This window comes from Mustela nivalis (assembly GCF_964662115.1).
Source record: "Mustela nivalis genome assembly, chromosome: 8".
NCBI lineage: Eukaryota > Metazoa > Chordata > Mammalia > Carnivora > Mustelidae > Mustela > Mustela nivalis.
The window spans coordinates 99,031,947-99,176,125 of NC_139027.1; the positions used below are offsets into that span (position 1 = coordinate 99,031,947).

At 39.8% G+C, this 144,179-nt stretch overlaps 1 long non-coding RNA gene across 4 annotated transcripts; it reads right to left on the bottom strand.

Moving 5' to 3' along the window:
* Positions 1 to 27,132: 27,132 nt before the first annotated feature.
* On the bottom strand, positions 27,133 to 115,563 carry LOC309872129. Of its 4 annotated transcripts, XR_014315681.1 has the most exons (7): positions 115,476 to 115,562; positions 74,939 to 75,051; positions 74,250 to 74,423; positions 31,740 to 31,837; positions 29,635 to 29,798; positions 27,563 to 27,672; positions 27,133 to 27,331 (listed from the first exon to the last, which is right to left on the bottom strand). It is a non-coding gene; the product is annotated as an uncharacterized lncRNA (long non-coding RNA). The 4 variants fall into 4 exon arrangements; XR_014315682.1 differs by lacking the exon at positions 74,939 to 75,051 and having other exon boundaries at positions 115,476 to 115,527; XR_014315680.1 differs by lacking the exons at positions 74,250 to 74,423; positions 74,939 to 75,051 and having other exon boundaries at positions 115,476 to 115,563.
* Positions 115,564 to 144,179: the final 28,616 nt, after the last annotated feature.

Genomic DNA, 144,179 nt, shown 5'->3' on the forward strand with positions numbered 1-144,179 from the left:
ACTCATAGACCTCCTCCTTCTCCATAGCCTTTGACTCAAAACCCCATTTTAGTGAGAGGGAAAACTCTCCAACCAACCCCACCCTATTCAGCTGGTTGCGGCTTTTGAAAACAAAAGTCAAAAAGCCCTCTGCTGTCTGCCCTGCCCTGCACTTAACCTAAAGTTCCAGAAACAGAGCCTCTGGCTTGAAAGGTGAAAAGTAAAAGGGAGACAAAATCAAGAATTTATGTCTCAAAGTATTTTCCAACCTCTTTAACAATACTGAACTTAATAGTACCTAATTGAGATATACATCTGACTTTTATAGTAACTCCAGATAATCTTTGCAAGAACCCCCTCCACCAAAAAAAGTTAATGATTATTAAAATGCACAATTTGACTTCTTTACAGGAATCCAGCATAAAACTAAATAAACTTTGTATCTGCTATTTGTCTAGCTGGAAATAAAAGACGTGTGGGCTTGGGGCACGTGGGTGGCTGAGCTGGCTAAGAGGCCAAATTCTGGTTTTGGCTCAGGTCATGATCTCGGGGTTGTGGAATTGGATTGAGCCCCCACGCCCAGTTCTGCACTCAGTGGTTAGTCTGCTTAGGACTCTTGTTCCCTCTCCCTCTGCCTCTCTCCCAACTGACACTCTTTTTCTCTCTCTCTCTCTCTTCCTCCCTCACTCCCTCCCTCTCTCTAAAATAAAAAAAAAAAAAATGAATCTTAAAAAAGGAAAGAAAAAGACATGCAGGCTAAATAAATAAAGCCAAGCAGACAAGTAGTGACAAAATAGACTTCATTTTCTTTCAACTGGTGTATTTTTCTGAAAGGATGACAAGATAAGAAGATACATGAAAGTATCTTCCATCACATTCCAAAGGGACTCAGTCTTCAGGATAATCAAAAAGATTGCAGAAAATACTTGTGAGTTGGTTATAATAAAGAAATCTATGGATCTTTAAAAGATACATATGAAACACAAGAAGGCATGGGACAATACATTTGTATCTATTCTTACTTTATGAGAATTTTTGAAAGATTTTATTTATTTATTTGAGAGAGAGAGAGTGCAAGAGAAAGAAGGATCAGGAGGAGGAGGAGAGGGAGAGGGAGAAGCAGACTCACCCTCTGAGCAGGGAGCCCAATGACATGGGACTCGATTCTGGGACTCTGGGATCATGACCTGAGTTGAAGGAAGATGCTTAATGCACTGAACCACCCAGATGTCTCTATGAAGAATTAATGTACAGGCAGTAAAGTGCACACATCTGAAGTATACAGCTTGGTGAAGTTGTATACATGTCTACAACCTATAACGACACCCAGATCAACATGCAGACAGTTTCCAGCCCCACAGAAGGCATCTTTTGCACCTAGTCAACACCTGCGCCAAAGGTAACCACCATTCTGACTTCTATCAACATATATTGATTTTGTCTGTCTTTGAATTTCATACACATGAAATCACACAATAAGTACTCTTTCTGCCTGTAAGTTCTGTTTTAAAATATTGAACTTCATTCTTTTTTTTAAAAGATTTTATTTATTTATTTGACAGGGAGATCACAAGTAGGCAGGGAGGCAGGCAGAGAGAAAGGGTGAAGCAGGCTCCCGCTGAGCAGAGAGCCTGATGCAGGGCTCCATCCCAGGACCCTGAGATCCTGACCTGAGTTGAAGACAGAGGCTTAACCCACTGAGCCACTCAAGCCCCCCTGTATTTAAATCTTAATGTCTAATAATTACTTGATCATGCCTACTCAGTATATAATAATTCTTAATACTGAATATCTCATATATATAGCTTTCAATATTTGGTTTATCATCAGAGTTGAGATCTGAATGCATTATTGTAAGACTCCCATTATTATTTTATTTGCTGTAAAAGTTACAAGTATACCAATAAAACATTTTAATCATTAAGTTATCACTCTTGCCCATGATCGAAATTTCAAACTAAGGCATTTTCTGACGGAACAGATTTGTAAGCTGACACTTCTTATAGAAACTTACTCCCGAATTAGAAACCAAAATTGAAGAGTTTCCCTCGGTGAAACAACCAGATGTAATTTCCACTTCAGGTTAAACTAGATATGCAGTATTAGACAGGGAAAAAATGTTTTTAGTCCTCCTATTCATTTTGAATAAATATAAGTGCTTAAATGTATCACAAACTTGACTCGTGAGTAAATTACTGCCAAGCTTGGATACATTTCAAGCTCCACCAGAGCCATCCTCTTACAGGAAAAAAACAGCATTTTTTGAAAAGGTCTTTTGAAGGAGACAAGAAAATGACACTACACTTATGAATGACACCATTTTGATAAAATCCCATGATTGCTACATGTTTCTCAGCAAGATACTTGGAGCTGATTTGCTGAAATGATTCACCCACCAGTAATGATCATTTTAATAATCATTTCATCTTGTCCATTATGAACTCAGGAACAGTAATATCAGGAACCCATTTATTTTAGATCTACCTTTTCCAGCTCAGGGAACTTCACTTAATTTGCCACTTCAGGTTTTAAGCAGCAGAAATGGGGCTGCTCTTAAATCTTGGGAAATTACCACTTTGGTCACAGCACAGGAGGCTGAGGTGCTCAGGAGGGGCAAGTTTTAAAGCCAGACTCAACCATCAACGTGGGGCCCTCACTGGAGAGACAGACCAGGTAGGGCTGCAGGACATCTGTTCCAGCACCAGAATATTTTTTAAGGTTTTATTTATTTAGTTGACAGAGACGCATTGAGAGAGGGAACACAAACAGGGCGAGTGGGAAAGGGGGAAGCAGGTTTTCCACTAAGCTGGGAGTCCCATGTGGGACTGCATCCCAGGACCCTGGGATCATGACCTGAGCTGAAGGCAGACGCTTAACAACTGAACCACCCAGGCACCCCAAGCACAAGAATATGACAGCAAGTGATTATGGGAAAATTAGGGTCGGATCAAAATAAAGTTACTAAAATTAAAAGCTTTTAAAAATTGAACTGTATCACTCAAAATGGCATCCAACACATGAGGAAATATAGAATTTACAAGTAGATGTATCTATTTCTCTCTTGCCTTTATTTTAAAAGCCTACTTTATGCTGTTCCAGGGAAGCCTCAGCAGAGCCTCTGTAAGTTCATATCTGGGGCAAGCTAGCTCATCTAGTGCTCCCACCCCTGCCCTGCCCCATTCCAGGCCTACACAATGTTGTAGCTGTAGGCAATAAGATTATGATGAGACCTGCTGGCCCAAGAGGAATCCTCCTTTCTGGAAAGAGCCTTAAACCCTTATTCCTTATCTTCAAGGAAGATTTTAGCTCATCATGTAACAAAAGCAAGCTGCAGTCTGAGCACTGGCTCACGATAAGCCAATACAGGATCAAGAGGAATATTTATAAAACAGAAATATAAATATAGAGAAATATGTAATTACCAAATGTTATATTGCTTGTCTTCTTTATTGCATGCTTTCCTCTAGAATGTAAGTTTTATGAGGTCGGCTTATTTACATGCTCCTTCCCCATATAATATGAGGTCAGCTTATTACCCGCTACACTCTTATATATTAGATATTCAGTTAATGTTTGCTGAATGAAAATAAGATGAAATGAAGTGAAATGAAATGAAATATAAAATTAAAAACAATAAAATGGAGATAGGCTAGACTTCATTTCAAGAGGACGTTAGAGCAGAAGCCCACCCAGATGACAAGGGGGACACCAAACACAGTAATGTGGTAACCACTTCAGACTCAACTTCATCAGGTTGGTAACTGGGAAATCCAAACAGGCAGATTATTAGCATGAGGAGAGTCTTTCTGAAGCTAAATGGAGGAAAGACACACAATAGAGAAAAATTAACAAAGTTAAAAGTCGGTTCCTTGAAAAGAACAACAAAACTGACATACCTCTTCTGTTAGCCAGTCTGATCATGGAAAAAGAATGAGAACACAACTTACCAAAATCAGGAATAAAAAAAATGGAATATCACTACAGACCCTACTTTCATTAAAAGAATAAAAGTCATGAACATCTTTATGCTAACAAATTGGACGACCTATGAGATGGAGAAATCCCTCGAAAAATACGACTTACCAAAACTGTAAAGATGTAAGAGCCTGAATAGTCCTGTTATTAGAAAGCTCAAGAACAGGCTAAAAGTCCAAGAATGAGGGAAAAGCCAAGGTGACTAGGGGTCAGCCAGGTCATGAGGTCTCAGGCACAGAAAAAAAGCAGGGTACTATGTAGGCACTGTGTGTCATTGAGCAGAGTCCTCTCACTGGAAACAAGGCACAGGTTAGAGCTAGACTTTTGAGTTTGCACTGAGATTTAGAAGATAAGGCAGGAGCTTCTCAAATTCTCAATTTCTAAGTGCTTTTGGTGTCATTGTTGTTGTTTTTAACACTTTGGCTGAACCTTCTAGGAAGTGTATATGATGCAGGGGGAGAAAGAGTGCAGAAGGGGAGAGAGTCTCTAGCAGTCTCAGTTAAAGGTATAGCAGCCTCTGGAGACTGGAACAACTATAGATTTTCATGTAACTTCTATTGACCATTACATGAAATAGGGAACTGAATTTGCCAACCTGTTTATTATCTATTCACTTTTTACCATCTGTTTACTGTATTTGCATGCTGACCTTTTATTGGTTATTTGTTCATCCTTCTAGTTTCTCTGTCTTAAATCTCAGAGACATCTTTGCCTATGCTCTTTCTCTCACAGGCTACACGCTCTCTGTCAAGAAGTTCTAGAGTTGTGGGGCACCTGGGTGGCACAATTAGCTAGGATACTGACTCTTGGCTTTGGCTCAGGTCGTGATCTCAGGGTCATGAGATCAAGCCCCAGGTTGGGCTCCATGCTCAGCATAGAGTCTGCTTAAGACTCTCTCTGCCCCTACTGCTCATGCTCTCTCTATCTGAAATATTATAAACAAATCTTTAAAAAAAAAAAAAGGAAGAAATTCTGGAGTTGTTTAATTCTCAATCACAAGCACCTGGCAACTTCTCACTACCCCACTTCCCAGTCACCTGAACTAAAGTCCCATCAGCTCTTTCCTGGATTACTTGCTATGCATTCCTTATCAATCTCCCTGTTTTCATCCTGAATCTTCCCAAACATCTCAACAAAGAAGTCAGAGGGATCATTTGAAAGTGTGGATCAATTTGTGCCACTCCTCTCCTTATAACACCCTAATGGCTTCCCATTTCCCTCTAAAATAATCCCAAATCTTTACTGTTATGGTTACTTCATGTGTCAGCTTGACTGGAGCACAGGGTGCCCAGATACCTGACTAGACGTAATTCCTGAATGTTTTTGTGAGGGTATTTTTTAGAGAAATTAGCATTTGACTTGGTAGGCTGATTAAAGCAAGTTGCCCTCTCCAGTGTGGGTAGACACCATCCAATCTGCTGATGATCTGAACAGAACAAAAATACTGAGGAAGGGAAAATTTTCTCTCTGTTTACCGGACTGCATGAGCTAGGATGTCAGTCTTATCCTGCACTCAGACTAGGATTTAAACCATTGGTTCCTCTCATTCTCAGGTTTTCAAACTTGGGCTAGAATTATACTTACAGCTTCCAGTTAGCAGACCACAGTTCATGGGACTTCTCAACTTCCATAATCATATGAGTCAATTATTTATTTTATATATATTCTGCAGGTTCTATTTCTCTGGAGAACACTGACAAATAAAATTACAAATTACTTTACACGGCCCACCATGATCTAGCCCTATAGAGCCCTCCAACATCCTCTCTTACTCTTTTCCCCCTGTTCAGTCCACTCCAGCCACGCAGGCCTCCATGCCATCTGAACATGCTTGGCACATGACAACCTCAGGGCCTTTGCACTTGCTGCTCCCTTTTTCTAGAATGCTTGCCATCTAGAGAGACACCTGTTTACTCCCACACATACCACTTGCTTTTTTTTTTTTTAAGATTTATTTATTTATTAAAGAGAACATGCACATGGTGGGGAAGGGCAGAAGGAATGGGAGAGAGAGAAAATCTGAAGTAGACTCTGAGCTGAGAACACAGCCTGACATATGACTCAGTCTCACAAGTATGAGATCATGACCTGAGCCGAAACCAAGAGTCAGACGCTTAATAGGCTTAGCTACCCAGGTGCCCCCCACCCCGCAATCCTTACACACCATTTTTTAGATCTATAGTCAAATGTCCTCTTCATAGTAAAGCTTCCCATAGTAAAGCTTCCCATGACCAGCCTGTATTCCCAGTGCCTAGAGCCAGGGTATATAGAATAGGTTCTTAGCAACTATTTCTAATTATTTTTTAAAAGATTTCATTTATTTATTTGACAAAGAGAGAGAGAACATAAGCAGGGGGAGTGGCAGAGGTAGAGGGAGAAACAGACTCCCTGCTGAGCAGGAATTCCCTATGCGGGGCTCAATGTCCAGACCTCAGGATCATGATCTGAGCCAAAGGCAGATGCTTAACCAACTGAGCCACCCAGTAACTATTTTTGAATGAATGAATGAATGAATGAATGAACGCATGCCTTGGGACTGCAGAGAGAAGAAGGAAACTGGTGGCCCATGGATCTCAGCAAGACCACAAATATGTTTTACTTGGTTCATCCCGTATTTTTAACAATTTAAAGATTTTTATTTATTTGCTTGTCAGAGAGAGAGATCACAAACAGGCAGAGAGAGAGAGGGGCACGCACGCTCCCCGCTGAGCAGAAAGCCCAATGCAGAGCTCAATTCCAGCACCCTGAGATCATGATCTGAGCCAGAGGTAGAAGCTTAACCCACTGAGCCACGCAGGTGCCCTTAAAAACTTAAAATCAGTAGCAACTTTTTAGACTCAAGAGAATTGTGACTTCTCTTAAAAAGAAGAATATCTGGAGATGCCTGGGTGGCTCAGTCATTAAGTGGTTGCCTTTGCCTTAGGTCATGATCCCAGGATGCTGAAATTGAGCATTAGGCTTCCTGTTCTGTAGGGAGCCTGCTTCTCCCTCTCCCTCTGCTGCTCCCCCTGCCTGTGATCTCTCACTCTCTCTGTCAAATAAATAAATAAAATCTTTTTTTTTTTTTAATGAGATAATCTGGTAATACTGAGCATATATTTTCACATGACAATCATCAACTGAAGTTGAATGTGACTGGTTAAATTGAGCCCCTGAGCCCACTGTCTCTCTGTATGGTCTTATACTAGAGCCCCTTTCCTTACTTTGTAACCCAGTAAATGTGATTTTGCTCCTTGGTAAGTAAAAGACACGGGCTATACCAGATGGAATTGTCACACAAAAGAAACTTTATTTGCAGCAAATAAATAGATCACAGGGAATAACTTCCAAGGCTGTGACTCCCTGAGTGAGGGTGAGGGGTTCCTTTACTTAGGGTTAGCCTGAGTATTCAGAAAGAGGAGTTTTGTCATCATATATAGAGGTGAGCATAAGGTCAAGCATGCCTCTTAAGAAAACATGCCTATACATACATTGTACATTATGTTGCTGAGGTTTATGCTCTTTCTTGGGCAGAGATTTTAACAGTATAATGAAGGAGAGGTAACTGTCCATCAACCCATTGTCCATCTGCACAGGCATGAGGTAGTGGTCGAGTTCTAGGACAACTGGAGGTTTCCTGTTGCTTCCTCTAAAAGACAAGGTTAACATTCTTGTGAAGAAGAAGGGGGAGGTTCGATGGGGATCTTGCTAGTGACAAATTATGTTGCCTGTAGGACCCTGTAAGCAATCCATGAAGAAGGTGGCATATCTTATGGTGAGATGGTTGCTCATTTCCACGGAAGGGCATGAATCAACAATGGACCTCTCATAAGCTGAATTCTAAGGTGGACCTAAAGATTGAATTCTCTGGTGTACAAAGTTTCATTCAATTCCTTAATTGAATACTAATCTAGGTGCTGCTGTGAAGGGATTTTGCAAATGTAGTTTAAGGTACCAAATTAATTGGCCCTAAAATAGAGGGATTATTCTCAATGAGTCTAACAAAGTCAGGTGAGACTTTAAAAGGGATGGGGCTCTGGGGTCACACAACTAGTTAGCATGCCAGAGTCTCATTCGTCATGAGAATTAACCAGACAAACTGGAAAGATCCAAGATGTCCTTCAGCAGATGAAAAAATAAAGAAGATATGGACCATATATACAATGGAATATTATGCCTCCATCAGAAAGGATGAATACCTAACTTTTTGTATCAACATGGATGGGACTGGAGGAGATTATGTTGAGTGAAATAAATCAAGCAGATAAAGTCAATTATCTTTTTTGTTAAAAGATTTTATTTATTTATTTGACAGACAGAGATCACAAGTAGGCAGAGAGGCAGGCAGAGAGAGGGGGGAAGCAGGCTCCCTGCTAAGCAGAGAGCCCGATGTGGGACCCGATCCCAGGACCCTGGAATTATGACCAGAGCCAAAGGCAGAGGCTTTAACCCACTGAGCCACGCAGGCACCCTGAGAAAGGCAATTATCATATGGTTTCACTTACTTGTGAAGCACAAGGAATAACATGGAGAACATTGGGAGAAGGAGAGGAAAGGGTGTTGGGGGAAATCGGAGCGGGAGAAGAACCACAAGAGACTGTGGTCTCTGACAAACAAACTGAGGGTTTTGGAGGGGAAAGGGTGGGGAGTTGGGTGAGCCTGGTGGCAAGTATTAAGGAGGGCACATATTGCATGGAGCATTGGGCGTGATGCATAAACAACGAATCTCGGAGCACTGAAAATATAAAGTTTTTTTTTAAAAAAAGGGATTGGGCTCTTAAGGGATAAACAGATTTGAAACATGAAATGCCTACATGGGGCGCCTGGGTGGCTCAGTAGATTAAAGCCTCTGCCTTCAGCTCAGGTCATGATCTCAGGGTCCTGGAATCAAGCCCCGCATCGGGCTCTCTGCTCAGCAGGGAGCCTGCTTCCTCCTCTCTCTCTGCCTGCCTCTCTGCCTACTTGTGATCTCTGTCTGTCAAATAAATAAATAAATCTTTAAAAAAAAGAAAGAAAGAAAGAAATGCCTACAATGTGAGGGAGATTGTTGATGGCTTGAAGATGGAGGTGGCCCCATGGCAAGGAGTGGGGCAAGGGGGTGACAACTAAGAGCTAAACAGTGACAGCCAGCAAGAACTAGAGATCTCGGTTCAACCGCTGCAAGGAACTGAAGTCAGCCAATGTCTGAATGAGCCTGCAACTAGATTCTTCCCAGACCCTCCAGAAAGGGACGCAGCCTGGACATCACTTTGATCTCAGTCTTGTAATACCCTAAACAGAGAGTGTAACCACTCCAGTCCTGGATGGCTGTCCTAAAGAACTCTGAGCTAATAAACTAGTATCATTTTGAGCCTCTAAGTTTATGGTAATGTGTTCTCCAGCAATAGAAGTTTAATCAAGGTCTTATTTTTTTATCAAAGGATAAGTTATTAAAATAAAAAATGTTTTTTTAAACAAACATTTTAAAGCTACCTTCTCTCCTCCATCATCATTTCATCTCTTAAATAAAAGAGGGACTTTTAGGGGCACCTGGGTGGCTCAGTCGTTAAGCGTCTGCCTTCGGCTCAGGTCATGATCCCAGGGTCCTGGGATCGAGTCCCACATCGGGTTCCCTGCTCAGCGGGAAGCCTGCTTCTCCCTCTCCCACTCCCCCTGCTTGTGTTCCTGCACTCACTATCTCACTCTTTGTCAAATAAATAAATAAAATCTTAAAAAAAAAAAAGGAAACACTTCTGTTTAAAAAATCCAATCTTAATTGAGTTTCACTTTCTCTAGAGACCATGGACATTCACTTTTTTTTTTAATAGAGTTTTTTGGTCTTTGGAAGTACATGTGTCTTGACCAAAGTAATAGAGAAATAAAAGTAGACATTATGCTATTTTTTGCATGATTTTCTAAGCTTCTAATATAAAGTAAACGATAGCATTTGTATAAAGCTGACTGATACCACCCAGAGTAAGGTACAGAATATTTTAAATGGCCAACCCATAGGAATGGTTCTTCTATTTCTAAAGATCTATCCTCCCAGGACATGCCGATTCAGAATTTTGTAGCATCTCATATGTTAAATGCATAAATCCCTGTTGAAATGACAGCCCAATCTATCTGGAAAGGGATGTTCAGACCACGGCATGCATTCTCTCAGATACTCTACAGAATCTTGAATTAGAGAGTTCCATGACCCGTCCATTTTGGTGAGGAGCATGGAAAACAGAAGAGAAATGCCCTGGCCTTGAATGCATGTGCTTTGAAGAATTCTTCACCCAGAAAGGCTGCTGGAGCGGAGATGACAGCTTCAACAACATGAGCCAGCTGCCCATTTCCAGATGATCGCTCTTGGTACACATTTTCACCAGCTGCTGATTGGTAGGTAATTTTGAGCTACCCCAAAAGGCATCTCCCCCCATGGTCTGAGAAATATGTGCTGGGTTTTCCTAGACTCTCTATGTCATGCAGATGAGAAACAATATTGAAAATATATGTGTGTATGAAAAATGGTTTCCATACATCCAGAGCCAATTCTAAAGGCTAAGTCTTGGTTCTGTGATATAAGATGAGGCAGCACAATAAACCAGTATGGGTAGTAAATTCAATATACTTATCAACATTTATAAGGAAATGTCTTACATAAATGAATGTCTCCTTTCATTTCTGACTGCATAAGAGAAGGAAGGGAGGAAGTAGAGAATGACGGGAGTTCAGGAAGGGGAAGAAAAGCGAGGGAGGTGCAATTATACCCGATTCTGCTTCTGGATCATTTCCTGGATGAGGTAGGGTCCCCTCAGGCTCTGCTCTTTGACAGGCTGTGCAAGGCTGTGCAAGGGCTCAGCCTTGTCCCACTTAATTTTAATGTTTGTCCAACTCTCTCTTTACTGTGACATCCTACCTATTGTATGAGAGCTGGAGACTGGGTTTGCATGGTCCTCTTTGTAAGGAAAGAAGGAGTTTCACTTAGCTTGGATTCTCCCATCCTGGGACAAGGATGTGAGTGCAAGGAGTTTGTTTGGAGGTGATCCCAGAAGCAGGGGGACAGGCAACGGGAAGAAAAACACGGAAGGGAAGACAGTCAACGCAGGTCAAGCGAGAGATTGAGTTGTAACTGCTGGAAACTAGGACTCAATCCCCTGGGAGTCGATGCAGAATGTGCCTCATGCCTCAGACTCTTCTCACCAAGGGGAGAGAAAAGAAGGTCCTTCTCCTCCACCCCCTTATCTCAGTAGTTGCTCCTGTAGGATATGGCTCCAAGCAATTCCAGCCTGCCCTTCTGCTGGGGCAGAGCATGGGGCAGCACTCTTGCAGCAGGACCCTGTCTACTTGTACAGGAAGGAGGAATATTGAGGGAATATGGACCAGCCACCAAAAGCCTCAATAGATATTTGTGCAAACCATATATGCATGAAAGAGGAAGTTATTTCTTTCATAATGTTACAGTCTGTTATGTTATGTGGCTTGCTTTGATTTTTTCTACTTTTTCTCAACTGAAATATAATATAAAGAGCATAATGTGCTTCAGTTTTTGATATACAGCTTAATGACCCTTGTCCATATGAAAATCTATGCACTCCCAGCTTCCCACCCAGTTCAAAATATCAGACTTTCCCATTAGGCAGCTAGGCACCCACTGTCCTTTTTACCTATCAACGCCAACACCACCCAGAGATAAGCACTATTGTGATATCTATCATCCTAGATTAGTTTTGCCTATTCTTGAACTTTTCATGCAGTGCTGTATAATACACATTCTCATTCATGTCTGATTTCTTTCTCTCAACACAATCAGTGGGTATATCTACCCTCTTATGAGTACCGGTTAGTTGTGTGTGTATTGCATAGATTTATTGCTGTGTAGTGTTCATAGAACTCAATTTTGCAGTCAAAACTGAATAAATGAGTGAATTCCTGAGTTGCATCCAACCCTGCCTTCTGAGGATGCCCTGTGGTATGTCTCCAGCAACTCTAAGATCTGCCACAGGGAATTGTCACTCTCTACCACCCCCTGGCTTGTTATCAGGGGAATTATACCATCCTCCAGCTCAAAAGCAGGTTCATCCTCCCCATAACATGGCTGGATGAGGCTTTATATGACTTATTAAAAATGGCGTGAGCACTGGGGAAGAGGGGCTTTTAACCCAGCTCTGGCACCGACCAGTCAGGAGCCTGTGAACAAGTGGCCTTAGCGCTTCCATTTCATCTCCTCATTTTTTTTAATGATTTTGTTTATTTTTTTTGGCAGACAGAGATCACAAGTAGGCAAAGAGGCAGGCAGAGAGAGAGAGAGAAGAAAACAGGTTCCCCATGGAGCAGAGAGCCCAATGTGGGGCTTGATCCCTGGACCCAGGGATCATGACCTGAGCCGAAGGCAGAGGCTTAACCCACTGAGCCACCCAGGCTCCCCAACATCTTCTCCTCTTTAAAAGGAAAATGCTACACTGATGGTTTCCACGGTCCTTTCTCTCCATGCACAAAGACTATAGCACACAGTGTCTATACATGTTCAACCATCAGCCCCATGTGTTTCCCCAAGCAAATGTTGTACCTCTCTGACCAAAACACCAGTTCCTATCTGTCAATCCAGGACAGCGCATTTCCTTTAGATAATGACCAGTCTCTCTCAACATGTGGTGCAAGTCTGCAGAGTGCGGCACCATGGGAGCTCTTGAAAACGCAAAGCAGGGTGCGATGGGAAGAGCTGTGCGCCCTGCACCCGCAGTCTCTGCCAGCTGGCAGGAGAGATGGTGCTGCTTGCCAACAACAACAACAAAATGAAGGGCACAAGGGGGCTTTTTGAAATTTTTCCACTGAGGGACGAGGATGTTCATTTGTGATGTGGATGGGGATGATCACTTGTGTGAACACCTCCTCCCTTGAACAGAAGCTTGTATATGGATTTTCATGAGAAAGGAAGCCTTTAGAGGATTTACCTCTGCATCCCTGCTGTCACTAACCCTCCTCTCCCCCACCCTTCCTGTTTTCCTGCACTTCACCCTATCGGCCTAAGGACCTGTTTGGAAATCACTGCCGGACCTGGAGGGCCCAAAGTTTCCATGAATTAACACCCCACCATCAATGATGCTTAGGAAATTAATTACAGGTTCCTCAGATTTATCACCCCTTCTGTGCGATACATCTATGGCAGGTGTTTTACACCAGCTCCTGGGGGCTCCCTCGACCCAAGGAACAAGCTTCAGTCACAAAGCAGCCAACACAATCATGTACCCTGTATTGCCCACCTCCCACTCCCTGCCTCACTGTCCCACTCCTCCCAAATGCACAATTTCTGCTCAAACTCTTTCTCAGGGTCAGCTTGTAACACAACCCAGATGAAGGTGATGTCCTTCCATCTTAAAAAAGTGCAGACCAAAGAACCCATCAAGAGGTAAACACTGTAGTGCTTCCGGTGGAGGTGATGTGCTCATCAGAATAAGAAAATAGTAAACAAAATGTTTAAAGGTTTATTTTATAAAAGAATATTTTGGATACTCATATTTTAAGGAGTTCTTAACTAGAGAAATCCATAATAAAGTATTCCCCTTTCAAAGACAACATTCCACCAGCCATTATTTTGGGGGAAATGACCCTAGATCTTCCCTGGCATCTCCTATCTTCAAGCCCATAGACGACAAGTCTGCTTCTCAGAAACAAGCCTCGCCATCCACAAACCTCCTTGCCTCACCCTAGAGCACTCTGCTTCAGTGTGACCTGGGATGTGACAGGCGATACCGCCACGGAAACACCATTCTTTAATTCCACTTCTTCAAAGTCAGGTCACACTCTTCTTGCCTCTTGATACGTTCTTCCGGGTGGATGCGTGGAGATTCTGCCTCCATTAGTGCAACTACCCAAGGTTAATGGTAGCCAAGGGAGGAACTGAGAAGTGAGTGCCCTGGGCTGGTGAGGAACAGTGAAAAGTGTGAGCAAGAGAGCACTCCATTCCTCTGGTCTCCCAGCCCCATGTCTTGATGCAGTACAGACATGTCAGGTCATGTCTCCTCAGCTGCCTTTTGTGGTAAGACAGACCACCTCTCAAGCATGGATGCCTGAATAGGTTGACAACCAGCCTAAAAATCAAGGAACATAGACCAGGAGTCAATGTAACATAGGGTGTCCTGATTATAGAATTTAAACCTCAGTCATCTTAACAGACTCCCTTCAACCTCCTCCCTGAACCAATTAGTGTTAAACTTGTTTGATTAACTGATGAGGCACTTGTCAGCAGAAGGATTAAGGACAGGCCTGTGTGATGGAGGCCAGCCCTGGGCTGGCTTGATCCTGGTGTTCTGCACAGACCACGTGTCCCAGCATGGTAGAGAGTGACAGCAATCATCTGGTCTGAGTCACTTCACATTTTATTGTTTCCTTATGATGATTATTCAGTTCATCGTACTTGAAAATATTAATGTTTTCTATTTTGTATGTATATTTTAATTCTTGGCTTTCATCTCTATATTTGGGTTTGTTTTAAAAGTGCAGTTTAAAAAATTAAATCAACCAAAAATTTACCAGACCTTTTAAATGTGGTCCTCACTGCATTTTTGAAGTTGTGACTTTAAGGCTGAGAAATTTTTTCCGGGGAATGAGAGTTCATCTTGAAAGGGAACAAGGTGAGGCGCCATATGGCGATCCACCAGGCAGGGGGTGGATGGAGCCGAGCCTGTGTTCAGATGGCGGCACACCCCCTTCTCCACTTCAGGAACAAGCTGCTCCTGGTTAACCCCTTACACATACAGACATCGGCTCACTTCTATTTAGGCAATCACTGCAATCTGGAGTGTTGACCAGGACCATCCATGTTACCTCTTGACCGAGAAGGGTACTAAGGCTAAGAAGGGTTAGGTAACTTGCTTGAAATCACACAGCAGGCAGGAAGAAAAGGAGGAGGTTTATCATCAGATCTTGAATTCAGAGCTGGTAATTCAAAGTTGAGTGATCTGATCCCTGCGACCCGTCTCCTGATTTTCAGAACATTAGTCCTGGGGAGTATTTGCACTAAGTATGTAGACTCACTAAATACAGAATGTACAGGCCGAATTCTAAGATATATGCCAATAATGTGCCTTTTCTACAGAAGTAATTGACAATTCGCAGTGACCACTGATACTGTGTGTAAGGACAAATAGCTGTTAGACTACTACTTCTTCCACTATTTCATGCATGTAACCTGCCTTACAGTTATTCCTGAAAAAAAAAAAAATTTTTAAGATTTTATTTATTTATTTCACAGACAGAGAGTGAGAGAGCACAAGCAGGGAGACCAGCAGAGGGAGAGGGAGAAGCAGGCTCACCGCTGAGCAGGGAGACTGATATGGGGCTTCATCCCAGGACCCGGGTTCATGACCTGAGCTGAAATCAGCTAGATCAATCAACTGGGCCACCCAGTCACCCCCTGAAAATTTTTTTAGTGCTGAAGAGTTACCCTCTTCTGTCAGATGGGACGTCACAAGGTAATCCTTACCCCAACAGCAGGACTACTCAAAGTGTGGCCCAGACCAACATCATCATTATCATAGGGAGGTTATTAAATATGCAGATTCCTGAGTACCATACCAGTCCTACCAAGTCAGACTTTCTGCAGATGAAATCTGTGTTCTAACCAGCTCTCCAGGTGACCCGTTTGCTAAGGTTTGAATAGTACTTTGACCTTTAGGAGGTATTTCTACATGCAGAAAGACACAACTGCTTGGCTGGCTAAGCTCCTTGCACTCTGATAGAAGTTTCTCAGGCAGTAAGTGTTAAGACATGGTCATGTTGGAATTCCCATGTTAGATTAACATGGATTGAATAAAAAAGAAGTGTATTCGCAGTAATGAAAAGCATACAGTTTAAAATAATCACTGGAATACTTGGGATGCTTAGTAGAAATTACAGAGGTGGGGAAGAACTTTTGAAAAGCATATGGGAACTTAACAGAAAGAGAATACTAAATTCTGGGGAAACACTGCAGAGAACTGAGATTTAAAATAGCAAGCGAACTAACCTTAATTAAGGCTCAGAGAGGCCATGAAGCTTTCTCCCCCAGACACCCTCACCTTCCCTTTATGGTCCAGTAGGGTCCGTCTACCTAGGTTCCCAGGGCCATTACGCCCTTTCTGGTAAATATCTTTGGGTAGACAAAAGCTATCAGCCACCACACTGTGATAAAATACAACCTTTTCCTTTTTTTTTTTTTTTATTAACATAAAATGTATTATTTGTTTCAGGGATACAGGTCTGTGATTCATCAGTCTTACACAATTCATAGCACTAACCACCAATGTCCATCACCTAGCCATCCCATCCCTCCCCTCCAGCAACCCTCAGTTTCTTTCCTGAGATTAAGAGTCTCTTATGCCTTGTCTCCCCTCTGGTTTCATCTTGTTTCATTTTTCCCTCCCTTGCCATATGATTCTTTGTCTTGTTTCTCAAATTCCTCATATCAGTGAAACCATATGATAATTGTCTTTCTCTGATTGATTTTATTTTGCCTAACATAATAGCCTCTAGTTCCATCCACAACATTGAAAATGCAAGGTTTCATTTTTTATGGCTGCATAATATTGCATTGTACGTATATATATGCATACACACACACACACACACACACACACACACACAACATCTTCTTTATCCATTCATAGTTTGGCTATTGTGGACATTGCTGCTATAAACATTCGGGTGTATGTGTCCCTTGGGATCACTACATTTATATCGTTAGGGTAAATACCCAGTAGCGTGATTATTGGTCATAGGGTAACTCATAGAAACAGAGGTCAAATTATGTTTGCTGGGGGCAAGGGGTGACGATGGACTTGGGTGAAGCTGGTCAAATGGTATCAACTTTCAGTTGTAAGGTAAATAAGTTTTGAAGATGTAATATACAACATGATGACTCTAATTAACAACACTGCATCATATATTTGAAAGTTGGTATGAATAAATCTTCAAAGTTCTCATCATAAGAGAAAATAATTGTAATTATGTGACATTATAGAGATTAATTAAATTTATTATAGTAATCATTTGCACTTACACGTCTATCAAAACAAATACATACACTCACATGAACTTACATAATGTCGTATGTCATTGTATCTCAATAAAACTGGAAAGAAAAACAAAAGAAACAATACTCTGGTTTCTGTCAGCTCCAATTTTTCTGCTATTTATCTTCATACTCAGTATTTTACAACTTGAGTTGAGGTCCCCTTCAGGGACCGTTTCCAGACAATTCCAATCATCACCAACTTCTCTGTGCCCTCTGCAGTCAGCTCGGATGGTGACCAACACCTTTTCCATGTTCAATGACATCATGTTGCTAGCTTGACCTCAGCTGTGATGGAAGTAGTTTTACCATAGAAATTGCAAACACTAAAATTAGGGGTTTTCCAGGGAGATAGCTTACCCTGTCTTTTAGTCTATGACACTGAATTTAGCATTTACTTTATTCTCTTTGCACTATACATTGGTGTTTCAAGTCACTCCTTCTAGAATAGGTAAAATAGGTCTTCAAGAGTCAAATTGCACAGTTGAATGTATTCCACTTGCCATATGCCAAAATGAGAGTGTCTGTTCAACAACTGCCTACATACCGAGAGGTCCAAAGCCCCCATCCCTGGCCACATGGTATCGAAGGAGCTCAATGAGTTCTGTTCCCAGCTCTTGACATCTCTGGGGATCTGTCCAATCATTTAATACAGTTTAAACTTTAATACAGTTTTAACTTTAATACAGTTAAAGGGGATAGGCTGTAAGACTAAATCTGGGTTGGACATTCTTGAATTCTCCTGGGGTGGTGAGTGACAAGGGCCAGCTCTTATGGTGCCTTCATTCCAGGGGATTCCATGGTGGCCCAAGGGACATTAATAGACAGTTCCACGATCAAGTAAGTTTGGGAAATGCAGATCCAACCCAGTTTAACAAATTACTCCGACTGTAGGACTTCTCAGTCTTTAATCTAGTTGATTGGAACATTTAGAAATGGAAGGGCAGGCAGGGGCTGCAAACCCATATGAGTGTCAGATTTCAGGAAATAGTGTTCTAAGTTTATGTCAGGGCACATCAGGGAAAATGCCATCATCAAGTTTAGATCTTAAATTGGAAGACCATCTCCTCTGTCCCCTATTCATCCTCTCCTTAGCCTTGAGCTTGAGATAAAGAATCCAAGAGAAGAGGGGCAGGGGTGGGGGGCTGCCAGGAGGTGGGCATCTGGGCCTTCTGGCATTTGAACCATTGACTAATTTTCAAATGGTAATAAAGCCGAGACAGAATCCACCGAAGCAAGTTGCTCCTATCAGTGCTGACGGGAAGTATTTATGTTGCTCTTTTCCATGACATTGCCTTGTTGACCTTCACAGTCCTCCTATCAGACCTCCAGTTGCCACCAGGGCTAGAAGCAGCTCACCCAACTACCGCGTCCTCCTTCAACGATCCTGTTTTCTCACCTTCTGAATTTTAGACCTGCTTAAATATTTTCCAAATAATTTGGCTTTGTCTGTGACTGGCTGAGCTGAAAAATAATAATGTTGGCTTATACTTTTACTGAATGTTCTTATCTTTTGACAATTGTCTTCACAACTGCTATGTCATTTTGCCTCGAAACTTGTGAGAGAGACAAAACATTCTCATGTTACAGAGGGGGAAAAAATTGCAAGCCAGAGCATTCAAGATGCCTCATAGCTTATCAGAGCACAGGGACAATTGAGGCAGGACTCTCGGCCTCACAGAGACACTGGAAGGACCTGGGGAGGTTTTTAAAGTGCTGGTGCTTGAGCTCGTCCCCAGAGATCCTGGTTTAAATGATGTGAGGTGTAGCCTGAGCCTTGGGATATTTTAACATTCTTAAAGTGATTCTAATGCACAATTCTGACTTTCAAACTGAGGTTACTTTCTGTGAACCCCCCATCCTATTTACATAAATATTTACATATTTTTCCCAGCTTTTCTCTCTTTTCATCCTAATTTTGATAAGAAAATGTGAAATGTGATATTTTTATCTAAAATATTCTCCCTCCAACCACAGGTCCCGTTCCATATCAAACCACCCACACACAGTGCTCTGAAGACTTTCTCAAAGCAGCTAAAGAGGGGTGAATTCACACTGCTAACCTAGAGTCTCCTGAGATGACATTTATAGACAAATGACTATAAATATAGTTGGCCCAGGGATCCCACCTCAAGATCTATTCTATAGAAATATTTCTTCAAATATACAAAAATAAATGTATAAGGATATTTGCTGCACAACTCACTTTCATAGCAGAACAATGGTAAAAACCTAATGTATCTATGAATAAGGAAATAGTGAGATTATGGGACGAGTATTGTATAGTATATCATGCTATCATTAAAAATAGTAGAATATATTTTTATAAACTGCAAAATGTGTTCTTAATATATTGAGTGAGAAAAGGAAGTTGCAGGAAAATAATACAAAATGACCCCAACATTTGTTTAAAATAAGTCCACCTATGACTTTACATCTGGGTTTCTACTCAGAAAAAAAAAAAAGAGAGAGAGAGAGTATATACACTAAACTTTTAGTGGTAGTTAGCTCCAAGAATTAAAAGTAGGAGAGAGTAATAGAGCTTGGGAGGGAGACAAACCATAAGTGACTCTTAATCTCACAAAACAAACTGAGGGTTGCTGGGGGGAGGGGGGTTTGGGAGAAAGGGGGTGGGATTATGGACATTGGGGAGGGTATGTGCTTTGGTGAGTGCTGTGAAGTGTGTAAACCTGGTGATTCACAGACCTGTACCCCTGGGGATAAAAATATATGTTTATAAAAAATAAAAAATTTTTTTAAAAAGTAGGAGAGAGTAGAGGGCACAAAAAACTTTAATTTTTCTATGTTATTTGAATTGTTGCAATACAAAGGCATTATGTTTGTTTTTCTTCTAGAATTTATTTTTATAACAACAAAACATAGGTTTGATCATTGTAAAATGGTGAATGCCATACAGGAAAATATCATATTTGCCTGGAAAATAGGGTCTGGCATCAAAGAGGGGGTGCCATCTCTTCAGAGCAAACATGGCGTTGACCTGCAGCAATGGCAGAGAGAGCTGCCCAAGTGCAGAAGGAGGGGCTAAGGAGGCACCTTCCGAAGCCAAGGGCCATTCACTGTCCTGGAGCTCCCCTGGAGAGGAGTAAGGTGGTATGGCCCGGAGTCCTGGGGGCAGCGAGGAAGTTCAGGTCAAGTGAGGCCTTGAAAATACTCAAAACCACAGTGAGAGACCACTTCTAACCAATCAGAATGGCTAAAATTAACCAATCAGGAAACAACAGATGCTGGCAAGGATGCCGAGAAAGGGGAACTGTCCTACACTGTTGGTGGGAATGCAAGGTGGTGCAGCCACTCTGGAAAACAGCATGGAGGTTCCTCAAAAAGGTGAAAATAGAGCTACCTTATGACCCAGCAATCAAACTACTTGGCATTTACCCTAAAGATACAAATGTAGTGATCCAAAAGGGCACGTGCACCTTAATTTTATAGCAGCAATGTCCACAATAGCCAAACTATGGAAAGAGCCTAGATGTCCATCAACAGATGAATGGATAAAGATGTGGTATATTTATTTATACACACACACACACACACACACACACACAATGGAATACTATGTAGTCATCAAAAGAAATGAAATCTTGCCATTTGCAATGACACAGACAGATCTAGAGGGTATTATGCTAAGCAAAATAAGTCAATCAGAGAAAGATAATTATCATAAGATCTCTCTGATATGAGGAATTTGAGAGGCAGGGCAGAGGGTCGTCAGGGGAAGGGAGGGAAGAAAATGAAACCAGATGGAACCAGGGAGGGAGACAAACCACAAGAGAGTCTTAATCTCAGGAAACAAACTGAGGGCAGCTGGGGGGTTGTGGAAGAGGGATAGGGTGGCTGGGGGATGGACAGTGGGGAGGGTTTGTGCTATGGTGATGCTGTGAATTGTGTGAGACTGAGAATTCACAGGCACCCTTGAAACAAATAATACATTATATGTCAATAAAATTTAAAAAAAAATAAAATAAAAAAAGAGAGTGAGCCCCAGGTCAGATACCCTCTATGTAGAATTTGTAAAGCCACTGAGTGTTTTAAGTGCAGGAATGATGCAATCAGAACTCTAATTCCGGAAGCTTCCTGTGGTGAGAGCATGGAAAAATGGATTCCTTGAATAAAAGCAGAGAAGGAGGTGGTTCGACCAGTTGAGACTAGCGGTACCAAGCAAGGAGCCATGCAGGTCATGGCGAGGTAAACAGCGGGCCCATGGCAGAGCTCATGCATGTGGTGGCCTTGGATCCCCACCCCGCCTGTAGAGGCCAATGAGGAGGAACCAGCACAAGAAAGGAGTAGGAGTGCCGCCACCTACATCCAGAAGCCAGATCACTGGGAGGCAGCCACAGAAAGTGGAGGGGGCGGGGAGTGCCGTTGTGTCCCAGGTAACAGCAGGTCACCTGGCTGGCTGCACAGCAGACAGTTCAGATCCTATTTCAGAGCAGTACAAACCAAGGAGAGATTTGAATCTCCTGAAAACATTCCCAGCCTTTGGGTCAGACCAAAACCATGTTATTAAAAAAAAAAAAAAAAAAAAAAATCACTTAGCTCATTTCCCTTTTCCTGGAAAATTCTCTTTTCCTCTCTCTACCTGGAGCTCAACAAAAAATAACCAAACACAATGTCCTCCATTGTTGAAACCTGCCATCTCTGAGAGAAAAGAAAACACCCAGGCCCACAGAGCGATGGCAACGTCCCCAGCACCAGTGCGGGGGAAGAAATGGCTCCTGTGATTTTTATTCTTTTCTCTCTCTGGTCCACCCACCTGGTTGCTTCTGCTGTGAGAGTATTTGGGGGATGGAGCAGAGAGGAGAGAGGCGAGGAGAAACAGGAAGAGAGGGCAAGGTCCCCAGTCCCAAGAGGGCAAAGGGATCCTCTCCCTGTGGAGGTGGCTGGCTCCTGGAGATTTTGCAGGTCAGAACCTCACCTAAGCTCCCCTTCTCCCAGCCCCACCCCCAAAGGGAGTGAGAAGCCTCTTTTCACCACTGCTCTGGAAGAAGCTTGTGGCCAAGAACTTCACTTGGATCCAAGGGTCCCTGCCCCTCCAGGGGTCTAGAGACATGGGGTTACACTCGGGTCTCAGCACCTGGCTGGATTGTGCTGTCTGGGCTGCGTCTGTGGACCACTCAGCGTGTATATCTAACAAAAATGCATCCACACAAAAATGTGTGCATCAACACAAAATGATTAACTGCAAAGGAGTGGGGCTGCAAAGAAGCTTCCTGGCCTTGGCTTTTTTAAAAAATTGAGTTATCCGGACAGTTTGAATTATCTCCTGCACTATCTCTTTCTTCTCATTCAACACAGGATAGACAATGTGTGTTGAAAGGTAGAGTTCAGGGCTGGCCTGAGAGCCCTGGAAAAGGAAATGGTATGTCTCTCTGAAGCTCATATTTCTTGGGAGAAGGAGACATGGAAGTTACCTATGAACTCTGGGTCCTGGAGCAGACTCCAAGGAGAGTAAACCAGAGTTCCAACATTGAGGTGCTGCTCTATGTAAGATTAGCAGACTTGTTTCTGAGCAGTGCTAGGTGGCATAAATTATGGTCCAAAAAGTCTTATTTTTCCATGGACTTACAGCTCTCTTACTCCATTAAGAATAGCAGTAAGGGCACCTGAGTGGCTCAATCAATTAAACATCGGACTCTTGGTTTCATCTTAGGTGATTATATTAGGGTCCTGAGATGGAGCCCCATGTTGAGCTCCACGCTCAGCTGGGAGTCTGCTTGTCTCTCTCCCTTTGCTCCTCCTCTTTCTCTCATAAATAAATAAAATACTTAAAAAAAAAAGAATAGCAATAATGTATATGAAAAATATGTGATTAAGACCTTAGAGATTACAGTGCTCCCTCGTCATATATTTAAGTAAAATAACTTGATATTCAAAGAAAAAAATTCTGGGGTGCCTTGGTGTCACAGCCAGTTAAACATCTAAGAAAAGGTTTTGGCTCAGGTCCTGATCTTGGGATCATGCATGCAGGGTTATGAGATCGAGCCCTGAGGGGGCTCCATGCTCAGCGAGAGTCTCCTTGAACTTCTCTCTTTCTCCCTCTGGCCCTGCCTCCTCTCTCAAACAAATAAGTCTTTAAAAAAATGAAAGAAAGAGGGGCACCTGGATGGCTCAGTGGGTTCAAGCCTCTGCCTTCGGCTCAGGTCATGGTCTCAGGGTCCGGGGATCGAGTCCCACATCCGGCTTTCTGCTCAGCAGGGAGTCTGCTTAGCCACCCCCTCTCTCTGCCTGCCTCTCTGTCTACTTGTGATCTGTCTGTCAAATAAATAAACAAAATCTTAAAAAAAAAAAAAGAAAGAAAGAAAGAAAAAATTGCTGAAAGAAAAAATCCTTTTAAAAAAGAAGAGTACTGGGCGCCTGGGTGGCTCAGTGGTTTAGGCTGCTGCCTTCGGCTCAGGTCATGATCTCAGGGTCCTGGGATCGAGTCCCGCATCGGGCTCTCTGCTCAGCAGGGAGCCTGCTTCTCTCTCTCTCTCTCTGCCTGCCTCTCCATCTACTTGTGATTTCTCTCTGTCAAATAAATGAATAAAATCTTTAAAAATAATAATAATAAAATAAATAAATAAATAAATAAATAAATAAGAAGAGTACTTCGGTTTTAATTCATTTTCCTCTCATTTATGTTTCTCTCTGACAATCTCACTAAAATGAGGTACAGCTGAAATAATTATTCATTCCACAGAATTTGACTATAGAACCTCTGCTCCCTTCAATGTTTTAAAACAAAACAGAACTATCAGTACAATTTTAGAGGCATCAAAATAGTAGATAAATTAGTCAAAAACACTTGACAAAACCAAGTCTCTCTTTTCCTAATTCCGAAAGTGGAAAAACACTTAAACAAAAATCTGACAGTCTTAACAGCAAATAAGTTAAGATCTATGGGAGGAAAACTTGACTGTTTTCTACATAAAAACTGAAAAAAACTTGTATACTAGATAACAACACTATAAATCAAGGTAAACTACAAAACGAGAAGAGTATTTGCAAATATGCAACACATCTAACAGGTAAGCCTCCCCACGTACAGAAGTCTTTAAGGAACTCAGGAAAAGGAGACACAACAAAGAATGTGGTCAAAGAAGATGGTCGGATGACTCACAAGAAACTACAAGCTGTCGAGGAGCCTAGAAAGACAAAGAAGAGAATTTTTTTTAATATTATTTATTTATTTATTTGACAGACAGAGATCACAAGTAGGCAGAGAGGCAGGCAGAGAGAAAGAGAGGAGGAGGAAGCAGGCTCCCTGCTGAGCAGAAAGCCCGATGCAAGGTTCCATCCCAGGACCCTGGGATCATGACCTGAACTGAAGGCAGAGGCTTTAACCCACTGAGCCACCCAGGTGCCCCAAAAAGGAGATTTTTTTTAAAAAATTTGAGGGAAAGTAAAAATGACACATCTGAACCTACCAGACTAGCAATGGCGGATTTGATAGAGCATATCCACATACCCATTTTGGGAAGAAGGCACTTGTAGGTATTTTTATTAGGTTGATACCTTGGTAAATTTTTGACCTGGACCCTCAATCCAGCAGACTGCTTCTGGAAATGTATGTAATGAGACACCAGATACACGTTTAACACTTGCCAAAGGGACACTATGGTCTCTGTACAAGGAAGAGAGAGAGAGAAAGAAAAGGAGATTCTTGAGTCCCTGGCAGTTCTTGCCCTCTGCCTGGCCCCTCCACAGCAGGCATGTGTCAGGAGAAAGACAGGACCTGCTCTTTTGTCCACGGTCCTCATCACCTCAAAAGCCCTCAGATGAACAGGAACAGCTCCCTGTGCTGGGCTGAGGCCCCGTGTTTAACAGGAAATGTGTTTCTCAACTTTCACACAACACCTGGTCTGAAACCAAATGCTAGCCAGCTCCTTCACCATGTGCTTGTTTGAGCACCTGCTGAATAACCTTGGGAATAGCAGTCTGATTGGATGGTTATGAAGCTGGTGAACCACCACCTCACAGGATGCAGGAGAACGGATGGGGTACTGACTAATTGCAGAGGCCACTTTTTTCTCCACTGTGGAACCAATCTAATTTTTGGTGGGGATTTCGACTCCCTGAAAAATTTACAAAAGTTACCTTCACATTGCCTTTCCTGAACCACCCCCCTCATGGCATGTGACTCCACTGAATAAGGTTGTCTATCGTGGTGGAAACTGGCAGTAGTAAAAGTCAGGAAGTAGATGCCAGATCCCTCAGCAGACATTTGGAAAACATTGTGAGACATCCATTCAACGGGATCTCTACAGAAACAGATGATGCCAAGTCATGTGAACTGACATGAAAACATCATGTGAACTGACATGAAAAAATACACTGAGAGACAAAAAATGTTGCATAAAAGCAGATATGGTATGACTTACTTATGTAAAGTTTAATATGTTTTGAAAATAAGTACATAAAACTGAGCATGTTTGTTATGTGTGTGTGCGCATACAGGGAGAGAGAGAGAGAGAGAGAGATCGAAGGATTTTTACCAAAAGAGTAACTGTATTATCTCTGTGTGGTGGGATTCAGAGTGCTTCTTACTTTTTGGGTTTGGGTTTTTGTTTATCTTTTACTTTTCTTGATCATTTGAATTTTTTTTAATATAATTTTTTATTTTTTATAAACATATATTTTTATCCCCAGGGGTACAGGTCTGTGAATCACCAGGTTTACACACTTCACAGCACTCACCAAAACACATACCCGCCCCAATGTCCATAATACCACCCCCTTCTCCCAAACCCCCTCCCCCCAGCAACCCTCAGTTTGTTTTGTGAGATTAAGAGTCACTTAAGATGGGATTGGGAGGGATCATTTGAATTTTTAATAATGAGTATGTATATGTTTTTAATCAGAAAAAAAATTTAAACCCACTATCTCCATTTTCAAGAAAAATAAAAAAGGAAACTGATAGGAATACCAATAGAAGAATCCTCAAAAGGAGTTTCCCAGGGTTTGCCTGCTAGAGAATGAGGCACCACATCAGGCAATAACCATAGGGAATTCCTGTGCATGACCCAGATATACCAAAGGGAAACTCTTCTTCTTCCAAGGTGTCCTAGCATTATTTTATTTTATTCTCTTCCTAATTCTTTGCATGAAAAATGCTGACAATCTTCTATGTCTGACTTCAACAAACACATCTTGATTGCCCAGTACACTCCTAGGAAATAAAGACATGGAGATGAGCAAAATGTGTTTTCCTGAAATCCTCAAGAAACATTTTGGGGAGTTAAGCACACAAACAAATAGTATCACTGATAATAATCTACTCTAAGGAGAAAGGCAATTAATGTTTCCTGAAGGACTGTGGTAAGGCTACCTGGACAAGATGGCATCTGAGCTAGGTTTTCAATGAACAGAGGTGAGGTCAATAAAGCAGAAATAGAGGCAGTCCAAAAAAGGGACACCACACAGGCCAAGGCAGGATATGCCTGTGCCTTTTATATTTGATGAGCAGAACAGAGAACAGAGGAAAAGGAGGATCACACAGTTTGAAAGGAAATGTGGGGACCAGAATCCTGCTGAATGGTTTGAGCTTATATAGAATATAAAGGTCTGCATCAGGAGGCAGACATGATTAGGTTCATTCAGCTTGAGACAAGGATAAAAAGTCCCATTAGTGAGATGATCTCTGGCCCTCAAAGCCGTGGGCATGTATCCCTGTCTGTTCCAGCACCTCAACCTTTGAGATTATAAGCGGTCAGTAAACACATATTGGTTGAAAGAGAAAGAACGACCTACATTCGTGGAAGTTTCCACTGACTTGAAAGCATTGGTAAAAATGAGAAACCAGGTTAAACAGCAGAGCTAATGTCCCCCAGCAGAGAGACACAGGTGTATCTTGTGCCCAGGACAGAGTTCAGCCTCTGGTTGGGCAGAGCCATGGATGCCGAGGATGCAGTAGAATCTGAACATGGCTTTCCTGCTCCCACCCCATCTGCTCTTCACATCACCTTTCTCATCCAGGACGTGCTGTAATCTAAGTCCTTTTAAAAAGAAAATAGAATTCTTAAGCATCTGTCACCACAGCTCCTTGCAGTGAAAAATGGAAGGTGTGGCTTCTTTGAGAGAAAAATGACAAGACGGAGTATTGGGTGACCCCAAGGTGTTGGCATGTGGGAGATGAACTGATGCACCGAGATAGACAGAAAACCCGTCTGCCTTTCCAGCACTTTTTATAGTAAGTTTTAATCGCTGTTTATGCTTTCAGGATATGGTGCTCTGCAAGAAAACCAGTCCACTTGTAGACCATATAGGGGTGGAGGTGCTGGGCGACCGTGAGTAAACACAGCGACAATGGAATTCCACCAGACTCACAGCAAGGCTTTCATCTGCTTTCGGGAGTGACAAGTAGGGCTGGCTTCCCTAGGCCTGGAGTGGAAGCACAATTACAAAGCTAAGCATCTGCCGCCTTGTTTGTAGGACTTACCTAGGAAACTGATACCCTCTGAAAGTGCCCCTTCATTCCAATGTCACTTTAGATAGGACACGTAAAAGGATTACTCTGGTGTCACTGGCCCCCACCCATTGTCTGCACAAGCCCATGTTGAATGGGGTAACTTAACCCCCAAAGAGATAACCAACTGCTGTGTGTGTACTCACATTTACAACTGGCAATTCCCATGAAGCAGAGTGGTTGTTTTCCGGGGCCTTTTCCTTCACGGACACATCAGTAGCTGAATCTGAAACAGTTCTAGACCAAAGGCATGGGCCTGGAGAAGAACAAGTCCAGGGGCCTGCTCTCAACGCCCTTTTGTACTAAACCAGATCCACCAGGGGTACGTGCGGGGAGGGGACCCACGTTAAGACAATGCTCAGATCGCTCAGATTTCTTCTTTCAGTTGTGAACTTGACCTAAATATTTCAATATATTTCCTTTAAAGAAAAATGTATTAGAGGACACCTGGGTGGCTCAGTCAGTTAAGCATCTGCCTTCGGCTCGGGTCATGATCCTAGGGTCCTGGGATGGAGCCCTGCATTGGGATTCTTGCTCAGAGGGGAGCCTGCTTCTCCCTCTCCCTGTCTCTCCTCTTAGTTGTGAGTTCTCTCACTCATTCTCTCTCTCTGACAAATAAATAAATTAATTAAATATTTTTAAAAAATGAATTAGAAGCCTTAAAGAAGGGCTGTTGTTTACATGGGACAGAATGAAAGACCAATGTCTGACCCATGCCCTTGCCTGCTTAGGACTTTGAGGGCCTCAGAATCCACCCCCACCCCAACCACTATGGCCCAGATTTAGCCACCAACCTCACCAACCGCCGCCAGCCCAGATTCAACCCCACCACTCCCAGCCAGCCCAGATTTACCCCCACCACCTCCAGCCAGCCCAAAAGCCCAAAAGAATGAAGTTCTCTGACTCCTGGCAGATATTAGGTAAAGTTTCCCTTTATTAATAGAAATCTCCTACAAAATAAATAATATTTACTATGTTTCTGAAATACGGACATAGAGAAGAGGAAGCAAAGGTTATTCATAATCTCACCATATAGAAAGCCCTTGCTGACAATTTAAAAAATTTTTAAGTAACATGCTCTATGCACATTGTGAAAACTTCAGACATTTCAGAAGGTAAAAATAATTTAAAATAAAATCAACTCTCACCATAAAGTTAACCACTGCTAACACTAACTTCAGTTTCCCTCTAGATTAGAAAAAGAAATGCATAAAGCAGCAAAATATACATAGCCCTATACATGATTTATAAAAATAAAAAGTACAATAATAAATAAAAATTTAAAATAATTTTTAAAAAGTATAACATCCATACTCTCCTACATCTTACTCTTTTTTTTTTTAGATTTTATTTATTTGACAGAGAGAGACACAGTGAGAGAGGGAACACAAACAGGGGGAGTGGGAGAGGGAGAAACAGGCTTCCCACTAAGCATGGAGCGTGATCCCAGAACCCTGGGATCATGACCTGAGCCGAAGGCAGACGCTTAACGACTGAGCCATCCAGGGGCCCCTACATCTCACTCTTTTCACTTAATTATCCACCTTGGAGAGTTTGCCATACTATGGCATGTGGATCTACCTCACTCTTTTTTAGTGGGTTAGTTTATGGATGCCACCTAACTGACCTGTCCAAACTCTCATGAGACATTTGAAAGAATCACACAAATTTTACGCAAGAGACAGCCACTCCATACCTCAATTTTGTCATCTTCAAGGTGAGAAAAACAATGGTAAGGGAGTGGGTACATGGGCAGCCCCTAAAAGTGTATCTGATACATTGTAAGCCACTATTGTTATTATGTTTATTACTACTACTATTAGTTTTAGCTATGAGTATCAGTGTGATTTGTTATTAGAAACTTTTTAGATCAACATAAGCCATTGTTGTCAGTGTACTTTCTAGTTGGAAACTTTTTAGGCAAGTCTCAAAGACATCGCTACTAAAAGTAGACCCATAAGAAAGACACCATATGTTTTTGAGCCACACTCTTCAAAAACACCTAGCAAGACCAAAATGTCTGTGCCCCATGGTAGTGGTAGTGCCAGAATTACATTTCCAAAAACACAAGATTCCCCAAAGGAAGCCACAGTTTGAATACTGGCCTATGAAACAGCAGACAACAAAATCAAGAGACAAGTTCCTGAGGAGAAATACAGAAGAATAGCGTAGCCAATTGACAATGCAAGGAAAATCGTGGTGGGCAGAATGTAATTACCTGCACTGGAACTCAGCCAGGGTGTCTGTTTGCCCAGCAGAAGGAAATTAGACCAGATGTTTGGAGAAAGGGTTTAGTTTGGGCCAACATTTCCCAAGATAATCTTTCCATCAGTAGTAAGGTCATTATATCCAGGCATGAAGGAGAGCCAGAGAAGGTTAGACCTTAAAAGAAGAAAAAGAAAAAAAAGAAAGAGGCGAGAGATGAGTTAGTTCAGTCCCTTTTACTACAAAGGAGAGATTAACTTTCCCAAGTAACAAAGCCAGCTCATGGAAGAACCAGGGTTAGCCGAAAAGTCTCTTCACACCCAAACCAAAGTTTTTTCTATTACATTACATTGCCTTATTTGTATAGAGCCCTAGGATTGCAATTAGTACTAAAAAATAAGGCAAGATACATGTGAATTGAGGAATGATTAAAAGTTTTTGAATCAAGGCTTGTAAATAATATTATAAACACTTAAAAGTCCCAGGGATTAGGACGTTTTGCTGTTCTTGTAGGGGAGGCCTAGAACCCCATAATTTAACCTTCTCTTAGAGGTCCTTTCCTGGGGTTCTAGGCCTCCTTTATTCCTTGCCCCCTACTTCAACCTCAGCAATGTTGCCTCTGCAACATTTTATATGTTGGTTATATATACAATGTATTGATATAAGGTTCCACTGCTGAAACAGAAAATTTTAGTGTTTTTTTGGGGGGGGGGCCCTAGATCCCAATGATATATATTTCTTAAAATTTCATTTGGAGATTTGAATGATCCAAGAAATGCCACGGACATCTAAGTAAGTTAAGCTTTAAGAGAGGGGCTTTTCCCCTACATCACTTTTTTCATTATCATTATGACTCAACATTTCCAAAAAGCCATTTGCGGGGCATCTGCATGATTTATTTAGAGCCAGCCAATGAGGAGAGAGAAGCCAAAAGATGACGGGCTTTTCCTGTGAGCATACAGAACTTACCCTCACAGTAGCTGTTAAAAGTATGCTTTAGTACCTTTTTTTTTTTTTTTTTTTTGGTAATTTTTGTATAGTTTGACAAAGGAGAAGATAGAAAAATTCTTGAGATCACAACAATGTAACTATATTTAACACCACTGAAATGTATATGTTAAAATGGTAAAGATAGTTTTGTGTTATATGTGGGTTTTTTTTTTTTACCTTTATGGTAAAAAAAAAAAAAAGAAAAAAAGTTTTTGATTTAATGTAAGAAGTGTGCCATTCCCCAGCTTTTCCTCCTTTCTGTCAGTTGGAATGCAGATGTGATGGCTAGTGTCCCAGCAGCCATCTCACGCCATGTCATAGCAGCTACATTCTGAAGATGGTGAAGTAACTGTGTGTGGAGCAACTGTGTTGCTACTGTATAAGTAACAACAAGATTCTGTGTAAAGAAACCTAGTCCCTAACCCTGAGGGCACATGCCAACCCTTCATGACCTACTTTTGGGTCTCTTTTACGTAAGAGAGAAATGAATTTTAATTATGTGTCATTTCTAAAAGTGTGCCAAAAATAAATAAATAAAGATTGCCAAAGGAAGTATAAGTATTTGCATCACATGTGCCAAATATATCAAGAGAGTGAGGTTGTATTCCCAAATCATTTTTATCTCATTTATTTTATTCAAATGTTCTAACAGGGCTAGGGGCTAGGATACAGAACAGTGCTTTCTAAAGCCTGGTTCCCTGGTTAACAACATCAGCATCGCTTGGAATTGTTACAAATGCCCCCCAGATCTCCTGACTTAAGACATGCTAGGTGCTGGACCAGGTAATCTGTATTTTAGCCATCCATCCCCAGAATTCTAATGCCCAAGAAAGTAAGAGAACCATTCATACGAAGGTAACATAGAGTAGTCCTGTGTGTTGAGTCTTAGGGCTGAGGGGCAGAGGAAAGTCTATTGTCAAGAGTTACAATTCCTTCTTTGCCACTTAATAGCTCAGTAGCACTAGAAAAGTGACCTGGCCTCTTCAAGTCTTAATTTTCCCAATGGTAAGATAAAGAAGAATTAACGTTACCAATATCCTACAGTTGTTGAGAAGACCCAGTAGGATAATCCTGCATAAAGCTCTTCATTGCCAAATGTTTACTATTAAATGCAGGATCAGTACTTACATTGTATTCGTGTTTCGTGCTGTTTGAAGCCTCATGACTTGACAGAAAAACAAGCAGGATAAACAGGTTGGAGGACCACAAAGGAACCTTGGAGAATTCTTGGGAGAAAAGGAATTAATAGAATTGAAGTAGTGCTGAAATCACTTGTCAAGAAAAGACAACAAATTAAGAAAACAACAACAATATTAAAATAATAGATAACATTTGTTAAACACTTACCACATGCCAGACACTATTCTAACCACTTGTTGCATGTTGAACTCATTAAATCCTCCTGGCAACCTTCTGAGGTATGTGCAGTAATTATGCTTGTTTTACAAACAAGGAAACAGATACAGAGAGGCTAGGAGATGATCCCGACATCACCCAGCCAGTGAGAGGGAAAGCTGGATTCTATCACCGGAACTTGGCTCTGGGCCCATTTTCTTAACATTGGCCCCTACATTCCTAGGTATATTTTTTGCTTCTGTTCAGGAGTATCACAAATGGAGTGATGGTCTCTTAACCCAGGTTGGAATGAAGGGGAAATTCAGCCTCCCCAATCCATTTTTATTGAGCATTTACAATATGTGAGTGTCCTGGTTTGGAGCCTCCCAGAAGCATCCAAAGGCAAGAACTTGAATGTAGTTTCTTTGGGGTTGCAGGGAACCCCTACAGAGAAAGCAAGAGTGATCCAGGGAATGAGAAGTTACCTGCAAAGCTGGCTATCAAGGTTAACAATTGGAGGTCAATCCCACAAAAGCCACTCTGCAAAACTCACTCTTGGAATTATCCTAGCCAAAAGGCAAGAGCTGGAATATTTAAGTCTCAACTCCTGGGAGATCCTGAGTGAGGGCTGCCTTGGAGGTATTAATTCCCTGCCACATCCAGCTTCTTACCAGGCTGTCCAAAGTGGAGTCTCCTTTCAAGAATTTTAAAAAATAAAATAAAAAATAAAAATAAAATTCTAAGCTAAATTTGTTCCTTCATAAAAGCAACATTATCAAGGTCAGTAATTTTCACCCTTGACTGTGCCTCAGAATTCTCAGGGGTCTTTAAAACACAGACTGCTGGCCCTATCCCCAGAGTCTGGGATTGAACAAATCTGGGCAGGGCCCAATAATTTGCATTTCTAACAAATTTCAGCAGATGCTGATACTGCTTGTTGCAACCACATTGGGAGGCCATCTGGTGTCCCAGCTAGGAGGGATTGCCACAGACTCCTCAAGAAGCCACTATACAGATTGTGTGTGTGTGTGTGTGTGTGTGTGTGTGTGTGTGTGTGTGTGTGCACAACAGAAATATTTGAAAAAGAAATAATCAATCATTCAAAAGCATACTTTGATCCAGGAACTTCAAACTAAATAGTAAAAATAGGCATCCCCCTGTAGCTGATCCCTCCTTCTCAAAGGTCTATCTTAGCCAGACATACACAGGTTACGGAGACCTCTCTTTTCTGCATCCTCAAGACATACAATAACTGTCTGGGCTTTAATAGATGTTTCTTACAGAACCTGAAATCATACAATGTCTAAGTAAAAAAACATGTTTGCATTTCAAAACTACATCTTTGTTTGTTTTCTTTTTTAAAAGTGAAATTGTAAACTGCTTGTTCACTTGCAAAGAGTCATCAAGAACTCATTCCTCTGTTAGGTGATCCTGAATGCCCTACATTTCTGAGAAACCAGCCCCTGGAGCCATGGTTTATACAGACTCTGCTAAGATTACAGGGGACTTACACAGGATAATAATCTATATTTTGATGAAACTTGAAATTATCAAAAAACCATCTTATGGTTTGCTGAATACTATGCAGAGAAACCATCTTAAGTTACCAACTTCCAGAATCAACAATGTATCACTTTACTAATCCAAAAAAGCAAGTCGAGTTTTAGTAATTTAATAAGGGCACTGAGAGATGCTCCTGGTAAGTTTACTTTCCTGGCACTGGGATGAGGCTTGATTAATGACTAATTGTCTCTCATACAGCTCTGCCGTTTCACTTTGGAAATCAGCCAAAGACTGAATTAAGAAACCGTCATTCCTAAGTAAAAGGTTACAATACAAAGCATTTTTATTTCATCACTTGAATATTTTGAAATAATTGCTAAATATTTGAGACCAATTAGAAAAGTTCTCTTGCCTCTATATTATTTTTCTGCATTACTACGAGAAATTAGATTTCATAAATTGCTGGTTATTAAAAATCTAATACCAGCAATAAGTACACTGAAGAGGTAGAGAAATATTTCATTCCAGTCTTCATACTTTCTTATGGTTAATTTGAAGGCCCCTGAGAACTAGCTCACAGTTAAAAGCACTGAATGATGTTCTTTCCTTAAGTAGATAGGGTTAGTTTAGTAATTACAATACCTTTAATTATTTCACTTCATATGGTTATTAGAAATATTGTGGCACATTATCCTTATGCCCTAAAGATTAATTATTTTTGATGTAAACAAAATTACACCATTCTTAACTAAAAGCTATGCTATTTTTAAATTTATTCCTTTAATCTTTATTTTAAAGGTGGAAAAATCATAATGGTTTGCTAATTTGATTAATTTGATTTGAATCACTGTTCTTCAAAGCCAAATGTAAGAGGTTTTTTCCCAAGTGAAAGTTTTTGATCTGTGTTCAATCAGTGCTGTAGCTTTATGAAACTACTCATATAGGTAACAGATTTCCTTTTTTGCCAGATAAACTCAAGAGTCCTGTGTATTATTTGGTATCTGATTTTCCTAAGATGTCTATAAAAATGAAAAACACTCCTTTTCTAAAAAGAGTTGGTTGCCCCCATGTCCTTGCTTATTTTATAGAGAAATAGATTTTGTTTCAAAACAATAAATCTAAGTAGCTACGTGAACAAAAGAAATTCACGGCCATCCTATACATGGATATGATCCAGACTGACTGAATGAATAATGTGATACAATAAAAAATATTGTTAACTCTCTAGAAGGTTGCCCACAAATTGTTATCCCATACTAGTGTTTATTTCATCTCCTTTAGTGCTAGTTTTCTATTCTTGTCAGAAGCCTTCATGACAATGTCCTGGTTCTCTTTGAAACTTGGTGTTCGATATATGTCAAGTTACTCCAGGACTCCCTGCAAAAGAATGAAAGCTAAGCATGAAAGAACAAGAAAATCCTTCTTAGATGGAAATTTTACAATGGATATGCATGTTTTTATTGTAACTTTATAAGAAGCAAGGTTGCTTCCTTATAATTCTTCTGCGTAAGTATCACCAAGGAAATTCCTACACACTTGCTACCTGTCTTTATAAAACAATTTTGTCTTTTTTTTTTAAGATTTTATTTATTTATTTGACAGAAAGAGATCACAAGTAGGCAGAGAGGCAGAGAGAGAGAGAGGAGGAAGCAGGCTCACTGCTGAGCAGAGAGCCCGATGCGGGACTCGATCCCAGGACCCTGAGATCATGACCTGAGCCGAAGGCAGCGGCTTAACCCACTGAGCCACCCAGGCGCCCTAAAACAATTTTGTCTTTAAAAAAACTAAAAACTGTGTGATAGGCCTGAGCCTCTCACCCCTTGCTTTGGAAGACAAAGGAAAGTGGATATGTGTGAAAACATTAGACCTAGAACGACTTCTGATCCACAATCACATAACAAATCAGGATAATACAAACAAATAAAATCAGGATAATACTCAAAGTATGATTAACTAAAGTTGGGTATACATATTTACCATGGAATGCAGGAATGCCTCTATGCTGATTTAGCCTAATGAAATAAAGACATGTCTTTACCAATGTTTATAGCAGCCAATGTTTATGGCAGCTTTATTCATAGTTGCCAAAACCTGTAAACATCCCAAATGTCCTTCAGTGAATGAATGGATAAACAACCTGTGGGGTCCATCTATACTATAGGATGCTACTCAGCAGTGACAAAAAAAATGATTGATTCATGCAATTGCTTGGTCAATAATAAGCATCTTCACACTGAGTGAAAAAAAAGTTGGATTCAAGAGACCATATTGCATAATTCCATTTCTGTTTTCATTTTCCCTTTAGAAAAAGGTTAAAGTATGGGGAAAAAGAAAATCAGTTGTTGCCAGGGGTTGGTGTGGAGGAAGACATTGTCTACAAAGGGAGGAGCAAGAAGATGTGGGGGATGGGGGCAGTGTGGCAGTTCTGTAGATTGATTGCAGTGATGGTTACATGCTTACCCATTTGCCAATGCTCACAAAATATGCACTAAAATATGCAATTTTACTATGTGTAAATATACTTCTACATTTTTAAGACTACTTTCCAGAGCAGTTTTACATATATAGGAAAACTGAAAGGAAAGTATAGATTCCCCATATAACCCTTGCCCCCACACATGCAAAGCCTCCCTGACGATCACCTGTCCCACTAACAACATCCCCCACCATCATTATCACTCAAAGTCCATAATTTACATTAGAGTTCACTCTTGGTGTTGTACGTTCTATGGATTTGGATGAATTTATAATGACATGTATCTGTTTATTATAGTGTCATACAGAGTGGTTTCACTGTCCTAAAATAGCCTCTGTGCTTGCTTTTTTTTTTTTTTTTTTTTAAGAATTATTCTAGGGACACCTGGGGAACTCAGTCAGTTAAGCGCTGACTCTTGATTTTGGCTCAGGTCATGGTATCAAGGATGGATCCCCCTGTCAGGCTTTATGCTGAATGAGGAGATTGAGATGTTCTCCCTCTTCTACTCCCTCCACCCTTCCCCCCACTTTCTCCTGGAGGAGAAAGGAGAAGGAAGAGGAGGAGGGGGAGGAGGATTTATTAACCATTAGAATTATTATTACTCTGGGCACCTGGGTGGCTCAATTGTTTAAGTGGCTGCCGTGACTGGCTTTGGCTCAGGTCATGATCCTATAGTCTCAGCATCAAGCCCTACATCAGGATCCCTGCTCAGTGGAGGGTCTGCTTCTCCCTCTGCCCTTCACCCTGCTCATGCTAACTCTCTCTCACTCTCAATCTCTCTCAAATAAATAATATTTTTTTAAAAAAAGAATTATTCTTTTCCTACAATGAAAAAAATTTGTTTTCCTTGACCCAAAACTTCTGCCTTTCTGTTCCTCCTGAACCTTGGAGACCATACATGGATAATCATAGAATTTCTAAGTGTTTTCATCCAATCATTTCCCCCAATCTAGAACCAATTTAAATTTTCATTTTAATGGGACACATTTTTGCATGATATGTCCAAAAATATGTCCAGCTTTGCTCAATAACTTCAATAAAAGGGATCTCACCTCTTTTCAAAACTCACAGAGTGACCCAAAACTTCCCTTATCTTGAACATCCCATTTTATGTAAGCTAATTTAGGAAACTGAATCCAATTTTGCTGCGCCTGGAACCCACTGTTATTTAGTTGCAATGCCTTCTCAAATTTGTCCTCCTGAACACTGAAACCTACATAAGAGATTTTATGCCAAGCCCCACTAAATGTCGTTTTGTTTTGTTCTGCTTTAGCCAACATGTTGAACCTTTGGTCCAGGTTTCCAATGGTAAATTTGATCTGATGCCACCTGTGTCTTCATCTACCTTGATGAAAGTGTTAAACCCATCAAATCAAAGCCATAGTAAGATCCCACTTCTTATCCATCAGAGAGAGGAGAAAAAGATTTACATTTTCAGAGCAGATTCAGATATGTATATCTTTGACACTGTTGGTAGAATTACAACTAGGTAAAGACTTTTGGAAGGTATTTTAGTTGTAGCTGCCAAAGGCTAAGGCTTTTGCTCCAACAATTTCATTTCTAGGAATCTGTCCTAGAAAACTACTGACATACCTGCAAAATCATATATACAAGGGTGTTCACTGCAGTATTATCTACAACAGAAAATATTAGGAAACAGCATAAGGGGGTTGTTAAATAAATGTTTACACATTCATAATAAATACTAATAATATATACTTGGACAGATGCCAGACATTGTTCTAGGGCTTTCCTTGCAATATTTTCTCACAGGTAGGTATTGTTGACATCCTCATTTCACAGATGAGGTCCTTGAGGCACAAAGAGGTTAAATTATTTGTCACAGTTGTATGATTAGTCTGTGGGAAAGCTGGGACTCAAAGCCAGGCTCTAACCTATATACTTTTCACAACCACACTTTTCTGCCTCTCTGCAGATTAGAATACATGGAAGTCCTTAAGAAGAATGAGACAGACTCCTATGAACTGATGTAGAAGGAGTTCCAGGACTCATGACTTGGACTAAGAGGCTCCAAGGTACATTATTATATAAAAAAGCATGAACAATATAGAGAGAGCTCTATTCCACTTGCGTTGGGGAATGATGGATGTAAATGGAACCAGAAAAGAAGTGAAGAATCTTGATGTTGGGGTACCTGGGTGGCTCAATGGTTAAGCCTTTGCCTTCAGCTCAGGTCATGATCTCAGGGTTCTGAGATCGAGCCCCACATCGAACTCTCTGCTCAACAGGGAGTGTGCTTCCCCCTCCCCTCTCTGACTGCCACTCTGACTACTTGTGATCTCTCTCTCTCTCTCTCTGTCAAATAAATAAACAACATCTTTAAAAATAAAAGAAAGAAAAGAAAAACAATCTTGGTGTTTTCTCTGACATTGCCTACAAAATATTTTCTAATGAAAATATATTTATGCTTGACTAACATCAAAGCCAATACTAATAAAGAGGGAAAGTTGTTATACCAGATAGGAGGATAAGAGTAGTGTGACCTTGTGACATTTTGCTAGAGGTTTTCACCTTATCAGTGGATTAAGCCTGTAGTATGAAGATTAATTCTATGAATCAGTCTTTTTCATCTTTAAACCGATTTAATGAATCATAATTTACATACGGCAGAATTCACCAATTTTAAGTGCCCATTTTGATGAATACTGACAAATAAATGTATATGCCATGTACCCACTACACACCATGATACAGAAAACTCCCATCATACCATAATGGTCTCTGTTCCTTTTGCAATCACCTGCCCCACCCTCAACTCCAGCAACAAGTCATCTGTATTCTACTGCTCTATACTTACCATTTCTAGATTTTCTTAAAAGTTGAATCATACCACATATATTCATCTGTGCCTGCTATCTCACTTCTTTCACTGAATATACTGGTTTTAATATCCATCGATTTTGTTGCTTATATCAGTAGTTTATTCTTTTATATTGTTGAGTAGCTTTCCATTTCAAGGATATACCAACAAATGGTTTTAGAAAACTGGATATACACATGCTAACGAGGGAAATTGATCCCTTACCTTAAACTATTTTCAAAATCACCTCAAAATGGACTAAAGACTTAAACACAAGACCTGAGACTGTATAACTCTTAGGAGAAAATACAGGAAAAAACTTATTCACATTGGCCTTGGCAATGATTTCTTGGATACGACACCAAAAGCATAGGCAGAACAATTAAAAATAAACAAGTAGGACAACATCAAGCTAAAAAGCTTCCACACAGCTAAGGAAACAATCAACAGAATGAAAAGGCAACATATGGAATGGGAGAAAATATTTGTAAACCATATATCCAACAAAGGATTATTATCCAAAATCTATAAGGAACTCCTACAACTCAATAGCAGAACACATATAGCTCAAATACAAAATAGGCAAAGGACTGTATTTTTCCAAAGAAGGCTTTTTCCCACAGATAATGAAAAGATGTTCAACATCACTTATTAGGAAAATGCAAATCCAAACCACAATAACAGATCATCTCACACCTATTAGGTTAGCTATTATCAAAAAATTAAAAGGTAACAAGTTTTGATGCAGATGTGGAGAAATTGGACCCTTTGCACACTGTGAATAGGAATGTAAAGTGACATGGCTGCTATGAGAAACAGTATAGAGGTTCCTCAAAAGATTAAAAACAGGAATACCATATGGTCCCACGATTCCATTTCTGGGTATACACCTAAAAGAACTGAAATCGGGATCTCAAAGAGATATCTGTACTCGCATATTCCTTGCAGCATTATTGACAATAGCCAAAATAGGGAGACAACTTTAGTGTTCATTGAGGGATGAACAGATACATAAAATATGGTATATACACACAATGGAAAATTATTCAGCCAAAATCTTGCCAGGTAAAACAACACAGATAAACCTGGAGAATAAAATAGTGGGTGAAATAAGCCAGTCACAGCAGGACAAATACTGTGTAATTCATCTTACATGAGGTACCTAAAATAGTCAGACTCAGAGAGTAAAAAAACAAGAACCAGGCACTTTTTTTTTAAGATTTTATTTATTTATTTGACAGAGAGAAATCACAAGTAGTCGGAGAGGCAGGCAGAGAGAGAGGGAAGCAGGCTCCCTGCTGAGCAGAGAGCCCGATGCAGGACTCGATCCCAGGACCCTGAGATCACGACCTGAGCCGAAGGCAGTGGCTTAACCCACTGAGCCACCCAGGTTCCCCAAGAACCAGGCACTTTAAAATTTGTTCATTAATCTGGTCTTTCATCCAAATTATCAGATTATCATCCAGCCCACATTTTTTCGTATTTTCTGCAAAAAATATCTTGAAATATCTTCAAATTCCTTCTGAATCTACTGATGAAATGTAGATTCAAATCCTTGGCTTCTCTCTCCTCTAATGAAGTGATTTAGGTGAGATGCTTAAACTCTGTAGCGCAATTTAATCATTGCTGAATTAAAGACAAAAATAGTTCCTATTTCATAGCAATGTCATCAGGTTTAACAAGAAAATCCAAGTTAAGCACTTAGGACAGGGCCTGATGTGCAGTAATGACTCACTAAGATCTTCCTGATCTTTTACAGAAGGGAGTGAGGCCAGCTTAAAGGCCACTTGCCTGCAGTGGCCCCATGTTGACTTCTTGAAATTGCCAAATTCCCTTCTAAATGCTCAGGGACCACAAGCCAACCATTTGCCTGTTTTTGTTTTTTGTTTTTGTGTTTGTTTCATTCTTCCCTCACCTCTGTTGCTGTCTATGACCCTGCACAAGTGGCCAAAACCAGTGGTTTTGTTTTCTTCATGAGTCCTTGGTTCCAAGATATAGATTATCTGCTTCCAGGGAATGAAACACATTAGGAGGTTAAAGATTTGGATTCTGCATGTCTCTGACCAATTTGTTCCACACTTTCTTGCCAAAGTTGTGAGTGAACACAAAAAGTAATAGTTAGAAAATGTCATGAGAAGAAAATGTCTCCTTCTGAATAGAACAGATATGTGAAAAATACACTGAAAACCTCTCTCCTATTTGAACTACTAATTTCTTGAAAAACAGATTAAAGTAAAAATATAATCTTTTAAAAAATTATACATATATGCACTTGTCTTTAAAAGGGGGGGGGGGTGAGAAGAGACAATTCCTGAGAATAGATCAGTTAATTGGAGTTACACTTTTTTTTTTCCAGAAACCACACCCAAAATGCATTCTTTACCATACCTTTTTTAAACTTTTTAAGTACCATAAGAAATTGGAAACTCTTGTTAAATTAAGAGTGCAGAAATGTTGATAAGTTTTTGTAAATTTCCCAGACTTTAAGTGTTATCTTATACACATCTAAATCAACAACAATTTTTTTAATCAACAATTTCTAAGTGACTTGCCTTCATGAATTCTTTCATAAGTGTTCAATTTGGTTTTATTTTACTTTTCTACAGTTTAATCAAAGTGTACAAATACAATAAAAAGTGTGAACATCTTTAAAGATTTGGAAACAAACCCAAAAACTCCTGATAAGTGCAGAATATAACTAAAGGAGGTAGAAACATGTAGATGTTCTAGAACTGTGTTATTCAATAGGCAGCCACAAGCTCAAAGGCTTTAAGTAAACTTTTACATTTAAGTTAACTAAAATGTTAAATGAAATTACATTAAATAAGGTGTAAAGTTCAGCTCCTCAGTCCTAGAGGAGTCAAGTACTCAATAATCATGTGAGATTAGTGGCTTCCACACTGTGCAGCAAAGATATAGAATATTTCCACCAACATACAAAGTTCTTTTGGATATTGGTCAAGAAAATGGTCTATGTAGCATGTGCATTTGGTATTGGTCAGTATATATCTTAGAGGGGAAGGAAATGACCAATGAACACAGTGAGTCAATTAAGAAGAAATCAGTTGTAAAAGTTTTCCATATGTCTCAGAATTAAGTGTCAGTGGGATGTCTGTGAGGCTGTTGGTTAAGTGACTGCTTTCAGCTCAGGTCAAGATCCCAGGGTCCTAGGATCAAGCCCTGCATCAGACTTCCTGCTCAGCAAGGAGCCTGCTTCTCCCTCTCTCTTTCCCTCTCCCCCTGTTTGTGCTCTCTCAAGAGCTCCTTAATCTGAAAATTAATAAAAGTTATAACAAAAACAAGAATTAGGTTGTCTTTCCTGTATTTGAAGGCAATCACATAGATAATAAGAGAAAGTTCTTCATAGAAAAATTTTAGCTAATCAATGCAGACAGAATTAGAAAATCATTGTTTTGTAGCCTTAAATGAAATAATGGATCTAAGAAGTGCTGTGTTTATAAGTGTTTAACACTGGACAGGGAGGAAGGGCCTGATTTATAACATTGGCCAATTTTTGTGGGGTAAATATCCCACCACAGCTGATTGTAAACTACCAATATGCTGTTACTCAGAACTGGGAAGAAATGTGCCTAATTAGCTCTTGTGAACTGGTACAAGCTGATGCAAACAGGTTGAGCTGGCCCATTATACCACTACGTCTGAATAACGATCATCAGTGGATTTGGTAAAATTATGTTAAGGAACTTTATATTGAAGTATCAGGGTGACAATGCCTAAAAAGCATTACAGGTCCTATCTCAGGCAGCAAGGTTGCATATATAAGTATCCTTGTGAAGAAAACACGCAGCACATAGTCTAATCATGCTTCCAGATCTACCTCCCAGTTTATAGAAAACATCTGCAGTAAAGATAACAACTAAATATCCCCACAAGGAAACAAACAGCCAAACTCAGGAAGTAAGATGTCTGCCAGCTCAAAGAGTACAATGTATCCAACAAAGCACTAGAAACTAAAAGAAGAGACAGGAAAGACAGAGAAGGAGATTGTATTAATAATAAAAGATACTTAGGGCGTCTGGCTGTGTCAGTCAGAAGAGCATGCAACTCTGATGTCAGAGCCAGGAGTTTGAGCCCCCCACTAGGGTTTACTTAAAAAAAAATAAAAATTTAAAAAAAATTAAAGATACTAAAGGAGTATAATTAGATATAACGTAGTATGTAATCAAAATTGAGTAGCAATTTGGTAAATTTGAATATGAATGGATATTAGATGAAATTAAGAAATTATTGTTGAGGGGAGGAGTCAAGATGGTGGAGAAGTAGCAGGCTGAGACTACTTCAGCTAGCAGGAGATCAGCTAGATAGCTTATCTAAAGATTGCAAACACCTACAAATCCAACGTGAGATCGAAGAGAAAAAGAACAGCAATTCTGGAAACAGAAAATCAGCCACTTTCGGAAAGGTAGGACTGGCAGAGAAGTGAATCCAAAGCGACAGGAAGTTAGACCCTGGGGGGAGGGGCCGGCTCCCAGCAAGCAGCGGAGCAATGGAGCACAAAATCAGGACTTTTAAAAGTCTGTTCTGCTGAGGGACATCGCTCCAGAGGCTAAACCAGGGTGAAGCCCACGCGGGGTCAGTGTGGCCTCAGGTCCCGCAGGGTCACAGAAGGATCAGAGGTGTCTGAGTGTCACAGAGCTTCAGGTATTAGAATGGGGAAGCCGGCTACAGAGACAGAGCCGACAGTGAGCTCACAGCTTGGGGTTACCTTGAACCAGCACAGGCTCTGTGAACTCCGAGCGTGGCCGGAGGTCAGGCAGATAGGAGTTACTGGGCGCTGTTCTCTGAGGGCACACTGAGGAGTGGGGCCCCGGGCTCTCAGCTCCTCTGGGCCGGAGACCAGGAGGCCGCCATTTGTATTCCCGTCCTCTGGAACTCTAGGGAAAGAGCTCAGGGAGCAAAAGCTCCTGAAAGCAAACCCGAGAGGATTACCCAGCCTGGCCCCTGGTAAGGGCGGTGCAATTCCGCCTGGGGCAAAGACACTTGAGAATCACTACACCAGGCCCCTCCCAGAGAAGATCAACAAGAAATCCAGCCAAGACCAAGTTCACCTACCAAGGAGTGCAGTTTCAATACCAAGGAGAGCAGCAGAGTTCCAGAGGAGGAGAAAGCAAAGCACGGAACTCATGGCTTTCTCCCTATGCTTCTTTAGTCTTGCAGTTAATTTAATTTTTTTTCTTTTTCATTTTTTTTCTCTTCTTCTGCTAAATTTTTTTTAACTTTTACCTTTTTCTTTTTTTAACGTTTTTTACTAGTTTATCTAATAGATACATTTTTTTCTTTTTTATAATTTTCTTTATTCGTTTTTTTCTAATTCTTCTTTTCTTTCTTTCTTTCTTTCTTTCTTTTTTTTTTTTTCTTTACTTTCTTTCTTTCTAAACCTCTTTTTATCCCCTTTCTCCTCCCTCACGATTTGGGATCTCTTCTGATTTGGTTAAAGCATATTTTCCGGGGGTTGTTTCCACCCTTTTAGTATTTACTTGCTCCTTCATATACTCTTCCCTGGACAAAATGACAAGGCAGAAAAATTCACCACAAAAAAAAAAAAAAAAAAGAACAAGAAGCAGTACCGAAGACTAGGCACCTAATCAATAAAGACATTGGTAATATGTCAGATCCAGAGTTCAGAATGACAATTCTCAAGGTTCCAGCCGGGCTCGAAAAAGGCATGGAAGATGTTAGAGAAAACCTCTCGGGAGATATAAAAGCCCTTTCTGGAGAAATAAATAACTAAAATTTAACCAAGTTGAAATCGAAAAAACTATTAATGAGGTGCAATAAAAAATGGAGGCTCTTACTGCTAGGATAAATGAGGCAGAAGAAAGAATTAGTGATATAGAAGACCAAATGACAGAGAATAAAGAAGCTGAGCAAAAGAGGGACAAACAGCTACTGGACCACGAGGGGAGAATTCAAGAGTTAAGTGACACCATAAGATGAAACAACATTAGAATAATTGGGATTCCAGAAGAAGAAGAAAGAGAGAGGGAAGCAGAAGATATACTGGAGAGAATTATTGGGGAGAATTTCCCCAATATGGCAAAGGGAACAAGCATCTAAATTCAGGAGGTGCAGAGAACGCCCCTCAAAATCAATAAGAATAGGCCCACACCCCATCACCTAATAGTAAAATTTACAAGTCTTAGTGACAAAAAGAAACTCCTGAAAGCAGGAAAAGAAGTCTGTCACATACAATGGTAAAAATATTAGATTGGCAGCAGACTTCTTCACAGAGACCTGGCAGGCCAGAAAGAGCTGGCATGATATATTCAGAGCACTAAACGAGAAAAACATGCAGCCAAGAATACTATATCTAGCTAGGCTATATTGAAAATAGAAGGAGAGATTAAAAGCTTCCAGGATAAACAAAAATTGAAAGAATTTGCAAACACCAAACCAGCTCTACTACAGGAAATATTGAAAGGAGTCCTCTAAGCAAAGAGAGAGCTAGATCAGAAAGGAACAGAGACAATATACAGTAACAGTCATCTTACAGGCAATACAATAGCACTAAATTCATATCTCTCAATAGTTACTCTGAATGTTAACGGGCTAAAAGCCCCAATCAAAAGACACAGGGTATCAGAATGGATAAAAAAACAAAACCCATGTATATGTTGCCTCCATGAAACTCATTTTAAGTCTGAAGACACCTCCAGATTTAAAGTGAGGGGGTGGAAAAGAATTTACCATGCTAATGGACATCAGAAGAAAGCAGGAGTGGCAATCCTTATATCAGATCAATTAGATTTTAAGCCAAAGACTATAATAAGAGATGAGGAAGGACACTATATCATACTCAAAGGGTCTGTCCAAGAAGAAGATCTAAAAATTTTAAATATCTATGCCCCTAACATGGGAGCAGCCAACTATATAAACCAATTAATAACAAAATCAAAGAAACACATCAACAATAATACAATAGTAGGGGACTTTAACACTCGCCTCACTGAATTAGACAGATCATCCAAGCAAAAGATAAACAAGAAAATAAAGGCCTTAAACGACACACTGAACCAGATGGACATCACAGATATATCCAGAACATTTCATCCCAAAGCAACAGGATACACATTCTTCTCTAGTGCACATGGAACATTCTCCAGAAGAGATCACATCCTCGGTCCTAAATCAGGACTCAAAAGATAGGGGTCATTCCTGAATATTTTCAGAATGCTCTGAAGCTAGAACTCAACCACAAGAGGAAGTTTGGAAAGAACCCAAATACATGAAGACTAAACAGCATCCATCTAAAGAATGAATGGGTCAACCAGGAAATTAAAGAAGAATTGAAAAAAAAACATGGAAACAAATGATAATGAAAACACAACAGTTCAAAATCTGTGGGACACAACAAAGGCAGTCCTGAGAGGAAAATATATAGTGGTATAAGCCTTTCCCAAGAAACAATAAAGGTCTCAGGTACACAACCTAACCCTATACCTAAAAGAGCTGGAGAAAGAACAAGAAAGAAACCCTAAACCCAGCAGGAGAAGAGAAATCATAAAGATCAGAGCAGAAATCAATGAAATAGAAAACAAAAAAACAAGAGAACAAATCAGCGAAACTAGGAGCTGGCTCTTTGAAAGAACTAATAAAATTGATAAACCCCTGGCCAGAATTATCCAAAAGAAAAGAGAAATGACTCAAATAAATAAATCATGAATGAAAGAGGAGAGATCACAACTAACATCAAAGAAATACAAACAATTATAAGAATATACTATGAGCAACTCTACACCAACAAATTTGACAATCTGGAAGAAACGGATGCATTCCTAGAGACATATAAACTACCACAACTGAACCAGGAAGAAATAGGAAACCTGAACAGACCCATAACCAGTAAGGAGATTGAAACAGTCATCAAAAAACTCCAAACAAGCAAAAGCCCAGGGCCAAATGGCTTCCCGGGGGAAATTCTACCAAACATTTAAAGAAGAACTAATTCCTATTCTCCTGAAACTGTTCCAAAAAATAGAAATGGAAGGAAAACTCCCAAACTCATTTTCTGAGGCCAGCATCACCTTGATCCCAAAACCAGACAAGGATCCCTTCAAAAAAGAGAGCTATAGACCAATATCCTTGATGAACATAGATGTGAAAATTCTCACCAAAATACTAGCCAGTAGGATTCAATAGTACATTAAAAGGATTATTCACCACGACCAAGTGGGATTTATTCCAGGGCTGCAAGGTTGGTTCAACATCCACAAATAAATCAATGCGATACAACACATCAATAAAAGAAAGAACAAGAACCATATGATGCTCTCAATAGATGCTGAAAAAGCATTTGACAAAGTACAGCATCCCTTCCTGATCAAAACTCTTCAAAGTGTAGGGATAGAGGGCACATACCTCAATATTATCAAAGCCATTTATGAAAAACCCACTGCAAATATCATTCTCAATGAAGAAAAGCTGAAAGCTTTTCTGCTAAGGTCAGGAACATGGCAGGGATGTCCATTATCACCACTGCTATTCAACATAGTACTAGAAGTCCTAGCCTCAGCAATCAGACAACAAAAGGAAATTAAAGGCATCCAAATTGGCAAAGAAGAAGTCAAACTCGCACTCTTTGCATATGATATGATACTATATGTGGAAAACCCAAAAGACTCCACTCCAAAACTGCTAGAACTTGTACAGGAATTCAGTAAAGTGTCAGGATATAAAATCAATGCACAGAAATCAGTTGCATTTCTCTACACCAACAATAAGACAGAAGAAAGAGAAATTAGGGAGTCAATCCCATTTTCAGTTGCACCCAAAACCATAAGATACCTAGGAATAAACCTAACCAAAGAGACACAGAATCTATACTCAGAAAACTATAAAGTACTCATGAAAGAAATTGAGGAAGACACAAAGAAATGGAAAAATGTTCCATGCTCCTGGATTGGAAGAATAAATATTGTGAAAATGTCTATGCTACATAAAGCAATCTACACATTTAATGCAATTTCTATCAAAGTACCATCCATCTTCTTCAAAGAAATGGAAAAAATAATCCTAAAATTAATATGGAACCAGAAAAGACCTCGAATAGCCAAAGGGATATTGAAAAAGAAAACCAACGTTGGTGGCATCACAATTCCGGACTTCAAGCTCTATTACAAAGCTGTCATCATCAAGACAGCATGGTACTGGCACCAAAAAAGACACATAGATCAATGGAACAGAATAGAAAGCCCAGAAATAGACCCTCAACTTTATGGTCAACTAATCTTCGACAAAGCAGGAAAGAATGTCCAATGGAAAAAAGACAGCCTCTTCAATAAATGGTGTTGGGAAAATTGGACAGCCACATGCAAAAAAAAATGAAATTGAACCATTTCCTTACACCACACACAAAAATAGACTCAAAATGGATGAAGGACCTCAATGTGAGAAAGGAATCCATTAAAATCCTTGAGAAGAACACAGGCAGAAACCTCTTCAACCTCAGCCGCAGCAAAATCTTCCTAGGAACAACGCCAAAGGCAAGGGAAGCAAGGGCAAAAATGAACTATTGGGATTTCATCAAGATCAAAAGCTTTTGCACAGCAAAGGAAACAGTTAACACAACCAAAACACAACTGACAGAATGGGAGAAGATATTTGCAAACGACATATCAGATAAAGGACTAGTGTCCAAAATCTATAAAGAACTTAGCAAACTCAACACCCAAAGAACAAATAATCCAATCAAGAAATGGGCAGAGGACATGAACAGACATTTCTGCAAAGAAGACATCCAGATGGCCAACAGACACATGAAAAAGTGCTCCATATCACTCGGCATCAGGGAAATACAAATCAAAACCACAATGAGATATCACCTCACACCAGTCAGAATGGCTAAAATCAACAAGTCAGGAAATGACAGATGCTGGCGAGGATGCGGAGAAAGGGGAACCCTCCTACACTGTTGGTGCGAATGCAAGCTGGTGCAACCACTCTGAAAAACAACATGGAGGTTCCTCAAAATGTTGAAAATAGAACTGCCCTATGACCCAGCAATTGCACTACTGAGCATTTACCCTAAAGATACAAACGTAGTGATCCAAAGGGGCACGTGCACCCGAATGTTTATAGCAGCAATGTCCACAATAGCCCAACTATGGAAAGAACCTAGATGCCCATCAACAGATGAATGGATCAAGAAGATGTGGTATATATACACAATGGAATACTATGCAGCCATCAAAAGAAATGAAATCTTGCCATTTGCAACGATGTGGATGGAACTAGAGCATATCATGCTTAGCGAAATAAGTCAAGCAGAGAAAGACAACTATCATATGACCTCCCTGATGCAGCATGGGGGCTTAAGGGGGTAGGAGAAGAATAAATGAAACAAGATGGGATTGGGAGGGAGACAAACCATAAGTGACTCTTAATCTCACAAAACAAACTGAGGGTTGCTGGGAGGAGGGGGGTTGGGAGAAGGGGGTGCGGTTATGGACATTGGGGAAGGTATGTACTTTGGTGAGTGCTGTGAAGTGTGTAAACCTGGCGATTCACATACCTGTACCCCTGGGGATAAAAATATATTATATGTTTATAAAAAATTAAAAATTAAAAAAAAGAAATTATTGTTAACTTTTTAAATTTAATAATGATGTAATAGATTTTTTAAGTCCTTATCAGTTAAAGATGTGTGTATCCTAAAGTATTTATGGGTAAGTTATATAATGCCTGAGATTTGCACATTTCTTTTAAGATTTTTATTTATTTAGTTGTAAGAGAACCACAAATGTGGAACAGCAGGAAGAGGGAGAAGCAGATTCCCCTCTGAGGAAGGAGTCTGACTCAGGACTCAATCCCAGTACCCTAGGATCATGACCTAAGCCAATGTCAGACACTCAAACAACTGAGCCATCCAGGCCTCCTTAAATTCACCTTAAAATACACTAATAGGCGCACCTGGTCGTTCATTCAGTTAAGTGTGTCTAACTCTTGATTTCAGCTCAGGTCATGATTTCCTCTGATCAAGACCTGTGTTGGACTTCTCACTCAGTAGGGAGTCTGATTGAGATTCTATCTCTCTCTCTCCCTCACTCTCTGCCCCTCTCTATTGCACACATACTCTCTCTAAAATAAATAAATAAATCATTAATTAATTAATTTTTTAAAATACACTAGTAAGGGACACCTGGGTGGCTCAGCTAATTAACTGACTCTTGGTTTCAGCTCAGGTCTTGATCTCAGGGTCTTGAGTTCAAGCACTGCATTGGGCCCCACACTGGTCATGGAGCCTACTTAAATAATAAATAAAAAATAAATAGATAAATAAATAAAATTTTAAAATAAAATACACTAACAAAAATAAAATGTAGAGGAGGAAAAAAATATGAAATAGACTGGCAAAATGGTGACAATTTTTAAAGCTGGGTTATAGGTATATGGCAGTTCACTAGACTTATTTTGTGTATGTTTTTAAGATTCCATTAAAGAATATTTTAAGTGGCCTTTCTTCTAAACATTCCAAAGATAAATAAAAGATATTTTCAGAAGAGAAAGATTATGGGAGGTTACAGTTTCCTTCTTTGTACTTTTTGCATTTTCCAAAATTTCTGTAACAAACATATATTCTTATATACATAAACATATACTCTTGAATCCAGTATTTCTAAATACATTAATTTTTTTTTAATCCAAGAGGACAAACCAGTTCAGCAGATCAGACTTTCATGGCAAATGTCTCTTCAGAGTAAAAATAGATTAATGATTTAATATAATAAACACAAACATTATTTAAAACCTCCCAACTTCAAAATATTCCATCATTTGATGAGGAAAGACATGATCTTCAGTTTCTAGTTTTCTAAAACACTGGGGAAAGTAAAATAAGACTCAAAAACCATAGTTTATTAATAGTTCCCTAATACTTTCAAGAACAGCATGTGTCCCCATCTGAGAATAGTGGACAAGGCCACCAGGTAGAGAAGTAAGAGAGCCTTCCTTTAAAAAAAAAATTATTTAAATTTTAACATATAGTGCAATATTACTTTCAGGTATACAATATAGATTCCAGACTTCTATAAAACATACAGCACTCATCACACGTGCACTCCTTAATCCCTATCTCCTATTTTACCCATCCCCCCCCACCACCCCCCTGGTAACCAGCAGTTTGTTCCCTATACTTAAAAGTATGCTTTTAGCATTGCCACTCCAGAAAGGGACCTTTTCATTTGTTCTCTAGCAGATTCCTCTAAACAATCTCTCTTCCTCTCTCCATCTTCCCCTTTTTGCTCTGATGTCCCCTTTTCCCTGCTCAACCTGAGTTTGTGGGACCTCTGGTTTGGATTAGGAGATAGGATTCAAATCTCAGCTTGACTGCTAATAAAACTCTGGGCTGCTCCAAAATGAGAGCATTCGATGCCAATACGTTCTCCTATTGCTACATTTGCTAAGCTACCCAAATCCTGGTAGTGAATAATTTGCATTCTGATGGGAATAGAGACTTAGGTTTTCCCAGCCACGAAGGTACGGTTTTCAAATTTTGAGGAATTAGGTAAGATTATACCATGAATGCATGCATAAATATATGTACACCAGGGAGCCATTTAGCAATTTACAAATCATGTAAATTATGTCACACATGAATTATAAATTATGAAATGGTTTCCTGTTAACTGGAGATTTAGCATTGCTCCCAGAAAAACTTACCTTCCTCCAAAGGAATAATTTCCTCCCTGCAGACATCAGATAATGACTTATTATTTGCTACCCACCTGCACATTCAGGACATTTATTTGCATGTTCACTAATGACTCTAGAAGGATTGCTTATGCCCAGCGACAAATATGGAATGAATTAAATAGCAGTTACTGGTTTTGTGGTGTAGCTAAGAGAAATTAAAAACTTTAAAAATATGCCAAGGCAAACTTATTTTCATAAATGCAGAACACTCTGATCTTTGTAGTGGTGGAAATGGCACATAATAAATTAAAAGAATACTTATAAATCCAGTGAGCTGTTTCAGGATTTGATAATGGTGTTTAGTAAGCAGAAATTGCATTTGATTTAACTTATCTACCCATCACGATGAAGTATGGGGGGTGAATATGAATCTTCATACACAAACAGGTGTGCAAGAAATATGCATTTTGTGCCCAAGGGCAAGAAAAAGCCTGGCTTCCTTTGTGGTACAGGAAAAATAAAAATACAAATTAAGATCTCTGTAAATTATTCTTCACATTTGCCTTCCCAAGTCCAAAGTGATTTTTCAACACCTTTAACTCTGCCGGATTTTACCTGCCAGATTCAACTTAACAGCCCATGGCTGGAAGAGAGAGAGGACTCTTGCAATCATGCATCATCCCTATGCCTGCATAGTGAGGGCATTTTAGGAGAACCATATCTTGAGTGATAACATTTTACATAAAAGTTAATAATTTGTTCAGAAAACACTTATGAGCACCTACTGCATGCATATCATGCTCACTACTGGGTAATACTAGTGAACAAGACAGACCTTTTCCCTGCCCTAATGGAGCCAGCACTTTCATGCGGGAGACAGACAATAGACGAGGAAGACAAATATTTAACTTTAAATTGTGCTAAGTGTGGGGGCTGGGAGATACCCAATCCAATGATAGAGGAAAAAACATGATAGGAAATCACTTCACTAAAAGTATTTGGAGAAGGCTACCCTGAAGTGTAGACATTTAAGTGTAGGCATAGAGAATGAGAGGAGCAGCCAAGCCAAGTCTAAAAGGAAGAGCATTTGGAACAAGAGAACAGTGTATGAGCTGGTAAAGAGCTGGGTGTGAGTGAACCACTGAGAAAAGACTGGTGCAGTTGAAGAGCAGAGAACAAAGCAAGAGATAGGATGGGAGGAGACTGCAGAGGCAGGCAGAGGTCCACTCACTGGGGCTTTACGAGTAATATTTTGGCTTTTACTTTCAGGAAATGAGAAACTACTGATGTGTTCCAGAGTGGCATGATCTAATCTGTGCTTTTAGAAGTGATCTCTGGTTGCCAGGTGGATAATAGGGTGAAGGAAGGCAGGGCACCAGCAGGGAACTCAGGGCAGAGCCAGTGGACCAGTGAAGGGACCTCCCCAGCCTGGCCTGGACAGCTGCCTCCATGATGGAAAGAGGGAGACAAATCTGATAAAAAAGCAACAGAAGAATGACAGGACTCGCCTATGAATTGAAGGCAGGAATCAAGGGATGGAGATGAATCCGGGCTTGCTTTTTATGATATACTTTGTAAATTTTGATGACCTCCATAACCCAAAACTGGAAGCAACTCAAACGCTCATCAATAGCAAAATGTAGGTAGGGGTGCCTACCTACCAGGTAGCTCAGCTAGTTAAGCATCAGCCTCTTGATTTCAGCTCAGGTTGTTCTCAGGGTCATGAGTTTGAGTCCCAAGTCCGGCTCTGCAATCTGCAGGAGTCTGCTTGAGATGTTCTCTCCCTCTCCCTCTGTCCCTCCCCACACCCCCCCCACATGGTCTCTCTCTCTCCCTTTCTAAAATAAATAAATCTTTTAAAAAATAGGAAAATATGTATGCATATGCTCTTATACACAATAGGAAAATAGTATATTTATGCATTAGAATGCTACTCAATGATAAAAAGGAATAAACCTCCAGTAAACCCATCAGGGATGAGTCTCAAAACCATTACACTGGTCATAAGAAGGTGGCACAATGAAGCACACATCTCTGAAGTTCTAGAACAAGCAAAACTAACATATGGTGTAGAAATCAGAGAACTGGTGGCTTCTTGGGTATGGATGGGAGAGAAAGAACACATGAAGACTTTCTGGGAGGATGGCATGTTCTGTATCTTGATAGGAGTATGGACTACACAGGTCCCTGCATGCATCAAATTGATGGATGTGTACATTTAATATGTGTGTATTGCACTGTATATAAATGATACCTCAATAAAAAGACATTATTTTAAGAACAACAAATGACAAATGCTTAGTTTTGGTTTTGCAGTGCAAAAGCTTAAAAAACATTCAAAAATAATGTATCATTTCTCCTGCTTAGCAAGTTAACCTTAACAATGAAGCATGATTAATTAGAACAATAAATTTAAAAAATAATAATTAACCTTGTGCTTTCATACCATTGGTCTGACTTGTTTGCATGATGTGTGCAAGACTCATCTGGTCATCTAAATTTTACAAGACTTAGAGATGGCCAGTGAACCACTCAGGACCTCCAGACCTGTCTGAGCCAGACCCACAGGTACTGGTCTACACCAGTTCCATGAAGAACGTGTTGCAGGCCGGAGAATGAATGTCTGGTGCATATCTAATAAGTGAGCTTGAGATAAAGAAGGCTGAAGGGCAATGAGACTCATTTTGATCCCTTTCAGAGGCCCTCAAGCCAGTCCACTGCTTTCTCATGACCCAAAGACACTCCAGAGTAGCATTCTTTTTTTTTTTTTTTTTAAAGTCAAATGATCTTTAATGGAGGAGCAAGGCAGTGCAATGAAGATAACTTTTTCAACAAACATTTCTGAAACAACTGAATATCCACATAGAAAATTATAAAAACAATAATAAAAAAAAACCTAAAATCTAGACATAGACCTTAAATCCTTCAAAAGATGAACTCAAAATGAATGAAATATAAATGTAAAGTGGAAAACTATAAAACTCCTAGAAGATCACATAAAGAAAATCTAGAGGACTTAGGGTATAATGATGACTTTTAAATATAATACCAAGTCATGATCCATGAAAGAAATAATTGATAAACAAGACTTCATCAAAATCAAAAATGTCAAGAAAATAAAAATACAAGCTATGGACTGGGAGAAAATATTTGCAAAAGACATGTAAGGAAGGACTGCTATTCAAAATATACATAAAACTCTTAAAACACTAAAAAGTGAACAACTCAGTTCAAATACAGGCAGAAAACTTAACAGATACCTCAGTAAAAAGACATACAGACAAGACATAAACCTATAAAAAATGTTCAACATCATATGCCACCAGGGAATTGCAAATATGAACTACAGTAAGATATCATTAAAGACCTATTAGAACCGCCAAAATCCAGAACTTGACACCAAATGCTAGTGAGTAGCATTCTTTATCCATGCCTCCTTGGCCTCAGTTGGTGAAGGATGGGTATGGACCTTTCTGAGGAATGGGGAAGAATGGTCTGGATTTTTAAGAAGGTAGAGCTGTTGGGAAGAACTCCAGCAGCAGCAGGCTTGGGGGTGGGATGGCAGGGTGGGGGGAAATTAGCAGTTTTTCATATTGTTACCATTTGGTGGCCCCAGAACATTCAGTACAGTCTGGCCAAGAGTCATGACCTCAGCTGAGCTCTGAGGATATGAGAAGATGTGTGTGCAGTGCCTGGTTTGGAAGGGCACCTGGGAGAGCAGCAGCCCCAGACCCACAGGATAACCAACCTCAGGTGGGGAAGCCTCCAAGACCCACATCCTGACTCAGTGTCCTGCCCAACCTGCTCTGAGGGCTGTTGTCCCAGTCTGACCCCAAGGGATGTATGTGAGCTCCTGCTCCTCTTCCCAAATGGCCAGGATTGACTTACATAAGTGTGTAAGCCTCTAACCTCTGCCCTCCAGATCCAGGAGCTCAATGAAATGACTAACTTCCTGCTCACCTTTTAAGGAGAGAGTCACTGTGATGGTATTTGTGTTAACAATAGGGACTGGGAGGTAACATTTGCAAGCACTATTACGTCAAAGGAGTGAAGATGATAGTTCTTGCTGAACTGCTCAAATTCTTTTTAGCTGCATTACAAACACTATGTCTGGTTGTTCAGGGAAAGAAAGACCAGAAGGCACGATGTAAATAAAGGCATTCTTCTAGAAGGCTCTTGGAGTCAATACCTGTGGATGTTCTACCTTTTTCCCCTGGACCTTCACGTCTCAGTGTGGCAACCACTTTCTGTTGCAAACACATACAGCATCTGGCCTGAGGGCCATTTCAGGCTGCAGCAGCTCATGGGACCACATAGGGCAGGCCCAAGTGCAGCAAGGAATGATGGGAGTTGATGGACAAATACTCCAAATTTCCTACTCCTTAGTGAAACAATTCTAAGAAATATTCTACCTGCTCTCCCAAAAGTCCCAGCAGGATGGAGCCCCAGTGTTTCACAGTGGTCACCTGCTTATGGTCACACTATGCTGTTGACTCTCTCACTTTCCTTCTTCCTTTCCCCACTCTCCTACCAATGTTTCCCAAGGTCACTTCCAAATCAAGGACTGCATTCAATCCTTGTCCCAGAGTTTGTCTCTTGGCAACTCTAACTCAGCTTTAAATCACCAAAATCCATTACTATTACAAAGGCAATCTTTTACCTGTTCTGAACACAATAGAGTACATAATCCAATCAAATTATTAAATAAAGAAAACAGAGCAAAGGAAAAATAAGAGTAAAATAGTTCAATGAAATCCAGGGTAACATCCATGACCGCCCCCCCAAATTCTACATAAATGTTGATGGTGGATGGACCACAAACTTGGAGCTAAGCTTTATAGGCAGACAAATGCTGTTATGGCATTCCCAGTAGCCACAAAATTTAAAAAAAAAATTAAAAGTAGCAGCTAGAAGAAAAACACGTTTTGCTGCCAAGAACTCCTACAAGGAGTTTCTCTTGCTTTGCCCCATAAAAGAGTGTCTGTGTGAACAGTACACAGGGTCTTCACCAACACACAGAAGCACAGCTGTGTCCGCCAGCTATCCTCAACGAGCCCAAATCAAGATGCAATCCAGTGCACACAGGCCAAAGCAAGGAAGTCTCCATGTGTCACTGTCTCATGATGGCCCAAGCTAGGGGAGGTTTTAGTCAATCAGAAGTGGTGATTTTCAAACAGAGTTCCTTTTTGTCACTTGGAGAGGCCATTGTGTGTCTGACACTCAAAGTATTACTGTTTCAACAGCTCCTTTTCTTTATATTAGGCTTGATACAACATCCCATTTGAAGAAGGGATTGTGTCCATTTAAAAAGTGTGAAAATGACAAATATGTAGAAAGCCCTCCTTCTCCTCAGACTAGCTTTGGGTGAGATTACACGGCACAGGTTGGGACTCTTCTCTCTGGGAAGCACCTGGAGAAACCGCCTCAGAACACAGAGAACCAGCTCCAGCCATTCCCTGAGCCATGTTGGCCAGTGGCCTGAAACCAGAGTCCTATCCCAGGATCCTGCCAAAGAGAACAGCTCCCTCCAGACACCTGGGCACTGCTGTTTCTAACAGGCAATAAGATTCCTGGATTCATCCTCAGAGTCACTAAAAACATGTTCTGAAGATGATTCCTTCTGAGGGGACAAACTTTATGAGGAACAACAAGGCCAGCAGAACCCACCCTGCATTACATGACTGTACTGCTTGATCATGGCTCAGATGGGAAACTCTCCAGGCACCTGTGTTCCCTGGAGCTCTGAACATCTCTTCATCCCCTCATGTCACTTCTCTTCTTCTACCTAACCTCCCTGAACTCTCCAGAAGCTCCTCGCTCAGGCAAACAACCCCCGTCATCCATGGCCCTCCACTGAGCATGCCTTCCTGCCTCAGTTGAAACCTGACTCTCGCTTGCAGGTGAACTTCCCCCTGGAGCCCATCTGAGGGTCTGCTGCTAAGTCTCCACATGTCTCATCTATCTCAGCATCTCAGCATCAGAAAGTTAGATCAACCACTTCTTTATCCATAGTGTCATACCCAGGTCTTGTCCTTTCCTCTTTGCCCAAAAACTGTTCCTTCCAGACTTACTCCATCCAATCGACAGCCCTGGAAGTGCCTCAGCTGTATGTGCTCAGCCTACTGTGGTGGTTTCTTTCTTTCTTTTTATTTTTTTTAAATATTTTATTTATTTATTTGGCAGAAAGAGACATAGCGAGAGAGGGAACACAAGCAAAGGGAGTGGAAGAGGGAGAAGCAGGCTTCCCACTGAGCAGGCAGCCTGAAGTGGAGCTCGATCCCAGGACCCCAGGATCATGGCCTAAGCTGAAGGCAGCCGTTTAACAATTTGAACCACCCAGGCACCCCGACTGTAGTGGTTTCCGTACAAGCTGGAGATTTCCTGACTCCTTCCTGAAGATGAATTCTTGCCAATGGAGCCCCTTGGTTATATGCAGAACAGTAGCTGACCAGTAGACTCCCCACAACAACCTTACAGCCAGTACTGAGTGAGAGCTGGGGGTCCCTCACCACTCAGTGAGCTAGTTCTCAGACATACTGTACACAGTCCCAGAAGGTCTCCAAGGGGACTGAGTCCCAGTTGCCCTCACAGCAGCCCATTCATTAGTGGACTTTTCATTGGCTTTTCTTCCTTCTTTCCTTACCTTCTCTTCTTTCTCTCTGTGCCCCAAGGATCATCTCCCAAATAAACCTCCTGTACCCAGGTCCTTGTCTTCTAGACAATGGCAAAATGAGGCATGGCTTCCAAGCCTACAGTATTACTTTTAAGGCTTATTCATGCCCCCATGAAGAACTCTGCATTGAACCTTCTGTCCTTCCTTCAGCCCAATGCCAGCCAGTCCTTGGTGACACATGTCTCTGGGCCCATGAGTCGTACTTCTCACCCTCAAGTCCTGAGCTGCCCACCTCCAGTAACCTCCCTCTCCATCCTACTTTGGTGATGCTCTCTCTTGTCATCCCTAGCACTGATGAAATTTACATTCATATTTCCTCTTTCATAAGAACATTCTTCTCTCCCTCTGTCACACCCACTTCACTTTTCTTCCTCTTCACTGAGATTTCCACTTCTTCACCCCCAGCCAGTACTTCCCCAGGGCCATGGAGAGCACACAGTCTTCCCTCCAACTCCCTCACAGTCACTCCTGAACAACCAAACAATGTATTTTTTAAAAAAATCAAAAGAGAACTCAAAAAATGTCTTGGGGCTCCTGGCTGGCTTAGCATATAACTTTTGATCTTAGGGTTGTAAGTTCGAGCCCCATGTTGGATGCAGAGAAATACTTACAAAAATTGAAAATCTTTAAAAAAAAAATACCTTGAGTCAAACAAAAATGGAAACAAATACCAAAACTTATGCAATGCAGCAAAAGCAGTTCTAAGAGGAAAGTTCACGGCTATAAACACATACATCGAGAAAAAAGAAAAATCTCAAACAACTTAATTTTATACCTCAAAGAACTAGGAAAAGAAGAATAAGCTAAGGCCATGGTTAACAGAAGGAAGGAAATAAAATGATTGGAGCAAAAATAAATTAAATAGAGAACAGGAAATCAGTACTAAAGATTAATAACACTAGAGTTGGTTCTTTGAAAGAGTGAACAAAATTGAAAATCCTTTAACTAGACTAAACAAGAAAAAAAGAGAGAACCCCAATTTCAAATACATATAAATGAAGGTAGAAACTTTACAACTTATACCACAGAAATACAAAGGATCATAAGAGGCTAGTATGAATATCAAGAAATTGGACAATCTATAAGAAGTGGATAAATTCCTAGAAAATTACAATCTGGTAACACTGAATCATGAAGAAATAGAAAACCAAACAGACCAATTATGAGTAAGGAGATTGAATCAATAATCAAAAACTTTCCAATAAAGTAAAGTCCAGGACCAGAAAGTTTCACTGGTGAGTTCTAACAAAAAATATAAAGAAGATCCAATACCACTTCTCAAACTCTTCCAAAAAATCGGGAATACTCCCAGACTCCATTCCTGTCAATCACATCAACTCCCTGGCCTCACTCCCATTTAAGTACTCAGTGAAACCAACTGCTAATCAACCCAACTTCCACCATCTGGGAATTGTCTGTCTCTGCTGACAAAACCATAGCACTTAGCAGGCTGGAACCACTACTAATTTACAGCATCCTACCTCAATTCAGCCCTTGAGACTGCTCAAGGATCCCTTTATCTTTTTTTTCTAATTGATTCTTTTCCTTTCAATAGTTGGCTAAGTTCAGACCTTCTTTCTGCTCAGTTGTAAAACACCATCACCCACTCTTCCCCTTCAGCAGATAACAACCTCATTGGAGAAAATACCTTCAAGTGCAAATTTAACTTCCTATCACAACCAAAGTGTGTCCACAACAACCCCTCTCATCCCGTGCGTTTCACAAATATCTGGTGAGCACCAGTGAGAAACAGGCAGTGTGCCCATCACTGGACTCCCCACAGTTCCATCTCTGGATCCATCTCCCATGCCCTCCCTTCTGACTGCCACAGCACCACCTACCGGACACCTCCACTCAGATGGCCCACATGCACCTTCAACTCAACAGACACAAAGTAAACTACCTCCAACTGAAACTTGACTCCATCTGCCCTAAGGCCAAAACCAGAAACTTGGAAGTACTTTTTGACCTCACTCACCTTCACTTTTCCAGCCCACTCAAACAACATTGTGTCCTGCTGATTGTACCTCCTGAAGAGTCTTGAATCCATTTCTGTCTCCAACATGTCTTACATGTATTACTCTTTCTGTCTCCCAAACTGATCCCCTCCAATCCATCTTCTTTGGGGCACTTGGCATGATTTTTCTAAAACAAAGGAAACTGGTAAGGGGAGGCCTAACAGAGTCTCCTGTGTGGGAAAAGAGGTATCCTAAAGCAGAAAAGAGGGAGAAAAATGGAAGAATTCCCTTCAGATCCCCATACAGGATTAGTGTGCACCGAGGTTCTAAGCCATAAAGCATAATTTTACCTGGAAGATTTTCAAAGCAGTGTTTGCACATTGCCCGTCATCACCATTAAACCTTATGAGTAATTTGCTACTGAGTGTTCTGGAAGCATTCATACATGGTCAGAGATGTTGCTACAGTGTAACTGGGGACAAACCACATGTATTTTTAGATTAAGGCAAACTTTAGAGCAAATCTTGCTTTTGCACTTTACTTGCTGAGCCTGATTCCCCAGCTTAAGGAAAATGCTCCCTCACAACATCAGATGAGATAATAAAAGAGAGGTGCCTCATGCAGGACCTGACATCAACTCTAAATAATCAGTAAATACCATCACTGCCCCTTCTCCCTCTGTGATGCTGTTAAAACAATGTAGATTTTATTCATAACCCATTTGACTGCTTTTCCATATGTTTTCTTATGGTTTTATTCACTCTCAAGATCCTTCAACAAAACCAAAGGATACAAATGAAGCTATTCTCATTTTAAAGGAGTGGGTAGTATATGTGTACATACATATATGGTCATATGACTGTACATCTGGTTCCTTGTTATTTTTTTAAATTCCAGATGTGACACATATGCCTACACACACACACAAATTTAATGCACTGATATTCTAGTAAAGGAATATGTCACCATATGGAACTAGAGAGTCCAATAACTTCCTATACCAGTGTGCCATGATAAGGATGTATTGTCTGTCAAACAGTAGAAGTGTGTGCTAAGATACACATCATTAAATTTACTTGACAAATCAGTGGCAAATATTTCCCAGTTAACTAGCAAGAATGTCAATGGCATTCATTTGTGGTCTGCATTTAAGTGGAGTCCTAGTTGTTCTATTTCCCCATCTGGACCAGCAGAAGGCTGGAATACTGGTCTAAAGTTGGGCATGGGGTATGGTGGATACTGACCCCGTTATGGTTAGTTTTATGTCTCAACTTGGTTAGGCCATGGTACCCAGTTGCTTGGTCAAACACCAACTTAGATGTTGATGTGAAGGCATTTGTTGTTGTTGCTGCTGCTGCTGTTGTTAAGGTAAAGATTTAAATCAATGGACTTTGAGCACCACCAAAATGTGAATGGACCTCATCTAATCAGTTGAAGGCCCTAAGACCGAAGTTCCCCCAGAACAGGGAAGAATTCTGTCTCCATGCAGATTCAAGCCTGCTAATCCTCTTTGCAAACTTGAGATGCTGTCCTCTACAATAGTATGAGCCAATCTTTAAAATAAATCTCTTTCCATATATATTATATATGTATATATGATAAGTATAGATATCTACATATTATATTATATATCATGTTGTGAATATCTGAAGGGGGTTGATGTTTGCCTGAATGTGCATATAGATGATTGATAAATAGATAAATACCCTGACTAATAGAGACCTTGAAGCTTCAAATTTGGTACTAAGTGTGGACTTGAGATATGGAAGAGTGAAAGTCAGGGAGGCAACCTAACCAAGATATCAGTAGGAAGGAGCAGGAAGAAAGAGAGGCAGACAGACAGAGAGCCAGAAACAGACCATATCCAAGGACATAACACTAGGAAAACCAAACCACTTCTTTCCTCCATGAAAATATTTCTCTTATTTAGACAAACTTAAATAATAGGCGAACAAACAGAATAGTGATTCTCTAATTGAATTGGCCAAAAAGGAATATTCAAAATTAAGATGATCTGCCATCTTCAGCCTTTCTTTCAGACTCCCCTTTCTTCCTAAAGATGACTGTGCCCAACAGTCATTAAACTTTGTTGTTAAGATCATTTTATGACCTTGGGATAAAGCCAGAAATCATTGACTATCTGAAGAACATTCTCTTTCTAGACCCAAAAAAACAATTACAAAATACATGCTGAAATTCTGCCCAAGACTTTTGTTTCTGCCAATCCTATAGAAACATGGTTGTGTTTATAGGGGTCTTGTTATTCCTTGTGAAGACACCAACTTCATGTGCATACCTCTAGACTCTGCCTTGAGCTCTTGCCCTGAGCCATTCCTAAAACATTATTCTTAGAGAACCGAGGTATACTGAAGGAGATGGGGAGAAAACCCAAAGGTGAGGCTTAGGATTGTTGCATCTACACTTTTGTTTTAACCCTTGCTCCTGACATACTTTTAACACTGTGACTCTTAGCAGACCATCTTGGAAAGATGGCAAAGAGAATCTCTAGTCCCAGGTGACCCCTCAGAACACACACACATGCATATCTGCACACACATGCACAAACACACATGAATATTACCCATCTATCACAATTTCTATACATCCTCTCAGTGAATGCCCATTGGCATCATGCTTTGTCCTCAGAACTATGGGGCAGCTTTCTTGTGATAAAATGAATTGCTTTTGTAGTTCACTCTTAGAGTATTGAGTTATTGGGTATTGTCCCCCTATTCATTATCAATAATTTCTTAGTGTCTCTAAACAGGGGCATGATCTTTGGGGAAGATTATGTCCTTTTACTAGAGGACCTGCCTATCCTCACTATCCCCAACAATTCAAAAGTCTACTTCTGGACTTGTTTTCACTTTCTATCCCCATTTCCAGAAATGCATTATCCAGGGTTCTGCTGCAATAATGTAATAATTACATTTGCTTACAAAACAAGCATTTATTCTACACGCACAAGTCTGCAGATCAGCTGATCCCAGTTGGATTCCAGGATTTGTTTATGGTTCCAGATTGTCCTATGTGTCTTCATTCCAGGACACAGACTGAAGGAGCAAGAGCTACATGGGGCATGTATTAGCTTCATTGGAAGCTGAAGTTCAAAACGTCGAGCCAAACCATGATAACACATTTAAATCATCTACTCAGACACAACTCAAGCAAATTCTGCCTTCATTTCATGGGAAGAGGAAGTTCTACATGGGAATGAATGTCAGAGATTTGGGTGGGGATGTACCCACTACCCCTCAAGTGAGAGGTACCAGTAAATCTCCAGATAAGGCACATGGATGGAGAACCCTTTGACAAAGAAGAAATGAGAATCCAGAATGATAACCCAATCTACTACAAGGCTAAATTGTTATTGAAACATTTTATTGAATCAACTCTGGACTCTTTTTTTTTTTTTAAGAATATTATTTTCTATATCCTTCTCCATGAGCTCCATGAGGACCCACAGGAGAAACGTCTCTGATTTCAGGTCCTGGATAGTTAGACTTCTGGCAAAAGATTGCTTTCATCTATACACACTCAGAAGTCTTTACATCAGATACTTTCAGCTCACCTCCAACAATTGTACATGATGTAGGCTTACCCCTGGTTTCTCCCTTTATTTTCCTTTCAGCCTAATTTCTCACCTTCTTGTCATTCAGTTTGATCTCCATGTCTGTAGGCTATGTCCTTGTGTGTGTATGTATGTTCCTGTGTGTGTGTGTGTGTGTGTGTGAACTTATAGTCATTTCTATATCCTTTCTGTGACTAAGTAACACATCTAGGAAATTTAAACAATATAAATGACATGCAGAGAATAAATGAATTTCTCACCACCTTAACAGTTCCCCACCCCAGAGGTAGCCACTGTGTTCAAAATTGTGTGACCATGAGTCTTATCTATCAGAAGAATTGTAGTGCAGTTTCTGCCACAAGGAAATCCATGCATCTTAAATTTTGGAAGATACTGCCGATTGCTTTCCAAAAAAGTTTGTACTAGTTTATAGCCCAGTTAGCAGTGTGTGAGAGACACTGTCATCCCACAACCTCACCAACACTGTGTTTTTTTGTTTTTGTTTTTGTTTCTTTTTTTTTTAAGATTTTATTTATTTATTTGAGGGAGAATGAGTGAAAGAGAGCATGAGAAAGGAGGAGGTCAGAGGGAGAAGCAGACTCCCCAAGGAGTTGGGAGCCCGATGTGGGACTCGATCCTGGAAGTTCAGGATCATGACCTGAGCCGAAGGCAGTTGCTCAACCAACTGAGCCACACAGGTGCCCCGCAACACTGTGTTTTATCACAGATTTCCCTCAACATGTTTTCAAAGTTTTCATCTTTGCCCACTGATAAGTGAAAACCTTATGTTACTATTTCTCTTTCTGTTCATATCCTTTGGAAATATATTTTTTCTTCTTGATTTATAAGAGCTCTTTATATATTAAAGAAATGAGTTTAGAAAATAGCATGTCAGTCAGAGAAAGACAATTATCATATGATCTCTCTGATATGAGGAATTTGAGAGGCAGGACAGTGGGTTGTTGGTGGGTAGGGAAGGAAAAAAATGAAACAAGATATTATCAGGAGGGAGACAAATCATAAGAGACTCTTAATCTCATAAAACAAACTGAGGGCTGCTGGGGGATGGAGGGGGCAGGATAGGGTGGCTGGGTTATGGACATTGGGGAGGGTATGTCCTATGGTAAGTGCTGTGAAATGTGTAAATCTGATGATTCACAGACCTGTAACCCTGTGGAAAATAATACGTTATATGTTAATGAAAAATTAAAAATTAAAAAATAAATAAATTAAAATTAAAATTTTAAAAAAGGAAAATAGTGTGTTATTTGAAAAGTAGCAAGCCTTTTTGAAGTTGGATAAATAGCTAGACACATGCAGAGATGAATGGAGTAAGTGAAGAATGACCACTTAAAACACATATTTGGAAAGTATGAGCTAGTGCTTGGACCTAGCAAGAAATCTTGATTTTCCCATGCTTCTGTCACCGTCCTCACTCCTCACTTTGAAGCTGAACATTTTGGTGTTAGGATCTCTCCTGGGCAGGACAGAACTCCTTATTTACTTGGTGGAAATGGGGTAAATGACCTCTCCATGGGAATACACTGTTTCTTTGACAGCTCTCTGGCATAATAGATATTTCTGAGAATTTGTCAAATGCCCTGGATAAATGTTGCATTTTTATACACAAGAGCCTAAGTACACGGACCTCATATTAAGCCAAACCATCATGTTTCCAGGTAACATGTGCATATAATCAGCTTGTGTCACTCGAGCAAGGCCTACCTCAATGTGCTAGCAAGAGAAAGGAGCAAAGTTTTTGAATGTTGGCATACAGATGACAAACACATCTGCCTGCAATCCAAGCCCCAGGCCCATCCAAGTGTTGGTGTGGTCATGGCCAATTCACTTAAAAGCCAATGTTTCCAACCTCACATTAGTAAGAATACAATGTTTCTAGTTCTTCCTCAGTTGCAGTTTGGAGGGGTTTTGTTGTCATTATTATTCAAAAAAGAACAGCTCTTTTTTGCTGCGGCACTGATTTGGCTTCTAGACCACAGCTGTCCTGAGGCTGGTCTTCTCAGCAGTGGTTTGCATTTGTGGGAATTCAGAAATCTTCATGCCTCCTCTGTTCTTCCAAAAATCTAAATCATCCTTGATGCTTTAAAATGAAGCAATATCTTCAGAACTAAAAAAGAGCATTCTTGCAATTGTTCTGGTATTTTTAACCATTTGCAAATAAGTTAGGTTTCTTTAAAACAGAATGAAACCATCTAGAACTTCAAATATTTGAGTAAATTATGTATGGGCTATTAACAGCATTAAACTCCGCATTCAAATCAATTTCAGTGGATAGAGTTTGGGGCTTGTTTTTGCAGTATAAAAACTTCTGAAAAATTGTGGTAATGCCAAATAACCATATCTCCTGCATTGCCTGCTTTCCAGCCATTCATTTTGCTTTATGTTATTCCTGTATTTACCTATTTGTACATAACTTGCTCAAGAAGAAATGTAAAATTGACATGGTGAAATAGCCATGGCTAGGATTAAAGGTTGTTGCCCATGCATCACTGAATAAGTTTTCCGATCACTTTTTAATTAATGTAATAAACTACTTTTGGGGTTCCTAGAACGACAAGAATTTATTTTAGTAAGTTAAAACTTAACAAGCAGCATTTAAACAATCAAGCAGCATTTCACAGTATCCAAATAGAGTTTGGCCAACATGATGGGAAGAAACTTCCTATGCCATCCAGTCCATCCTTAAGTAGATACAAAGAGCCCCTCCTGTTGAGTGCAAGATCTACACGGAATTTGGGTTACAAGAGCACTGTGTCTTATCTCGCATTTAGTTTTTTATTTAGTAGAAACAAATTGCATTATAGTTCTCACCTACTTAACTCAAAGGGGTATCAGGAAAATAACATAGTATTTAAATTGTTTCAAATAGTAGACTAGGAAAACAAAGTCACTGTCTCTTCTTTGTGATTTGAAAAAATCAGTTAAATCATTTTTTGGAATGTTCTCAATACTTTAAAATAGAATGTATATAGGATACCTTGGTGGCACAGTCAGCTAAGCATCTGACTCAGTTTAAGCTCAGATCATGGTCTCAGGATTATGAGATCGAGCCCCATGTCCAGGCCCCACACACTGCACAGAGTTTGCTTAAGACTTTTTCCCTCTCTCTCTGCCCATACCCACCATGCACTCTCTCTCTCCTTCTCAAATAAATTAATTAATCTTTAAAAAAATCAAATTTATGAAATCATATATACATATGAAACTCATAAAATTAAATTCAAGAAATATGATTAATTCATGAATTGATATGAATATATGGTTGTGTATGTGTGTGTGTTTGTGTGTGTGTATGTGTGTGTATATATATATAGTCTTCAAAGGCAAACTCTCCTGTATATGCAAATTGTTCACTGCCAACAGAACAGCAACATTTTTTTCCCCTTAACTAAGATTTAAAATTTGACTTCACCTGTCAGAAATTCAATGGCACATGTCATAAATTCACAAAAATCCTCTGAAACTGGTTTTGAAAAAAATTCACAAGGTTAAACTAAGAAATGGACTGTTATGGCTAAGAAATATATACATCCAGCATTGCTAAAGCTCTGGTATCTGATCATTGGAATTTCAGGGTTGAAAGGAATTAGGAGGAGCGCCTGGCTGGCTCTGTCAGTGGAGCATGCGACTCCTGGTCTCTGGGTCATGTGTTCAAGCCCCACTTTGGGCATAGAGCTTGCTAGAAAAAAAGAAAAGGAAAGGGAAAAGAAAGAAAGGGGCTTTAGGAGTCATCTTGAGATACACTTTCCTAATGGCGAACAAGTCTATATTCGAAACTTCTGTTTTAAAAAAGAGAATTTAATGTTCAGCCCTTAAAACCCTAAATTCAGAGATTAAGAGTCACTTATGGTTTGTCTCCCTCCCAATCCCATCTTGTTTCATTTATTCTTCTCCTACCCACTTAAGCCTCCATGTTGCATCACCACTTCCTCATATCAGGGAGATCATATGATAGTTGTCTTTCTCTGCTTGACTTATTTCGCTAAGCATGATATGCTCTAGTTCCATCCATGTTGTCGCAAATGGCAAGATTTCATTTCTTTTGATGGCTGCATAGTATTCCATTGTGTATATATACCACATCTTCTTGATCCATTCATCTGTGGATGGACATCTAGGTTCTTTCCATAGTTTGGCTATTGTGGACATTGCTGCTATAAACATTCGGGTGCATGTGCCCCTTTGGATCACTACATTTGTATCTTTAGGGTAAATACCCAATAGTGCAATTGCTGGGTCATAGGGCAGTTCTATTTTCAACATTTTGAGGAACCTCCATGCTGTTTTCCAGAGTGGCTGCACCAGCTTGCATTCCCACCAACAGTGTAGGAGGGTTCCCCTTTCTCCGCATCCTCGCCAGCATCTGTCATTTCCTGACTTGTTGATTTTAGCCATTCTGACTGGTGTGAGGTGATACCTCATTGTGGTTTTGATTTGTATTTCCCTGATGCCGAGTGATATGGAGCACTTTTTCATGTGAGGGAGACAAAGCATAAGTGACTCTTAATCTCACAAAACAAACTGAGGGTTGCTGGGGGGAGGGGGTTTGGGAGAAGGGGGTGGGATTATGGACATTGGGGAGGGTATGTGCTTTGGTGAGTGCTGTGAAGTGTGTAAACCTGGTGATTCACAGACCTGTACCCCTGGGGATAAAAATATATGTTTATAAAAAATAAAAAATTAAAAAAATAAAAAATAAAATAAAATAAAATACAAAATTAAAAAAAAAAAACCCTAAATTCAGAAAGAAGACTTGGACTGTAGTTATTATAGCAGTGACCCATGGCTCAGATGCCACATGACATTTATTTCTGTTTCTCAACTGCTAGTCTGCACAAGTCCAAGGAAACCCAAGCAAGACTGAGCCAGGGCTCTTCCCTTCCCACACATCTCCACCCCCACTTCCTCTGCTTTGTTACTCTTTCCTGCTACCCACTGGGCCCCAGGCTCATGGTATTTCTCCATGCATTCCCTCAGCATCTGATCCTGACCATGTCCCTGTGACCCAGCTGCTGTATAGTTTCTGGTGGTCACCGACTCTCACCCCACCTGCCTGCTATTCTACCCCACCATTTACATGAGCCTGAACCTAGCACTACCTGGCTGTCTCCACCCTCAACAACCCCCAGCCCCCCACACACATTCAATCCACAAGTCTTTGTACCTCCAAAATATTCCCCAATTCCATTGTCCCCTTCCCCATTGTAGCCACCCCTCTGGGCCACTGAAGTCTTGGGTCTGCACTGGGACTGACCATATCTCCTGGGCTCCTCACTTGCAGTCCTGCCTTGGGGGGGGGGGGGTGGGAGTAGGGACTCAGCAGCCAGCACCATCTTTTTATAACAAACATCACTATCTGGCTCCTCCCCCAACCTCGGCTTAGGCTCCCCTCCTACAGAAGGTGAAATCCCAGCCCCTTCCCCAGGGCCCACCTAGCCCTGCTGGCCTCCCAGTGGCCTCCCTTCTAAGCCCTTCTGTCCACCCAACAGTCTTCCTAAATCCCCAAGTACCACTCGCTGGAGAGCTCCCTGCTGCCACTGGCTTCTGCCAGCCACTTTAGGCAAAAGGAATACAAGTGGCTCGTGGATGAGTCTGCTTGGGCTGCCAGCACAAAGCACCACAGACTATGTAACTGCAAACGAGAGATTTCTGTTCTCTCAGTTTTCAGGATGCCCCTGTCAGCACAGGAGTCAGTCCCCAGGCATCTACTGCTTGTTTCAAGTCCAGGGCACAGTGACTGCCTGCCCTTGCTGCATTTCTCCTGGGAAGACCCAGCCCCCACATCAGACAAAGCCAGCTGCAGCCTCCGCCGCACCTGCAGCCTGTACCCGGTCTCCACACATCTCCTGGCCATCCTAGATTTCCTTTGTGTGCCTCACATTCTACTTCCAGATGGATCTATATGGGCTTCACAAGACATTTTTTTATGCTTTGAACGTGAATTCCTGAAAATACTATCAGTAATAAAGAAATGCTTGGCTATGGGGTAGGGAGAGAGGGCGAGAGGAAGGAAGGAAGGGAGGAAGAGGGAGGAGGGAAGGAAAGAAGAAAAGATGGTGGGACGGATAGAGGGAAGGAAGGAAGGAAGAGGGAAGGAGGGAGGGAGGAAGGAGGGGGAGGGGAAGGGAGGAAGGGAGAGAGGAAGGGTGGCCACAGAGATTTGTTTCCTCTCAGTTCTGGAGGCTGGAAGTCCAAGACCAAGTTGCCAGCATGGTCACTTCCTGGTGAGCACTTTCATCCCCCCTTGCACAGGGCCACCTCTTCCCTGTATTTTGCCTGGCAGAGAGCCCTGGTGTCTCTTCCTCTTCCTCTAATGGCACCAATCTCATCATAAAATCTCCATCCTCATGACCTCATTCAAACATAATTATCTCCCAAATGCCCTATTTCCAAATACCACCACTTAGGGGGTTAGGACAGCAACACAAGAATTTGGAAAGGATAAATTCAGTCCTTGGCAGTAGGAAAGACAGAGCTAGAGGATTTTGCACATGAGAGATATGAACAAAATTGGCATAAAACTGTCTCTATAACTTTATTGCTACTTCCCCCAGCTTTGCTTCCCCTGAGCTCCTGAGTCATACGTTTTTAACCAAAATCAGAAAGTGCCAGGCCTCTGCTTCCCACATCACTCAAGGTGAGAGCCAACATTCTCACAGGCACTGCATGATTGATAGGCTCACCTCCAGGAACTCATTCCTCAACTCCCCTGCTCAGTCCCACCCCTGGTTCTTACCCTGGCTTCAGGTTATGAGCTTTTCTGTTCTCTGGCTTCTGGGAAAACAGTGAGCCTGGACTCTCCAAGCCCTTCCTTCCATCCCCATGGGTCTAGCCTCAAAGGCATTTTATCTGCCAGGATCCCATGGCCAGCATCTGGATAAATCTTTCCTCCTAAAGCCCTCTACATTCCATCTACCTACCCTGTCTCGTCTCTTTCCCTAACATTGCTCACCCCTATCACAGTGTTTATTTAGCTGCTGGTTTGTCTGTTTGTGTTCATCTCTTCTCACCAAAAATGAAGGTCCATAAGGGTGGGATTTTATCAGTTTGAACTGCTGCGTCCCCAGTGCCGGAGTAGGACAGGTCCTCAAGTGAGATTTGTTGACTCAATGAATGAATTCCCTTAACAAACTGAAAAACAGATGAAAAGAACTAGAAACTTGGGTCTATCTTTCTCCCCCTTATTATTGACAGGGATTTTTAGTCATCAGGGATGCATCTGACTTGAAGCAAATTCTCTATGCCTTGGGAGTTCATTCAATTGTCCAGAAGAACATTCCACCTGAAATGCCTTTGCTGGTGTTCCATCCAATCAGCCACAAGTAGTACACACAACAGCCACGCTCAAGGTGGGTGGGATGTCGTTCCCACGAGTCCCAGGTGTTCCACACATGACACCCTGTGCTTGGGCACCTGGGAATCAGGCATTCTCAGAATACTATCTTGTTCCCAGCCATTATTCTCTTGCTGGTGAAGGCACATCAGAATCCAAGTGAGAATGACATATGACAGCAAGACACGGTGACTTGGAGAGAATAAGATGAATTTATTAATAGAAAAAGTAATCTGAATGTGTGTTTTTATGTCTTTGCCAACAAGGCTGTATATTCACAATGTCTGTGTCCTGTGATACTCTGAGTAAAACCACCAGACCAAATGAGACTATGCAATTACCACAAAGATACAGGTTATAATTCTGCTAAGACTTTCTTGATTAGACAGAGTCGCCATTTGTCTACAAGGTACAACTTGCATGCAGGTATGGAGGGTGAATCTAGCAGGCACAGAATCTGATGTTCCACCCATGTCCCCACACCTCCACCACCTCTGGAAGTGCTGCCCATCTTCCAAACACCAGCACCTGCATTTCTCAACCACAGGGGATTCTCTAGCATTTTCCACCATGTGGCAGGCCAGAAGTGTATTTTAGGAATAGCCCTCACAATGACCAGCTGGACTTGGTGTGCAAATACCCCAGCTCCCTGAGGTCTAATTGTGTTCCATACTGTTTTCCAGGGTTCTCCAGATGGATTTACCCAGTAGCCCATGGAGACAGATGGACTGGTGATACACCCATTATGCGCTGTGTTCTGTGTCTCACTTCCCTATACTCTTTATTTTATTTTTATTTTATTTTTTCAGTGTTCCAAGATTCATTGTTTATGCACCACACCCAGTGCTCCATGCAATACGCACCCTCCTTAGTACCCACCACCACGCTCACCTAACCCCCCTCCCCTCCAAAACCCTCAGTTTGTTTCTCAGAGTCCACAATCTCTTATGGTTTTTCTCTCTCCACCCCAATTTGCCCCAATTCACTTTTCTTTCCTTCTTCTAATGTCCTCCATATTATTCCTTATGCTCCACAAGTAAGTGAAACCATATGATAATTGATTCTCTCTGCTTGACTTATTTCACTCAAGATAATCTCCCCCAGTCCTGTCCATGTTGATACAAATGTTGGGTATTCATTCTTTCTGATAGAGGCATAATATTCCATTGCATATATGGACCATATCTTCTTTATCCATTCGTCTGTTGAAGGGCATCTTGGCTCTTTCCACAGTTTGGCGATTGTGAACATTGCTGCTATGAACATTGGGGGTAATCACTCACTTTCTATACTCTTAACAGAGTTTCCTGAGATCACCTCCTGAATCAACTTTTCTCTCTGCTTCTGGGAGAATGCAAAACAGGAATAGAATTATTGAAACTTGAAGGAAATAGACCACTCATCCCCACCTTATTTTGCAAATGGAGAAACTGAGACTCAAGAGCTAACTATTTCCCCAAGAATGCAATAATTCACCATTCATTCCACCACACCCTCTTTCTCCAGATTTAACCTGGGAATAAGATGAGCAAATATCTTCTTACTATTTCATATCCTAGAATCTGCCACCCTCTGGATACTGTGTTGTAACAATCAGTAGATATTTTATATTCATAGAAACATTTTATTTAAAAATAATTTTATGGGGCGCCTGGGTGGCTCAGTGGGTTAAGCCGCTGCCTTTGGCTCAGGTCATGGTCTCAGGGTCCTGGGATCGAGTCCCGCATCGGGCTCTCTGCTCAGCAGGGAGCCTGTTTCCTCCTCTCTCTCTCTCTGCCTGCCTCTCTGCCTACTTGTGATCTCTCTCTGTCAAATATATAAATAAAATCTTTAAAAAAAAATTTTATGCTTTGACATACTTGAAATTCTTAAGAAAACCAATTTCATCATTACAATAAATGCCAACTTCACACTTTTCAATAAATTCAACACATTTCTTCAGATATAAAAGTAAAATCAACTTGAACTGAAACACATAAACACAGCAGGAGTCTTAGAAGTGTAAATATATAACTAGGTTGTGAGGTTGCCGGTTCAAGGAAGAAAGGCAGTAAGGGAGCCCCCACACAAGGCTGGACCCCCAGCCCTTCTGCAGCAGAGAGAAAGGGCAAGCTGGGGCAAGGAACTGCTGCTAAAACTCTCATTCCAGAATCTCTGCCTCTGGCAGTCGGGTGCATTGCAAAAATCACTTCAGAAGTCAGACAGGAATATTGCTGCCACCAGAAATGAACTGTGTAGAGAGAACTCTTTGGTGACCTGTCATCGATGGGAAGGCACTGCCAGCAGTCAGCCTGAGTGGCTTTGCAGTGGATGAAAAGCCTTCCTTAGCATTCTAATTTATGGTAGGCTATATAGGTTGGGACTCTACTAATGGCTTCCTTGTGTGTAAGGCGTTCTCTGTGACTTCAAAGAGTGACCACTGGGTGGAAAGAGAAGATTAGGGAATGAGGACTGCTATCTTGACCAGCACTGAGATTAAGTGGAACCTGGGACTTTAGAAAAGTCAATGAGGACTTTAAATAAAATAAGAAAAGGGAAGAACGTATTTCGTTTTTTGTGAACAGTTGAAATGACTTGATAATTGTCTTTTTTTTAATGTGCTTTTGATGCTAATTTTTTAAATTTATTTTTTATTATTATGTCCAATTAGCCAGCTTGTAATACATCACTAATTTTTGGTGTAGTGCTCAATGATTCATTGGTTGCATATAACACCCTGTGCTCATCACCGCACAGGCCAATGCTAATTTTTTTGACACTGATTTTTTCATCTGATCCTTCATCCCTTGGTGCTCACTGATCAGGAAGAGAAGAATAACAGGGACAATTCAGACCCCCCCCAAAAAAACACAGCAACTGATCACCTCAAGCACACTTCCATTTGGCTTTGCAATGCAGGGTATGTTCTTTGAAGCTGTGTTAGTAGTTCTAATTTTTCGGATTTTGTTTATCTTAATGCTATTTTTGAGTGTCTACTAGTATCCATTAGCATATCATTGCTTCAGGGGATTCAAATTCTTACAAGACATGGTTCCTGCTCAAGTAGAGAGAGCAAAGATATGAATGTAAGAGATGAGAATTATGTTAGGTGAGGAGACTGTTAAAGATGAGATTTGGGGGGTACCAAGTTCCCCCAAAATGGGATGCTTCACTCTCCATGAGCCAAGTGGTAAGAAGAGCAAAACCTTGGGAGTCAAATATTGGTCTGAGTTGGAACCTCAGCTCAGCTTTTAACTTGCCATGGACCCTTGCTCACTGAGTTGCAATGTCATCTGTAAAATGAAATTATCACCTACCTTTAAGAAACGCTTGGAACAGCCAATATTAAATTGATGTAGATTAAGACCTGCTGACTGGGCAGGCACAATTCACCCACATGGAATGGGCAGGTAGCTCTTTAGCCTCCAAGTTCCTACTTGGGTGAGGTGAAAACCGTAAGGTCTCTTGACTGAGGCACAGTTTCAATGCACCTTCATAAAGGAAATAAAGTCACAGAGGTATTCCTTACAGATCCCAGAATGGGGCAGGCGGGGGCACACAGTGAGCCAGGGAATGGCAGTCCTCTCTCCTAGGTCACTAGCAAGCAGGAGATGGAGAAAAGGCAGCTAGCACCTACTACTTATAGGTGGTTGAGGCAGAGGTCACTAACTTGCTGTGGGCTCAAATTTAAATGCTTCTTTTCAAAGGTGCCCCAGGAATAGCAAAGTGAGAACTTATGACAAAAATCCTAAACTCAAATCTTTATTTAAATGCCCAGTCTCAGGGTGCCTGGGTGGCTCAGGAGGTAAAGCATCTGCCTTTGGCTCAGTTCATGACCCCAGGGTTCTGGGATTGAGTCCCACAATGGACTCCTTTTTCAATGGGGAGTCTACCTCTTTCTCCCTCTGTTCCTACCTTTGCTTGTGCAATATCTCTCTCTATCTCTCTCTATCTCTCTCTCAAATAAATAAATAATTAATTATATTAAAAATAAATAAATAAATACCCAGACTCGGTGTGAATAGGGTAATCATCTTTTAAACTGTGTAGACAACAACTCAGAATAGTTGTGTGCTCATCACATCTTGTCACATTCTTTTGAAAAGCACTGAGTGTTATCTGCAAACAATGAATCATGGAACATTACATCAAAAACTAATGATGTACTGTATAACAACTAATGTAACATAAAAACAAAGTTATTAGAAAAAATAAAATTAAATTAAAAAATAAAATAAAATAAAAAATAAGGAAATTATGTCTTTACAATTCAGTATGTTCCACTAAACTAAGGCGTCACAGGGACAGAAACCTCCTATTTCTCTGCATCCTCAATGCCTGGCACAGTAAGTGTTCCATCTCTGTCTGTGTCCTTACTGATCTTTCATGGACACACTAAAGAGGATATTTCCTCCATGGAGAAGCTGAAGTGATGACTTGCCAACAAGCCCAAAGCCACTTGGATGACATGTGGCAGCCAAACACTAGATCCCAGCCCATGTGACTGACCTCTGCTAAGATGTCACCGTCCATGGCTGCAGTGAAGTCAGTGGTTCATGAGCGGCTGAGCAGGAGGGGATTGGCCAATCACTGTCACTCTGGGAGGAAATTCTTATGAACAAAATTTGTGAAAGGAAAACCAAGAAGTTTATACCAAAATGCAAATGTCATTTGCATCTAAATCCAAAATGCCATCGTATTGTTATTACACAAAAATGATAAGACGAGAGAGGGAAAGCCAGCTTCCAGTGCTAGTCATGCCATGTGACATCATTCTCTGTGTCTGCCTGCTCTCAGCTGATACACAGTGGGGGATGGGGGCGGGGTGGGGCATGAAGTCTGGAGATGTAGGCTTGCTTTCAAATTCTTCAGTGCTCCTCAAATGAAAGTCTTTCCCATTTGCAGTAACTCTGAGGAGTTGAAGGGTGATTTCCTCTCACAAGCAGGCTCCATTTGTTCGGTACATTACAATTCCCAAATTGTGACCTGGGAGAATTCTCCTTAAGCTCTATTATCTTGTAGTCAACAGAATATAGATTTGCATGCCATAAAGATGTCTGGTTAGTGCATTGCTTATATCTTGGGATGGTGGATGGCACTCAGAGCAAAAACATTTCCTGAAGAAGTTTTTCAGAATTCATAAGCCTGGGCTGCATCTCAGGCTGCTGGGATTGGAATTTTTAATACACAATCTCCCCCTCGGTTGTAGGTCATTTAGCTAGATTATGTAATGTCACCCAAGGTACTAAGAAAGTAAGGTTTATCTTGATCCTCTTAGGCTGACATTGCCTGAGTTGCCCTGTGGGTTGCATTGTATTCTCTGTTCATAACTCTTGCCTCCTTCCCACTCCTGCCATGAGTCATGGTGAACTGACTTTACTTCTTCACCCACTGACAATGGGCCTGACCCTGTGAGGTACTTTGGCCAATGAAATGGGCAGAAGTGACAGTGTGCCAGTTTAGAGCCTAGGCTTTAAGAAACATTACATGTTCCTTCCCATCCTTCTTGAGTTTCTACCATCACCATGAAAAGATTACATCTTGAGTCACCTACTCCAGCATTAGAGACAGATGCAGGAAACCTGAACCCACTAGACACTTGGAATCAAGCTTCACTCACTGATCTGCAGTCCTATGATTAAGAAAATATTAATAATTGTTGTTTTGTGTTGCTGACATAGATTTTGATAATTTATTACACAGAAGTGTTGCAGCCACTATCAGACTAATACACCCCGTAGAGCTAAGAATTATGTGAACCTTCTTTTTTTTTTTAAAAAGATTTTATTTATTTATTTGACAGAGAGAGACCACAAGTAGGCAGAGAGACAGGCAGAGAGAGAGAGAGAGAGAGGAGGAAGCAGACTCCCTGCTGATCAGAGAGCCTGATGCAGGACTCGATCCCAGGACCCTGAGATCATGACCTGAGCCAAAAGCAGCGGCTTAACCCACTGAGCCACCCAGGCGCCCTTATGTGAACCTTCTTAGTCTCTGATATAATGAGTCGTACTGCCCCCTCCGCTCCTTCAGTAGCCTCATTAATTTATTTGAATGGATGTTTTCTAAGAACAGAAGGATTTCATAAGAACAGGGGTAGCATCTGAAGAAAGATTATTCTATATCTCTTGGGTCTAAAAATCTACTGGTGAGTAGATGTCAGTTTGACCAACTTACATAAATGAATGTGGGAAAAAAAGGGAGGGGATTATTCTTTGTTACTATCTGGTCTTGGTGAGAGACAGGCATATTTCTCCATTATGGGCCCTATTGCTCCAGGATTTGGGACACAAGTGTGCTTTGCTTTCCCTCAACAAGACTCCATAGGAAATAAAGACATCAGGCTCATACTATGTTTTTGTAACTCTGTGTGAAACCCAAATTATCCTAACAGCTTTTGGATAAACTGTCCCAGAGGTTGGATGTAAATCTCAATAATCCGGACCAGAGAGAAATCTGGAAATTGGCCTGATGCTTCCTGCCCCTTTCACTCTGCCATGGACTCAAGTGTGGTTTCTGAAAAGCTCTTCCTTTCTTTCAAAAATACCATGGAAGGAAGGCTCTTTGTTCACAGCTGGGAGCACAAGTAAAGCTTTCGAGAGTTGGATAGATACCTTGGTGTTCTTGTTCTTTGGGGTCACACTTAGTGACCTGACTGAGGAAGGCAGCTTTCTGGCAGAACATGGCCCTAAGCAATAGAGACAAGAGTCTTTGAAAAGACTATTTGGGGGACTCTAGGGGGTTTGGCAAGACCACGTCCCAGCAGGAAATACTTGAAGGATACTTCAAGTATCCTTCTTGAAGGATATGTCCTACTTGAAGGACATACAATGTTGTTGGCTTCCACAGATGTTTATATAGCACTGACTAAAGATATAAATACCTTCCCATTTTTCTAAATGGTTCTATGTCATTTTATGATATGCCATTTTCAATCTTCTTTCAGCATTTAAAGAAAAAAAAGGGGGGGGATGAAATTAAGCTTTTGCAGACATGAGCAACAAGAAAGATAATATTTATTGAGTACTCATTAAGTATCCCATGCTACCTTGTATTTTTATATCTCATTTGGTCCACTCACACACACACACACAAAAAACAGGAGGTAGATTATTAGTGTCATTTTTTTCAATAAGAAGAAAACTGGACTTAAAGAAGTTAACAACTTGACTACAGGACTGGAAATGGTAGGTTAAAGTCCCTGTCAATCTGATTTCAAGGCGGGTTCACTTAACTGCTACCTTGTGTTGGAAGAGTGTCCAGGCCTTAAAAACTCATCTGTCATGAGTTGAGTAGGAAGACGTCAACACAGATGGGGATAAAAGCAACAAAAAATACAGTTTAAAATGAAAAACATAATATTTTCTTAATCACACTAACTCCATTTTGTGCATCAGTTCATTCAGGAAAAGATTTCATAACTCTGCCTTGTGAAGAGAAATAAAATAGACATGGGGTATTTTATTTTACCATATCTGTTTCTCATAAGCTGACATGTCACTAGCACTCCTGTCACTGAACAAGAGAATATTCTATTTGAATCCTACTTTTCTACACCATGTGGACAATCATTATTGAATCCTAGAAATCTGTTTATAATTGAATCAGGGTATAGATTACATTGAGATGAGACCCAAACTTCTTTAACAACTATTGTCAAAAACTGACTCTTGGACTAATAGTGTACAAAAAAAAAGAGTAACAATAGCACAGGATAAAAATCTCAGAAATAATGTTATCCAGGATTTCATTGTGAAAGAAGAGATATTTTTAAACTACACCAGTCTGGCCTGTCTAGGCCTCTACTGCTATCAACCTATACCCCCTGACCCAAGGAGATTCAATTTCTCCTGACCCATTTGTCTCTAGAAAAAAACCTACAATTCACATCTTGCCTTTAACATTTTTTGTGCTGTGACAGTAATGGCCACACTTGCCAGCCTCCTCTACCAGCTTCTTTCCTTTCAAACTTTACTGTTGTTGGTAATTCATGAAAACAAGCCCTTCTTTACCGTCAGATGTACTTTCTGGCTTCCTTCCCACTCTGCCTCTCTGTGCCCTCAGTGCCAAGCATAACACACACACATAAAAACTCAAACTCTCTCACAGGCACGCACAATCTCATATACTCTCAGGCACATTCACACACCAGGGCACACACTCACACACTTGCATACATACACCCACAAATATACACACTCACACGCAAACACATTCAGGCACATACTCACACACATGCACCCTCACACACACCCTCAGGCTCATGCACACACAAGCACACATTTACACATATACATAGATTCACACACATGTTTACCCTCACAATATACACACTCACATACACACACTCAGACACACAATCACAGACATTCACATGCAAATATATGCTCAGGCACACACTCACACACATACACACATACTCACACACGTACTTGCAACCACATACAAATACTCAGACACACACACTCACAAACATACACTCAACAAATACACACACACATACTTTCAGGCATATACACACTCAGGCACGCGCGCGCACACACACACACACACACACACACACACACTCACATACACTCACTGGGAAATCAGTCAGCTGTGTCCCAATGAGAAGTGAATATATATGCCTCTGAGGCTCTGCGCTCTTCTGTGCCCTGCCCAGCTGCTCTTTTTGCCTGTCTCATTTACTTTCTGCTCCTCCTCCTTCTCCTTAAAACCTTGTGAAAACTCCAGAGATTTCCTGCCGCTTGGACTCTAGTCAGAGGTTTCTATGACCCATGGACATTCTGCACTCTCCTCCACCCATTTGTATTTCCCCCAAAGGTGAGCTGGGCTTTAGACATTGTTCTATCCTCTATATATTGGTTAAAATAATTAGAGATTCATTAAAATAACAATAAAAATATGTAATATAAAACAGAAATTAAATACACAAATTATATAAATGCATAAACTACAAACCCACAGAGGAGGGAAAAAATGTAATAAGAAAAATAAATCATGAAACTTTACCCAATCTAATCAGTGGCAATAAAGGAGAAAAAAGAAACATTAAAAAAAAGTGGGTCAAGTCAAATAAAAATGTAGGGTGAGAATAAACAAGTTCAAATGTTTCAATAACCACAACATACAAGAATAGATGAAATTCACCAAACAAGTGGAGCTGGTCAGATTAAAATAAAACAAAACACAAAATACAGCTCTACACTACTAATAAGCCACATCTACAACTTAAGCTAAAGGCTATAAGAAATATGAAAAAAGAAAGGTAACAGCTGAAAGAAGGTTGGAAAAATAAATGTCAGGTAAATACTAATCAGAAGGAAGCCAGATAAACTATGTTAAAAGCAGACAAAAATAGATTTAAAGACAAAAAACATTAGAAATAGAGAAGCCCAGAGCATTATGATAAAATATCCACATCTCCAGAAAGATTTAATAATTCTAAACTTGAATGTATCTAATAAAGTTGCCTCAAAATTCATAAGGCAAAAACTGACAAACCCAAAACAAGATAGTAACACTCTTATTATTATACAGGATTTCAAGTTGCTGTCATTAGTTATTGATGTGTCCAATACAACAATAACAACAAAAAATTAAATATTTAGCATTATCAACAAATTTGAAGAAGTCATCTAGTCAATAAGGTGTTTCTTTTTTTTTTGGTACAAAAATTAGGGTTAGGAGGAGAAAAAAGATGAAAATAAGAACTACTTCAAACTTTAAGACACTGATCCAAATTGCTACTAAGTATCAATTATAAATTATATACTCTTTATTAATAAGCCATGAAATATTTTATATTGAAGTACATGAGATGTCGACTAAGCTATACTCAAAGAAAAACTTACAACATTCCTGCATTTATCTAAAAATGAAAAAGAGGATGGGGTGGGGCTCCTGGGTGGCTCAGTTGATTAAGCCTCTGCCTCCAACTCAGGTCATGATCCCAGGGTCCTGGGATTGAGCCTAATTCTCCCTCTCCCTCTGCTGCTCCCCCTGCTGTGCTCTCTGTCTGTCCATCAAATAAATAAGTAAAATCTTAAAAAAAAAAAAAAAGAGGATGGGGTGACTGAGTGATGGGCATTACAGAGGGCATGTGATATAATGAGCACTGCTATATACAACTGATGAATCACTGAACTCTAAACTAATAATACTCTATATGTTAATTACTTGAACTTAAATTTAAAAATAAAAAATAAAAAGACAAAAAATAAATCATCTAAATTTTTAACTCAAGATGCTGGAAAAAGATCAAAGTATACCTACAGGTAATAAATGAAAGGAACAAATAAAGATAAAAGAAATTGGAGAATAAAAAAGGAAATAGAATTCTAGAGGAGACTTTTTTAATTACTAAAACTGGCTTAAGAAAAAGTAAAAAAAAAAAAAACTAGAAGATATTAAATCTTGAAAGAAATTACAAGGCAGATAAATCTTTATTCCTAAGGGGGAAAAAAAAGAGGAGAAAAGAAAAAGAAACACCAATCCCAAACAGATTTATGGGTAAGAATATTAAAGAACTAGACATACAGAACAGGATGTTGTCAGTAGAACAGAAAGAAATGAAAAGTTAATCCATTTTGCTAGCTAAAATAATGATAGCCAAATCAAGGAGAACAATTCCAAAAAATAGAGTAATAGACTCTTCTGACTTGTGAATGTAAGGGCAAAAATCTTAATTTGATATTATCCAATCAAACTTAACAATATGTGTTAAATTATAGTATGATATGTCCAAATAACTATCATATTAAGAATGCAAGATTAGGGAGGGAGGAGTCAAGATGGCGGAGAAGTAGCAAGCTGAGACTATTTTAGCTAGCAGGAGATCAGCTAGATAGCTTATCTAAAGATTGCAAACACCTGCAAATCCATCCGCAGATCGAAGAGAAGAAGAACAGCAATTCTGGAAACAGAAAAACAACCACTTTCTGAAAGGTAGGACTGGCAGAGACGTGAATCCAAAGCGACAGGAAGATAGACCCCGGGGGGAGGGGCTGGCTCCCGGCAAGCAGCGGAGCAACGGAGCACAAAATCAGGACTTTTAAAAGTCTGTTCCACTGAGGAACATCACTCCAGAGGCGAAACCGGGGGAAGCCCACGCGGGGTCAGCGTGGCCTCAGGTCCCGCAGGGTCACAGAAGGATCTAGGGTGTCTGAGTGTCACAGAGCTTGCAGGTATTGGAAGAGGAAAACCGGCTACAGAGACAGAGCCAACAGTAAGCTCACAGCTCAGGGTTACCTTGAACCAGCCACAGGCTCGGTGAGCTCGGAGTGCGGCCAGAGGTCAGGCAGACGCGAGTAACTGGGCGCTGTTCTCTGAGGGAGCACTAAGGAGTGGGGCCCCGGGCTCTTGGCTCTGGCAGGCCGGAGACCAAGAGGCCGCCATTTGTATTCCAGTCCTCTGGAACTCTACGGAAAGAGCTCAGGGAACAAAAGCTCCTGAGAGCAAACCCAAGCCGATTATTCAGCCCATGGTAAAGGCGGTGCAATTCCGCCTGGGGCAAAGACACTTGAGAATTACTACAACAGGCCCCTCCCCCAGAAGATCAACAAGAATTCCAACCAAGACCAAGTTCACCTACCAAGGAGTACGGTTTCAATACTAAGGAGAGCAGCAGAATTCCAGAGGAGGAGAAAGCAAAGTACGGAACTCATGGCTTTTTCCCTGTAATTTTTTTTTAGTCTTGCAGTTAATTTAATTTTTTTCTTTTTCATTTTTTTTTTCTCGCCTTCTGGTAAATTTTTTTTTAACTTTTACGTTTTCTTTTTTAACGTTTTTTAAGTAGTTTATCTAATATATATTTTTTCTCTTTTATATTTTTCTTTATTCGTTTTGGTTTTTTTTAATTCTTTCCTTTTGTTTTTTTTTTTTTCTTTCTTCCTTTTTGAACCTCTTTTTATCCCCGTTCTCCCCCCTCATGAATGGGGATCTCTTCTGATTTGGTTAAAGCATATATTCCTGGGGTTGTTGCACCCTTCTAGTATTTTACTTGCTCCTTCATATACTCTTATCTAGACAAAATGACAAGACGGAAAAATTCACCACAAAAAAAAGAGCATGAGGCAGTACCAAAGGCTAGGGACCTAATCAATACAGACATTGGTAATATGTCAGATCTAGATTTCAGAATGACAATTCTCAAGGTTCTAGCCTGGCTCAAAAAAGGCATGGAAGATATTAGAGAAACCCTCTCAGGAGATATAAAAGCCCTTGCTGGAGAAATAAAAGAACTAAAATCTAAACAAGTTGAAATCAAAAAAGCTATTAATGAGGTGCAATTAAAAATGGAGGCTCTCACTACTAGGAAAAATGAGGCAGAAGATAGAATTAGTGATATAGAAGACCAAATGACAGAGAATAAAGAAGCTGAGCAAAAGAGGGACAAACAGCTACTGGACCATGAGGGGAGAATTCGAGAGAAGTGACACCATAAGATGAAACAACATTAGAATAATTGGGATTCCAGAAGAAGAAGAAAGAGAGAGGGTATACTGGAGAGAATTATTGGGGAGAATTTCCCCAAAATGGCAAAGGGAACAAGCATCTAAATTCAGGAGGTTCAGAGAATGCCCCTCAAAATCAATAAGAATAGGCCCACACCCCATCACCTAATAGTAAAATTTACAAGTCTCAGTGACAAAGAGAAAATCCTGAAAGCAGCCTGGGAAAAGAAGTCTGCAACATACAATGGTAAAAATATTAGATTGGCAGCTGAATTATCCACAGAGACCTGACAGGCCAGAAAGAACTGGTGTGATATTTTCAGAGCACTAAATGAGAAAAACATGCAGCCAAGAATACTATATCCAGCTAGGCTATCATTGAAAATAGAAGGAGAGATTAAAAGCTTCCAGGACAAACAAAAGCTGAAAGAATTTGCAAACACCTAACCAGCTCTACAGGAAATATTGAAAGGGGTCCTCTAAGCAAAGAGAGAGCCTACAAGTGGTAGATCAGAAAGGAACAGAGACCATATACAGTAACAGTCACCTTACAGGCACTACAATGGCACTAAATTCATATCTCTCAATAGTTACCCTGAATGTTAATGGGCTAAATGCCCCTGTCAAAAGACACAGGGTATCAGAATGGATTAAAAAAAAAAAAAAACCACCAATATGTTGCCTCCAAGAAACTCATTTTAAGCCTGAAGACAACACCAGATTTAAAGTGAGGGGTTGGAAAAGAATTTACCATGCTAATGGACATCAGAAGAAAGCAGGAGTGGCAATCCTTATATCATATCAATTAGATTTTAAGCCAAAGACTATAATAAGAGATGAGGAAGGACACTATATCATACTCAAAGGGTCTGTCCAGCAAGAAGATCTAACAATTTTAAATATATGCCCCCAACATGGGAGCAGCTAACTATATAAACCAATTAATGACAAAATCAAAGAAACACATCAACAATAATACAATAATAGTAGGGGACCTTAACACTCCCCTCACTGAAATGGACAGATCATCCAAGCAAAAGATCAGCCTTAAACGACACATGGACCAGATGGACATCACAGACATATTCAGAACATTTCATCCCAAAGCAACAGAATACACATTCTTCTCCAGTGCACATTGAACACTCTCCAGAATAGATCACATCCTCGGTCCTAAATCAGGACTCAAAAGATTGGGATCATTCTCTGCATATTTTCAGACCACAATGCTCTGAAGCTAGAACTCAACCACAAAAGGAAGTTTGGAAAGAACCCAAATACATGGAGACTAAACAGCATCCTTCTAAAGAATGAATGGGTCAACCGGGAAATTAAAGAAGAATTGAAAAAAATCATGGAAACAAATGATAATGAAAATACAATGGTTCAAAATCGGTGAGACACAACAAAGGCAGTCCTGAGAGGAAAATATATAGCGGTACAAGCCTTTCTCAAGAAACAAGAAAGGTCTCAAATACACAACCTAACACTACACCTAAAGGAGCTGGAGAAAGAACAAGAAAGAAACCCTAAGCCCAGCAGGAGAAGAGAAATCATAAAGATCAGAGCAGAAATCAATGAAATAGAAACCAAAAAAAACACAATAGAACAAATCAATGAAACTAGGAGCTGGTTCTTTGAAAGAATTAATAAGATTGATAAACCCCTGGCCAGACTTATCAAAAAGAAAAGAGAAATGACCCAAATAAATAAAATCATGAATGAAAGAGGAGAGATCAAAACTAACACCAAAGAAATATAAACTATTATAAGAACATACTATGAGCAACTCTACGCCAACAAATTTGACAATCTGGAAGAAATGGATGCATTCCTAGAAACATATAAACTACCACTACTGAACTAGGAAGAAATAGAAAGCCTGAACAGACCCATAACCAGTAAGGAGATTGAAACAGTCATTAAAAATCTCCAAACAAACAAAAGCCCAGGGCCGGACGGCTTCCTGGGGGAATTCTACCAAACATTTAAAGAAGAACTAATTCCTATTCTCCTGAAACTGTTCCAAAAAATAGAAATGAAAGGAAAACTTCCAAACTCATTTTATGAGGCCAGCATCACCTTGATCCCAAAACCAGACAACGATCCCATCAAAAAAGAGAGCTATAGACCAATATCCTTGATGAACACAGATGTGAAAATTCTCACCAAAATACTAGCCAATAGGATTCAACAGTATATTAAAAGGATTATTCACCACGACCAAGTGGGATTTATTCCAGGGTTGCAAGGTTGGTTCAACATCTGCAAATCAATCAATGCGATACAACACATCAATAAAAGAAAGAACAAGAACCATATGATGCTCTCAATAGATGCTGAAAAAGCATTTGACAAAGTACAGCATCCCTTCCTGATCAAAACTCTTCAAAGTGTAGGGATAGAGGGCACATACCTCAATATTATCAAAGCCATTTATGAAAAACCCACTGCAAATATCATTCTCAATGAAGAAAAGCTGAAAGCTTTTCTGCTAATGTCAGGAACACGGCAGGGATGTCCATTATCACCACTGCTATTCAACATAGTACTAGAAGTCCTAGCCTCAGCAATCAGACAACAAAAAGAAATTAAAGGCATCCAAATTGGCAAAGAAGAAGTCAAACTCGCACTCTTTGCATATGATATGATACTATATGTGGAAAACCCAAAAGACTCCACTCCAAAACTGCTAGAACTTGTACAGGAATTCAGTAAAGTGTCAGGATATAAAATCAAAGCACAGAAATCAGTTGCATTTCTCTACACCAACAACAAGACAGAAGAAAGAGAAATTAAGGAGTCAATCCCATTTACAATTGCACCCAAAACCATAAGATACCTAGGAATAAACCTAACCAAAGAGGCACAGAATCTATACTCAGAAAACTATAAAGTACTCATGAAAGAAATTGAGGAAGAGACAAAGAAATGGAAAAATGTTCCATGCTCCTGGATTCGAAGAATAAATATTGTGAAAATGTCTATGCTACCTAAAGCAATCTACACATTTAATGCAATTCCTATCAAAGTACCATCCATCTTTTTCAAAGAAATGGAACAAATAATTCTAAAATTCATATGGAACCAGAAAAGACCTCGAATAGCCAAAGGGATATTGAAAAAGAAAGCCAACGTTGGTGGCATCACAATTCTGGACTTCAAGCTCCATTACAAAGCTGTCATCATCACGACAGCATGGTACTGGCACAAAAACAGACACATAGATCAATGGAACAGAATAGAGAGCCCAGAAATAGACCCTCAACTCTACAGTCAACTGATCTTTGACAAAGCAGGAAAGAATATCCAATGGAAAAAAGACAGCCTCTTCAATAAATGGTGCTGGGAAAATGGACAGCCACATGCAGAAAAATGAAATTGGACTATTTCCTTACACCACACACAAAAATAGACTCAAAATGGATGAAGGACCTCAATGTACGAAAGGAATCCATCAAAATCCCTGAAAAGAACACAGGCAGCAACCTCTTCGACCTCAGCCGCAGCAACATCTTCCTAGGAACAACGCCAAAGGCAAGGGAAGCAAGGGCAAAAATGAACTATTAGGATTTCATCAAGATCAGAAGCTTTTGCACAGCAAAGGAAACAGTTAACAAAATCAAAAGACAACTGACAGAATGGGAGAAGATATTTGCAAACAACATATCAGATAAAAGACTAGTGTCCAGAATCTATAAAGAACTTAGCAAACTCAACACCCAAAGAACAAATAATCCAATCAAGAAATGGGCAGAGGACATGAACAGACATTTCTGCAAAGAAGACATCCAGATGGCCAACAGACACATGAAAAAGTGCTCCATATCACTCGGCATCAGGGAAATACACATCAAAACCACAATGAGATATCACCTCACACCAGTCAGAATGGCTAAAATCAACAAGTCAGGAAATGACAGATGCTGGCGAGGATGTGGAGAAAGGGGAACCCTCCTACATTGTTGGTGGGAATGCAAGCTGGTGCAGCCACTCTGGAAAACAGCATGGAGGTTCCTCAGAATGTTGAAAATAGAACTGCCCTATGACCCAGCAATTGCACTACTGGGTATTTACCCTAAAGATACAAACGTAGTGATCCAAAGGGGCATGTGCACCCGAATGTTTATAGCAGCAATGTCCACAATAGCCCAACTATGGAAAGAACCTAGATGCCCATCAACAGATGAATGGATCAAGAAGATGTGGTATATATACACAATGGAATACTATGCAGCCATCAAAAGAAATGAAATCTTGCCATTTGCGACAACATGGATGGAACTAGAGCGTATCATGCTTAGCGAAATAAGTCAAGCAGAGAAAGACAACTATCATATGATCTCCCTGATATGAGGAAGTGGTGATGCAACATGGGGGCTTAAGTGGGTAGAAGAAGAATCAATGAAGCAAGATGGAATTGGGAGGGAGACCAACCATAAGTGACTCTTAATCTCACAAAAGAAACTGAGGGTTGCTGGGGGGAGGGGGATGGGGGGAAGGGGGTGGGATTATGGACATTGGGGAGTGTATAGGCTTTGGTGAGTGCTGTGAAGTGTGTTAACTTGGTGATTCACAGACCTGTACCCCTGGGGATAAAAATATATGTTTATAAAAAATAAAAAATTTTAAAAAATTAGTTAAACCAGTAAATAAATTATATTAAAATCTCCAAAAAAAAAAAAAGAATGCAAGATTAGGGGTGTCTGGGTGGCTCAGTTGGTTAAAGCCTCTGCCTTCAGCTCAGGTCATGATCTCAGGGTCCTGGGATGGAGCCCCAAGTTGGGCTTTCTGCTCAGCAGGGAGACTGCTTCCCTTCCTCTCTCTCTGTCTGCCTCTCTGCCTACTTGTGATCTCTGTCTGTCAAATAAATAAATAAAAGCTTTAAAAAAAAAGATATGTGGCTATTAAAAAAAAGAATCCAAGATTAATTCAAAATTGTTTTTACAAAGCTATTTATGGGGGCATCTGGGTGGCTCAGTGGGTTAAGCCTCTGCCTTGCCTTAGGTCATGATCTCAGGGTCCCGGGATTTAGTCCTGCTTTGGGCTTTCTGCTCCGCAGGGAGCCTCCTTCCCCCTCTCTCTCTGCCTGCTTCTCTGCCTACTTATGATCTCTCTCTCTCTCTCTGTCAAATAAATAAATAAAATCTTGTTTAAAAAGCTGTTTATGTTAAGAATTGCTTTAATATGGGATACCCTTAATATTATGCCATATATAAATATATATTTATATATAATTGCTTTAATATATTTTATTAGAAACCAATATGATAATCTTAATAGAGATCAAAATGATTTGATAAAATTAAAACCAATTTCTAATTTTTATTTTTATTTTTTTTAATTTTATTTATTTATTTGACAAAGATCACAAGTAGTCAGAGAGTCAGGCTGAGACAGAGAAGGGAGGCAGGCTCCCTGCAGAGCAGAGAACTCAATGTAGGGCTTGATCCCAGGACCCTGAGATCATGACCTGAGCCAAAGGCAGAGGCTTTAACCCACTGAGCCTCCCAGGCGCCCCCCCAATTTGTAATTTTTAAAGAATGTTTAGCAAATTAGTCATCAAAGAAAACATGCCAACTTCTATTTTATAGCACTCTTCAACAAGCATCATGTTTAATGATAAAGCATTAAAAGGACAATGCCAACTACTACTACTACCCTAACCATTCAATATTCTACTGAAAATATTTGTCAACCCAGACAAATAAATAAAGAAGAAGAGGAAAAACAAACAATACAAGGAAAAAGAAAACTGTTGTGTTCTGCATATGATATGATTATGTAGAAAATCTAAAATTAATTGGCAAATTTTTTTATCTAAATGAGAATTAAATGAGCAAAGTGGCTTAAGATAAAATAAGCATGCAGAAATTAATTAAGTTCAAACTATTACTCTCAAAAGAGGATGGAAGGAAGGGAGGGAGGGAGGAAGGAAGGAAGGAAAGGAGAAAGGAAGGAAGGAAGGAAAAGAGAAAGAATCCAGTCTATAGTGAAACAACAACTATTATGTCTAGAAATAGAAATAAATAAGAAAATTCAAAACCTATAGGAAGAAAACTACAGAATTTTACCAAAGGCCATAAAGGGAAGACCTGAATACATAGAGAAATGTACTGGACTCTGGCAAAGACGAATTTATTTTGAAGCTAATGAACTTTAACCCACAAATCTTCCACTTAGAGATAAAGCCCCACTCTCAGTGGGAAGTTCCCATCCAAGGAATCATTAGGGCATCCCAGTATCACCAGGTTTGGCTCCACATCCACACAGGTGAAATTCACTATCGCAACCCACTTTTGCACTACCAAAGGCTCCACTTTTCCCAAGCACCTTTAGTCATACATCCCAGAGTTTTAAAGAGGGAGATTTTCTGAGCAAAAGGAAGAGAGAAAGAGAGAGAAAAACCAAGAAACAGACTCTTCACTACAGAGAACAAACTGCTGGTTACCAGAAGTGAGGTGGTAGGGGGAAGAGGGAAATAGTTAATGAGGATTAAGCAGTGCACCTGTTGTGATGAGCACGAGGGGATGTATGGAGTTGTTGAATCACTATATTGTACACCTGAAACTAATATGACACTGCACGCTAACTATATTGGAAAGCAAATTAAAACTTGAAAAAGTTTAAAAATTAATTTTTTAAATTTATTTTTTATTTTCAGCATAACAGTATTCATTATTTTTGCACCACACCCAGTGCTCCATGCAATCTGTGCCCTCTCTAATACCCACCACCTGGTACCCCAACCTCCCACCCCCGCCCCTTCAAAACCCTCAGATTGTTTTTCAGATTCCATAGTCTCTCATGGTTCACCTCCCCTTCCAGTTTCCCCCAAATCCCTTCTCCTCTCTAACTCCTCATGTCCTCCATGCTATTTGTTATGCTCCACAAATAAGTGAAACCATATAACTGACTCTCTCTGCTTGACTTAATTCACTCAGCATAATCTCTTCCAATCCCGTCCATGTTGCTACAAAAGTTGGGTATTCGCCCTTTCTGATGGAGGCATAATACTCCATAGTGTATATGGACCACATCTTCCTTATCTATTTGTCCGTTGAAGGGCATCTTGGTTCTTTCCACAGTTTGGCGTTAAATAAATAAAAAAGAGAGGTTTTTAAAATTTAAATTCAATTTAGAAAACACATAGTGTATTATTAGTTTCAGAGGGAGAACTTAGTGATTCATCAGTTGCATATGACAATCAGTACTCAGTACGTCAAGTGCCCTCCTTAATGCCTATCACCCAGTGACCCCATCTTCCCACCCCACCTCCAGCAACCCTGTTTGTTCCCTAGAGTTAAGAGTCTCTTACAGTTTACCTCCCTCTCTTTTTTCTTCTTATCTTTTTCCTTCCCTTTCCCTGTGTTCATCTGTTTTGTTTCTTAAATTCCACATATGAGTGAAATCATATGGTATTTTCCTTTCTCTGACTTATTTAGCCTAATATCCTCTAGTTCCAGCCACATGGTTACAAATGACAAGATTTCATTCTTTTTGGTGGCTGAGTAATATTTCATTATATATGATGAAATATTATAGATGAATGGATAAAATGAATAGATGAATGGATAAAAAAGAATATATATGTATGTATATATATATATATATATATATATATATATATATAAAAGAATATATGTATATTCTTTTTTATCCATTCATCTATCAACAGCTATCTGAGCTCTTCCTATATTTTGGCTATTGTGGACATTGCTGTTATAAACATCAGGGAGCATGCATCCCTTCGAATCACTATGTTTGTATCCTTTGGATAAATACCTAGTAGTCCAATTGCTGGGTCACAGGGTAGCTCTATTCTTAACTTTATGAGGAACCTCCATACTGTTTTCCAGAGTAGCTGCACCAGTTTGCATTCCCACCAAAAGTATAAGAGTGTTCCCCTTTCTCCATATGCTTGCCAACATGTTTCCTGACTTGCTAATTTTAACCATTCTGACCAGTGTGAGGTGGTATCTCAATGTGGTTTTGTTTGGGGTGTTTTGTTTTGTTTTGTTTTTTGTGGGATTTTTTTGGGGGGGTTGATTTTTTGTTTCATTAATTTTATTTAATTTCTTTTCAGTGTTCCAAAATTCATTGTTTATGCAATATACCCAGTGCTCCATACAATATGTGCCCTCCATAATACCCACCACCAGGCTCACCCAACCCCCCATCCCCCTCCCCTCCAAAACCTTCAGTTCGTTTCCCAGAGTTCACTGTCTCTCATGGTTTGTCTCCCCCTCCAATTTCCCCCAACTCCCTTCTCCTCTCCATCTCCCAATGTCCTCTGTGTTATTCCTTATGCTTCACAAGTAAGTGAAACCATATGTCAACGTGGTTTTGATTTGTATTTCCCTGAGTTGTACTTTTTTCATGTGTCTGTTGGCCATTTGTGTGTCTTCTTTGCAGAAATGCCTGTTCATATCTTCTTCCCATTTCTTGACTGGATTTTTTGTTTTGGGGGTGTTGAGTTTGATAAGTTCTTTATAGATTTTTGATACCAGCCTTTTATCTAATAAGTCATTTGTAAATATCTTCTCCCATTCCATAAGTTGCCTTTTAGTTTTGTTAACTATTTCCTTTGCTCTGCAAAAAGTTTTTATCCTGATGAAGTTTCAGTAGTTCATTTTTGCTTTTGTTTCCTTTGCCTTTGGAGACATGTCTGGCAAGAAGCTGTTGCGGCCCAAGTCAAAGTAGTTGCTGCCTGTATTCTCCTCTAGGACTTTGATGGATTCCTGTCTCACATTTAGGTCTTTCATCATTTTGAGTTTGTTTTTGTGTGTTGGATAAGAAAGTGGTCCAGTTTCCTTCTTCTGCATGTGGCTATCCAATTTTCCCAGCACCACTTATTGAAGAGACTGTCTTTTTTCCACTGGATATTTGTTCCTGCTTTGTCGAAGATTATTTAGCCAGAGTTGAGGGTCCACTTCCAGGCTTTCTATTCTGGTCCACTGATTTACGTGTCTGCTTTCCTGCCAGCACCCTACTGTCTTGGTGAGTACCGGTTTGTCATACGAATTGAGGTCCAGAATCGGGACATTTCCAGCTGTGGTTTTCTTTTTCTTTTTCTTTTCATTCCTTTGGCTATTCAGGATATTTCTGGTTCTATACAAATTTTAAGAATGTTTGTTCCACCTCTGTGGGAAATGTTGATGGCATTTTGATAGGGATTGCACTGAATGTGTAGATTGCTTTGGGCAGCATGGACATTTTAACAATATTGGTTCTTCCAATCCATGAGCATGCAATGTTTTTCCATTTCTTTGTGTTGTAAGAGGGGACACTTCCTTGCTCATTGTTTTTCAGAGAAAATTAGAATAAAATTTTATGGTTGAACTAACCCTTCCCCTCCCTCAAGTAGAAAAAAATTACCAATGGTTTATGCACACTGCTTCTCATCTGCATAAGCACAAAGTGGCTGTTCTTCATCTGAGGTCATTCATCCTTTTGAACAGTGGTGAAAAAATGGCCATAATAACAGTGACATTAGTTTCTGCTCATCAAAAATAGTCACGATGAGCCATGCACCGGGCTGAGTCCTTTACGTATGTTATCTGTTTGCATTCTTTCTACCCAGTGAGGTAAAAGTATCACTATTATCCCTACTTGACAGGTAAGGAAACTGAACTTTTTTAAAAGATTACTTTGTCCCAGACCTCATGATGAGTAAATTGTAGTGACAAATGTCAGATTCAACACCTAGGGCTCCTTTGATACAGTATTTTCTAGTATTTCTCTTTTCTGTTGAATACCACATTCCTTGCAATCTTTGGGAATGAAAATAATAACAACCAGTAAATACTCAGTCCTCAGTATGATATGGTGGTACTTTAGAGCCTGGGTCCTTGTATGAGACTAGAAATCTCAGATCCCTATCCTGGTTTTGTTACCTATAAAATGAGAAAAACAACACATACCCCATGAGGTTGTTGTGAGGATTATTTAAGGCTTGTAATGTGCTTATCCTTGGACATGGTGCCTTGAGACGTCTCAGTACGAGTTATCCATCAACGTGGTTTTGAGCCTGATTGGGCTCCAGGTACAGTCAGTCCTCAGCCCCTCCCACACATTAGCACAGGTTGTCTCACCACTGCCTTGTAAAAACATCGGGGCTCAGGGAAGCTCCACAGATGGTCGAGGTCATCAGCCCCATAAGCAGTCCTGACAGGATTCAAAACTGATCTGAGAACAAACCATGCTTGTCTGTTTTTTGGACTGACTTTACAAAGAATAATGAAAGGGTTGTGAAATTAACTCAGAAAAAAAGTTGGTCACGAGCTATTTGGGGTCAATGTGTTTGCACAGCACTGCAGGTAACACTTAAAAAGGAAAATAAAACATCCTTGTTTTCAAAGAACATGAATTTCAATAAGAATTTTGATTAGTCATACTATGAGGCAGAAAGAAATCCTTTCTATCATAGAAGTACAAAAAAGTCCTAGGCAGGAGCAAAATGGGCAGGAATGTCAGTAGAAGGGTGGCATCTGCGTCCTGAGTGTGGCATTGCAGCCACACCCTGAAGGATGAGTTAAGACTTTGGGAAAGACACTGGGGTAAAAATCATTTCAGGTTGAGAGAACAGCTTGAGAGCAAAAAACAAACAAACAAAACTCTAGTCCTGGAGTTTGACGTGTGTTTCAGATGTCAAGTCTGGTGTGGTTAGAAAAGGTGGCTTGTATCCCAAGAACACTGGTCCTTCACAATATTAATAATAGCTACCATTCTGTAAAGGTGAAAAAGAGACACCATGGCCAAACAAGTTAGGGAACACAGGGTTAAACAAAAGTAAACAGAGTTCTTTACTGCAGACTTCCCAGAGTCTAGAGTGTGCTAATACACCTTTTGAACATCCAACAGTGAGGAAGAGTGGTCAGTGTTGTCCAGTTTCTTACCCTGAATCCCTTGTGCAGAGAAGCATCTCAAAGTATCCACATTCCTTGGAGTAAACTTTGGAAAATGCAGATCTGGAGCACAAGGAACATGGATTTATATGTTAAGTAGGGAAAGGGTGACCCCAGGCAAAATTATTGAAACTGTTATGTGTGAATAATGGAGGGTTGTTGGAAGTTTTAGAAGTAGGAATGACATGATCAAGTATGTCATTTAGGAAGACTGTCCTGGTTGCAGAATGAAGGAAGGATGAATAGAGTGATTGGGGCAGGAAGTAAAGTCATGGAAGGATCAAAAGGTTGACATGAGTGATAATGTGGGCATAAAACAGGCAATGGGGGGGTGCCTGGGTGACTCATTGTGTTAAGCCCCTGCCTCCGGCTCAGGTCATGATTTCAGGTCCTGGACTCTCTGCTCAGCAGGGGGCCTTTTCCCCCCCTCTCTCTACCTACTTGTGATCTCTCTCTGTGTGTCTAATAAATAAATAAAAACAAACAAACATACAAAAAAAACCCCAATAAAAAAAAAAAAAACAGGCAATGGGGAGCAGAAGATCCAACAAAGAAAATTCAGAGCACAGGGTGACATCATTTAGGCAAGGAGTCAGACCAAGCACACAGAGGACAAGGAATGTTGCATGGCTCAGAAGTGGATAGCTTGCTTTTATTTGAAGGAAAGAATGCTGAAGAAGGAAAAGTTCTGGGTTTGGGGAGTGGAGTGAAAGGAAGATAATGGAGAGAAAAGAATGAATTTGGTTCAGGACAAGCTGAGTTTGTGGTAACCCACTGAGAATCTGGGTGCAGATAATCTTGTTAATTACTGTTTAAGAGTAATGTAAAAATCCATCTGGGGCCCTCTAATGGTGGGGCTAGTGGTTAGCCCCCACATTGGTGGGTATGAGACAGAAGTGGATGAAGCACTTCATCAAGGATACAGAGAAAGAAGACACTTCTAACAGTCTCCTAGCCAGTGTCCTATGTGTCTCTTTACACCTCTGCTCTCAGCCATTACAGGTTATTCCTCCCCATCCATCCCCTTGCTAACCAGCACCCAACCCTTCTCTCCCATCACAACCTTGCCTTTCCAGAAGTTGCTGTTGGAACTTAGCTCACCCAGCTGCCCTGGCTGGCTCTTTTGCAAATGGGTCCAACAGTTATCAGCTATCCATCTGCTCAGCGCAAGACAGCTCACTCCTCAGGTTGAACCCTCAAAGGCAGACCTAGCAGAACCAGACATGAAATTCTCTGTCTTGATTTGGGCTCCCCCAAAGCAGATCCTGAGATAAGGATTTATGTGCATCAATTATTTGGGAGGTGAGCGCAAGAAACAGTTAAGAAAGTGGAGAAATGAGTCAGGGAAGGGAAAGTAAAGAGGCATGTAAATGAAAAGTCCCTTCTTTGGTCCACTGGGCATCAACCTCACTGGAAACTCTGGAAGACTATAGAGAACACACCTCATGGTTGTCCATTATGAGGGACAGCTGTGTATTTCCCCACCAGGTCCCATCCATCATTGTCCAAGAGCTACTTCCTGATGTACTAACTCCCCAGAATTTATAACTTGCATGTGTCCAGACCTACATGGTCCTAACTCCAGAAAAACCTCAGGAAGAGTCACCAAGTTCCCAGTAAGAAGACATGGGTACCTAAGGTTACCAGAGATAAGTGCAGGAGAGGTAAGCATGGAGAATCCACAGCATTTGCTGTAACCACTAAAAACTGGAGACCAGTTTGTTCAATGGAAGATGGAATCCTTGGGAAAAGCAAAGAAGTTTCTCTCCTGGGAAACTGGCCAGTACTATTCCAAAGGAGAAACCTGAGTCAAATGTGCTTATTTCATACAGTTAGCAGTATATTTTAATGATCTTAAGAGTTCAGCAGTCACCACAGGCACCAAATTTCTCTTGGCTCTCTCCCTCATTTTCTATACATAGGTCAAAGAACTCTCGGCCTTGAATGAAAGCATTATTGACCAAAATTGTTCCAAATGTCAAATACACATCCCAAAAATGAAAACCAATCAGACCAAGGCTTAGAGAAAGTATGTGTATGTCGGACTTAGCCTATAAATTACTTTTAGCTTTGATTAAATTCCTTTCTCTCTAACAAGTTTCTGGACTATCAATTATTATAATGGACAGGGCTGCTGGACTTCTAAAGAAGTCTTAGTAATTGCATTCAAATGTATTCTTTCAAAATATGCTTGGGTCCTGGCATTTGAATGCCAGCCTTGGAGTAGCAAAAGACATGAGGAAGATGGAACACAAAGAAATGGTGAGCCAGCTGGTCAACCAACCAGTCTGATTCATGACAGGCTATGATTAATATTCAAATACACAACCTGAGTAAACTAAATTTTCATGGAAGTGATGTTTACCAAATTGAGCACTACACTATTCTGAATTCTGGAAAATGAATATACAGCTGTAGAATCTTATAACCCATGTCTCCAAGCACTTTGGGCAACCATTTGCTTTATTGAAATAAATGGGCATGCAAAGAATTTGCCGCCACAGACCTTAGAACAAGAAGAAAACCATCCTTGTTGATTTTTCTCCAGGTCACAAATTTAAGTGAAAATAAGTCAATGTTGCCTTTTCCCCAATCTCAACAGGGTGCTGAGTTTTTGGCTTGGCTTCTGGTATTTACTGCTCTCAGAAAATCTGTCTCCAGAGTAATATTTTTACAACGACAGATTCTCCATAAAAAATAAATTTGGGGCATTGGCTTGCCTTAAGGCAAAAAAAAAAAATATTTGTAGAACTAGTCCTAAGAAAAATTGAGCTGCCTCACCTATAAAATGGTAATAATACCTGTTGTAAAGATTAAATGCACTAACAGCACTGAGCCTACAGCCTGGCACAGGATAGGAGTGGAACAAATTTTATTCACTTCTCACAGATTCCCTAAGGAGCTGTACAGCCAAGTGTAAGAAACATCTTCTGAGTTTACTGACTTCTGGAGTTTGAGCCCCATGAGTGACATGGAATAAGGAATTTATTATAGGGATTGATTCTTGTGCCATATGAGAGCTGGTGGAAAAGTCTAGAATGGCCATTGTTTCTGCATCTTGTGGCAGGTCTAAAGTCACTGAAATTAGCAGGGTAGAGTAACTGGAAGAAAAGTGAACATGAAGCAAGAACCCCAAAGACAGACTAAAGCCCACATCCTTTCTCACCATCTCCAATCTTGAGGACGCAGGTGACCTTCAAAAGAAAACAGAGTCTTCACCATGTAGCTCAGGATTTTGAAAAGCTGGAGGAGGAGATGAATAGGAGCCCACACCCACCAAGTGAGCCTGCACAATGGGCATCACTCAAGGCTTGCAACTTCCCTTCAGGATTCCAGACTCACAAAACCAAAAACTAGATCCATGCATGAGAGAGAGTTCTGGGAAATGTAGTTCCATGTAAGTTACAATGATAGAGTGGAAAGCCATCATAACTTTCCTACATAATGAATTGACGTGCCTGCCCCCAGTGGGCTGCTGGGAAAATTAAGCAAGATAAATATGCATGACACCCCCATATAGTCAACACACAAATGAGTTCCTCCATCATCTACTCTACAATATAAGTCCATGCAGAAGTTGACAGCATATGACTATCTCTTGCTTAACAACTTAAACTTATTCTCAAAAACCTGTCCATAAGTGAAAACCCATTAACTTTTAAATTTTTTCTTTATTAATGGGGGGAAATATAATGTTTTCCATCTCAATCTAAACAGAAAAATATATTACTTGAACAACAAAAGCAACTTTACATAAGTAATAAGCAACAATGGGAAAATAACAATTTGAGTTTATATACAAAATACAAAGTAATAAACATATTACTCTCATTACCTTTCCTTTTTCTGAAACATTTTCTTCAGTAATGTTTCAACTTTGGAGGAGTTTATGGTTATCTCACACATAGATCACACTTAATGAATGCATAGGATAGAAAAACACAGGAAAAAATTAAGGCTTATCATGAAGTCCTTCAAAGTGCATGTGAACCATACACATGCCCAAGAGATCTGACACTTGTTGAAGATGCTGCCACTTCACTTCTCACTCAGCCTAAATGCACTGAAGAAAACTTTACGGGCTCACCAAATAGGGCGTACAGCTCAAATTCAACCCATGTGATGTTCTTCTACTAGTGACTGTGGTATTGAGTGTGTGTTTTTGCAGGAAACTGTAGTATCAAAAAAAAAAAATGTTTTTAGGACACCTGGGTGGCTCAGATGATTAAGCGTCTGCCTTCAGCTTCATGGTCCCAGGGTCCTGGGAGAGAATACCACATCGGGCTCCCTGCTTAGTGGGGAGTCTGCTTCTTCCTCTACCCTTTCCCCTGCTCGTGTGTGCTCTCACTCTCTTTCTAAAATAAATAAGTAAAATCTTTAAAAATATATACTTTTAGTTTATTTGGAGTAAGAAGCTTATTAGTTTTTCTTTAGTTGGGAAGTGGGGGAAATAAACCTGGAAACTAGTGTCGTTTTTTAAGAATTGCTGTGATGAGAAGTTGTCATCTGTACCATAACTGTTAGAGTATCCTATATAAGACCCTTTATCTACATACTTTATTCAATTCTCAAAACCACTGTTAAAGTGAGATTTTCATTTAAAAAATTAAATAAAGTATAAAATGTGCCTAGAACACTATCTGGATTTCTAGAAATGTTTTCTGTGTTCAGAAATCTGACCCCCAAGCAAAAGAGGCTGGATAATGTAGCAGACTCTGATAGCTGTCTTGCCCGTATCAATCCACCCTCTTTCCTAAGAAATAGCTGACTGGGCTTGGTATTACCATGTGTCTTGTTAAAAAAACACTCTGCCTTCCAGATGCCCTTGCAGCTAGGCGTGGCCATACAACCCATTTCTGTCTGATTAGACATAAGCAGAAATATGCCAATCAGAGTTTCCGGGGAAGTATTGCTTTCCAGAAAATTATGTTCTGATTCAACTGAATGTTTACTATTTCTCCTTCCTCCTCTCTTTCCTAGAAAACAGTCCCAATGCCTGAACAGGCAAGACCCATCCTGTGATACTTAGGGCAAAAGTCCCCAAATTAGGATGCAGAACACGAAGAGGGAGAGAGCCTGAGACATTTATACTAGGAGGGCCCATATAGGCCCTGAACCATCCACTTCTGGCCCTCCTACCACACAATAAAGAAGACCTAATATTATTTAAATCTACTGTTCTATGCAGCTAAATGAACTCCCTATTATGAGAAACAGATTATATGAGTTTGTAATTCACATTAAAAATATTCTATGTATTACAAACAGGATTTAATATTTTAAAAAATGAACTGGCTTTGTAATACGTAAAAAAATGATGTGCTTTGCCCAAAATATCCATTTTTAAAATATGCATAAAATTTTAAAAATCTTAAATCTGAAAACAGTTATTTTTATTGTCTCCCCAGAAATGCTTTGAAAATACTCTCTCTATATATATATTCCTTTTAACCCAAGTGAAAGTTACATTTCAGGCTAATGATAATAAAATACGATAATGGGCCTCCAAATCCATGAGTCATGGTGATTGACAGAAGACAGTGTCCCAGTTTGTCAAAAAAGACAGTCTGATGGGCATTAAGGAGGACACGTGATATAATGAGCACTGGGTGTTATATGCAACTGATGAATTGTTGAGCACTACATCTAAAACTAATGATGTTCTATGTGTTGGATAATTGAATTTAAATTTTAAAAAAAGAAAAACTGTTTGCCAGCAAAACAAACAAAAAACACTGAGAGAAATCTATTATATGGGTCCTTAGAAAAGGTACCTTCAATAATAGAATGGTAGCTTGCTATAGCACTCTACAATTTGCAAAGTATTTACATTGTTGTAGAAAGTAAAGTATTTACATTCTACAACAACCCAATATAATAGGCAATACAACAATTACAATTATCCTCATTTTACAAATTAAGAAACTGAGGCTGTAATGTTGGAACTAGCAGCCTCAGTTAGCAAAAAGAAACAAACTTGGGGGCAAAAGGGAGGCCATGCATGGAAAAAAAAATAATGCTCTGTTCAATCTAGGTCTTTCTAGAGTACCCTAGGGGACACTTCAAGGAAGTAGTTTTATGCCTGAGGCTAGTACTCAGGGCCAAGATTAGAGCTGGAGAAATTAATTATGAATCATAAAGTAGAAATGGTAGTTAAAACCATGGATTGGCTGACAGCATCCAGGGAGATGAAGACCAAGGACAGAGGTCTGAGACACACAGACAGGTAGCAAACTAATTGCAGAGGAGGAGCAAGCAGGGGAGGTAGAGCAGAGGCTGGAGTCACAGAGGAAAAATCCGAGGAGTAGGAGTGATGGCGCTTTAATCAGACAGTAGTCACATGCTTGTCAAGATTTCAGGAGAGACGTGGACCTCGGCTTTGTGAATTATTATTATTATTATTAACAAAACGCAGTGCTTATTGTGGATCATTTGCAGATCACATCCCTTGTGCCAGCCTTTCAATGCCTTCTTCCAAAGAACTTCATAACAAGGTCATCCACATCAAACATCAAAGTTTGAGAGAAGATCAGAGTTTGCTTCTGTTGGGCCAGTCCCTTTCATTTAGGATCATTTAATGCACTGACCCGCGTCAACCAGTGGTCACAAGGTCACTTTCCAGGGGCTGGAAGCCTTGATCATAAGATAGTGCAATCAGTGGTTGCCAAAGAACCTGCCCTTCTGAGAGCAAACCTGGACACCAACTGCCCCCAAGGGTAAGCACTTTCCATGACAAAGGAAATCCAGGGGAACTGTGTCCAAAGGGACAGACTTGCATAACAGGTGAAAAAAAAAAAAATTCTTTGCTTCAGAGTGGTTCTAATTCTGCACTTCTTTAAAATGTCTAGGACAAATAGACAAGGGGACAGACACAAAGGTTGTTCATTCGTGTACCTGCTCAGGATAGGTTATAGTCCAAAAGGAAGAGCTGCTCTGTGGACAGTCGGATCAGAACATCCTTTAGCATCTTAACTTCCCCCCAACACCTTCCTCTCTCCAGGGGTTCTCATTTATGACATCAACTGATCAAAATATATCTTTAAAAAAGCAAAACATTAAAAGTAAAAGCACAAGGGTGCCTGGGTGGCTCAGTTAAACATCTGCCTTTGGCACAGATCATAATCCCGGGTCCCTGCTCAGCGGGGAGTGTGTTTCTCCCTCTTCCACTCCCCCTGCTCATACTCTCGCTCTCTCTCAAATAAGCAAATAAAATATTTTCCTTGAAGTAAAAGGACAAAAAGAGTGCAACTGGTTAAGTATGGCCTAGACACAGACTGCAGACTTCTTGTATGCTCCAAGATAATTGTGCACAAAGTCAGGAGCAATAGTGTGTGTTGTAGGATACATGCACCCAGATGTCCCCAAGGCTGACACCTGTCACAAACATCAAATGAGAGATAATACTTGCAGCCACCAATTATTGAGTACCCAGTATATGCTAAATATTTACAAATGTTTCTTCATTTATTTCTCACAACAAACATTTGAGGAAGGTACTGGTAAGCCATATGAGAGACGACAACACTGAGGTCTGAGTGACAGGATCTCATATTTGTAGGTGGAGAAACCAGAATTCAAACCCAGCTTTGCTTGACTCCAAAACTCATGTCCCTTTAATACACATGCCAGGCCGGTTCCAGGGTTTGGTATATTTCATTTTCTGTAACTTCTTCTTCACAAAGCAAAACCCAAATGCAGTTAAAGGCACTCTGTGTTTAAAAAAAATCCCGTGGTACTCAATTCAGCTTGGACAAAATACTGTTTCAAAGTTCATTTTTCTTTCTTTTCTAGCAGAACAGGCCTCAAAATTAGTTTTCCCCCATTTTATTGAATTTTAACCATTTGTTTACCATCTCTACAATTTAGCTTCTAGTAAAATATGCCTTTAAATTCTACTTATTTTAGGTAAATAAATATATTTAAAGGTAGAAAATCAGTATCACCATAAATGGAAGTCAACTTTTATACTTGATACATAACTCTAAAAAGCAATATAAAAACGCCCATTCCTGTTTCTAGCAGCGTTATTTGTCATGGCCAAAACTTGAAAACAGCATTATTTGTCATTGCCAAAACTACAATATCCTTGAGTAGGTGAACAATAAATAATCTGTGGTCCACCCAGACCATGGAATATTATTCAGCACTAAAAAGAAATGAGCTATCAAGCCATGAAAAGGTATGGAGGATACTTGAGTGTACATTACTAAGTGCAAGAAGCAAGTCTGAAAAGATGACATACTGCATGATTTCAACTATATGACATTCTGGCAAAGGCAAAACTATGGAGACAGTAAAAAGATCAGTGGTTGCCAGGGGATGGCAGGGAGAGAAGGGTAAATAGGGGAGCACAAGGGATTCTTGGGGCAGCGAAATTCTTCCATAGGATATTACAATGCTGGACATGTGTCACTCCACATTTGTCCAGACCTATAGATGGACAACACCAGGAGTGAATCCTTATGTGAACTATGGTGTCTGGGTGAAAATGATGTGTTAATGCTGGTTCATCAGTTGTAACAACTACAACTTTAGTGTGGGTTGCTGGTGGGGAGGCTGTGCATATGTAGGGATAAAGGACATATGGGAAATCCCTGTACTTCTTCTCAATTTTGTTGTGAACCTAAAAATGCTTGTAAAAAATAAGGTCTATAAATATAAATAACTATGTTTGTATCCTTTGGATAAATACCTAGTAGTAAAATTGCTGGGTCATAGGGTAGCTCTATTTTTAACTTTTTGAGAAACTTCCATACAGTTTTTCTGAGTGGCTAAACCAGATTGCATTCCTACCAACAGTGTAAGAGGGTTCCCCTTTCTCTGCATCCTTGCCAACATCTGTTATTTCCTGACTTGTTAATTTTAGCCATTCTGACCAACGTAAAGTGGTATCTCGTTGTGGTTTTGTTTTTTATTTCCCTGATGGCAAGTGACATGGAGTATTTTTTCTTGTGTCTGTTGCCCATTTGCATATCTTCTTTGCAGAAATATCTGTTCATATCTTTTTCCCATTTCTTTTTTTTTCTCATTTATTTATTTTAAGCATAACAGTATCATTATTTTTTCACCACACCCAGGGCTCCATGCAATCCGTGCCCTCTATAATACCCACCACCTGGTACCCCGACCACCCACCCCCCCGCCACTTCAAAACCCTCAGATTGTTTTTCAGAGTACATAGTCTCTCATGATTCACCTCCCCTTCCAATTTACCCCAACCCCCTTCCCTCTAACTCCCCATGTCCTCCATGCTTTTTGTTATGCTCCACAAATAAGTGAAACCATATGATAATTGACTCTCTCTGCTTGACTTATTTCACTCAGCATAATCTCTTCCAGTCCCGTCCATGTTGCTACAAAAGTTGGGTATTCGTCCTTTCTGATGGAGGCATAATACTCCATAGTGTATATGGACCACATCTTCTTTATCCATTCATCCGTTGAAGAGCATCTTGGTTCTTTCCACAGTTTGGCCACCGTGGCCATTGCGGCTATAAACATTGGCATACAGATGGCCCTTCTTTTCACTACATATGTATCTTTGGGGTAAATACCCAGGAGTGCAATGGTTTCAATAAATGATGCTGGGAAAACTGGGCAGCTATATGTAGAAGAATGAAATTCGACCATTCTCTTACACCGTACACAAAGATAAACTCAAAATGGATAAAAGACCTCAATGTGAGACAGGAATCCATCAGAATCCTAGAGGAGAACATAGGCAGTAATCTCTTTGATATCAGCCACAGCAACTTCTTTCAAGATATATCTCCAAAGGCAAAGGAAACAAAAACGAAGATGAACTTTTGGGACTTCATCAAAATCAAAAGATTCTGCACAGCAAAGGAAACAGTCAAGAAAACAAAGAGGCAACCTACGGAATGGGAGAAGATATTTGCAAATGACAGTACAGACAAAAGGTTGATATCCAGGATCTATAATGAACTCCTCAAACTCAACACACACAAAACAGACAATCATATCAAAAAATGGGCAGAAGATATGGACAGACACTTCTCCCATCAAGACATACAAATGGCTATCAGACACATGAAAAAAATGTTCATCATCACTAACCATCAGGGAGATTCATATTAAAACTACATTGAGATATCATCTTACACCAGTTAGAATGGCCAAAATTAGCAAGACAGGAAACAACATGTGTTGGAGAGGATGTGGAGAAAGGGGAACCCTCTTCCACTGTTGGTGGGAATGTAAGGTGGTGCAGCGTCTTTGGAGAACAGTGTGGAGATTCCTCAAGAAATTAAAAATAGAATTTCCCTCTGACCCTGCCATTGCACTCTTTTTCCCATTTCTTGACTGGATTTTTTGTTTATTAGGTATTGAGTTTAATAAGTCCTTTATAGATTTTGGATATAAGCCTTTTATCTGATATATCATTTGCAAATATCTTCTCCCATTCTGTAAGTTGCTTTTTAGTTTTGTTGACTGTTTCCTTTTCTGTGCAGAAGCTTTTTATCTTGATGAAGTCCTAATGGAAGTCCTAAGGCTTCATTTTTGCTTTTGTTTCCTTTGCCTTTGGAGACATGTCTTGCAAGAAGCCGCTACAGCCAAGGTTGAAGAGGTTGCTGCCTGTGTTCTCCTCTAGGATTTTGATGGATTCCTATCTCACATTGAGGTCTTTCATCCATTTTGAGTTTATTTTTGAGTATGGTAGAAGAAAGTGGTCCAGTTTCCTTCTTCTGCATGTGGCTGTCCAACTTTCCCAACACCATTTGTTGAAGAGACTGTCTTTTTCCATTGGATATTCTTTCCTGCTTTGTTGAAGTTCAGTTGACCACAGAGTTGAGGGTCCCTTTCTGGACTCTCTATTTTGTTCCACTGATCTATGTGTCTGTTTCTGTGCCAGTAACATACTGTCTTGATGATTGCAGCTTTGTAATATAACTTGAAGTCTGGAATTGTGATGCCACCAGCTTTGGTTGTCTTTTTCAACATTCCTTTGGCTATTCAGGGTCTTTCCTGGTTCCATACAAATTATACAATTGTTCCAAGGAGAGCCGTGTTTCTACAACAAAATCATTTTGCGTAAAGATGGATTATACTATACCTGATTAAAAGAAAACCATGATCCTTGACTCCTTGATGCAAACAATCAGAGCCAGCCAGATCCAGATAAAGAGGTGAGTTTGGGCTCTGATGACCCCCGGTGTCCCTTTCCAGCTCCCTGTGAGCTTTTCACCCACCCTTGCTACCTCTGCCAGGCCCCATTCTTTATTCAGTCTCTCAAAAGCCTTTCCTGAGGTAAGTTGTTGCCTAATCCTTGTCAAGGAGTGGGCAATGAAACTTGTGGTTGGCTATACTGTGCAGTAGTAGATGCACTAAAGAGGAGATCTGGGACACCCCACACCCTCTAGACTCTGTGGAATTGCACATCTAAAATTAGATGTCCATGCATCTTGTGGAGCAAGTGATGGGATAGTTTAGGCCAGTGGGGGCATCCCTAGGTCTCTCAGAACTTGCCAACTACCTTTTCATGAAGATATCTTTACACTTTATGAACAACCATTCATTGTTTTTTTCTTCAAAAGCTTTAAGAGTCAAGCTCTAATTAATCACCAAGAAATTTTCTTCCTTGCCAATATTGAAAAAAAAAAAAAAAACTATGGGAGAATGCACTATATTTTAAAGATAAAACTTATAAAGATAATCCACAGCCTAACTTAGTCAAAGTAGGGAAAACAAGGTGTGTGTGTTTGTTCGTGTTTTTAGATACCTCCTGAATAGAGGCACAACTATGTTGGCACCTTTAATTTTAGAGTTTCTCACACGGTAAGTCTTTCTTCCTGAGTTTGGGAAACACCAGAATCATTTCTTACTTGGATCCCCAGCATTGCATGATAATTATACCTAATAAGTAAGGTAGGGGGTGATGCAGCCAGTTGAGCATATGACTTTAGTTTCAGCTCAGGTCCTGATCTCAGGGTTGTGAGATTGAACTCCATGTCTATTTTCATGTGCTCAGCATGGGGTCCACTTAAACATTCTCTCTCCCTCTGCCCCTCCCTCCACACATGTATTCCTTCTCTCAAATAAACAAATCTTTTTTAAAAAAATAATATTTAATAAGTAAATTAACAAATGAATAAATGTGTTTTCTATTTTGGAACTCATTCTCATATGAATCTAGTACTTTCCTCCACATCACTTCTACTTTTGAATCTTAAAATCGAGATATTTACAGGAAAAAAATCCTAAGTTTTTTAATCACCTTCCTTTAAAAATGTAAATAAATGCATATCTAAATTCTTTTTTTATTAGTATTATTATTTTAATAGCTAACAATCATCAAGAATTTTCTACATTCTAGGAACTGTTTTTTTTAATTAAATTAATTAATTATTTTCAGAAAAACAGTATTCATTATTTTTGCACCACACCCAGTGCTCCATGAAATCCGTGCCCTCTATAATACCCACCACCTGGTACCCCAACCTCCCACACCCCCACCACTTCAAACCCCTCAGTTGTTTTTCAGAGTCCATAGTCTCTCATGATTCACCTCCCCTTCCAATTTACCCCAACTCCCTTCTCCTCTCTAACACCCCTTGTCCTCCATGATATTTGTTATGCTCCACAAATAAGTGAAACCATATGATAATTGACTCTCTCTGCTTGACTTATTTCACTCAGCATAATCTCTTCCAGTCCTGTCCATGTTGCTACAAAAGTTGGGTATTCATCCTTTCTGATGGAGGCATAATACTCCATAGTGTATATGGACCACATTTTCCTTATCCATTCATCCGTTGAAGGGCATCTTGGTTCTTTCCACAGTTTGGCGACCGTGGCCATTGCTGCTATAAACATTGGCCCTTCTTTTCACGACATCTGTATTTTTGGGGTAAATACCCAGGAGTTCAATTGCAGGGTCATAGGGAAGTTCTATTTTTTTTATTTATTTTTATTTTTTTATTTTTTATAAACATATATTTTTATCCCCAGGGGTACAGGTCTGTGAATCACCAAGTTTTATTTTTAATTTCTTGAGGAATCTCCACACTGTTCTCCAAAGAGGCTGCACCAACTTGCATTCCCACCAACAGTGGAAGAGGGTTCCCCTTTCTCCACATCCTCTCCAACACATGTTGTTTCCTGTTTTGTTAATTTTGGCCATTCTAACTGGTGTAAGGTGATATCTCAATGTGGTTTTAACTTGAATCTCCCTGAGGGCTAGGGATGATGAACATTTTTTCATGTGTCTGATAGCCATTTGTATGTCTTCATTGGAGAAGTGTCTGTTCATATCTTCTGCCCATTTTTTGGTATGTTTGCCTATTTCGTGTGTGTTGAGTTTGAGGAGTTCATTATAGATCCTGGATATCAACCTTTTGTCTATACTGTCATTTGCAAATATCTTCTCCCATTCCGTGGGTTGCCTCTTTGGTTTTTTGACTGTTTCCTTTGCTGTGCAGAAGCTTTTGATTTTGATGAAGCAACGTGCAACATGGCAGGATACAAAGTCAATGTGCAGAAATCAGTGGCTTTCATATACACTAACAATGAAAATACAGAAAGGGAAATTAGAGAATTGACTCCATTTACTATAGCATCAAGAACCATAAGATACCTGGGAATAAACCTAACAAAAGAGGTAAAGGATCTGTACTTGAGGAACTACAGAACACTCATGAAAGAAATTGAAGAAGACACAAAAAGATGGAAGACCATTCCATGCTCTTGGATTGGAAGAATAAACATTGTTAAAATGTCTATACTGCCTCGAGCAATCTATACTTTTAATGCCATTCCAATCAAAATTCCACCGGTATTCTTCAAAGAGCTGGAGCAAATAATCCAAAAATTTGTATGGAATCAGAAGAGACCCCGAATCACTAAGGAAATGTTGAAAAACAAAAATAAAACTGGGGACATCACGTTACCTGATTTCAAGCTTTACTACAAAGCTGTGATCACCAAGACAGCATGGTACTGGCATAAAAACAGACACATAGACCAGTGGAACAGAGTAGAGAGCCCAGATATGGACCCTCAACTCTATGGTCAATTAATCTTTGACAAAACAGGAAAAAATATACAGTGGAAAAAAGACAGTGTCTTCAATAAATGGTGCTGGGAAAACTGGACAGCTATAAGTAGAAGAATGAAACTCGACCATTCTCTTACACTGTACACAAAGATAAACTCAAAATGGATAAAAGACCTCAACGTGAGACAGGAATCCATCAGAATCCTAGAGGAGAACATAGGCAGTAATCTCTTCGATATCAGCCACAGCAACTTCTTTCAAGATATGTCTCCAAAGGCAAAGGAAACAAAAGCGAAGATGAACTTTTGGGACTTCATCAAAATCAAAAGCTTCTGCACAGCATATCTAAATTCTTAAAAAGAGCCAGTGACAACATTGGCCTGCACTCAACTGCCCAGTTGGGCTCTTGATCTACATGTGATCTGTAGGTCCTTGGGCTTCTCAGCCTCCATGTACTAGTTTTCCAGCTGCAACTCATGAGTGCCCTATAGATGTAAACTCTACAGTGTAGAGCACAGAAAAAAATCCTGGAAACCCAGTTGCCATATATACATTTGCCATGAATTCACTGCCAGACCCTGGGCTACTCACATTACCCTACAAGATCTCAGATTATAAGCCTAGATATTTAGAGCAGTTAAAAGATGTCCTTTTCTTGAAAGTCACTGAGATAGATTTCTCATAGTAAGATTTGCAAAGTCCTGTTGTTTCTTTTTCCATGTAACATCTCTCACATTCTCTAAGACACCAGTCTAGTTCAGACCTTCATTAGTCAACCAGTTTGGATTCCCCCCTAAAACAGAAGCTAGCATAAAGATTTGGATGCAAGCCATTAATTTTTGAAGTGATCCCAGGAAGCACTAAGAAGGACAAGAGAAAGAAGACAGTAAATCAATAAAGAGTGTGAGGATGAGGGGTTCCTGGGCGGCTCAGTCAGTTAAGCAACTGCCTTCAGGTCAGGTTCTGATCCCAGTGTCTTGGGATTGAGCCCTTCAAAGGGCTCCATGCTCAGCCAAGAATCTGCTTCTCTCTCTTCTGCCGCCTACTCAGGCACTCTATCTCTCTCAAACAAATCAATGAAAGCTTAAAAAAAAAAAAAAGAGTGTGAGGGTGAACAGGTAGCTGCTATTGGCAAGTGGGACTCAATCCATTGGAACTCTCTGAAAGATGGTGAGGAACACACCTTAGAGCACTCCCATTTACAGGTGAGAAGCTGGGGAATTTATTAACCAACTCCTTCCACCAATTGGTCCAGAGTTTCTCCCTAGACATTAACTCTCTGCCACTTTTAATTTGCTCCACACTCAAGCTGAGCATGCTCCTGTAACCATTCACTAAAGATAGGAGAGAATTTATCCATAGGTAGGAACTGTATAAGAAGGCCAACAGTGTTTCTCACAATTATCTTCCATCTAGACAACTATGGGACTATCTGTCAATCTCATCTCCTTTAATAAGGTCAATCCTACCCACTGCTACATCTGTGAAGCCAAGGGACCAAGGGTTCCCGTGCATTACGGGACGCATACTCCAATGAATGCAGTCAGTGAATAGAAAGATGGTTGGATGAATGAATGAATGGATGAATGAATGAAATAACTATTATGTCCAAAGCAGCACTATACAGATGAAATCCATATTTATTATCTCTTGCTGCATAAGAAAATGCCCCCAAACTTAGTGCCTTTAGAACAACAAACATTATTATATCAGAGAGTTTCTGAGGGTCAGGAATCCAAGAACAGCTTAAGCAGGTGGTATTGGTTCAGGGTTTTTCATGTGGTTGCTGCCAAGCTGCCTGCTGCAACCACCATCTTAAAGCTTTAATGAGGCTAGAGGCTAGCTGCATTCAGAATGGTTCCTTGTCATGGCCATTGTCGAGAGACTTCAGTTCCCTGCTAACTGTTAGCAGGGAGACTTGTGCCCTAATTCTGTAACTCATACACCATTATTCCCACCTTCCTCTATTTAGAAGTGACTCACCAAAGCCAAACTAGCCCACAAGCAGAGAGAGAAATTCAGCTCCATCTTTTGTAAGGAATGTCAGAGAATTTGTGGATATGCCATAAACCACAATAATGACCACGTTTTCCTCCAAATCCCTGAAACCAACCACATAAAACTTTCTCAGACTGTATTCAAGTCCCTAAGCTTTGTCATTCCAAACATATCCCCCCAGCACTCTTTCATAATCCTTCACATTAATCTAGTTGGTCTGTCTGCTGGACATCACACTTGCATGTTTCTCCCCAATCAGAACATTTCTTGCCACTGTTCTTTGAATAGGAATGTTCTACAGATTTTGGCATAGTCACATCACACCCATCTGTCAAACAGAGCTCAAACTCCACCCTCTCCATGATGCCTTTCCATACTGCTGCCACTGAAATCCTAAAGCACTTCATACCATGTATGACACCAGTCATTTATTTATTACTTCAAATTATATGTCCACATCTTGTCTTTCCCAATTAGACTATAATTTCCTTGAAATAAGGACTGGGTGTATCATATGTTCAAGAATGCTTCCCAAATAACCTAACATTTACTTAATGAGCTAGACCAGGAGTCAAGAAATACTTTCCGTAAAAGGCCATATAGCAAATACTTTAGGTTTTGCAAGCTATATGATCTCCATCACAACTCCACACTGCTGTGTAGTACCACAGTAGCCATAGTCTGTAAACATGTGGGCGTGGCTGTGTTCCAATGAAGCCTTACTTACAAAACAAGCACTTGGCTAGATTTACCGCATGGGCCATGGTTCGGCCAACTCCTGAATGCATAGGTATCATCAACCTTTTGAATGCTAAGATTCAGATATAGTTATTACTGTTAACTACTTTTATATACTTTCATTTGGAATTTTTTTTCTATTGTGGAACTGTGTTATTTTCTGCTGTTTCTACAATCTGGCTGTATTTCCTTTATAATAAGAAAAAGAACATTTTAATTTTAAACATTTTTTGATAGCCTTACAAGTAATTAAGGGAAGAGAGGCTGGGTGAGGTATACACACATAATTATATAATAACCAAGTCCTTAACATTCTTCTAAGACAAGAGTCTCTATTTTATACTTTCTTAGTTCATGTGAAAAGCAACTTTATATTTCCCAGACAACAACTCTATTGTCTACAGTTCTGTGATGGTTAAACAGTAATTTCCATTCAACGCTGAGTTTTAGGCCATTGTTTCATAAAACAGTCTTAATTTCATCTTTGACTCATATACATAAATTATTAGCTTCCTTTATAAGAATAGATATGTATTAATAGTAATAGTTTAAGAATCAGTGACACACAATCATATACATAAATATAATGTTATTATTTAAATAGTGAAGTTGAGTTCAATTAGCGTATAATACAAAAAGAAATAGTTGTCAAGTTTTAATGAGACAGCAAGAGAATGTGAAGATATATATGTTTGAAATGTCAAATTATGGATTTTCATGAAGAAATAATATTGTTCAACAAAATCGCTCCTAAAAAAACTCAACTTCTGACTAACTGAATTTAAATTAAAAAAAAAAAAAACTCAACTCCCCTTTACAACAGTGAACACAAAGCTTGAAAACTACCCTGGTGATAAATGAAACTTGCTGTTTTCAGGGAAATGTCAGGATGCAAACTATACTCTTGTTTGAACAGAGCTAAGAGAGAGGCCACTGTGTGTGTTTGACAGTGACAAATAGCTTCCAAAGAAATTGAGACAGCATCTGCCCATCCCTGCCTTCAGAGAACCTGTTTTGCGGGCTGTCAAACCTTTGGCCTCCTTTCAATGTGTCTCAAGTGATCATGGGAAATGATTGTGAATTGCTTACTGTCTTCAAATTTACACAGACCCCTTCACTGCAAATATTTCATGCCACCTTAAACCCCATATATGAGAAAAGTATTTCTTGAAATGTAATTAAGAAATAAATGTTGAAGACTTTCAACCAGTTTTTTTTTTTGATACATACAGTTTATTTTCTGAAATGCAAGTGAAACTATTTTTATGGTAAACTGGCCCTCACCTCCCATTTTTTTTTGTTGAGGCATAATTGACATACAACATTATATTAGTTTCAGATATAGGACTTGGTGATTTGATATTTGTATATATTGTGAAATAATCAATACAATAAGCCTACTTAACATCCATCACCATACATAGTTATAGAATTATTTTTTCTTATGATGAGAGCTTTTAAGATTCACTCTCTTAGCAACTTTCAAATATGCAGAACAGTAATATTAATCATAGTTACCATGTTGTACATTACATTCCCAGGACTTATTTATTTATAACTGGAAGTTTGTATTTTTTGACCACCTTCACCCATTTCACTCATATCCCAACCTCTACCTCTGGAAACCACCAAGCTGTTCTCTACATCTGTGAGTTTGTCTGTTTTTAAGTTGTTTGCTTTTGTATTTAGATTCTACATATAAGTGATATTATATAGTATTTGTCTTTTTCTCTCTGACTTAATTCATTTAGCATAATGCCCTCAAGGTCCATCCACATTGTTGCAAATGGCAAGATCTCATTGCCCCCCACTTTCTTTTAAAAGATTTTATTTATTTACTTTACAGACAGAGATCACAAGTAGGCAGAGAGCAGGCAGACAGAGAGAGGGGGAAGCAGGCTCCATGCCAAGCAGAGAGCCTGATGCAGGGCTCAATCCCAGGACCCTGGGATCCTCATAACCCACTGAGCCACCCAGGCACCCCTCATTCCTTTTTTAAATGACAGAATAATATTCCATTGTATATATAGTCCACAGTGTCTTTATTCAGTCATCTGTCGATGGACATTTAGGTTGTTTCTGTATCTTGTCTATTGTAAATAATGTTGCAATAAACATAGGAGTACATGTATCTTTTTGAGTGTTTTTGTTTCTTGCAGATAAATATCCAGAAGTGGGGTTGCTGGATCAGATGATAGTTCTATTTTTAATTTCTTAAGGAACCTCCACTACTGTGTTCCATGATAATCATATCAATTTATGTTCTCACCTATAGTGCACAAGGGTTTCCCTTTCTCCACATCCTTGCCAATATGTGTTGTTTCTTACCTCTTTCTTTCAACCAGTTTTGACAATCTCCTCTATCTTTGCTGACAACAGCTCCTCCTTGGTTGTCTGTGGAACTTTGAGGAAAGGCTATCTAAGCCTCAGTATCTCAAGGTCACCAGAATTTAAAAAAGGGGGGGGGATGTTTATCTCACAAGTGAGAAAATAAATACTTGGGTCAAATTCTGTGACCACTGATTGCAAATGATGGACCAAATTTGCTGAGTTAGTAGCTCTGGAGAATGACGGGAGAATCTATCCTTTTTTTATTTTTTAATAATACGGTGAAAGATTTCTATTCTAATTATAGGACTATTTCTAGTCTAATTATATGACTATCTCATCAACAAGAAAATTGATAAATTGTGGTTTATTTTTACATTATAATATGGCACACAATAAAAAAGTGCAAACCACTGGTACATGGCATCTTACAGACATGATCTTGACCAGAAGAAGACAGTCACAAGAGTACTAACAATATGATTCCATTTATGTGAAGTTGAAGAACAGGCAGACTACCTTGTGATGATGGAATTCTGGATGGTGGTTAATTCTGGGTGGACATGAGATTAAAGTGGGAAGGAGCTTTATGGATTCTCCACCTTGGTAGTAATCACATAGACCAATATAAATTCATAAAAAATCATCAGGCCATATGATTAAGACTAGTGCACCATATGTACTTTACTGAACCTATGCTAATGCTCAATTTATTAAATCCTGAAAATGAAATATTAAGAGATTATAAATAATTCTAAAATAAAAGACAGTAACTGTAGAAAAATCTAACAGGATGCCAGTAAATCAGTTAGTGGGAGTACAAACTTGGGAATGTAAGTGGAGGACAGAGGAAAACAGAGGAAAGAAGAGATAAGAGTGGAAGCAGGAAAGGAAAGCATTAACTATGAGCGAAAAATAGGAATAATTAGCTATGTGCTTTACCTTCACTGAATCTCATGTGACCTGCGATTTCTTCATGTCTAGCTTTTAATTTCCTATTTTCTTTTTTCTAAGATTATATTAATTTATTTTAGAGAGAGGGGAGAGGAGTAGTGTTGGGAGAGAGGGACAGAAAGAGAGGGAGAGAAACTCAAGCAGATTCCCTGCTAAGCACAGAGCCCAACGCAGATCTCCATCTCAAAACACTGAGATCATGACCTAAGCCAAAACCAAGAGTCTCATGTTTAACCAACTGAGCAACCCAGGCACCCCTAATCTCCTATTTTCTAATCACCCCCCCAAAAAATGTAAGGAAGAAGCAACTGACCTTGTGATCATAAATCAAAACATACTAGAAAAACACAAAAATTCAGTCAGTACAGTAATGGTCAAGGCAGGCTAAAAGACAACCCAGAAACAAGGACCTTCACTTTAATTTAATACAGTTGGTCCCCACATTACTATGGTTCGACTTAGGATTTTTCAACTTCATGATGGTGCAAAATAAAAATACACACTTAGTAAAAATTGCACTTGGAATTTTGATCTTTTCCTAGGCTAGCAAAATGCAGTATGATTGTCTCTTGTATTGCTGGGCAGTGGCAGCAGCTGCAGCTCCCAGTTATCCAATGCAGTCATGAGGATTAACAACTGAGATAGAGAAAGATATGAATGAAGGGGCACCTGGATGGCTCAGTTGGTTAAGCATCTGCCTTCAGCCCAGATCATGATCTAAGAATCAAACCTCACACTGGGCTCCTTACTCATCAGGAAGTCTCCTTCTCCCTTCCCCCTCTGCCTGCTCACTCCCCCTGCTTGTGCTCTTTCTGTCAAATAAACAAAAACAAAAACAAAACTTTAAAAAAAAACCAATTCTATCCCCATGCAAGCCATTCTGTTTGTCACTTTCAGTACAATATTCAAAAAATTGCATGAGAGTCAACACTTTGTTTCAAAATTAGCTTTGTGTTAGTTGAAGATGGGAACTAAGATGGCTCTGTAATAGGAGGACCCATACTTGCTTCATCCCTTGAATGAATCTGAACACCCTCTGAATACCCAAGAAATCTACCTAAAGACTAACAGAACAGACTGCACTATAGAGGGGAGAAGAAGCACATCAAAGAAGATAGAAAGAATAGAGATGTGGTTTGGAGGAACACTCACATCTTAGTGAGAGGCTTAACATGGTTGTTGGCAGGAAGTCTCAGTTCTTAACCACGTGGACCTCTTCATAGGGTTGCGTGCGTGTCCTCATGACATAGTAGCTAGCATCCCCCCAGAGCACATGATCCAAAAGAAGCAATGCAGAGTCACAATATCATTTATGACCTAACCTCAGAAGTCACATGCTGTCATTTGTATAGAATCCTGTTAGTAACGTAGTTACTCAAAGGAATATGTGCACCCGAGTGTTTATAGCAGTAATGTCTTCAATAGCCAAACTATGGAAAGAACCTAGATGCCCATCAACAAATGAATGGATAAAGAAGATGTGATACACACACACACACACACACACACACACACACATACACACACGATGGAATACTATGCAGCCATCAAAAGAAATAAAATCCTGCCATTTGCAACAACATGGATGGAACAGAGGGTTAGCAAAGTGGGTCAATCAGAGAATGACAGTTATCATATATCTCTCTGATATGAGGAATTTGAGAGGCAGGATGGGGGTTCCTGGGAGGAAGGGAGGGAAAAATGAAACAAGATGGGACCAGGGAGGGAGAAAAACCATAAGAGACTCTTAATCTCAGAAAACAAACTGAGGGCTGCTGGGGTAAGTGGGGGGACAGGGTGGCTGGGTGATGGACATTGGAGAGGGTATGTGCTATGGTGAGTGCTGTGAATTGTGTAAAACTGATGATTCACAGACCTATACCCCTGAAACAAATAATACATTATATATTAATTTTTTTTAATTTTTTAAAAAAGAATCCTCTGTGTTGTTCCTTATGCTCCACAAGTAAATGAAACCATACACAGAGGACATTGGCAAATGGAAAGAATGGCGTTGGGGGATATCAGAGGGGGAGACAAACCATGAGAAACCATGAGAGACTGTGGACCCTGAGAAACAAACTGAGGGTTTTGGAGGGGAGAGGGGTGGGTTTTGGGTAAGCCTGGTGGTGTTTATTAAGGAGGGCACATATTGCATGGAGCACTGGGTGTGTTGCATAAACAATGAATTTTGGAACACTGAAGAAAACTAAAATTAAATTAAATTTTTAAAAAAAGAATCCTGTTAGTAACACAGGTCAGCCCTTTTCAGTGGTGGAAGGGCTACATAAGCATATAAGCCCCTGGAGGAGAATCAGTGGGGGCTGTCTTGGAGGCTGTCCATCATGGGGATCTTCAAGGACGGCAAGGTGGTTTCACTGGAAAACCACAGACAATTACAATGTTTTGTTTTCCTTCATGAAATTTATTTACTCATTTAGCCAATGTTTTGAATTTTTTCTGTCAGATTTTTGTTTGCTAAATCTCTTCACACCATCCTGGGAGTCATTTCTTCAAAGACTAAGCAACAAATTCTTTTCTTGCTTGACGGTGTTGGGACCCTGATGGTTTCTGAGCCAACAAGCACGTATGTGTATGTATAGAGTCTAGAGACAAGATGGCAAATTTTTGGTGTCCTCAGATAAAACCAGATCCTAAGGAGAAGCACTCATTTGACCTGTGGCCTCTTTGTCTCTTTCAGATGGTAAATTACTCAACTTCCCATATATTCCTTTCCAATTCAGCATAAGTTGCTTTGGGTTAAGTTAACTGTTAGTGCCATCATTCACCTGATAGAAACTGAGTGCCAGTTACCGCCAGAACTCCCTGCCAGGTGTTAGATACTCAGGGCTTAAATACGCACACATGCTAAGGAAAATAGGTAGCAGGTGACATACAGAGAGTTCCAAAGTCTTTTAACCTCAGCAATGTAGAATTCCTGTGGACATCTACATTTTAAGTTAGAGGATTGCAGTCTAATTTTCTAACAGTGAGTCATTTCCATTGCCGTGACAGTAGACCTGTGTCCTGAGATAAGTAATATTTCAAGTCACCGCCCTGAATGAGGCCACTTGACAAAGACGCAATCTGGCACATAGTTTTCAAGTTCTTCTTCCAAAAATCCATAGATCTCACTCCTTGAGGTTTCAGGCATCAGAACTGATGAAAAAACAAGGTGGTCTTAGGAGATGCCAGTGGATCAGCCCCCAAGCTCTCTTGAGGAACTGTTTTGAAGTCTCCCATAATATAATTTGTGTTGAACAGTAACCTGATGCTGTATGTATTTTGTGACCAATACTGGGAAAAGGATATGAGGAATGTGGGGGAAATATCTATTTTATTTCTATTTCAGGTAGCACCTTTCTCCAAGGAGCTCAGGAGCTGCATGAACACATGTTATCATTATATGTGGAGCTTCTGTTTTCATGTGTTTGTCTGAATTTTTCAGTTCTGTTTCCACTGTGGTTTCTTTTTTTCCTGTCTTTCTGCTGTTGCTACTTGCAGTTATAATGTTCTGGTATATCCATTTACTAATGTGACTCGAGACTTAAGTTTTAGGAAGTTAGAATACCAAGATCGCATGCTTTAAAAAGAATATTTGTATATTACCACACCCTGGTTATTCAGCCTTTTGTATATTGTATGTTAAATAAATGCATGGGCATGCTAGGAAATATAAATAGCATGCCTTGCTTATATCAAAGTGCCAGTAAATGTACATCCGGTCATTGGGAGCAAAAAAAAAAAAAAAAAGCCTGAAAAATAGGGACAGGTGTTCTTCCTATGAAGGACTGGTTCAGAGAATGACATGTAACCCAACAGCGATCAAGATAATAGCTTTAGTAGGTGATTTGGCAGTAGCTGGACAGGAAGATGTAGATTGGATCTGAAGCCAGGACAGGCCTCCTAGGCCTGCCCCAAACTGGAAAAACCCACACATTCATGGGTCCTGAAACCAACTCCAGCTGGGAAGCTAGGTCTCCATGCCTAGGTCTTCAGAAGAGTGGAAGGAGGATAAGCACATCCCGGGCTGTTTACAGCATGGGAGCGAGGAGGTCGTGGCACAGCCTCCTGATGATGAGAGAGCTGGCACAAGAAAGGAGAAGGTGGAGTCTGAGTTTGGGTTTTCTTTGTTCAGTTTGTTTCTGCTGTTCAGGCCCAGTATCTGCAGTATTGGGCAGTACAGACCTAAAAACAAAACAGCAAGCTCTTGTGAACCACATTAGCTCTTTCCTTTGGGGAAGAGTAAGCAAGAGAGAGGCTGACAGTTTCCATTCCATGATTGATCCTCCTGAAAAGCAAGATATCATGTGAGGAGGGCAAAATTGCCCATCTTACATGCATTTGACAAAAGATGGGGTCATTGAAGAGACTGTTTAGTTATTGACATTTTTAAGGAACGTGGGCATTACTTCAGCCTCCATCTTGACAATGGCCATTAGTCAGCTGCCATGACATTTGGAGGAGAAATGAGGAAAATAACCAGCACCATGTTGTCATAAGCTGTTTGGTGGCCACTAAAAAGTAATCTTATGGTTTGACCTCCTCCACCAAATAACAGACTGGCTTCTCCCTTCATTCTACTCACTGCTTCCCCTTCCACGCCCAGGCCTGAGACCACATTCTCTATTCAGCCTCAAACTAAGATCAAACTTCTAGCCATGTTGGTGATGTCTGTTGGTTCATTTCCTACAAAAGGAAAATGGTAACTGAGGAGCTGTGTGGCTTATACTTCCTGGTATTATGAATAAAGCACTTATGTGCTTAGTTCCTTTTAGGTCAAGCCAATTGTCTTTCAGGCCCAAGGTACAATTTGCCTCACTTCGTACATGTCCCAAAGGCAATAAATATCCTAGTCCTGTTTTCTAAGTCAGCTGACTGCTAGACACCAGTATCACCTGAAAATCTTCCTGCCACAGGTACCTCTTCATATGGGGAAGAGTGGTGTGGGGGTGCAGCGTTGTTACATGTGAGGCCTCAAGTCTTAGGTTCTGTCCACAAATGAATGATGAATGTGACTGCCTTCATCAGAAGTGTGGCTTCAGCCAAGCTCAGGATGAGAACAGAGGTTTAGGTGACCAAACAAGCTAGCTGACCCCTGCCAGCACTGCAGCCACCACTCAGCTGGCTCCTCCTCTGCCTGCTAACACATCCAAACACTCTCCTCATTGTCTTGGCAGAGGTGTCAGTCCTTAGATGTGTTTGCCACAGGGAGCTGTGGAGTCCTGGATGAAGAGCTGGCCAGATTTTGGTTCTGCACATAACTAGACATGTCAACTCCAGAAAATCATTTGATGCTCTGTGCCTGAGACTCGCGACCTGCAAGATGAGGGTAAGTGAGAACTTTTTCTAAAAAACATATACAGGGGTAACTGGTTGGTTCAGTCATTGAACATCTGCCTTCAGCTCAGGTCATGATCCCAGGGTCCTGGGATAGAGCCCCACATCAGGCTCCCTGCTCAATGGGAAGCCTGCTTCTCCCTCTCCCTCTCCCCCTGCTTATGTTCTCTCTCTCACCATCCCTCTCTTTCTCTGTCAAACAAATACATAAAATTTCAAACAAAAAACAATATATATATATATATATATATATATATACACATGATTCCAGCAATGGTGGACTGGTTTATAAGAAATCAAACCTCCCACATTAAACAACTAAAATTTTGGCTAGAATATTAAAAGTACTTGTTTGGAGGCAGCAGAGAGTTGAGAAGGTAACAAGAATGTGAGGGGCCATGATCCAAAGCAGAAGAAAAACAGAGGTGAACCTATGTGTGCTCCAGCCTTTCTCCTTAACAGAGTTCTAGATTCCAAAGCAGCAACGTAAGAGCCTAAACACTGAGTGGCAAAACAAACAGACAAAACCAGGAGAAAGTGATGGCCAGAAGTCTGAGATATGCTAAGTATGGATTTAAGTGTTCTCACAAAACTAGATGGAAGGAACAAAAATTAGACCTCACAGCTGACTAAAGAGGAGAAGCCCTGGACAACAGCACTGGCTTTGGGAAGGACTGTTGCAGGGATACAGCCTAGGAGTAAAGCAAACCAGAGGCAGACCAGTCAGAACAAAGAATCTTAGCTACTGACCAGAATAGAATGACCTCCCCTTCTTTAGCAGCTTGCACAAAGCACAAGTGAAGCCTAGGAAGAGAAGACTGGTCCAGAGCTTCAAGTTCTCTCCAATGTTTATCAAATACAGTGTCAGGCATTTATTTCTTTTCTTTTCTTTTTTAATTTAAATTCAATAGCCGAAATACGGTATATCATTAGTTTTTTATATAGTGTTCAATGACTCCTTAATTGTGTATAACACCCAGAGCTCATCACATGACATACCCACCTTAAAGTCCATCATCCAATTACCCCATCCTACCACCCACATGCCTTTCCACAGTCCTCATTTTGTTTCCTGGAATCAAGAGCCTGTCATGGTTTGTTTCCTTCTATGATTTCTTCCCCTTCAGTTTTCCCTCCCATCCCTTGTGATCCTCTACACTATTTTTTAAATTCCACATATGAGTGAAACCATATAATAATTGTCTTTCTCTGACTGACTTATTTCACTTAGCATAATCCCTTCCAATTCTATCCATGTCGATGTAAATGGTAAATATTTATAAATATTTAGCCTTTCTTATGGCTGAATAATATTCCATTGAACATATGAATCACATCTTCTTTATCCATACCCCTGTTGAAGGACATCTCAGCTCCTTCCACAGTTTGGCTCTTATGGACATTGCTGCTATGAATAGTGAGGTGCAGGTGTCCCTTCTTTTCACTACTTCTGTATCTTTTGGGTAAATTCCAAGTAGTGTAATTGCTGGGTGATAGGGTAGCTCTATTTTTAACTTCTTGAGGAACCTCCATACTGTTTTCCAGAGTGGTTGTACCAGCTTACACTCCTACCAACAGTGTAAGAGGGTTCCCCTTTCTCCACAACCTTGCCAACATTTGTTGTTTCCTGTCTTGTTCATTTTAGCCATTCTAACTGGTGTAAGGTGGCATCTCACTATGGTTTTGACTTGTATTTCCCTGATGACAAGTGATAAGGTCCATTTTTTCATAATATGTTGGACTTTTGTACATCTTCTTTGGAGAAGTGTCTGTTCATGTCTTCTGCCCATATCTTGACTGGATTATTTGGGGTTTTTTTTTTGTTTTTTGGGGGGGTTGAGTTTGGTAAGTTCTTTATAGATCTTGGATACCACCCCTTTATTTGTTATGTCATTTGCAAATATCTTCTCCCATCCTGTACTTTGCCTTTTAGTTTTGTTGACTTTTCCTTCACCTTGCAGAAGCTTTTGATCTTGATGAAGTCCCAATAGTTCATTTTTGCTTTTGTTTCCCTTGCCTTTAGAGATGTGTCTTTCAAGAAGTTGCTACAGTCCAGGGCAAAGAAGTTACTTCCTGTGTTCTCCTCTAGGATTCTGATGGATTCCTGTCTCACATTTAGGTCTTTCATCCATTTTGAGTTTATCTTTGTGTATGGTGTAAGAGAATGGTCCAGTTTCATTCTTCTTCATGTGGCTGTCCAATTTTTCTAATACCATTTATTAAAAAGACTGTCTTTTTTCCATCAGATATTGTCAGGCATTTAATAAAAATTACTTAGCATGCCAAGAGACCAAAAAAAAAAAAATTGCAATACACAAGTTCCAAAAAACAGTCCAACAGAAAGTCCAGGTAATAGAGTTGCCAGAAAAGGACTTAAAAAAAAAACTGATAAATATGCTCTAGAAAACAGGAGAGGAAGAATTCCAGCATATAACTAAAATCAATTTAAGAAAGATTTAAAGGCAGATACTATACAAAAAACTAAAGGAACTGAAAAGAAATGGGTTGAGAAGTATGAGAATTGCTGAATTGGAAGAAAGATCAATAGAAATTAAATTGAGAGGAAAAGATGGAAAACACAGAAAGAACATAAGAAATATGCCACACAGGTAAGAAGTACAACATACTTTCTTTTTTTTTTAATTTTTTATTTTTTATAAACATATTTTTATCCCCAGGGGTACAGGTCTGTGAATCACCAGGTTTACACACTTCACAGCACTCACCAAAGCACATACACTCCCCAATGTCCATAATCCCACCACCTTCTCCCAAACCCCCTCCCCCCAGCAACCCTCAGTTTGTTTTGTGAGATTAAGAGTCACTTATGGTTTGTCTCCCTCCCAATCCCATCTTGTTTCATTTGTTCTTCTCCTACCCTCCTAACCCCCCATGTTGCTTCTCCACTTCCTCATATCAGGGAGATCATATGATAGTTGTCTTTCTCTGATTGACTTATTTCACTAAGCATGATACCCTCTAGTTCCATCCACGTCGTCGCAAATGGCAAGATTTCATTTCTTTTGATGGCTGCATAATATTCCATTGTATATATACATACCACTTCTTTATCCATTCACCTGATGATGGACATATAGGTTCTTTCCATAGTTTGGCTATTGTAGACATTGCTGCTATAAACATTCGGGTGCACGTGCCCCTTCGGATCACTACATTTGTATCTTTAGGGTAAATACCCAGTAGTGCAATTGCTCGGTCATAGGGTAGTTCTATTTTCAACATTTTGAGGAACCTCCATGCTGTTTTCAGAGTGGTTGCACCAGCTTGCATTCCTGCCAACAGTGCAGGAGGGTTCCCCTTTCTCCACATCCTCGCCAGCATCTGTCATTTCCTGACTTGTTAATTTTAGCCATTCTGACTGGTGTGAGGTGGTATCTCATTGTGGTTATGATTTGTATTTCCCTGATGCTGAGTGATGTGGAGCACTTTCTCATGTGTCTCCTGGCCATTTGGATATCTTCTTTGCAGAAATGTTTTTTTTTTTTATAATTTTTTATTTTTTTATAAACATATATTTTTATCCCCAGGGGTACAGGTCTGTGAATCACCAGGTTTACACACTTCACAGCACTCACCAAAGCACATACCCTCCCCAATGTCCATAATCCCACCCCCTTCTCCCAAACCCCCTCCCCCCAGCAACCCTCAGTTTGTTTTGTGAGATTAAGAGTCACTTATGGTTTGTCTCCCTCCCAATCCCATCTTATTTCATTTATTCTTCTCCTACCCACTTAAGCCTCCATGTTGCATCACCACTTCCTCATATCAGGGAAATGTTTGTTCATGTCTTCTGCCCATTTCTTGATTGGATTATTTGTTCTTTGGGTGTTGAGTTTGCTAAGTTCTTTATAGATTCTGGACACTAGCCCTTTATCTGATATGTTGTTTGCAAATATCTTCTCCATTCTGTCAGTTGTCTTTTGGTTTTTGTTAACTGTTTCCTTTGTTGTTCAAAAGCTTTTGATCTTGATGAAATCCCAATAGTTCATTTTTGCCCTTGCTTCCCTTGCCTTTGGCGATATTCCTAGGAAGATGTTTCTGCGGCTGAGGTCGAAGAGGTTGCTGCCTGTGTTCTCCTCAAGGATTTAATGGATTCCTTTCTCACATTGAGGACCTTCATCCATTTTGAGTCTATTTTCGTGTGTGGTGTAAGGAAATTGTCCAATTTTATTTTTCTGCATGTGGCAGTCCAATTTTCCCAACACCATTTATTGAAGAGGCTGTCTTTTTTCCATTGGATATTCTTTCCTGCTTTGTCAAAGATTAGTTGACCATAGAGTTCAGGGTCTATTTCTGGGCTCTCTATTCTGTTCCATTGATCTATGTGTCTGTTTTTGTGCCAGTACCATGCTGTCTTGATGATGACAGCTTTGTAATAGAGCTTGAAGTCCGAAATTGTGATGCCACCAACTTTGGCTTTCTGTTTCAATATTTCTTTGGCTATTCGAGGTCTTTTCTGGTTCCATATAAATTTTAGGATTATTTGTTCCATTTCTTTGAAAAAAAATGGGTGGGATTTTGATAGGGATTGCATTAAATGAGTAGATTGCTTTAGGTAGCATAGACATTTTCACAATATTTGTTCTTCCAATCCAGGAGCGGGGAACATTTTTCCATTTCTTTGTGTCTTCCTCAATTTCTTTCATGAGTACTTTATAGTTTTCTGAGTATAGATTCTGTGCCTCCTTGGTTAGGTTTATTCCTAGGTATCTTATGGCTTTGGGTGCAATTGTAAATGGGATTGACTCCCTAATTTCTCTTTCTTCTGTCTTGTTGTTGGTATAGAGAAATGCAACTGATTTTGTGCATTGATTTATATCTGGACACTTTACTAAACTCCTTTACAAGTTCTAGCAGTTTTGAAGTGGAGTCTATTGGGTTTTCCACATATAGTATCATATGATCTGCAAAGAGTGATAGTTTGACTTCTTTGCTGATTTGGATGCCTTTAATTTCTTTTTATTGTCTGAGTGCTGAGGCTAGGACTTCTAGTACTATGTTGAATAACAGTGGTGATAATGGACATCCCTGCCGTTTTCCTGACCTTAGCGGAAAAGCTTTCAGTTTTTCTCCATTGAGAATGATATTTGCGGTGAGTTTTTCATAGATGACTTTGATAATATTGAGGTATGTGCCTTCTATCCCTACACTTTGAAGAGTTTTGATTAGGAAGGGATGTTGTACTTTGTCAAATGCTTTTTCAGCATCTATTGAGAGTATCATATGGTTCTTGTTCTTTCTTTTATTAAAGTGTTGTATCACATTGATTGATTTGCGGATGTTGAACCAACCTTGCAGCCCTGGAATAAATCCCACTTGGTCGTGGTGAATAATCCTTTTAATTTACTGTTAGATCCTATTGGCCAGTATTTTGGTGAGAATTTTCGCATCTGTGTTTATTAAGGATATTGGTCTGTAATTCTCTTTTTTGATGGGATCCTTGTCTGGTTTTGGGATCAAGGTGATGCTGGCCTCATAAAATGAGTTTGGAAGTTTTCCTTCCATTTCTATTTTGTTTGGAACAGTTTCAGGAGAATAGGAATTAGTTCTTCCATAAACATTTGGTAGAATTCCCCTGGGAAGCCATCTGGCCCTGGGCTTTTGCTTGTTTGGAGATTTTTGATGACTGTTTCAATCTCCTTACTGGTTATGGGTCTGTTCAGGCTTTCTATTTCTTCCTGGTTCAGTTGTGGTAGTTTATATGTCTCTAGGAGTGCATCTATTTCTTCCAGATTGTCAAATTTGTTGGCGTAGAGTTGCTCATAGTATGTTGCTGTTAGATGTGATCACTCCTCTTTCATTTATGATTTTATTTATTTGGGTCCTTTCTCTTTTCTTTTTGATAAGTCTGGCCAGGGGTTTATCAATCTTATTAATTCTTTCAAAGAACCAGCTCCTAGTTTCATTGATTTGTTCTATTGTGTTTTTTTGGTTTCTATTTCATTGATTTCTGCTCTGATCTTTATGATTTCTCTTCTCCTGCTGGGTTTAGGCATTCTTTGTTGTTCTTTCTCCAGCTCCTTTAAGTGTAGGGTTAGGCTGTGTATTTGAGACCTTTCTTGTTTCTTGAGAAAGGCTTGTACCACTATATATTTTCCTCTCAGGACTGCCTTTGTTGTGTCCCATAGATTTTGAACCATTGTGTTTTCATTATCATTTGTTTCTATCAATTTTGTAAATTCTTCTTTAATTTCCTGGTTGACCCATTCCTTCTTTAGAAGGATGCTATTTATTCTCCATGTATTTGTGTTCTTTCCAAATTTCCTCTTGTGGTTGAGTTCTAGCTTCAGAGTATTGTGGTCTGAAAATATTCAGGGAATGATCCCAATCTTTTGATACCAGTTGAGACCTGATTTAAGACCCAGGATGTGATCTGTTCTGGAGAATGTTCCATGTGCACTAGAGAAGAATGTGTATTCTGTTGCTTTGGGATGAAATGTTCTGAATATATCTGTGATGTCCATCTGGTCCAGTGTGTCATTTAAGGCCTTTATTTCCTTGTTGATCTTTTGCTTGGATGATCTGTCCATTTCAGTGAGGGGAGTATTAAAGTCCCCTACTATTATTGTATTATTGCCACCTTACCAAATGATCAAAATTTAACTTGTGAGTTTATTCGCTAAGGCTACCGTAACTAAATACCAAAACTAGGTGGCTTAAACACCAGAAATTAATTTTCTCACAGTTCTGGAGGCTGGAAGTCCAAGATCAAGGTGTCACCACGGGTCAATCCTTCTAAGGGTCATGAGGGAAGAACTGCTCTTCCAGGCCTCTCTCCTTAGCTTGTAGATGGTGGTTCTCTCCCTGTGGGTTCACATCATTTTCCTTCTATATGTGTCTGTGTTCAAATCTCTTTTCTTATAAAGACACCAGTAATAATGAATAGTTACCACCTTAATGATTACATTTTAATATGATTACCTCTGTAAAGATTCTGTCTCCAAATACAGTCACATCTTGATATATTCAGTGGTAGGATTTTAACCTATGAATGAGGGGGTACACAATTCAGCCCTTAACAACATGTGGCAATAACAAAACAATTGGACAGCGTCTGCCTTGTGATATAATAAACTGAAATGGGCATAGTATCACGTTTGTGACATTCTTGCCAAAAATCTGTAACCTGAATCTCATCATGACAACAAAATCAGAAAAATCCAAATTGGAGTCCTTTGACAAAATAACTGAATTGTACTCAGAAGTTTCAAGGTTATAAAAGACAAAGACCAGTAACAGTTCCAGATTAATGGATGCTGAACAAATAAATACACATCTAAATGCAAAGTGTAACACCAGTTTGTCTCCAGGGCCAGATAAAGAGAGTAATCAGCAAAATTTGAATGAGCTAGATAATAGAATGTTAACTTCCTGATTTTACTAATGGTGGTGTGGTTTCAGAGGATAATGCCCTCGATTTTAGGAAAAACACACTGAAGTATTTGGACACAAATCTGAGGTATCTTGAAGAGTTATAGAAATTCATTGTATCATTTCTGAACTTTTTTGTAAGTCTAGAATTATTTTTAAATTTAAAAATTAACAGAAGGAAAGGAAAACAATTTAAAAAGCCTTCAATTGGAAAAGATATGTAATAAATATATGTGAAAGCAGCTATTACCCATCAAAAGTGCCTGAGGAAACAGGCACTTGCATTTTTGCTCATTCATGCATTTTTTATCTCTTTGTTTTTGTTTTTTTCATTCATGCATTTTTTTAAATGAATAGGAATGAGATAAGTTGAAACCAAAGACAAATATGCATGAATTTGCACCTTCTCAGGATCAAAATAAAAATAGGTGGTGGAATCAGGTTCCTCAACTGATACCAGACCTTGGGCTCAAATTCTGGTCAAAAGCAAACTTTAAACAGTGTAAACCCTTATTAAAATGTTGTTAGTTCCACATAGATTTAACTTCTATTAACCAAAATCTCACTATAAAGATAAGGTTTCCATGACAGTTTTTCCATGTTTCATCGCTGAAAGCACAGATATTTTCACACAAGCCCCAAAAATATAGACAACTGACAGAAATTTCCTTTTCTAAGATATGATTTTGGGATGGTGCATATCAAAGTTCAGACTCCGGCTCAATCAGGACTCCTCTCTAGAATCTTCCATTGGGTTCATTCATTATTCATCCAGCAATTACCTAGTGTCAGGCATAGTGTTACAAGTGGCATGAATGGAAAGATAAATAAGGCATAGTACTTGTCTTTGAGGAGCTCACCCTCAGATGCTGAGAGTAAGTGTTTTCCCTCCTTTTAAAAAAAAAATTAATAAAAATAGAAATTCTAGCCAGCAGAGCATGTGATACTTGATCTGAGGGTCATGAGCCCACACTGGGCATAGAGATTACTCTAAAAAAAAAAAAAAAAAAAAAAAAAATAGAAATTCTTCAGGATTAAAATCTTGAGTACTGCCTGTGGTAAGAAATTACCACAAATTGAGTGGTTCAAAACACCAGAAATTAAATAGCTTATAACTCTGGAGCCTAGAAATGCAAAATTGAGGTATCAGCAGGACTAAGTTTTCTTCTGAGAGTCTGGATAGAATCCTTGTCTCTGTCTAGTTTCTGAGTGTTATAGTCAATTCTGTGGCCTGTAGCTACATCACTGCATTATCTGCCTTTGTCATCCGTGTGTGTCTGTGTCCTCACACAGTGTTTTCCTCTTCTTGTAAGGTCACTGGTCACATTGAAGTCCAACCTAATGCCATCATCATCACTTCCTCAAAGACTCTATGTCCAAATAAGATCATTTTCACAGGTTCCAAGGGTTAAGATTTCAATTCAGCTTTTTGGGTGACACAATTCCACCTAGAACACGCAGGTTTCAGTGATGGAATTTGATCATCTCCTTTGAGAATTTAAATCTTTGAAGGTTTAAATATAACAGTGAAAGGGACTGTTTAAGAGGGCTCCCAGGTAGGGGGTCTCAAGGGTACTCAGATCTGTTGCTAGGTACTGATTATCTATGCTTTGAGCTGGAAAAGGGTAATGTTGGAAGGAGACAAGTGGAGAAAGGAGATTGTGTAATGGCTTAAGGAGATGCTGCACAATCCACACCATCAGCCATGTCACCCACCATTACCTCATTCATCACCTGCCATACACAGGGATGTCTGCATAGATTCCCTTTGCAAAACAAAACAGTTCTCCAACTTAAAACATTGAAAAGACCAATGGCTTAGGGGCACCTGGGTGGCTCTTGGTTTAGCACCTGACTTTGGCTCAGGTCATGATCTCGGGGTCCTGGGATCAAGCCTAAGTCAACCCACATCAGTATCCATGCAGGGGAGGTTTCTTGTCCCTCTGCCGTCCCCCTGCTCGTGCTCTCTCTGTCTCTCTCTCAAATAAATAAATAAAATCTTAAAAAAAAAAAAAAAAAGAAGTTAACTTACATGGCTAAACATCATTCCTGCCGGCAGTAGTTTTTCTCCCTCAGTCTTCTTATAAAATTGGGCTAGCAGTTTATTTTCTACTTTAAATTATATTTTCCATTTCATCGCTTTCCTGCTCCTGTACTAATAAAATGCTATCATCCTAAGTTTCTACAATTGTACAAATGTTTGAATAATGAACACTAGAACATTTTGCCTCAATGTTTCTAAAAAAATTCTGAAATATTTTCCTTTTAAAAATCAATAATTCCCTTTCAATAAGTCAAACTCCAGTATTGATTAAAATCTTAATACTGCTGAAATATTTTCTTATTACTGCTATGAAATATTTTGGATTCATTTTTTCCCCTCATTCTGAATGTCTTCTCAATAAATTCTGGCCTTCTAAAATAGTGTCCTGTTTCATGGAAGAAAAATTGTATTCATAATTATTTTTCTACATTTTGCTTATCATACCTCTCTATAAATCTTTTTTCTTTTCTTGCTTTTTAAATATTCTCCCTACATTTACTGTTTTCTTCTATTACACTTAAGTTTTTAATTTCTTTTTTATTCTTAATCCTTAACCCTAATACCAAATCTCCACTTTTTTAATGCCTTATACTTAAGTGATTCTATTTTGGCATTTTTCTTCACTCTTCTTACATCAGTTTTCATTTAAAAAAGGATACTTCATCTTGTTAAATGAACATAATTTTTACTACAAAAATTTCAAAATACAAAAAAACAAAGATTTAAAGAAATCTGATGTTCCTCTGTTATATTTAATTCCAAATATGAATGAAATCATACAGGATGGGAAGGAAAAAATTAAAAAGTAGAAAACAGTGAGGGAGAAACCATAAGAGACTCTTAACTCTAAGGGACGAACTGAGGGTTGCTAGAGGGGACGGGGGTGGGGGAATGGTGTAACTGGGTGATGGGAATTCAGGAGGGCACATGATGTAATGAGCACTGGGTAGTGTATGCAACAGATGAATCGCTAATTCTACCTCTGAAACTAGTAATACATTCTATGTTTATTAAATTGAATTTAAATTTTAAAAAGAAAAAACCAAGCTACCACTTTGGGCAGCATTTTCAACACTTAGAAAGTTCTACTTCCAGAACTTTGCTTAGCATATATAAATTAAATAGTTACTTTATAAAAATGTAAAGATACTGTAAACTTATCCTTATGGGTACTCTTGGTGAGGCACAAGAAATCGAACAGAGGAATCAAAGCACAGAAAGGGTGGCCTTTGTTTGGCCTCACATGCCTGGTAGAGGGTGATGCAGGTGTGCATAGACAGGAAAAGCTGGGGGTCCCAGGTTTGCACTCCTGGGGCCACCACAACTACTGAACCTCAGACTTGCCCTTGGGAAGCTGAGGAAGACACTGGAGAGTCATCTACACCCAAATGTCCTCCACCTAGTAGATGCTCTGCTCTCTGCATCTGATGGTGTGGAATGTGCTGGAATGCAGGAACCTCCACAGCTGCTGGGAGTGCCACAAGTGCACAGTGCAGGGTGCCTTTAAGGGGTGCAGTAGCTGCAGGGAGTTGCCTGCCACCTTTTCCCAGCTGTGGCCCACTCCAGGGATGTGAAGGCCCCACGCTCTCGCTGGCAGTTGGAACAGCTCTAGAGGGCCACTTGTCTTCAGAACTCCCTACCAGGCATCACAGCCCTGCTGTCTTCCAATCGCTCCTGCAGATCCCACACCACAACTCACATCAGTTTCCAATGGAATCTGCTTGCTGAGGAACCCCGTCCTGCCACACTGTCCAACTGGACTCCAGAAACAACAAAGCCAAATTCTCCTCCCTCTGCCAACCACCAGGCCCACTGTCCCAACAAGCCCCTTCGAAGTTTTAAAAGAATCTCTGTGGGCGCCTGGGTGGCTCCGTGGGTTAAGCCTCTGCCTTTGGCTCAGGTCATGATCTCAGGGTCCTGGGATCAAGCCTGCTTAGCGGGGAGCCTACTTCCCCCTCTCTCTGCCTGCTTCTCTGCCTACTTGTGATCTCTGTCTCTGTCAAATATATAAATAAATCTTTTTAATGTACTGTTGGATCTTTGCTAAGATCTTGTTGAGAATCTTAGCATTCATATTCATCAGTGATATTAGTCTAAAATTCTCCTTTTTGGTAGGGTCTTTGCCTGGTTTGGGGATCAGGGTAATGCTGGCTTCATAAAAAGAGTCTGGAAGTTTTCCTTCTGCTTCAATTTTTTGAAACCGCTTCAGGAGAGTAAGTGTTCTTTCTTCTTTGAAAGTTTGCTAGAATTCCCCAGGGAATCCGTCAGGTCCTGGGCTCTTGTTTTTTGGGAGGTTTTTGATCACTGCTTCAATCTCATTACTAGATATCAGTCTATTCAGGTTGTCAATTTCTTCCTGGTTCAATATTGGGAGTTTATAGTTTTCCAGGAATGCATCCATTTCATCTATGTTGCTTAGCTTATTTGCATATAACTGTTGATAATAACTTCTGATAATTGCTTCTACTTCCTTGGTGTTCGTTGTGATCTCTCCCTTTTCATTCATAATTTTATGAATTTGGGCTTTCTCTCTTTTCTTTTGGATTAGTGTGGCCAATGGTTTATCGATCTTATTAATTCTTTCAAAAAACCAGCTTCTTGTTTCATTGATACGTTCTACTGTATCTCTGGTTTCTACCTCATTGATCTCTGCTCTAATCTTGATTATTTCCCTTCATATGTGTGCAGTTGGTTTGATTTGTTGTTGGTTCTCCAGCCCTTTAAGGTGTAGAGACAGCTGGTGTATTCTGTATTTTTCAATTTTCTTGAGGGAGGGCTTGGATGGCTATGTATTTCCCCCTTAGGACCACCTTTGCTGTATCCCATAGATTTTGGACAGAAGTGTCTTCATTCTCGTCGGTTTCCATGAATTGTTTAAGTTCTTCTTTGATCTCCTGGTTGATCCAAGCATTTTTAAGCAAGGTGGTCTTTAGCTTCCAGGTGTTTGAGTTCCTTCCAAACTTTCCCTTGTGGTTGAGCTTCAGTTTCAAAGCATTGTGATCTGAGAATATGCAGGGAATAATCTCAGTCTTTTGGTATCAGTTGAGTCCTGATTTGTGACCCAGTATGTGGTCTATTCTGAAGAAGGTTCCATGTGCACCTGAGAAGAATGAGTATTGTTGTTTTAGGGTGGAATCTTTTATATATATCTATGAGGTCCATCTGGACCAATGTCCAATCTGGTCCAATGTGTCATTCAATGCTCTTTTTTCTTTATTGATTTTCTGCTTCAATGATCTGTCTATTACTGAGAGAGGCATGTTAAGATCTCCTACTATCAATGTATTCATATCAATATGACTCTTTATCTTAATCAAGATAGTTTTCTTATGTAATTGGCTGATCCCGTATTGGGGGCATAGATATTTACAATTGTTAGATCATCTTGGTAGATAGTCCCTTTAAGAATTATGTAGTGTCCTTCTGTATCTCTGACTACAGTCTTTAGTTTAAAATCTAATTTATCTTATATGAGAATCGCTACCCCGGCCTTCTTTTGAGGCCCATTGGCATGAAAGATGCTTCTCCATCCCTTCACTTTCAGTCTGGGTGTATCTTTAGGTTCAAAATGGGTCTCTTATGGACAACATATGGATGGGTCCTGTCTTTTTATCCCATCTGCAACCCTGTGCCATTTCATGAGCACATTTAGTCAATTCACATTGAGAGTGATTTTTTTTTTTATAAACATATATTTTTATCCCCAGGGGTACAGGTCTGTGAATCACCAGGTTTACACACTTCACAGCACTCACCAAAGCACATACCCTCCCCAATGTCCATAATCCCACCCCCTTCTCCCAAACCCCCTCCCCCCAGCAACCCTCAGTTTGTTTTGTGAGATTAAGAGTCACTCTTCGCCGATGATATGATACTATATGTGGAAAACCCAAAAGACTCCACTCCAAAACTGCTAGAACTTATACAGGAATTCAGTAAAGTGTCAGGATATAAAATCAATGCACAGAAATCAGTTGCATTTCTCTACACCAACAGCAAGACAGAAGAAAGAGATATTAAGGAGTCAATCCCATTTACAATTGCATCCAAAACCATAAGATACCTAGGAATAAACCTAACCAAAGAGACACAGAATCTATACTCAGAAAACTATAAAGTACTCATGAAAGAAATTGAGGAAGACACAAAGAAATGGAAAAATGTTCCATGCTCCTGGATTGGAAGAATAAATATTGTGAAAATGTCTATGCTACCTAAAGCAATCTACACATTTAATGCAATTCCTATCAAAGTACCATCCATCTTTTTCAAAGAAATGGAACAAATAATGCTAAAATTTATATGGAACCAGAAAAGACCTTGAATAGCCAAAGGGATATTGAAAAAGAAAGCCAACGTTGGTGGCATCACAATTCCGGACTTCAAGCTCTATTACAAAGCTGTTATCATCAAGACAGCATGGTACTGGCACAAAAACAGACACATAGAGAGTGATTTTTGATAGATACGTTTTTATTGACATCGTGTTACCCTTGAAGTCTTTCTTTCTGTAGATATTTATGTTCAATGATATTCATCCTTGGTTACAAAAATGGTTCAACATTCGCCAATCAATCAATGTGATAGAACAAATCAATAAGAGAAGAGAGAAGAACCACATGGTCCTCTCAATTGATGCAGAAAAAGCATTTGACAAAATCCAGCATCTGTTCCTGATTAAAATGCTTCAAAGTATAGGGATAGAGGGAACATTCCTGAACTTCACAAAATCTATCTATGAAAGACTCACAGCAAATATCATCCTCAATGGGAAAAAGCTTGCAGCCTTCCTGTTGAGATCAGGAACACAACAAGGATGCCCAGTCTCACCACTCTTGTTCAACATAGTATTAGAAGTCCTAGCAACAGCAATCAGACAACAAAGAGAAACAAAATGTACCCAAATTGGCAATGAAGAAGTCAAACTCTCTCTCTCTTCGCAGATGACATGATTCTTTATATGGAAAACCCAAAAGACTCCACCTCCAAACTACTAGAACTCATACAGCAATTCAGCAACGTAGCAGGATACAAAGTCAATGTACAGAAATCAGTGGCTTTCTTATACACTAACAATGAAAATACAGAAAGGGAAATTAGAGAATCGATTCCATTTACTATAGCACCAAGAACCATAAGGTACCTGGGAATAAGCCTAACCAAAGAGGTAAAGGATCTGTACTCAAGGAACTACAGAACACTCATGAAAGAAATTAAAGAAGACACAAAAAGATGGAAGGCCATTCCATGCTCTTGGATCAAAAGAATAAACATTGTTAAAATGTCTATACTGCCTCGAGCAATCTATACTTTTAAATGCCATTCTGATCAAAATTCCACCAGTATTTTTCAATGAGCTGGAGCAAATAATCCTAAAATTTTTATGGAATCAGAAGAGACCCCGGATCACTAAGGAAATGTTGTAAAACAAAAATAAAACTGGCGGCATCATGCTACCTAATTTCAAGCTTTACTACAAAGCTGTGATCACCAAGACAGCATGATACTGGCATAAAAACAGATACATAGTCCAGTGGGACAGAGTAGAAAGACCATATATGGACCCTCAACTTTATGGTCAATTAATCTTCGACAAAACAGGAAAAAATATACAGTGGAAAAAAGACAGTGTCTTCAATAAATGGTGCTGGAAAAACTGGACAGCTATATGAGAAGAATGAAACTCGACCATTCTCTTACACCATACACAAAGATAAACTCAAAATGGATAAAAGATCTCAATGTGAGACAGGAATCCATCAGAATCCTAAAGGAGAACATAGGCAATAACCTCTTTGATATCAGCCACAGCAACTTCTTTCAAGATACATCTCCAAAGGCAAAGGAAACAAAAGTGAAAATGAACTTATGGGACTTCATCAAGATCAAGAGCTTCTGCACAGCAAAGGAAACAGTCAAAAAAAAAAAAAAAAAAAAACAAAGAGGCAACTCACAGAATGGGGGAAGATATTTGCAAATGACAGTACAGACAAAAGGTTGATATCCAGTATCTATAAAGAATGCCTCAAACTCAACACACACAAAGCAGATAATCATATCAAAAAATGGGCAGAAGACATGAACAGACACTTCTCCAGTGAAGACATACAAATGGCTATCAGACACATGAAAAAATGTTCATCATCACTAGCCATCAGGGAGATTCAAATTAAAACCACATTGAGATACCACCTTACACCAGTTAGAATGGCCAAAATTAGCAAGACAGGAAACAACATGTGTTGGAGAGGATGTGGAGAAAGGGGAAATTTCTTATACTGTTGGTGGGAATGCAAGTTGGTGCAGCCACTTTGGAAAACAGTGTGGAGATTCCTCGAGAAATTAAAAAATAGAGCTTCCCTATGACCCTGCAATTACACTACTGGGTATTTACCCCAAAGATACAGATGTCATGGAAAGAAGGACCATTTGTTCCCCAATGTTTATAGCAGTAATGGCCACGGTCGCCAAACTGTGGAAAGAACCAAGATGCCCTTCAACAGACGAATGGAGAAGGAAGATGTGGTCCATATATACTATGGAGTATTAATTATGCCTCCATCAGAAAGGACGAATACCCAACTTTTGTCACAGCATGGATGGGACTGGAAGAGATTATGCTGAGTGAAATAAGTCAAGCAGAGAGAGTCAGTTATCATATGGTTTCACTTATTTGTGGAGTATAACAAATAGCATGGAGGATATGGGGAGATGGAGAGGAGAAGGGAGTTGAGGGAAATTGGAAGGGAGGCTGAACCATGAGAGGCTATGGATTCTGAAAAACAACCTGAGGGTCTTGAAGGGGCGGGGGGATTGAAGGTTGGAGGAACAAGGTGGTGAGTATTAGGGAGGGCATGTATTGCATGGAGCACTGGGTGTGGTGCAAAAACAATGAATACTGTTACGCTGAAAAGAAATAAAATTAAATAAATAAATAAAATATTTTTTTAAGAAATTAAAAAAATAAATGATTCTCTGTATATTCAGTGAACAAAGAAAAAAATGGTAACCGTTTTTACTTGTCCTTTCTTTGATTACTACAAATGTGTGACTTTCATTGTTTCCCCAACATCCGCAGTTGACCTTTGTGACTGATACACAAATGTTTGTTTTGTTTTGTTTTGTTTTTTCCCAGTTATCCACTTTCTACCACAGTGAGCATCTTTCCCCTACTACTTGATACCTCCCCAAATGTAACCCTGGCCTTCAAACCAGACTTATAATACTTTCAAATAAGCTGATGTTTTCATTTGTATGTGGTGAGATCTCTCAGTCTTCTCCTTTTTGATTTGTGTTTTTAATATCACATACACAAAGTCCTTCTTAACCCTACCATTATATAAATATTCTTCCAGGAAAAGATTATTTAGAACTGCCTTAGAAAGTATAAAATTGTCTATATAAATTGGGAAAGCTCTGTTATGGTCTTATTTGCTGTGTCAGTGTTCTAAAAATTTATTATTTGGGCAGGCACCTGGCTGGCTCAGTCAGTAGAGCACGTGTGACTCTTTATCTTGGGGTGGTAAGTTCAAGCCCCATGTTGGGTGTGGAGATTACTTAAAAATAAAAAATTTTTAGAATTTAAATAAGATAAACAAAAATAAATAAAAAATTAAAGGTTATTATTTTGTCAGGGAAGAAAACAAAAGCCAACCAGTATGATATTCAGGAAGTTTGTCCTCTGTCCCACAGATTCTGAAGTCACAGACATTTCCTCAGAACAGGCAAATGTCCTGGTTGGGCTTCTCCAGGACTCTCTCAGCCTTCACTGCCTTTTAGGCTCAGTGGGTTTAGCCTCTGCATTCGGCTCGGGTCCTGGTCTCAGGGTCCTGGGATCAGGCCCCGCATCGGATTCTCTGCTTGGCACCCCCACCTCTCTCTGCCTGCATCTCTGCCTGCTTGTGGTCTCTCTCACTCTGTATCAAATAAATAAAATAAATATAAATAAATAAATAAATAAATAAATAAAATGGTTTTCCTGGGACCAGCTACATCATTTTAGGGTCTGGTGCAAAAAGAAAATACTGGGCTCCTTTTCAAAATCATTAATAATTTCCATAGGGCAACAACAGAGCATTAAACTAGGCTTGGGCTACTTCTAAGCACAGTAGCCTGTGTCACTGAATGCACAGACCAGACCATAAACTTTTGAAGCCACCTGCCCAGGTCATAGATACCAGTGCTTCCAGTTCGATTCTTTTGATCAGGTAAACCAGTTAAGCTGGTCAAAAAATGTCTCATGAGGTTTTCACTTGATGAGTTTCTAAAAGGATGTGACTAGATTCTTTTTGACCAAATTAGCTGAGCGCAATGGTACCAGGGGGAAAAGCAAGGAGATTATCAGAATGCAAGTCTTATGAGCAATTTGGGGATAATATCTGAAGTGAAAACCTGAAATGTGAGATCTTTGAAGATCCCAAAGACAGAATTCCAAAATTCAAAAATAACTATCTATAATGACCATCCTCCAGACCCTGCCTGGGCTAAGTGTACTAACAGGAAGGTTTGTTATAACCCATTTGGCAATCCTACTGGGTACACACTGTACAGAACCATTTCACAGATGAGGAACTTGAGGCTTGGGGAGAAAGTAATAAATTCCCCCAGTTAACAAAGCCCATCAGCAGTGAACAGGGGCTCAGGTTCAGATCTGAATCACCTCCCTCTTGGCTCCATGTTGTTCTGGCACCATGATCACAGCTCCTACTCTCCACAAACTTAAGTGAAACTCTGGATTGGGGAAGGTCATGGGGATGTCCACATGGCAAGAGTAACCAAAGAAGTTGTTCTAGTGTACTGGATAAGAAAAGCCCATATGGAGCAGACCCTGGAGCCCCAGTCAAAAGTCAGCACCAACTGCCAGCCACATGAGTGAGGCCACCTTGGGCCTTCCAGGCCAGCCAAACTTCAACCAAATAAAGCTGCATAAGTGAACCCCAGGGGAATCAGCTGAGGAACGACCTAGCTAACCCACAGAATCATGAGAAATAATAAATCACCATTTTAAGCCATTATGTGTTGGAACACTTTGTTACACAGCAATGGCTAGCTGCTACATCTGTGATAATATTCCAAATGTCATGTACAGATAATAATTCAGCATTGCCTTGGAACCAATCCCAAATGTAGGGACTTTTCAAATGTAACATCATATAAGCATTAGAAACAGGTAAAACCTAAAGGACAGAGATTCTCCACTCGGGTTCAAGGAGAAGAAAGAATGAAATCACTGAAGGCTTACCAGAATCTCTTGGTTTTGTAGGGATTAAGCACAGTCTCTGAGGCCAAAGTGTATGGACTTGAGTACTAGATCTGCATTATTAGTTTAATAACCTCAGCCAAGTCATGTTACCTCTCTGTTCCTTAATATCTTCATCTTCCAATGGGGATAGAAACAGCATCTCCCCCAAGGTCTGTGAGTATTGAATTAGAAAATATTCATAAGCTATTTTGAAACATACATGGCACCTATTAAAAGCATAGTATTAGCCTTTATTATCGAGGATTGGGGGAGCCTATGTACTTTTTAAGAGTGAATTTAATAATGTAAGGTGATAGCTGATGTTCATGGACCCTGTTCTCCTACATCCTGACTTTGAAAACCCTACCCTCTACATTAAGTATCATTGATGAGGTACCTTTCTATCTCTGTTAGAAAAGTTTGGGACAAACAAGAGATTCCACCTCTCCATCTATATTGGGGCAGTGAGAATGGGTCTTTCAAGATTAGAACTTTTTCTCCTATATTACTTTTTTTTTTTAAGCCATAATACTTTTTTGGAAACAATACTATTTTACACATATGAGGGTATGAAAACTTCATTTTTATCCAAGGAATCCTGAGTCAAAAGGCTCTACATTGATCAAAACAGATGGAAGTCAACTAAACCATTTATTATTTTCATGTGTCTTAAACTCTTTAAAGAAATCTCTTACTGAACCAATGGTTACCACTCTTAACAGCAACTGCTAACATCACAGTGGAAAGTGAAGCTTGCAAGAAAAAAAAGTGTCTATGTTAATTTGTTTTCATTTAACTAAATGGAATGAAATTCTTGCAGCCAAAATTTCTTCTGATGCTGAGCCTAGTACAACCTGAATAATTCTCTAAGGCTATGTTATCATGACATCTGAAATTAAAAACGTTGGCTACATTCTTGACTGGACCATAGATCTTTCACCGATTCTGAGCACAACTTAGATACAAATGTTATTTTACATTCTTGACAGAATCCATTCCATGTGACCACAGGGGCTGAACACTGCTTCCCTTCCACTTCTTTTCCTCTCTCATGCCTCTTCCACTTCAATGTAAACATCATGAAGCCTCAACTATTTGACTCCACTGTGGGTGCTAGCCAAACTTAAATGACAGTGATAGTGTGCTGAGCATAGCAACCTGGAAGTTTGTGCAGGAAGAAAGAAGTCTGGCTATAAACTGTAGAATGTGCTTTAAAACAGAAATTCAAATTGCAAGGGCCACTTCTGGAGGGTCTTTAAAAAAAGACCCTGGGGGGTAATATTAATCATTATCCCATAGTTCAAATGACATCATAGAATGAAGGAGTCTGCTCCATTATGAATATATTATGCACCTCTGATTGTTTTTAAAGTCTAATGTGAACTAAAAACACATTGTAGCCAGCACATTTTCTTTTAATTTTTAAATTCATGCATATCCTAAGAGAAATGAGATCCATATGCTTATAAAAATTCATTTACACTTTGCACTTCATGCTGTGTGACAGAGTCTTTTTATATGTGTCTTAATGTCTTGTTTACTTTTGAAAGCATCCGTTCTATGAGAATAAATTCCAAATAATTTGGAGTCAGAACCCAACTGCCATATTCAATCAGTAGGCACCTTTCACATACAACTGATAAGACTACAAACATTTGGGGAAAAACCCATAGACTCCCTCTGGAGCAAAGAAGCATTGTTAAATAAAAAGATCTAGAAGGATGCATATGAATGTTACTAAAATAGTAAAATCTGAAACTACACTTTATATATTCTTTTGCCACACAAATTTGAGCATCTGTGGATTTCTTCTACTTAAACTTCAACAACGTATGAAGATCTCACCTACACTTCAAGTTCCAAAATGGACACCTAAAGGGTCCATTTCCTCTCCAGATGTCCTGAAAGGTCTTTTAGGAAATTCCTGAAGTTACTGAGGTGAAGACTTCTGTGTTCTTTGTGTCCCCATTGCAGCCAACCAGAGGGAGAAAGCAGGAATGGGGGTGGCTTTATCTTTATAAATTCATTTATTCAGAAAAGAGCTGGAAGACAAAGGCCAAAATCCAACATGGCTGCCAATAATCAGCCTGCTACAGTCAGCAGGAAATGCAACAGGCTTTTTGGCCCCCTTGAGAGAAAGAAAGTAGGACAAGTTCTCTGTTTCTGGTCTGTTGACCTGACAGAAAGCATGGTCACATGACATTGATCTAAGCACACTTGGCACACAGTAATGATGGCAACCTGGCTGGTCATTAATCCTCACTGGTTTAACTATAAAATCATCAAGTACTCTTAACGTTTTGGTGAATGTCCCAGGGCTACCAGCTTTGATTAGTAGCTGACAGTGGCACTCCCTTTGACGCTGTGTTTCAGGAAATTCCAAGACCAGCATTAGCAGTCTTGACAGCCTCTGTATTTTTCACAAATCTGATATATAGAAAATACAATCTCCAGGACTGTGACATAAATGAATTCACTATAAAATATTGATGGGAATGCAGAAAGGACAAGAGAAGAAAGCCACAATAATAAAATTAATCACAACCAACTGACCCAAAGCAAGTCTCTACTCTTTACATATAATTGAATTTAATCTGTAGAAGTGCCCCAGAACTTTAAGTCCCATTAAACAGACAAGGAAACTGAGTCTGTTAAGTTTTGTCTAAACTTGCTCAAAGCACCACAGCTGCCAGGTGGTACAACTCAGATTTGAACTTAGCTAGCTCTGCCAACTTTTAGCCAGCATGTACCCCATCCCTTCCCAGACTACTTTCAGCAGATGGAATGATCCACAGCTGGTAGGATAAGTTCAATATATGTAAAAGTCCAGGTTAGAAGTGACTAGAGAGGAAAAAATAATTAGAGAGGCTCCCCCTCCTTTTTTTAGGATTTTATCCTAAAATAAAAAGAAAAGTAAGAAAATAAAAGTCTTTTTCCTTGCTGTCTACTGCCTCTCTGCAACACATTGACCATTATTGTAAATGTGAATTGTGACTTGACCCGATTAAGAACCTCAAAATCACTAAAAATGGGTATGTTGCTTAAAAATTCAGGTTCAAACCCAAATTAATCAAATCAAAAAATCATAATTGGACAAATGCAGATAAAAATTCATTGTATTTCTTAAAAATGTCAGTTTCAAATAGGTTACTTTTTCCAATTCATACTTATTTGTTCTGGATTCAGAGAATTGGATATGTGTATCTACCAGAGTCAAAGTCAGAAGTGAAACTTATTTATAAGAGGCTCTTGACTTCTCAGCTAACTTATTTGATAATTCCCATGTGGATGAGCCAAAAAATCCATTTCACCACATGCCCAACTGCTCCTCTTTGTTCAGAATCAAAGCCTCTGGTCACCAATTACAACAATAATATCAACAACAAAAGCACTCTTCTTGTAAACAGATGTTGTTCACAACCTGGAGAGGTTCACCAAAATGATGAACTATTTTTTTTTGTAGATGGAGTGTTAGCTTTGTTTTCCTCTTTATCTTCATGGAACAATGTGTGCTCCCCCTGGTGGCCAGAATGATATCTTTGGCTTCTTAGATCATCACACTAAATCTTTTTACACCTTGCTTGCCTAAGGAACGTTTTCTTTTCTCTTTTCCTTTCCTTTTCTTTCTTTCTTTCTTTTTTTTTTTATTTTTAATGTCTCATGGAGTTCCAGGTTCTAATTCAACTCTTCAAAAAAAAATCTACTTCTTTCAATTCATTCAAATATCTCACTTATTTTGTCCTCCAAGAGATTTCTTGTTAAATCCAAACCAACTAGTTAAAGAATTTTCACTCTGTTGTGTGTTGTTTGGGGTAAAAGAAAACCTTAGGAAGCTGAAACCACATCCACCAGCGACCAGGAGAACTCCCAAAAGTGAACATTATGTGGCTGGTCTAAGAAACTGGAGATAATCCATTGGTCAATATATCTCACCAGAGAAAAAGGAAATAAAATGGTACAGGGTGGAAATGTAATTTAAGAGCTGAATGAACACTCGATCAGCTTATTTCAACCTTAAGAAGAAAAAAGACAGTGGAGGCAGCCCAGGTGGTTCAACTGTAGTGCAGCTGAAATTCCATCAGCCATGAAAACTATAATTGGGATTCCACTTTTGGATTTGGCCAGCCCAGAAACAGATGTGTGTTCCAACCAAGATCACAGACTGCTTCTCCTGGAGAAGAGCTCTTTAGAGTGAAACAGGGGTTTCAACCAGTTTCAACTCCAAAGAAGAGACTTGCCTAAATTGAGTATAATTGTTCCAAGTGTTTGAATTCCCGAGTTGGATTCTGACTAAATGTGTGGTTCTTGTTGTAATGCCTTGAAAAAGAAGCACTGTGATTCGTCCTTGCTCTGGCCTTAAAAAAGAAAAAGTGAAGAAGAATCCAAAAACAGAAGTTTTGTTTTGTTTTGTTTTGTTTTGTTTTATTGTTTTGTTTTTTTCTAAGTGGAGATCCAATCGTTTGGCTAGAACTATCTCGGCCATGGGACATTTCTTAAGTGAATGAGGCTGTAGTTCAGACAGCAAGGTCAAGGTGAAGACCAAATACCATTTTGTGCATAATTCGTGCCTATTAAAAGAAGAGAATCAAGTGTTTCTCATTATGTAGCCTGTCTGGATGCACAGTCCTTTCAACTGAGCTCCTCAGGCACATTTTGGCAAGATTCTAAATTCATATTATCCAGCATAACATGGAGCAGGTAGAGTTTCTTTTGAAAAGAAACTCAGGCCAATGTAATTCTAGCTAGGGAAGCTGATGCCAGGAAACCTACAGAGTGCTTTAACCCAAACCACCATTCAATTAAATAAATCCCATCCTCTTTAACAGGAGTCAAGAAACAAGCAAATGGGGAAACACAGTTGTCTACAAGTGAGGTTCATCTGTCAGGAAGCTAATTCCACAGGGATTCCAAGTGAATTGGTAAGAAGCAGGTAAGAAGCAAACTTGTGCCAGGACTGGATATTTACATTTTGTTCCTATCCAATTTTTCTTTTCCCCACCCCTTTGTCTCTGTCTCTCTTTCCTGACCTAGAGAAACAGATTCCCTTCAAAGGAAAGGAAAATTGCATTTGCCAGCCCCTCAAAGCTTTGAATCCTTTCGGTGATCTGGAAAACAGTCAGAATATCTTTAAGACAGACAAAACTTGGTGTCTCTTGTCTCTATGTCTCCTTCCCTTTGGTTTCTTCTTTCCCTCCTTGCTGAAAACTAGCCACGTTTCCCAGAGAAGTTATTACAATCCACTTGAAGCACTTCCTCCAAAAATGAATGCAACAAAATCCTGCCTTTATTTATTTAAAGCTCGAAGCTAGCCCCCTTTACAAATACTCTGTTTTCAATAAACCCCGTTGATATGCATCCTTTCAGAAGAATAAAGTGAATACAGTGGAGTTGAAGCTGCTGGTATGCAAAGATCAGATCTCCAGACCCTGTCTCTGTGTATATAGTACAGATCCTTGGTGTACACTGTTAAATAGCACACACACAGAAACAAATTCCACTGCCTGCATTTTTTTTTTCTGGGAAGTATTCATAAAAGACTGTAACAGTGTTCACCTTTAAGGACAGAGAAGAAGACAGGAAAAACTTGCACTTTTCTTTTCAATGTCCCTGTACGCTAGAATTTTCTAACAGTGTACATATATTACTTTCATTCCTTAAAAAAAAAAAAAAAGCAAAGGGTTACTTGAGTGATTACATCTTTTTTATTTCCTCTTTAGTGCTTCTCTAAATTAAAAAGAAATATTATTCTTAAATTTTTTTTAAAAAAGGCAAGAAGAAAAACAAATTGCTTTTGGGAATGATTTTTTTTTCTTAAATTATTCTACCTAGCCTGCTATTA